Source organism: Barbus barbus (assembly GCF_936440315.1).
Source record: "Barbus barbus genome assembly, chromosome: 33".
Taxonomy (NCBI): Eukaryota; Metazoa; Chordata; class Actinopteri; order Cypriniformes; family Cyprinidae; genus Barbus; species Barbus barbus.
The window spans coordinates 25,612,631-25,748,845 of NC_136761.1; the positions used below are offsets into that span (position 1 = coordinate 25,612,631).

Here is a 136,215-nt window from a genome sequence, read left to right on the forward strand (position 1 = left end):
CTGAAATGAACTGTTTCCTACATTCAGGCTGACTAACTTAATTAAACTAAGGCCATAAAACAATCCCAAGTACTAAAAGGTACTACAGACCCTAAATGACTCCAATATGCCATAATGAGGATGTGCCGCAGTCCACTGCAGGCAAGAAAGATCTTAATGTAGGTGTTTTGTGCTATTTAGAGAGAGAGAGCCACGGTGAAGACCCTGTCAACTACTGAGGCCAAGAGGGGAGAATGTAGGAACAATGGCCGAAAGCCAATATGAGCATTCAGTCCTACTTAAGGCAATGACAGAACACAATAAAGCCTCAAGGCCAGAGAGGAGAGTATGAGATGGAACAACAAGCCCTTTCATGGTTGATTTAGCAAACAATAGCCTTGGCACAGGATGAGGAACTCTAAAAGGATGAGCTGATTATGAACAATCTTTTGTTCTCCTTTGTTTCATCACTTAATCTCAGACTATCCAAATGTGTATCAGAAATCTGAACCAAACTGTGAAAGGAGCCTAAAGAACTAGATTTATCACAATTCAGTCTTCACAAAGCACAGAGATCCCTTGAGAAGCTACCACAGTATTCAAAAGTATGTTCAGTCCAGCACAGCATAATACAACTTTCCCTTCAAACTATATAGAGTTTCCATGGACAGGAATGAAGGTTGTGATGCATGAGGCTTCCAACATCCCATGAGAATGTGTCATGTTCCAAACTGGTGCACATGCAATCCTTTCCACAACAGGGGACGCACATGTGACAATGCACCAAAGAAACGGACAATTCAGGCACTCTATGGCTTGCTATATTCAGAATGAGAAAACTGCCACTCAGTCACTCAGACCAGCTTCCGTTAATTACCTCATTTTAAAGGGGTTGATCATACTTTTTTTTAAAGTCCACTTATAATGTATTTTTTGTGCCAAAAGGAAGTTTAGAAATCATTTTGGGGAAAAAATAATGGCATTATATTATACCTACATTTCAAAATATCAAGGAAAATTTGGTTTCTAGTGCTATGATGCTTAAAATTCTATTTCCAATGCTGTTTAGTCACAATGCAGCATATTCTGTCAGATAAACAAATATTTTCTGTATTTTGCTTCTTTAATAAAAATAAAATAAAAATAATAAACTAGATATCTGCATTTTCGAAAATGTGATGATGTTGAAGTGTTATTTGGAATTGCATTGGGCACTGCATTGTGGTTAGCGTTTTTGTGAAGTGTAGTGTGGTTGCTAAGGTGTTATTGGATGGTTGCTAGGTGGCCCAAGTCAGAAAAGTCCACCCCTGGCACAAAACGTGTTCATGGTCCCCAGCGGTTGGCATAATAGGTAGGTAAGAAATAAGAAAACTTAATGCCTTCATTGCCAAAAACATTTTTTATCTTGCATTTGATAATGAAATTGGATGAGCTCAATGCAGATTTCCTGCTAAATCTTTTTCTTTTTTTTTTTTTGTGATTTTTGTATGCTAAGGAGCAGTGATTGGAGAACATCAAGGATACACTTGATGCTTCTTTCAAAAAAACTAAAATGCAGAATACAAAACTGATTCCTTATTTACAGAATCATTTAGTTGCTTCCTGATTTGGCTTTTTTATTTTTATTTTTTCCTATTTTTTAATAACTGCTTTTTGTGTGATATTGGTTATTATAGAATTGTGTATTTTTCAAAATAAACTGGTAGCCTTTAAATTAGTGTGGTCAAATGAGGACATGAATTAGGTTATACTACTTAATAGAATAATAAATTAAACATACAAATTACAAACTTTAAGATTACCAACACAAATATTGATCCACAGTGTTGCCACAATTCTGCAATTAGCAACTCTGATGTTGTCAGTTAGTAATAATGATGTTGTGGAAACAAATCATGGAATTTCACTCGTATATAACTAATTACATTGCCACATTGAAAACTTGGTCATCAGATTACATTGCAGCTAAATAACTGTAGCATATTACAGTTAGCTGGGCACAGACTTATGCCAAGATGGACTCCCTTTTTATTTTCTCTATACAGTACTAGAAGAGTACAACTGGAGTCTGTTTTTCTCTTTTTAATCTTTGCTGCAAGTGTGGATTATCAGATGAGATCGGGGACCGCGGTACCCTGTAGACATATTAAGATGATTGAAAAGCTTGACAGCTCCCAGCCACACGTGACCAATGGCAGCCAGTGTCTAGACTGAGCAGCGGCCAGGCCGGGCAGCACAGAGAGGAGAATCCAGAAATGACTAAGCACAACAGCCTGCCAGCTTTGAACTGCTGCTGGAGGACTATAGATCCAGCTCTGCCATGCTGGACCTCTGTCGCCACAGATTTGGTCACATGACACGTTGTATGTAAATAACGTGCACAGTTTCCACTGAACTGTAACTGTTTGTTGCTCTCCTACCTCAGTCTTCTCAGATCCGTCCTCACCGCTGAAGATTTCATTGTTTATACAGAGGTCACACACATGTAGAGACAGCCAGTTCAACAACAACCTCTTAAAGGGATAGTTCACCCAAAAATGAAAATTCTGTCATCGTTTACTCACCTTCAAGTAGTTCCAAACCTGTATGAATGTCTTTGTTCTGCCGAACACAAAGGAAGATATTCTGCAGCAGAAACAGAGCAGATCTGGGGCACCATTGACTTCCATTGTATTGGAAGTCAATGGTGCCCCAAAACAGCCTGGTTACAAACTTTCTTCAAAATATCTTCCTTTAAAGCGGCAATTCACCTTAAAATGAAAATTGGCTGTTCATTTACTCCCCCTCAGGCCATTTCAGATGTAGCTGAGGTTTTTTTTTTCTTACATAAAACAGTAAAGAAGATTTTTAGCTGAAACCGTGGTCATAAAATGCAAGTCAGCAGCTGGATGTTTTTAAGAGTAAAAAAACTGCATATCAAGGAACACAAAATTAATAACTGTGGCTCCTGATGATATATTGAGGTCTTGTGAAGCGAAACTATCAGTCTGTGCAAGAAACCGAATGTTACTGTATTTACAGTGTTATTACCTGTAATCCAGAGCTTTAGGCAAATGGTCCAGACTGATGTCCGGTTCACAAACTAAACATTTTTTTTGAACCGGTTCTTTTTGGTGAACTATTAGAACCAGTTCACCAAATCGGACTGAGGTGTCTGAAGCAGTTTGTGGCTCGAGCAGCACAGATCTACAAGTAACTCAAACACCTGAGAGTCACTCCGACTCGAAATAAGGCAAAATAGTGGCATATCTGATCCTGGGTTGCTGGTTTTGCCAACTCATTCAGCACTCCAGTTCCTCCAATAGTCGCTGAACTGAGGAAACAGTTTGACTGAAGACTGACGAGCCACTGATATGCGCATATGTTTTTATGGTTTCTCATTGTTTATGTAAAAAGCTGAGCTGATAAAGAGACGTTTAGTCACTTTATATGCTTTGGACATGTAAAACATCCACATTTCACATTATTCTTGGGTGCTTGAGTGTAGCATTTGCAATTTTGCATTTGATTTAACAAATCAATTAGTTATTAGTTTAACAAATGGTCACAGACCCTCCACCCAATACCCATACTGGGTGCTGGTATGTCTGTCAATGACTCCAGGCCCCCGGTTCCATGGCAACCAATCGTTTTATTGCTCACAAGAATGCGGGCAGAGAAACTCACTTAATTTTCCCTTAGGAAAGACAGTATGCCATAAAAATTGACTCTTCTCTAATTAATTCATAGAAAAACCTTTCTTTGAATGAACACACATATCTTCAGGTCATAGTGTATTACTGTTCTTGTATATGTTTTTGTGTATTGTATGCTGTTTTATCCATGCTTATGATACTCTTCTGCACCGTTTAAGTTTTGCGCCAGGCCTTGCGGCCTTGACTTTCCATTCAACCAAAGCTCCTCGGACCCTAACAGATCTCTTTCTTGCACAGACCAATCGTTTTCACCTCAGTATATCTCCAGGAGCCACATGTATTAATTTAGTATTTCTTGATATGTTTTTTTTTTTAATTCTCAAAAATATGCAGCCACTGACTTGATCTTATGAATCACCAAGTAGCACGGTTTCAGCTAAAAATCTTCTTTACTGTTCTACTCAAGAAAAAATGTCACCTACATCTCGGATGACATGAGGATGAGTGAATTAACAGCAAATTTTCATTTTTGGGTGAACTAGCTCTTTAAGGTGCATCTTTTTTTGTTTATTTCTGCACAGGTGGTGGAGGGAAGAGGCAGGACTGAAGGCAGGTCTCCAGAGTGCACCGTCAACACTCGGTGTCAGGAATCTTTGTGTGAGGCAGGTGATGAGACAGGAAGAGCAAGATGGCTCTATTCACAGTGCAGGTCTGGAAATATTTGCAAGAACCTTTCCTGGCTTGTTCAGTTCCTCCTTAAGTGTCGTTGTAGATCTTACAGAAATCCTTGTAAATCTGTGGCCAGGACAGTCAGCGTTGCATGGCCGTACCACACCACTCTCAGCCAGTTCCGTTAGCACTGTCACTCCACATTAAGTTGCTTCTCCTTTAATCTGCTGCTGTAGGGTGAAACGCAGTCATGCTTTTACATAAGAAATTTGTTCTTGTAGAACTTTGACCGCCTCATCCACCCCTGTGTGATTCACACAGCCTGTTCATGTGACTCAAGGACAGCGCTAACCTTTCCCTTCAAGAACTGTGTCCTTCCACACTCTAGAAATTTACCAGAGCGGTCGATCTTGTTTTGTTTCGGCACGCAATCGTGTTGCTCCAAGAGTTGGGCTCTTGATTTATGAATTATGCATTGGTTTAATATTTGTATTTGCTACTACTACTGTCCTAGCATGTCACGAACAGTAGACGCCTGCACATTTTTGTGTCTGCTGTTTAACGTTGTCTTTCACTGTGAGTCTCACTGAATGCAAATGAGCTTTAGTCTCCCTAGTCAATACAGTGGTCATTTCTGTGTATAATTAGACTATTCCTGGATTGCAAATGAGGTTAGAGAGCAAGGGTAAATAATTTACAGCTTATAACTAGTGTAAACAATCTATTTAAGCTATAATGCTATGAGCACACAGTGTCCTTAACCTTGTAAGTCTACTGTTTTACTTTGAACTGTTACATTGAAAGATTGTTTCCTTCAACTGTCAGTATATGCCTTTAATCTTAACTTTAGTTTGTCTGCACAACTGTTTTAATAAAAGGAACTTTTTATAGTTTTGTGAATATCTTATCATTTAGATTGTCCCATTTACGTACGCTACTGTTCAAAAATATGGGGGTCAGTAAGATTTTTTTTTTTTCTTTGAAAAATTATTTTATCGGCAAGGATGCATTAAATTGACAAAGACACAGAAAAGACTATTTCACTGTTACAAAAGATTTCTATTTCAAATAAATGCTGTTCTTATGAACTTGATCAAAGAAATCTGAAAAAATATCAGTTTCCACAAAAATATTGCTAATTATAATAATAATAATAATAAAATGTTTTCTTATCTGTATATTAGAAGTATTTCTGAAGGATCATGTGACACTAAAGACTGGAGTAATGATGCTAAAAATTCAGCTTTGATCACAGGCATAAATTGCATTTTCAAATATTTCAAATAGAAATCATTTATTTTAAACTGTAATAATATTTTAGGGTTTTACTGTATTTTTGATCAAAAAACTTACTTCTTTCAAAATTAAAAAAATTTTGAATTTTTGAATATAATTACGTAGAAATGTAATTACATACATTTTGGTGCTTTTAAAAATCTATTTTTAATCCAGTATTTTGCAGGTATAATCAGTTTCAGTGGCAATAACCATAAAATGCTCAAATATTCAGAAAGTTTCAATTGTTAATGCAGGCCTGCATATAATTATAATATATAGAAAGAAGAATGAAAGAAAGAGAAAGACAAGTGAATGGTGGAAAAAGGATATAATTATTGAGGAGCCTATGAGTATTCAGTTCCATCCGTGTGCACTTAAGGGCAGAGGAAAGCTGTGCTGAAAAGATTTATAGGAAATTTCACCTCTCCACATTTCATCTGAACTGGAGGGATCGGTCCGGAGCCTTGTGCTTCGTGATTAGAATCTATAGCAAGAGAGAAAAGGTCAATGGTAATTAAAGTACGAAACCATGGAGAAAGCGCAAATTTCCTAAGGTTGGCATTTGGCAAAATAATAGATTATACTGTTCTGCCCCCTTGTGTTCACAAGAAAAGAAACATGCTTGAATGATGAGCAAAAATTACTTTTTTCCCCTTTTTCTCCAGTGCAGACCCAACATAAGTCCAAAAATGTTCCTAAAATTAAACATGAAATTCAGTTCCTAATAATATGAATGCAATACACATTAGCATGATGTCTACAGGCTGAATAATAAAAGTGGTCAGTTTTATATTGCATAAAAATGTACATGAGCAGCTTACACAAACATTAAGCATAACAATGTATTAGCATTAGCTATTTTAACGGGATGAATCTGAATTTTATGCATGGGGGTTTGCTAGATTAATTAGCAAAATACAGTATAGAGTTAGATTGAACACACAACCTTTGACAACAAAAGATGTGGGAAACTTTTTGTCCTATTTATTGTTTATCCAACTAAACAATTATATGGTTAGTTGTATTTAGCATAGTTTCCCCTGCTCTCCAGATAAGAACAGATAACTGTTATAGATTTGTGGATGAAAATATTAAACTAACTAAGCTCCAGATATCTGATTCTGTGCAGGTCTAGTGAATCTCAAAGTTGTTTTCGTTATGTATTACATTTATGCATTTAGCAGACCTTTTATCCAAAGCGACTTACATTGCATTCAAGTTACAGTTTTTACATTTTATCAGCTCTTGCTTTCCCTGGGAATCAAACCCATGACCTTGGCATTGCTAGCGCCATGCTCTACTATTTGAGCTACAGGAAAGCTGTGTATTGATGTGATGTGTATGTAAATATATGTATTAGATCTAAATTTATTTCTGTGAATCCTGAAAATAATGTCTATTACACAACACAATATACACCTCACTTTTTATTTGTTTGTTCATTTATTTACTTGCACTACAATCGTCATATTTATTCTACAGTACTCTTAAAAGTATTGTAAGTATTGCACATGCACTTTGACCTTAGAGCTGGAACGGTTAATGTTTGTGGGATTAATGTCCAAATGGTGACATCTTGTGATAAAAATATGTACTGGATTTATATTTAGATTTATATCACATGTATATTATATAGTTCAGCTGTATAAGGGATTGGTTTTATTACATTTTGAAAAATTAAACTACAAAAAAAAAAAAAACTACATGGAATATTGAATTTTCATATTTTATACACATCACAATTACGTTTTATCAGTTCTTTTTATTTAAAGAAAAATACTTGAAGTTTATATCAATTGTGTGTATATATATATATATATGCATATTTTATGGTAGAAAACATTAATTATCTTAATGTTTGCTTGTTCTTGAATGAACACACACACCTACACACCACTAAAATTTAATAACTGCACCAAACTCAGTGATCGGTTTACAATAAGCTTCAGGTATGAATTATTTCATCACATTGAATGTTTAAATCAAGACACAAACACAAGAATCATACAGTATCAGATCTTTCTGTTTATGTCAATGAATATGAAAGTGTTTTGTAAAATTTTCAACTGTTGTATGTATGGATCTACTCATATATTGTAAATAAGGTTTATAGCAAGTGTTAACAGTGACTAACAAGAATGAATCTGAAGGGCAGGGTTGTGTGGGGTTGCTATAAACCATTAATGCTCATTTGATTGGAAAGAAAATACAACCCCACAACTCTTTTGTTAATCAGTGTGTCACACCGCCACGACACACAGCACACTACACCACAGCACCATCTACGGCTCTATAGCAGCCCCTGCACCCACCCACCACAGCACATTTTTACAGATACTTGCTCGGCCCTTGAGTCTTTCAAGGGAATTCTTAATTATTTATTAATTACATAGCAAGAGAAACAATTAGCTTTTGTTTTTCTGTTCAGTGCCTTTTGCACCTCTGATCATGCACTATGTGACCTGTTTTTGCTGGTTATTTTTTAGAGTCAGTGATGTGTCCATTAAAAGTTCATGGTCATAAAGCAGCTGTCGGGATGTTCAGATGTAGAGCAGGTGATCAAGGCACAATAAAAATCGTCACTTTTTGACTTCTACAAAAATGACTGCGTATCATTTGTCACTTGACAGGACTAAACTTGAAAGTTTGTGGCATCACTGGCTTTTATCACTGTGACTCAGGCTCCTGTCCATATCTAGGTCTTCACACATCATCTCCTCACACATTACAGCTGTTCAGCATTTCCCTCGTGCATCCAGAGCCAATGAGAATTCACAGGCTGCACACACCCTCTTTATTCAAGGTTTTACAATGACGTATGAATTCATCGAAAATTACTCAACTCGTTTTATTTGATTTGAACTCTGTGAATTGAACATTTATGCAACGTCAGGGGTCAAAGGCGCTATTAACGGTTCTTATAAGAACTGGAGGGGAATTCTAGAAAGGAATAATTATAGAATTATAAAAAGAACAATGTGTGGATTGTTTGGACAAAACACTATTATTTTTATCATGATTATTATTAATAGTTGCTATATACTTATTTTATTAGTACTAGTAGTAAGAATAATAAAATAATATAATAATATTTATTCTATTTAAATATTTGGAATGTTGGAAATGGAATTCATTTTTTCAGTCTGGATAGGGTTTGTACTGTCAATTTCAAAAGTAACAAAAACAAAGTTTACTGACGTCTGGTAGTGTTTGACTGTGATCTGTGTCAACACAAACCTCCAAACAGGTTCAAAACATGTTTAGTCAGGTCACTTACCCAACTGAACTGTACTTTATATCTTTGTGACAGAACAGAATGGACGGCGGCAGTAAAAACAAACTAAACAATTGTGTCATGTCCTTTCTCTAATTTTGGCATGAATTATGTCAGTATGTACAAGTTGGTTAAAAATTCTTCATCTTTCATCTGCACTGAAACCAGAGACCTTGACCTGACCAGCTTGTAATTCTAGCAGACTCAAAGAAACCCAACTTACAAGAATGTGTTTCAGCTTTCTGAAATGAATTACAACCAGAAGTATCATGCACATTTTTTCTTTGGTCATGTCTTGATCCTGTAGTGATCCTGGCCTGCAAAAGGCAACCCTGATTTACTTTTCTTTTTCTTTTTTTAAACATTTCAAAGGAAATGCATGTGCTAGTCTATTTTTATTTGTTTGTTCCTCGTCTCTCTTCTCAGAACAACAACTTTGTACAGCTTTTTTCTGAAGGCTGCAATCTCTCCGGCTCTTCCAGGCATGCATTACTCATTCTGTGTAACTCATTCTGTTCACCAAAGACTTTGTTTTGTCCATGCAGTGTTGGCTTTTAATTTATTCTGCTGACGTTTGATTTACAGCCAAGCCTCTTGCTAACACCCAAACAAATGCTCATTAGTAGTCAGGTCTACAGCAGACACACAGGAGATCTCTTGTAGTGCATGAAAATAAGTACAAATATACATGTGAGCTGCCTAGTCAGTAATATGCACAGGCAGATGGAGCGTTCTGTACCTCGCATTCTGTCCAGTATGCGGTGATAAGATGACTGTGTTGTGTGGTTAAATATTGGTCACTTATCACAACAATAGTTGTGCTTGTGAGACACCAATCAGAGAACTGAATCGCTCTTGCTAAAATCCTTAAAAACCTTTTATTCAGCAAACTTGCATTTCAAAGCGCTCAGAACATGGATTGCTGCAATGCATGAGTGGATTGCCTCACCCATCTCAGGTCAGATGATAACGGAGAAATGGCCCGTACAATATGACTTTATTACTAAGAGTGAGTTAATGATAAGTCATAATGGGCCAAATAGTCAAACAAAACATTAAACCAGATTTTCTGCCATTTTGACGGCACCATTAGTGAGCAACATGAATGAGGCAAAAATGATATATATAAATAAATATATATAGACGTGTAAAATTAATTTCTTCTTTAAATTCCACAGTATAACATATTGCAGTTAAATTTCACAAGTAATTATTCAACCCAAAGCCTATAAGGCAAACTCCTTATTTTGAACACATGATGTGTGATTTTACAGATTTACATTGTAAAAAAGCGTAACTGCCATTGTTAGCATTAAGCTTTTTCATTTATTGAGTTTGCATGTGTTTGCTTCCTTTGAAACTAATTTCTTCTTTAAATTCCACAGTATCTGTGTATATTGCGGTTATGTTAGCCGAGTCTTGCACAAGTAATAACTTTCCACCCAAACCCTCAGGCAACCTCTTTATTATGTTTGTTGTGTACACTTATTAAAGGGGAATATTCAAACATTTGTGATTCTCTCTGTTATCAATGAATGCACTCTAATTGTTCTGCAACAAGTAGTAACATTTAAAAAAAAAAATGTTAGTCAAATGTGCAACTAAAACATTTCAGAAATACATTCCAAAAATTGTGCTAATATTTTGAGAACTTTATTAAAGACCAGATATTGTTATAAGAATGAGAATGTTCCCTAACAAGTCTTGCAAAAATAGTTTTGTTCATTCTCAGAAAAAGGTATCACTGGGGCGGAACCTTTTCAAAGGGTACAAATATGTACTATTTAAGTACTAATATTTACATTTCAGGTACTAAGGTGCACCTTTAAGGTACTTATTTGCACCCTTTAGGGGAAAACAAAGTACAGAATTCTCAGTTGAGAGTGGTACAAATGTATGTATAGGCTGATTCAGTGGTATAAAATCTAATTTGTCACTTGCATGAAAGGAGTTCATTTAGATGTTACCTTTTTTTTTTTTTTCTGTGTACAGGTGCTGGTCATAAAATTTGAATATCATGAAAAAGTTGATTTCACTAATACCATTCAAAAAGTGAAACTTGTATATTCGATTCATTCATTACACACAGACTGATATATTTCAAACGTTTATTTGTTTCACAATCCTCTCCAGGGTGAGGTTATCCTTATTGCTTGTACACTTCTTTCTACCACATCTTGTCCTTCCCTTCGCCTCTTTATTAATGTGCTTGGACACAGAGCTCTGTGAACAGCTAGCCTCTTTAGCAATGACCTTTTGTGTCTTGCCCTCCTTGTGCAAGGTGTCAATGGTCGTCTTTTGGACAACTGTCAAGTCAGCAGTCTTCCCCATGATTGCGTAGCCTACAGAACTAGACTGAGAGACCATTTAAAGGCTTTTGCAGGTGTTTTGAGTTAATTAGCTGATTAGAGTGTGGCACCAGGTGTCTTCAATATTGAACATTTTCACAATATTCTAATTTTCTGAGATACTCCCAAACGAGCATAGTCTGTGAATTATTTTTTTTCTCCCCGCTTTCCTCATGTCATGCTGTATCTCTTCCTCACTCTAAAACTAATTCCTCGTAGGTGTAAACATACTTGGCGAATAAAGCTCATTCTGATTCTGATTCTGAATTTGGGACTTTCATTAGTCCCATTTCATTCATCGTCAGTTATAATCATCAAAATGAAAGGAAATAAACATTTGAAATATATCAGTCTGTGTGTAATGAATGATTCTAATATACAAGTTTCACTTTTTGAATGGTATTACTGAAATAAATTAACTTTTTCATGATATTCTAATTTTATGACCAGCACCTGTATGCCCGAGTCTCATAACCATGCCAAAATGTTTTTGAGGGCATGTAAATCAACAGTATTTTTCACAATGAAGGGAACATGTTTTGATTGCTTCAGGTTAGTCAAAACCATCTATACATGCAGGTTAATATATTATCTATATGATATCAATCCACAATAATTTCTGTCATTTATTGACTACTTGATTCTATCAGCTTAAAGGTTTCAATCAAAATCAGAAATTAAACTGAAAGTGGGTTGAAAAAGAGCAAACTCACTGCAGATTGTACCTTTGGCACCATGTTGATTTAAGGCAGCAATTATGTTTTCAGTTTTATAGTGGGTTCATTTTATTTTTTTGTGCTCGTTGGCAGTCCTCATAACTCTTATGCTTATAGTTCATGTACAAAAGTTTTCAAAACATCAGTTATTTTGCATTACTCCAATGCAACAGCTAGTAACTTTCCACATGAATTCATATTATTACCAGAGGGTTTGTTTACATCCCAACATACACCTTTCATGTCAAGGACTTGGGCAATGAATAATGGGCAGTCAACATATCATTTAGCAATAATTTAAATATTATTTACAAGAGAATGATCGTAAAACAAACAAAAAAAAAACCTTATTGGTTTTCTGTCATGGACACAAGCACATTCCAGGCTTTCCTCAATATACAGAGAAGTTCAGCAGCCACGTTAAGAGTCACATGATAAATAACCCTACATTTTACCAGTCATATTACACGATAGTGTGAAATATGCATGCAGCATATTGTTTTAATCAGCTCATTCTGAATATTTGTTGGAGGCCAAATCTATTTTCGTTTCTCGGCAACGCCCCCGTATACTCCCCCTTCAGCGATGCAAATATGTGGATGAGGCTGACTTACTACCGCTGTTTTATTGATCTGACCAACTGTTAAATGAAGCTTACGGGTGTTTAGCGTGAACAACTGAAACCCCATCAATGCCGACGCTTATGTGGGACTCTCCGGTGTAAATTCATTTTGTTGCACAATGACAATCTTTCATTTGGATGATTTTTTAGCAGGATGGATTGGAGGTGAGTTTTATTTGTTTTGCATACCTTTTAAAAAGTTCATATGTGTTTAACATTACAAACAAACCCCCAAAACCCACGTTATACACACAAAGCCTATATTTACGCGACTTGAAGGAAGTTTATCTTGTTTCGCGAACTAGTTATCGTCGCTTCTATATAAAAACCCCCAGCGTTGTTAGTTTCAATGAATCAGCTACTTTAAACTGTTTAAACTGCTATTATCTGCATTTTAGATCGTTTTTTTCTTGAAACAACAGAGAAAAGGGGAAAATTGTCAGGATAGAAAGTGGAAAACGCTTGATTGAGAGATGGAAAGAAGCTGCGTCAAGGGCGTCTATGTTTATTTGCTAAGTGATGTTCTCCTGAAAGAGTAAAAAAAAAAAATAAGTGTTTTTTTTTCTGCAAGTTTCAAGAGAATATACATCCGTTTCTACTAAATTTCTGTCACGTGTTGGTCAAAACCATGTTAGTAAAAAACGTTTAAATGCTTTGTTTCCAAATTATTTTATGTGCAAACAATGCTCAGTTTACGCGTTTTGGCATAAACGGGGTGTAGCGGACCCCGTCCGAATGATGGCCAACACTTTACTGATGTTTGATCTTTTCAGCTTTCTCTTTCTGAAAATTGTATGGTGTATATAACAGCACGCAAAATACTATCAAACACTCCAACGCAGCTCCATTCTTTGCGAAAGATGGATAAAAAGGGGCACAGGAAACAAAAACCTTGAAAAATTATATACGACCCGCCAAATGCTGGCCAAAACACATAGATGCCGATTCGCACGGGACTAATATTATCAAAGGACCTCGGTGTTCGGCGAAATATGGTAGGTCATTTGCGGGGGAAGTTTTACTTTACAAATTACAGACATGGCCGATTCACACGGGATTAAGATCACAGACAACCTCCACAATTATTACAAATGACTGGAGGTCACCAGGTAATACTAATCCCGTGCGAATAGGGCTTTAGGTTACGTATGTACCCCCAGTTCCTAGAGGGAACGAGACGCTGCGTGTGGAGACGCTTTGGGGAACGCCTTCAGCGTAACCAGCTCTGAATACAAGTGAAATCTGTCCAAAGGATGGGCGAGACGTCACGGGCGAGGTGACGTAATGACCAGCTGGTATAAAAGCACGTGCGGTGAAACCGGCTTCAGCTTCTAGAATGAAGCAAGCCTGGCAGGGATGCCGGAAGTGTGGCCTCGAGACGCAGCGTCTCGTTCCCTCGAGGAACTGGGGTTACATACGTAACCTAAAGGCTAGTTCACACTACAGGATTTTAAGCCCGATTTGCAAATTAACGAGCTCGCCGACTGGTCGGGCTGTAATCGGGGGAAAATCTGCGGGTGATCGGTGCTCCGCGATCTTTATGTGTGAACTACACAACAATGCATCAAAGACGCTCGTTGACGCGTCGCCGACACCTTGCCGACGCCAAACAAATATCTAGCATGCCAAATATCTGGACCGGTCGGCCGACTCGACATCACGTGGTGTCAGGTGTGGTGACGAGCTACAGCCAATGAAAGAGCAAGGCATGGGTTGAGGTCACCGGAAGAAAAACAGCAGCAACTTCGCTTAAAGAAAAGGCTTATATTTTTGCACATAAGCGTCTTTCACAGGCTTTTGGCTGCTATATTTTTTATTAACCACCAATAGTTACTGTTGCCATGACCGACAAACACTCGCACTACACTACTGTTCTCACGCAATGAAAAACACATCGCAGAGCTGAGAGGAAACTGACCACACACAGACAGAGAAGACAGAGCAGGTTACTGCTGATATGAAACAAGGTCTCAGGACTCGCAGCTTTTAAACAGAGTCATTTTTAAAGAAATTCAAACAATAAATACTTTTTTGTGGCTCTTCAATGTGTCGTGACAGATCACTGTATTGCCTCAGTTCAAATACGTGAACCGATCGTCCTTTCATATTTATTTAATGCACGAAATGAACATGAATAAACATCAGAAGGTGTTTAATTTCAACTGTGGAACACACTATTTTAAGTCCACCGAAGTTAATCTACTCCTGTCTGATTTGTGGTTAAGGTTAGAAGGGATACAGCTGCGGCTACTGGGCATGTGCATTTACATATTTTCCGAGCCCACAATATAACGTGAAACCTATGAAAATGGTTTTGAAAAGCACATAGCGCCATAGTTTCATCACTTTGCGAGTGTCGCAGTGACCGTCTTTTTGCAGTAAAGGACCTGTCATAGTTTAATGAGTGGGAAGATGACATGAAGCTCGCGGTTAACCTGCATTGAAAACAGATGAGCGCACATGTGCATATACAGCTCCCATTCAGGGCAAAGTTCACGGGATTTTGTCCACAGAATGATAGGAGCACACTTTTTTAACATATTATTTTATTATTTAACACTCAGCATTTAACTTTAGCGCTGCAAGCCATGCATAAAGTGCATGAGCAGATTTTCGGGTAAGCAAAACAAGCACTTTTAAATACCTCAGCTTATTGCCGTTACCATGGCAGCCAACAACAGCACAGCTTAACCCTCCTCACATATTTATATTTAGTTATATTGAAAAACTTTCAATTCAGTCGATCTTTTTCACCCCGTTTTAACATGTATTTATTTGAAGACTGGCCAGCTGTCAGGCAAGATGGCGGATAGCAGCGGCGGCACATAATATACATGTTCTAATTGGTCAGATCACCTTTCAATCAAGCTCTTTGCGAACGGTCAATTCTCGCGTGTTTTCATGACAAAACGTGGTTTGGGGACCGAATCGAGTTGTTGGGTGACAGAGTTGTTGTCAGCTCGTGTAGTGTGTAACCCCTGGTTGCGGATCATTTACATAAAGTCATGTAGTGTGAACGCCACAACGACTAAAAGACAGACAATCAAGTCATGTAGTCTGAACGGCACAGCGATCTGCCGATGTGTAAAGTCGTGTAGTGTGAACTTGGCTTAAGACGTTCCTCTTCAGGAACTCGAGCTGCGTCTGGAGACGCTTTGGGGAACGAGATATCCACGCTGCCAGACTTACCAATCCCTGCCCAGTGTGTATCCATGGGGAGCACATCTAGGGCAAGAGGACGGAAGAGCCTGGAGTGGCCCGCATGTCCAGGCCGAAGAACCTGACAAAGGTCAGGGGTGTAGACCATCCCGCAGTGTTGCAGATGTCCTGTATTGGGACACCTGCGAGGAAGTCCTTGGAGGCCGCCACACTCCTGGTGGAATGAGCCTTGACTCCCATCGGCGAGGGGAGGTCAGAGGACTTGTAGGCAATGTGAATGGCATCGACAATCCACCGACTGAGGGTCTACTTTGAAGCAGGAAGACCTCTCTTAGGGGGACCATAGCAAATCAGCAGTTGGTCCGCCTTCTCCACAGGGCAGCTCTGTGGACGTATGCATCCAGTGCTCGCACTGGACACATACAGTTAAGCCTTTGCTGGTCAGGCTCCCGAAAGGGAGGAGGACTGAAGGCATGCAGTACGACAGGCTGTGGCGTGACGGAAGGAACTTTAGGGATGTACCCTGCACGAGGGTATAAAAAGGCTTTGGCCATGCCGGGCGCAAAGTCCAAGTGAGTAGGGGCCACTGACAGGGCCTGCGGATCCCCAACTCTCTTTAGAGAAGAAATTGCCTTCAGGGTGAGATGGCGATCCAAGATCTCCTCAATAGGCTCGATCAACCAATCGCCGATGTAATTGAGTATGCGGATGCCCTGTAGCCACAGAGGAACCAACGCAGCATCCACACACTTTGTGAAAGTGCGGAGTGAGAGTGCTAGGCCGAAGGGAAGAACCCGATACTGGGAAAGCTTTGCCCCCAAAGCAAACCTCAGGAACTTCCTGTGAGTGGGAAGGATTGAGACATGGAAATATATGTCTTTTAGATCGATCGCGACAAACCAGTCCTCGGACCTGATTTGAGACACGACCTGCTTGAGTGTAAGCATCTTGAACTTCAGTCTGCTGACTGAGTGGTTCAACTGACACAGATCTAAAATGGGACGCAACCCTCCATCCTTCTTTGGAACTATGAAGTACCGGCTGTAGAACCCGGATACTCTTTCGTGAGGAGGAACCACCTCGATGGTCTCCTTCCTTAAGAGAGTATCTACCTCTTGTTCCATTACCAGAGCCTGCTCGGGGCCACCAGAGTGGAATTCACCCCATTGAGTTGAGGCGGACGAGAACCGAACTGGATTCTGTAGCCTCTCTCCACAGTGCGCAGGACCCACTGAGACACATTTGGCAGTAGTTTCCACACTGCGAAATAGTCTACTAAGGGAACCAGTCTCTCAAGACTGGCTTCTGATGTAATCAGAGCGGCTATAACTAGCTGCTCCAGAGACCCCCGAAGGGGTGGCGAGCATCCCAGTTCCGCTACGTTTCCGGGCAGAAGAAACTGGGATATATAATACGGTGGTGTATGCCGCTCTTCCCCAGCGGGACCTGCCCTTATGAGTCCTGGGCCATGGGCACCAGGACTGCCTCAGCCGAAGTCTCCTATCGAATCGACTGTCCTCAGACCCATTATCTTCTAGGAATACTAGACTGGTAGAACCAGAGCCTGCAACGCAGGACCCAATGAGACATGCTTGGCAGGGGCTCCCACACTGCCAGGTGCCCACTAAGGGACCCAGTCTCTGGAGACTGGCCTCTGGTGTAATCAGAGTGACTAGTTTGGTATCCTGGAACGGCACACCGGCAGGAGAAAGCCGAACTAGCTGCTCTAGAGACCAGGCGGAAAAACTGAGATGTGTGCTCGCTGGAGATCGCTGCGCCCTGGAACGCCGTACGTGGCAGGGTTGGCAGACCTATCTCTTGAGGGCACTGAGGAGAGACGGGCACCGAGTACCGCGGTGTACATCGTTCTTCCCCAGAGGGGCCGGCCCTCAGAAGTCCTGGGCCATAGGCGGCAGGATGTTTTAGCCGAAGACTATCCAGCAAGAATGACGGTCCGCAGATCCGCCTTCTGCTAGAAAGCTATGGCCCGGGAGCGCCACTCTGACTCCAACAATCTGGGGAGTACGAGAAGTGACGCCCCCTAAATGAGGAGCTGGAACATCGATAGGGGGCTGCTAAGAGAGGTAAAGCATCGTGCTCTCACTTGAGAATGCTTTTTTTTTCTCAAGAGGCTCCTATACACATATGTATCTTTTACATCATTACATTCTTCAAAATTAAATGCAGAAAAACAACCAGACGAGTAAACACAGTCTGATATGAAAAGGATTCATAATATGAACGAGAATGACGTAATGCATGCATCGCCTCGGCAACGCATGCTGCAACAGCGAGCTCTCACTCAAAGGGGGGAAGAACCGCACCGCGGGCTTCCAGCCCTGAGCGAGAGCGCTAGCTCTGTGGAATGCCGGTGGAGATGGGGCGAACCCGTCTCCAACCCGTCCACCAGATCTAAGTGTGATCCCCGCAATCTCACTCGCCGCCATGCCTCAGCAGCGGTGGGACCAGAACCGCGAGATCCTCGTTCACAATAGGGCTGAACGATATGGACAAAATTTCATATCTCGATTTTCATGCCAGATATCTCGATATCGATACGATACGATATGACTACGGGTTCGGTGAAAACCAAGCATTTCTCAGAAAAATAAAAACATCATAATACAAAAAAAATTGGAAAGTGTAGTTTTATTTTTAAGAACTCGCTGGTGGACGTCGACTCGTACGGCGTAAAGGCCCTTTCAAGGCCCTTTCACACAGGACGCGGCATGCGCTGCGCTGCGCTATGAAACCCATTCATTTCAATGGCTTGCGCTGCGCGAGGGCGGTTAGTTGCGGAGCGCACCAGCGGCGAGCTTGCGCGCGCGCCGCGGTCAAAGTTCAAAATAGTTCAACTTTTGCCGCTGCGCTCTGTGACGTTTCCCCGCGCGGCCAATAGAAACGGGGCATCCAAACAAGCGCCGAACTCAAAATGGATGAACAGCTGATTCTGTGTGTCTGAATTTCCAGAGCTATACCATACAAGTTTGCGGTCGAATAGGGACCTCAGCGGTGCATTCAAGGGCACTCGTTAAACTGATGTTCGTTGTGTGACTGCCAGAGTTGTATGCAGGGCGGGGCGAGCGCGGAGAGGGGAAATCTATATCGTCTATATCGTTGCTTTTTTCGATAGTAATATCTTGAAAGTTCATATCTCGATATAGATACGATAACGATATATCGTTCAGCCCTAGTTCACAATAAGCCCTCTCTCTCTGGGGGGGAAGAAACCGCGGTGTGGGCTTCCGAACCCAGAGAGCGGGCACTGGATCTGATGGAAAGGACTCTCTTTATTCCCTCTACCTGATCCATCTGCGATCCCCAGAAGCGCAGCCGCTGCCCCGCCCTTTTCGGCGAAAGCGGGGCCGGTACCACGAGGAACGCTGGTAAAAGCTCCCTCCTCAAAGAGAGCCTTCTGAGAGCAAGCATACACAGTGACAAACGCTCACAAAGTGGGCAGTCAACTCCCTCAAGAGCGGATTCTGCGTGCTCTGCTCTCAATCAGACCACACACGGACTGTGTGCATCCCCAGCAGTGAAGAACACACAGCCTGTAATGCGACCTGCTCTTGCCCAAGTGCTAGTTCCCTGCACTTAAAGACATTGTGGAGCTTATTTCAAGTGACTGTAAAACAAACAACACTTAATAAGACTTACCTCATAGATCGACAGACACACACACAGAGTAGCGGTTGCTGAATGACAAAAAAGCTGACGCCGGTTTCACCGCACGTGCTTTTATACCAGCTGGTCATTACGTCACCTCGGCCATGACGTCTCGCCCATCCTTTGGACAGATTTCACTTGTATTCAGAGCCGGTTACACTGAAGGCGTTCCCCAAAGGGTCTCTAGACGCAGCTCGAGTTCCTGAAGAGGAACTGGTGTTCTCCATTGAAAGGAAACATTTAGTTTGTAAAGCCCTAATGTGCCTGTGCACCCACCATGAAATGTTCATAACAATGCAACTTATTCATAAAATGGACACTGTGTTCTGCTCCTACAATGCTATGCAACAGGCAGAATCTATCATTACCGTGTTTGTCTTCAGTTGCATCATACTGAACATATACAACTGCTTTTGTTACAGGAGCATCCAGTGTGATTGTGGGACATCCGCTTGACACAGTCAAGGTAAGACAGATCCTTGTTTTGGGATTCATTTTGTACAAATCCTATATTACGTATTTATTATTTATTCATATACTGTAAAATGCTGTAGTTCATATGTATTTATATTTCCATTCTAGAGGTAGTCAGTTTTACTTTCTAAGTTCCCACTGGTATAACATGTATTGGTTGGGAATGAAGTGTCAGTCGAGGGAATAATGAAAATAAATTCCTTTGTGCTTTTTTTACAGACTCGTTTACAAGCTGGCAAAGGATACAATAATACTTTCCACTGTGTTGTAACAATCTACAAAAAGGAAAATGTAAGGCTTTATTACACTGACTATCTTTATAAATGAATTAAAAATGTACTGGCAAGTATTTTTTTCTCAATTATTGTGTCAAAACCACTTCAAATGGCCACAGATCCTTGTATTCGCTGAGCCATTCTTGTTTTTCTATACATTCTTTTTTCTCTGGTACTTAAACTTTATGAAAAGTATATGAAAACTTATTTACACAGTGAAAACGCAGCTATTAGAGGGTGGATCCAAATGAAAAATATAGCTGCAAGCAGCAATTACGGGGCCAAGCACTACAGAGGCAAAATGAGGAGCTAAGCATGGTATGGAGCATCAGACCAAATGCAACGAGTAATAAAAGCAATTTTAGGAAGATTGTAATTGAAATGGCTGAAAAATCATAAATATAACCTCTAGTAATATGATTAAATGGCTTATCACGTTTCACCAACAGGTGGCGCTGTAATCAAATCATTTTGGTGTGTTGTGTGCAGTGTTGGGCAAGTTACTCTGAAAATGTGATTAAAATACTGCTTACTCCTTTTAAAAGTAATCATGTTACTGTTTTGATTACTTTATTTCAAAAGTAATTAGTTGCATTACTTTTTCTGTGGCTACATCCATGAAATTTACATGAAATCCCAGCATAAACGCTCCCAATAAATATTTATTAAAGCATCAACATTCACAGAACACTGTTATTTTTAACTAAAGCAAGCATAGGCTGCTGTGTGCATGGTTTGGCATGGCAGATTGCCAGCAAATAACGCTGCTTTAATAATCTCTAAAAAGTTCATCGCTATCTCACAAAGCTCTGTTATAACACAATGAATATATGCATAATGATGATGATGCATAATATATCTTTCATAATGTCTACAGTTCGTGTGTTATAATGAGAGGATTCGTGAGCACGCACATTTCAGCACTACACTTCTGAATGGCCATTGCATTTCTGAATTCAACATTGCTCAGCGCTGCAAACACGTGTTATAGCCTAAAAACTGCGCCTGTTAATCATTTTATTTTCTATTCGTTCTTGTTGATTTTGTGCAATAGATGAATAACAATTTATTTGTTTTAGATATTTTATGTTTAGATATTTCTATTTTGAGGGAGTCCCGTGAATCATTTTATTCTCCCGCATCCCGCGCACACAAGAGTCTGTACCCGCCCGTACCAGCACTAGCCCATATTGTCCTGCGCAGCACGCATCGGAGCTCGCGGGAGTGCAGGTCTCTAATCCACTGGCACTGAACTCGACTGTGCATGTGCTACACCCTTTTTACAATCTAGATTATAAAACACTGCTTTCTGTCAGCAATGTAACGTGGCAGTAAGGTATAGAGACCTTGGTTTTTAACTATAATCTAATTACTACTTTGAAAATTATAACGCGTTAAATTACTCTGTTACTAAAAAAGTAATCAAATTACAGTAATGCGTTACTGCCCAACGCTGGTTCTGTGTGAGGTGACGATGGCACACACAAAGTTTGTTGTCATTGGCTACGTGACTGCATTTCCTTTACAGGTCTGAGTCTCGAAATGTCTAGTTCACAGCAGCTTACAGTTGTATTTAGAAAACTGTCTGTATGAACGTGCAACGGGAGTCAAGCCCGTATTCCTTACCAGTACACGACAGTGACCAAAGTAAAATCAAAGATGGCAACGTCCATAAAACTGAAAGTCTTATCACTTTCTGACACGACAAGAGTCCAATAGAGCCGCGAGTTCTTCGTCAAATCTTCATTAACTGACAGCAGCTTTTAAATTTGGGTGGAGAGCGGAGCATTTGAATCGCTCGCAGAACACAAAACTGAAGGGAGCGGCTCCGATGGAAAACTGACTGGATCTAAAACTATCAAATGACACGCAGCTCATTTCTCCGTCACTGTAAGTTACTGAAAACACGTGAAAAAATGTAACACACGGTAGATGAGCGTTTGTGCAGCAGAGCGGCTCTCTCTGGCGCTGTATGACGTGACAGACAACTAGTTGTCCAGTCCTGTTCCGTTCACACAGCGCGTGTGTTCCGAGAATATGGTTGTGAGTCCTGAAAATTTACAGGTGTGAGTTCGGTTACAGAATGCGGTTGTCACGCCCGTAAATAACTGAACTGTGTGGGAACGTAACCGTATTAACCGACTCAAATACAGGACTGACAACCGTATTCTGCTGCTGTGTGAATATGGCCATTGTGCTAAAGCTTTGCAGAGATACAGCCTCAGAGTAATTTTGGCACCATGCCTCAAATTTGTAGCGGCGCTGTACAAAAACGGTTTCGTCTATAGACATGAAATCCATAACTTTTTGTCAGCACAGTCTGAAGATGATTTGACCCGATTTTGAAAAAGTAGGTTTAAAACATAAATCAAAATGCGGACAGGAAGTTCGGCTTACTATGGCATAATTGGTATGTATGTTGTTGGCATGACCCAAGGAATATTTTGAGGCAGTTTCATTACAATAGGTTAACGCAATCAAAAGTTATTAGCATTTTTGGAAATTTCATAATTAATTGTTAATGAATGGTTTATTACTCTTGACCAATAGGTGGCACTGTTACCAAAATGATGTGGCCTGGTCAGTGTGAGGTGACAATGGCACATACAAAGTTTGGTGTAAATATGTCAAAGCTTTGCAGAGATACAGCCTCAGATGCAGTTTGGCATCTTTCCAGCAAATTCGTTGATGCGCTAAACGAAAACCGTTTTGTATATCTTCACGAAACCATAACTTTTTTGCCAGCTTGGTCTGAGGATGATCCGAGTCAAATTTGGTGAAAATCGGATCTGCGGTATAGGAGGAGTTCAACAATCTACAAAAGTAGATTTTCAACATGAATCAAAATGGCGGACAGGAAGTTCAGCCAATTATGGCAAAATTGGTATTGATGTTCTCGGCAGGATCCAAGGAATATATCAACATCAGTCTCATTACAATAGGCTAATGCAAGCAAAATATATTAGCATTTTTAGAAATTTCAGTATAACTTTTGGTCCCAAACTTTTTGAGTACCATTAGGGCATGGTGTCGGAGATGCATACCTAGTTTCGTAACAATACGTCAATGTATAAAATATTGCATTTTATGACAAAATTCAAAATGGCCGACGCCCAAAAAGGCTGACATGGGAAAATTGGATATGGTTTGACTCAGCATGCTACACCGAATCTAAAGAGACCTAAAGTTTTGTGACTTTTGGCCAAACCATTCAGAAGTTATAAACAAAAATAGCCATTTTTCTCCAGACCACTAGGTGGCACAGCGCCGAAACACGGTAGGTAACCTCAGGTCATGCTTGTTATAACACACACCAAACCTCAATACACCAAACCATTGCAGAGAAATAGCCTCACAAGTATTTTGCGTGCATTTCGTCGAATTCATTTGCTCATTATTCGAGAACGGTTTGACGAATCAACTTGAATTCCATTACTTTTTGCCAGCATGGTCTGAAGATGATCTGAGCAAATTTTGGCGAAAATCAGACAAACCTAAAAAAGAGTTATTAAAAATAACAATGTCGACTCGGCATGAGCCAAGGATTCAGAATTTTCCTTCTGTGCCTTACGGTTCAAAAGTTATTAGCATAAACATGAGGGAAACTTTGGACAAGTGGTGGCGCTAGAGAGTTTGAGTTAGAGACTCTAAATTTGCTGTGGTTAATGTTGAGACTGTCCTCTATATGTGTGACAAATTTCATAACTTTCCCGCAAGCGATTCTATGGGCTGTCATAGACTCAAGAGCAGAAGAAGAAAAAGAACACCAACGTATACAATAGGTGCCATCGCACCTTTGTTGCTTGGCCCCAAATAAAAATTAAAGTTACTTCCTTTACTCAGAGATTGACACTTAGTTTTTGGTTAGTCATTTGGAGTATTTTTCATCATTTGAAATGTTGTTAATATCATACAAATTTCTACCAAAGATGATGCCACTTACTGAAGGATGATATCATTAAGGATATATTTTGATAGATAAAAAGAATATTTCAGAAGACCAACCAGATGGAAACAATATTAAAGACAGAAAAGCAATGGTAACACTCTAGTTTAAAAAAAGCCACCAATAAAAAAGGCATGGGACAAAATTTGTATAAGTGAGCCAGCCCCCTTATTCCCAGACTCAATGAGCAGGCTATGTCCTCATCACAGGGTTTGGGACTATATTCCCAATACTGAATATCAGGAATGACCCAATTGTTTGGTGTAAACAGGTATTTCCTTTCCTTGGAAGGAAAAGAACACAATCAATCTTTCTTTTGTGTTGTCTCAGGTAACAGGCTTTTTCAAAGGCCTGTCCTTTCCATTGGTCAGCATCACCCTCTATAACTCTATGGTGTTCGGCTTCTTCAGCAACACGCAGCGCCTCATTAGCAGATATCGTTATGGTGACGGCAGACACCCATGCAGCATGCTTGACTTGACTGTAGCGAGCATGCTGACTGGTCTGGTTTCAGTGGGGATAGGCGCCCCCGTTGACCTTGTCAAAATTAGACTGCAGATGCAAACCCAACCTGTTCTTGCAGGTAAGTCGTGGCTATGCATGGACTCAGACAGCACATATTCATGTTATAAGAAGAATGGTTACTGAAAGCTTCTCAAAGACAAACATTTCCAGGGAAATAATGTCTTTTGCACAGAGTGTTTCTCATTTACTGTTTTGTGCGTTTCCAGAGAACTTTAACCTTGCTGGGAATGGGAGTGTCCCTCTGCGGTCGATGGGAATTCAGTCCCAGTCATTGTACAGAGGGCCACTGCACTGCATTAGTACCATCCTGCAGAACGAAGGCATTCAAGGGCTCTACAGAGGCGCGGGAGCCATGATATTGCGGGATGTACCTGGTTACACCCTGTACTTCATACCGTACACGTTATTCTGTAACTGGCTGAATCCTGATAGCAATGCCACGCCCCATCCCTGCTGCATATGGCTAGCAGGAGGTTTAGCAGGTAAATGAGACATGGGCCCTATTCCAAAACTTGAACCTAATAAGTGACTGATTTAATGCACTTTCAAATGCACAAGTTTAACTTGTAATTATTTTCATTAGAGTTTTATGTTAGCCTGTTGCTAACATGAGTCCAACAGTAGTCCATCTGAAATGGATTGCATTTGGTATTTAATGGATTATATTAATAATCAACATTTTCTCACTTGGTCGGCCACCTTAAAGGAACATTTCAGACAAAAATACAAATTTGGTGAAAATGTACTCTCAGGCAATCCAAGATGTAGATACGTTTGTTTCTTCTTCATTTTTGGAGAAATGTAGCATTCCATCACTTGTTTACCAATGGATCCTCTGCAGTGAATGGGTGCCGTCAAAAACATCACAAAAATCCACAAATAATCCACACCACTCCAGTCCATCAATTAACATCTTGAAGTGATCAGCTGTGTGTCTGTAAGAAACAAATCCATCGTTAAGACATTGTAACTTTAAACTGTTGCCTCTCATTGCATTTAATTGATGGACTGGAGTGTGGATTACTTGTGGATTATTGTGATGTTTTATCATCATTTTGACGGCACCCATTCACTGCAGAGGATTTATTGGTGAGCAAGTGATGGAATGCTAATCTGCTCATGCATGGTCTGACGGTGAGTATTTTCAGCCCATTTTCATTTTTGGATGAACTACTCCTTAATTTTTTTCTATGCTTATCATAAAATTCATTATAGGATTGGCTTCACAAATTTAATACTGTCGTAAAATATGGTCATATTTGATCTCAGAATGCAGTATAATACAATAAACCTTGCATAAAATTCAGTTCACTAGGTTTAACAGAGCTATTCTTTTCCAGCCTGAATGTGATGCTTACCAAAAGAAACACCAGATGCACTGTTAGTGTTTTTCAGTCTGTTTGCACACGTTGAATTGTTTAAAAGCTATGTCAGACCCTCTGTATGACACCAAACCACTTTTCAGCAGTCATGCACTGTTTGGTTAAGGATAGTGGGAGGCTGCATTATTTTGAAATTTCTCACTGTACTTCCCATTAAAAATTTCCCTCCTGTTGGTGTGTGACGGGAAAGGCCTGGTTTAACCTAAATATGACCCTACTAGGAGTCAGGTGTTTTAAGGACACAGAATACTTCACATGAGATTTCACTTGTGGCTATGCTGTTGTTTCACAGGATCCATCTCGTGGGTCACCGCCACACCAACAGACGTGGTGAAAAGCCGGTTGCAGGCGGATGCTATGCAGCACAGGAAATACAAGGGCACTCTGCACTGCATCATGCAAAGTTATAAGACAGAGGGAATACATGTAAGTTGCTGATGGATGCAGTTTCAAAAAGGGAAGGTTTCAAACAAAGTTGTAATGCAGCAACTGCAGGACAGTTGCTAAACACTTACTGAAGTAGCAAGTTGAAACAAGTGCACGCTCAAACATGTTTGGTCATAAATGTGGTTCAAAAAATGTAGTATATATACAGTAAGTCACAGTATATACAGTAGGTCACAAACACAGTTTATAAAGGCCTGGTATAAGTTAAAAACAATATGCTGATTCAGAGTTTTGTGAAATATGAATGTAATACTGATGCTTTTGTTCTTTTTTCCCTGCTTTACTATCAATGTCTAATACAGGTTTTCTTTCGTGGAGCGACTGTCAATGCTATCAGAGGATTTCCAATGTGTGCAACCATGTTTCTTGGTTACGAGCTTTCCCTCCAGTTTTTCCGCAGTTTCTAACACAGATTCATTCTGTTCCTGGAAACAATTTTAGAGGGTTCATGATTTTAATGGCATGTATTAAAATTCATTGTTGATACAATCAGTGAAGCTTTTAGGTTTTTCTTATATTAAGAAAATAGGTACTTATTTTGAAAATATTTTACTCAGATACAGTATTTTAATATATGATTATGCATCACCTGTATGAGAATGATAGACTAATTTCTATTTTGCACATACACATGTATATGTATTCAGCATTGGTCACATTTATGCATTATTCCCTTACAAACCATTAGCCTGTGCTTGAATGAGTTTTTATCTACTTTTTAAATAAGTTCAGTAGGCTGTCAGTGCAATGTGCCTTTAAAATGATTATCTGCTAATACAGTATTTTTCAAATGTCAATAAATCAAATGATATACTGAGGTAAAGTGTCTGCTAGCTTGTTTGTATGAATCGATTTCAAACTAATACTGATTGTTTTACTTGATGAATTTGAGATTTTATTTTTGTAGAAGTATCTCTCAAGATAGACGTTTTGAAAACACCACCTTTGAAATCAGTTCACGTCCTTAATATTTCAGATCCTTATAATCTGCTTATTATGGAAATTGTAATATCAGCTCAAGAAAAGAGATGTAAAAAGTACATGGGTTGGAAAAAAAAAAAAATAGGGAAATATGCAGTATTTCATTATGAAGGTGTTTTTCCACCATTTGCTGTTAATACAGCCTCCAACCTTCTCAGAATAGATTCATGCAACTTTTAAATAGTCTCCATTTGAATGTTCATCTTGGTGCTCAAAACTGTCCAGGTTTTATGATCATGACACCATATTTATTGCATTTTATCATTGAGATTTTTGCAAGATTTAGCAATTCTTTCAGAGATGTTGGTTTTGTGGAGACAGGGTCATTAAGGTGAATACTGAGGTTTGCTGCTCTAGTTCTGTTGTTTGTTGTTCTTTAATGTTCAACGGTCCCTATCATTCGCTTTTGGTTTTTGCCCACTTAATGATTAATTTTTCCATGCTTTGTGTATACAGTAAAGACATATACAGTATACATAAAGAGTGCTGTCCTTAAAACACCAAACAATTGGACTGTTAAAGTTACAGACACCCTTAACTAAATGGCCTCCTATGATTTGTCCTTTTTGGAAGTCTAACATTTCACCCATGGCTTTTACTAAACACCTCTGAACATAACTCATACTACACTGATATACAACCTGAACCTAGAGAATATATATTTAGGTAGAATATATGTATACACACATATGAATAAACACATATGCAATTATATATATAATTATATATGATATGGTTAACACTTTATTTTAGGGTCGCTTAACTAGTTGCTTATTAGCATGCATGTTACTAGAATATTAGCTATTTATTAGTAGTAATTAAGCACATATTAATGCCTTATTCTACATCCCTAATCCTACCCAATACCTAAACTTAGCAACTACCTTACTAACTATTAATAAGCAGCAAATTAGGAAATTATTGAGGGAAAAGTCATAGTTAATAGTGAATAAGTGTTCCCTATTCTAAAGTGTTACCAACCCGTGTAATAATGGGTGTTCATATTATTTTTCTGACCCCTGTATATAAAATGAAAGATTTTGATGTTGCTTCTGATACACTAGATGGCGCTGTATCATTAAGTGAGGAAAATCAGTAGTGACATTATGGAAATGTCAAGAAAAAATGTTTCCACTAGATGGTGACACTGTATCTAAAACAAACCTCTGAGACCAGCCTTTTCTATAAGTGATAAGTGACATACTACCAAGTATGGTGACCCATACTCGGAATCCGTGCTCTGCATTTAACCCATCCAACGTGCACACACACAGCAGTGAACACACACACACCGTGAACACACACACACAGCAGTGGGCAGCCATTTATGCTGCGGCGCTCGGGGAGCAGTTGGGGGTTCGGTGCCTTGCTCAAGGGCACCTCAGTCGTGGTATTGAGGGTGGAGAGAGCGCTGGACATTCACTCCCCCCACCTACAATCCCTGCCGGCCGGAGACTCGAACCCGCAACCTTTGGATTACAAGTCCGACTCTCTAACCATTATGCCACGACTACATGGCATTATTGAGGGGTCTTCAGTAGGCTATATGGTTGAAAAAATGACAGCCCATGTTCAGAAACAATGTTTTTTACCTGAAAAAATTTGGCACTGCAGCAAAAATATTTATATAGCTACATGAAATATCAATTAAAATGTAAACTGATCAAGATGATGATTTTAAAGTAGGCCTATATTGACCTAACATCAGTGCTCGGTAGATTACTTACAATTTGTAGTCTGTCACTGATTACATGATGAAAACTACTTTGAAGACTACTTTTTAGATTACTTTTACATGACTTTTTATCAAACGTGTTGTAAACTTACCATTAAAAATACCATATTGATATAAAAAAAAAAGCAAAGAGAAAGATAACACGTTCCATTTTTGATGTCAACATATAAAATGCATTAAACATTAAATTACAGCAGGGTTTCCCAAACTGGGCTTAATGTGAGAACTGTAGTGGGGTTTTGAATTCATATAAAGCTAAAAAAAAACAAACATTGCATGTCGTTCACCTGCATGTCAAAGTAACCATTAATTGCCATCAGAGAACAGTGAAAGTGAATGTTGTTAAATTATTTTAAATATTAACTTCCTCAGAGATATTTCAAGTAAATATTTTATTTTAAGGGGTTTGGCTGACAAAAACATTTGGGAACTGCTGCATTACATGAGCAAGATAGAGTTTCACATCTATACATCATCAGCGTTCAATAACTTGGATAATTATTTGTTTCATACATGGTCTAATTGCTAGAGGTGCATTTTTTCTCCCAAGTATGCATTGCAAATTTATTTACATAACATTTCTGAATATAGTCATAGCTACTATAACACAGAGTAGACAACCCGATGAAAGTGTGCATAGATAGTACGCCAAATAAAAACGAAAACTCATGGTATTGATACACAAAAATGGACTTTGGCGTGTATTTGCTATGCAATGGGTAGGATTAGGGTTGTGGGGTAGATGCGGATCATATGTACGCGAAAACTGCATATCACATGCACGCCAACAAATTTCGTATCATATACACACCAAACACGTTCGTATCATATGTGTGCCAAAGTAAATTTTTGCATTTCCATACCACGAGTTTTAGTTTTTATTTGGCGTACTATTTATACGCATTTTCAGGATAATTAAAGGAGAAAAAAGAAGAATTAGGGAGAAGATAAATAATTTACTGTCATTGTGTGAATATGTAATCATGTAATCCATAAAAAGTAACTGTAGTCTAATGATGAGCATTTTAAAATGTGATATAATTTTTGGAATGTGATTCCGTAATCCAGATTGCATGTAATCTGTTACTACCCAGCACGGCCTAAAATCACGTTTCAGTCACATTTAAACAGCTTGCTTTAAACATGACCTGACCTTTCGAGCGCAGTGCCAGATTTCTCGCAGATGCAGCTAAAGGTCTCCTGCTTTTATATACAGCCAGTGGAGTGATAGATGAGGTTTAAGTGAAAACAGCTGAGGACACAGGCAGCATCTAAAGCACCAGTGTGATTGCGTCTCCCTCGCTGCAGCTGAGCAGCCTCCACTGAAAACTAACGCTGCTTGCCTCTACAAGCCACAAGCAAAACAGCACAAGTCAATCAAGCCACAAGGATGATGCCAAAAACCCTTTTAGTGGTGCCTTGGTAATTATATGCTATTATATACTGTTTTGTATATTACGTCACTATATCAAAAGTGAAAGCCACAGATAGAATAATGACAAATATGGCAATTAAAAACAGCTCTAGAGAGACTGTGGCCCTAGTTTTGAAATCTTCATAGTTTTGGATTAAATGATGAATCAGATGTGGGGGCTCCATATGCAGCGGAGATTTGATCTATTTTGTTAATTTGTTTCTGTGAATGAATATTGACTACTTCACATGTCACTAAATCTGATGTGAAACAGGCTTATTAAGATGGATGTCCTGCTCATCACTATCAGCTGAATAATGGCTGTTTTTTTCCAGGACGTGTGTACGAAAGAGGTGTTGTGTGCTCTGAGATATCAGACCATCATGTAAATATTATTTTCTGTTGTGACTGATTTCTAGATGGCGAGTCCACACAGTCCAGCTCTAAAGCAATATGTTGCATGTTTTTGACAGGTTTTACTGGTGGTGAGATACCTGTGGGCTGTTCATCATGAATTATGTTTTATTGCACGTTTGTTGTTGGGTGAATGCATGCCATATGCTGTTCTTTGATAACAATTTAAAAAGCCTGTAGCACAACATACTTAACTGCTATCCTCATTTGCATTTGTCTTTATTGTTGTACTAGTAGTAGTGACAATAATAACACATATAACATTTTTATAATAAATACATATTTTTTTATTTCTAGTTATGTCAAATTCTAATAAGATGTTATATCAAATTGCCATTTGTGAGAAAAATAATAACAAACTCCTTGAATTCATGTAAATTCATTGGTAATAAAAAGTGTAAACCTTCAAAACCTTTCAGTGAAAACTTAAAACTGTAATTACAAAAGATAATTACTTTATTTTATTTATATATATTTTAAAATGATTTTAATTACATAAAATGTTACTTATATATAATTAATCATTTTTTAATTAAACTAATTATTGCATAAAACAACATATATTTTTTTTTTATAAATATTTAAACTAATTATTGCAACACTCCTGCAACTGGCAACAAACAAGTGCTTAGCAACTGCCAACCAATAAATAATGAACTATTTAGGCATTATTATCATCATGTTGTATAGTTCATAACACATTTAAGTATCTGAAGTATGCAAATAAAATGCAGAATGAAAAAGATTTTCATACATACTAAACTTACATCCTTTCATCCTCCTACATATTTATTTGTTTGCTTGCTTGCTGGATGGAAACAGCTTTTAGACAGGTCTCTGAACGTTTGTCCACTGAGACAGAAGCTGTTAACCTGGAGCTCTGGACAAATTGGTGTCGGTGTTGTTACCGGCCGAATGCACACATGACATTAATCTGTCCAAATAAGACATGGACATTTCTCTTAATCTAATTTCTCTACAGACATTCAAAAGCGTCATACGGTTGCTTCATTCAATTCCATTCAGTTGTTTGTTGAACAGAGAATACTCATCCGTACACAGTCTCAAACAAGTGGAGCCCTTATACAGTGCTCATTATTAGTGTTTTCCTTGATAATTATGTTAAATTGGCAATAATAAATGTGTTTTAGAGAGTGCAGTTATATGTTATTATCAACTCAGTACTGCCTCCTACACATACATCCCTTGGTTTATATTTTAGAACTTAGAACTTCCATTAATAAAAAATTCATACATTACTAATTGCATTTCTACATATTGTAAATGAACATCACATTATGTATTTAACTTTATTTGTTGCATTGCTATACTTTACTTATTGTTGTTGTTGTTGGTGGCGGTGGTGTTGTAAGAAAAAAAAAAAAATTTCTGTCCCTAAACTGAAATGAGCTCTACACCCTTGCTATCCCAGGACACTTGAAAAAATTGTATATACTTTTTTTATGGCGTAAAAGAAAATTGTATTTTATTCTTTCCCTAAGATGAAATGAGCTCTGTATCCTTTTATAGCTATTTAAATATCTATATACACAACAAGCTGCATACAATTGTAACTATACTAAGAATTTAAAAAATTCTAAATAAATTTGATTAATAAATAAAATTGTAATTATTCCTCCATACCCTTAATATTGACTTTTAGATATTTCCATACATAAAGTAATACCTGTTTTTACCCATTATTGATTCTTTTTTTCTATAACAGCAGTTTATTTTTCTTCTTCTCCCGTCTCCCTCATGCACTCTGACACATTTCCAGAAAGGTCATGTCCTGTAGTTTGACCTTGAAACGAATCTGTTTTGGTCACATAATAGCAGAGCATCCTTCAGTATGGATTTTATCTCTAAAGGCTCCCTCACGGCTCACTCTGTGACTTATTAGGATGATGATTTCATTGTGGCTCCCATTACAGCTTCCTAAACTTCATTGTTCTCTTGTTGCAGACGTGATGTCATAAATAGTGCAGCTCTCTGAAATCAGAACCCATATGGCTGCTTGATGTTCTGCTTTGTTTGGACTGATTGTGCTGTTCAGTGTAGCCTGAGCACCTGTCAGTAATATTTGTTCAGCTCTATGTACAGGAGGTAATGAGCGATCAGTAATCACTGTACACAGCACTTACAGCAAGATCCTGCCGACCTTCAGAACGGAAAAACACTGCCATGTAAAGTCTAAAATAGCTGAATGCACATAATGCCACGTTGCTGATAGATAGTGTCACTGAACATTATCATTTGTGATTGCATATTGTTTGTGTTCAACACACTTTGCACTTTTGTTTGTGTGTTGCTGTACAGTGAGAGTGGGCATGTGCCTAAAGACAAGTTAATAAAACAACAGCAAAGTGTTACCCAGAGGAACTATCACCACGTCAACACTGTAAGGTTTCAGGAGTGACAACAGCATTAAAATATGAGAGTGAATCCTCAATGATCGTTTCGTGTGTGTACAGAACAGAACTCGCTCTCAAAATTGCAGTGATTGACACCATTGACACCTCCTTTCTTTATTTCTTTTGTTTTTACAACAGCCTTAATGGTTTGATGTTTTATACTGTTTAATAAAAATATTCACTATATGCGCTCGAAGTGCATAAATGATTCACAAACACCCGCTGAAATCCCGATCTGAATCAAATGATTGGTGATCTGCGCTCCGAAGTCCCAATCTGAATCAAATGATTGGCGATCTGCGCTCCGAAGTCCCGATCTGAATCAAATGATTTGTAAACCCGCTCCGAAGTCCCGATCCGAATCAAATGATTGGCGATCCACGCTCCGAAGTCCCGATCCAAATCAAATGATTTGCAAACCCGCTCCGAAGTCCCGATCTGAATCAAATGATTTGTAAACCCGCTCCGAAGTCCCGATCCGAATCAAATGATTGACGATCCACGCTCCGAAGTCCCGATCCGAATCAAATGATTGGCGATCCACGCTCCGAAGTCCCGATCCAAATCAAATGATTGGCGATCCACGCTCCGAAGTCCCGATCCAAATCAAATGATTTGCAAACCCGCTCCGAAGTCCCGTCTGAATCAAATGATTTGTAATCCCGCTCCGAAGTCCCGATCCGAATCAAATGATTGACGATCCACGCTCCGAAGTCCCGATCCAAATCAAATGATTTGCAAACCCGCTCCGAAGTCCCGATCTGAATCAAATATTTCGCTATATGCGCTCCGAAGTCCTGAACTGTATAATGATTCACAAATCCACTCCAAAGTTCCGATCTAGCCTCCAAGAAGGCACACAACGTCATAAGGCGTTGATATTTGGTTAAATTTCAGTTGCAACGTCGGGTGACCAAAATTCAATATAAATTCAACGTCTAATGTCAATGTTAAATTGATGTCCAATACCGACGTCAGCTGACATTGATATTTTGTTGTTTTTAGATTGTGTAACCAAAATCCAACGTTAAGTCAATGTCAGATTGACGTTAAATACTGACGTCAACCCAATTTTCATTTTCAACCAAAATGCAACGTCTGTCCAATGTCATGTCCAACTAATTCAGTTTGATTTAACTGATTCAGAGTTTCGGCTATGTGCTTTTTATAATCTTTACAAGCGTTGTCGAAATTCGAAAATGAATGGCTCTTTTGATCTGTTTTTGCTAGTGAATCGATTTTGAGTTTAAATCAGTCGGAGCGGTTCCAACGTAAATGACTCACTCAATTGAGTCTTTTGTCTGTTCCTTCGCATTTTGCATGCCTTCAGTCATGTTTACACGACAGTGCCAGTACTACTGACTTAACTCCCTAGTTTTATGACATTAACCCCCGCTTTCACAGACAAGGCTTAAGCCTAGTCCTGGACTAAAATGTAAATCTGAGCTGTTTCAACTGAAAGAAACTTGCACTGACTGATCTTAAAACATGCCAGTGCCTTTGTTTTGTCTTAAGATGCACACCTGGGAACTGTTTCATAAAAAATTTTACCAAATAAGCCAGGTTTATTACAGTCAGAAATAAACCTGGCTTATTTGGTAAACTTGTTTTATGAAACAGGCCCCAGTTATGCTTTTTTTCTGAGGCATGTTTATAAAAATTACTTAAATGTCCTAATTGAACTAGGCCTAATCCTGGTTTAGGCTAAGCCCTGTCTATGAAACAGCACCTAACTGAAATAAGCGAAAAAATTATGATGTTTGCAAATAAAATATTCATATTTCCATTCCGATGATAACTGCTTTCCACGTCGAAACATCCAAAACAAACACGAACATATTCAGCTGAGGTAACCGGTTTACTGCTAATAGAGAAAAGTTGAAAACACTTCATTAATATGACGAACATGTTAGATGGAAACATTGTGCATTATGTTTCGCTATATTTTAAACAGTTTCACCAGTTGGTGACAGTTCAATAGGAAATCAGTTGAAAGCATCCAGTAGTCTCAAACCATTGAAATGAATGTTAGATTTATCAGTATATACTTGTGATGTCTGCATGTACAATTAAAACATAATGGCAGTAGCCTACTTGTGTTCCGGCGACTTACCGCATCCAGAAGTGCGGAAGCTGTTGCTATGACTACCTCCTCCGGTTCTCTGGCGTCTGTTCGGCGACGCGCTCTGACTCACTTCTAAATGGAACTTTGGTATTTACGGAAACATTTGAAAAGCGTACATATGCTTGTATTTCAAAACAACAGTCCGCACGTTTTTGGACTTCCTTTGGGGGCTTTCAAACCTCCTCATAACGCTGTAGCGGCGGGTGGAAGAGGGGCGGGCGCGGAGAGAATCTGACAAGAGAGGAGGGACGGAGGGAGGGGGCGATTCGATACGGAGCAGCACACATCAGACGCTGAATTCAAAGCAGTCAGGACCACAGAGCCACCACCTCGCTCTCTCACATCACGGAGGTTTGTAAATGTTCGCTCCTCGCATGCTGTCTTTTCTTCATCCGTTTGCTCAGAGTCGGCGCGCTGTTGTCGTTGAATGCTGCATGCTGCTGAACGCTGCCACGGTGCAAACTCGGCGATGGAGAGGGTTGGCCACGCAGGGTAAGGCGTGATCTGCCAGTTTCAGCTCCATGTTTGCGAGAAAGGGGCGAGTGAAATGTGAGCTGCCTGCAGCTGCCAGGTGCTTTGAGATGCCTTGTGCGTTTTCAGGTTAGCCGTAGAGACAGAAGCGCGCGCGACGTGCATGATGAGGGAAAGAGAGAGAGAGAGAGAGAGACCACAGTATGCGCAGGTGCAGCAATTGATGAATCTGTCAGCTGATGGACGGCATGATTGCAAGGCCGAGAACAGCTGAATGGGGTGCATGATCCTACTGTTGAGCTTTTCTGATAGTGGGGTTGAGCTTCAGAGGTCTTCTGTGTGAGAAACCAGTATCTGATGCTACAGTTGCCTTGAGCTCCAGTACAGTATGTAGCGTTGCCTGGTATACAGGACAGCTCATCCCCTATATATGCTCTTACTGTATATTGTATTGGCTTATTATGTAATTGTTAAGTGTTAATTCTTAAAACGTCTAACTGCACAGTTCTAAATGAAACACAATAACAATGTAGGAAATATCTAATATTTTGATTAAGTAGCATGAGCAAACAGACAGGATATATAGTAGGCTATATATTAGTACCAAATAATTCTGTAATCATATTCTGTTGAAATGGACTCCATGCAAATGTCAGAATAACACTAAAAAATTAACCTCTTAATTTTATCTTCCAATTCTTTAATGTGCTACTTAAACAAGGAGACATATATTAACATAAATTAGGCATGCATTTTTAATTACTGTGAATGTTAACTGATATAGTAGTAATTTTGGAGGTTAATTTGTGCAGTGTAATACACTGTAATATCTTCTAAAATTTTTAAATGAAAGCTTTCTTGAGTATATTTTGTAAGAAAATACTATTTCAGTCTTTCTACTGCTAAATTTCAAGTTTAATTCAATGTTATTTGCCTATTCTTTGTAATTATTTGTGAAATTTACTAGCAATCTTTGAGTGAAATAAACTAAAACACTAAAATACTCTAAAATATAAATCTTATTAATGCTGGCGAGAGTTTATTTGATCATGTTTGTTCAATTATTCATATTCTTATCTGCGATTGCTAACACCCTAAACTGAAGTAATGTAATATTTTAATGTAGGATGTTTTAAGAATGTCATCAATATGAAATTTAGTTTATAATCAGTTCTCATGAGGTTAAAGTCTGAAAACCTGATACTTCAGTGTTACAGTAATTATGCCTTGAGCTGTTGAAATGGCTTTTGCATGCAGCGCTGTTATTCTTATACGCATGAGACAGCAACTCACACTTTCAAAAAAATTCCCCCTGATTGGATGCAGAAAATGCACATTACTGCTTCTTACTTTCCGCCCCAGGCAAGAATGAGAATTAGGCCTAACCATTATTCATGTGCTGTCTCTGAGAGACTGAGAGTGAAAGGAGAGTTAAAAGGAGCGAAAGAGAGAATGGATGTATAGTACTGGAGCAGATAAGATCAAATTTTTTCTGCTTCAAAAAATGTGTAAAAACTTGATTTAGATTGCGTATGCTGCTTGATGTTTACTGTCATACAACTTTGCAAAAGAAAAGTACAGGATATGCACCATTTTTCTTGATTGGTTTTACTATAAATGTGTTAAGGGCATTTTCATGTCACGTGTATGTGTGATTATTGTGGAGAATATTTAAAGGAATAGTTCACCCAGAAATTAAAATTTGCCAAAAAATGTACTCACCCTCAAGATGCCATTCAAGATATAAGTGAGTTTGTTTCTTCATCAGATTTGGAGAAATTATAGCATTACATCACTTGTTCACCAACGGATGCTCTGCAGTGAATGGGTGCCGTCAGAATGAGAGTTTGAAAAGCTGATAATACATCACAATCATCTACAAGTAACCCACACCACTCCAGTCCATCAAATAACATCTTGTGAAGTTGAAAAGCTGTATGTTTGTAAGAAACAAATCCATTATTACGACTTTTTTAACCTTCAAACCATTGCTTCTGGCTATGAGTCCTATCACTGTAAAAAAAAAGTTGAGCCAAATTAAAATTAAGGCAACCAGCTTCAGTTTTTGAGTTTTCTCAACTTGTTGTTTTAAGTTTATACAACAAAAAGTTGAGAATCTCCTACAAAAATAAGTTGAGAGAACTCAAAAATCTGCTGAAGCTGGATGCCTTAAAATTTTAAGTTGGCTCAACTTTTTTTTTTTTTTTTTTTACAGTGTATAATATTGCCTTCTCCAGTGAAAAAATTGCAAACAGGTGAGAAATATGCACAGATCAAACACCATTTACAAGTGAATACAGTCCAAAAACTGTTCTAAACAAATATGTAGGTTATATATTTTGATGTGAGAGGACAACAGGAGATTGACTTTATGGAGGAAATATTATTCTGGATCATGGCCAGAAAGTTAAAGCTAAAATGCCTAAATGATTAATTTATTTCTAACAAAAAACATGCAGTTTTCCACTTCACTGCACTAATTGATGGACTGGAGTGGTATAGATTACTTGTGGATTATTGTGATGTTTTAATCAGCTGTTTGGACTCTCATTCTGACGGCACCCATTCACTGCAGAGGATCCATTGGTGAGCAAGTGATGTAATGCTACATTTCTGAAGAAGAAACAAACACACTTGCATCTTGAATGGCCTGAGGTTGAGGTTTCATTTTGGGGTGAACTATTCCTTTCACAATTGTTTCCCATAAAATTTAGCTTTCACTTGTTAAATTTTTGGTGCCACTATAGCATCATCGAATAGAGCTGGAGAATTGGTCTGCCTACCATTAGCCATTAAAAATAACCAGGAGAAATTCATACAAGCATGAAGTTATGATTCATGACTATTTAAGTCAGTCATATGGACACATCTGTCCTCCAGCGCGAGTGGAAGGAGCGTCTCAGTGAGGTGTTGTTGGTGACAGGTGTGGAGTGGCGGTTTTGAAGCCTCTGCTGTGTGTTTGGTGCTGAGAGTCGTCAGGAGAGGTCTAGCTGCAGGGGAGAAATCAAGTGCTGAATTATTTATAGCTGTGTCCAAACCTCCATCAAATTGCATTGTGAGGCTTTATGATTATATTCCTTTTTGCAGGCTATGCTTCTGTTGTCGCCATTGAAATGCTGTGAAATAAAACAGCTGCTGAGTAAAACGGCCAATAGGTGCAGAGTGACAGGTTACCGCAGGTGATTATTGCATTTTTTTTTTTTTCATCAACGATAATAACTGTTTTATGAAATTTGAAAGATTCTTACTTCATTTGATTCACCACTTCATATTGTCGCACCTCGACAGAAATAGATTTATTTGATATAGAATGCCTAAAAGAATAATGCTTTGACTGCACCTGGTCAGACTGGATGATTTTGTGAGCCAGATGTATATGCTACCGAGTCAAGCTGTGGAAAGATTTTAGAGGGGTTGATTATAATTGAAAAGACCTTTAATCTGGCTAAATGGTCTGAAGATAATGCTCTTCGCATGAAATGCTTGCAGCAAGTATTTCAGCTGAAAGCTTATCTCTCTTCTCCAGATTTTTACTGTCTCTGCGCACAGACACATACAAACACCGAAAACACTTCAGACTCAAGAAAGAGGTCTGAGTTAGCTGAAACGGACAACCTACGGGGTCAGCAGATATACATTTTTTAGTGCAAAACCAATATGGATGTGTGAGAGCTTGTGGCTGTAGAATAACATAATAATTAAATGAGACTTTTACAAACTTTTCTCAGTCCCCAATGATGCTTATTGAGGCCAAGAACATCCCACTTAGACAGGAAAATACCATCTGTCTGACATGTAAAGCGATACCAGGCATATTGGATTACGCATAAATCCTCATCTCTTTGCACAGGTGGGCCAGTGTTTAACAATATGTATACAGATTTATTCTGCCGTTTTCTCAAGATTGCACACAAAAATATTGTGTGCGTTCAGCGCAACTGTTCATTTTTCACAGTCAGGCCCATCTGTTTGTTATGCACGGCTCCTGTTTGAACACAATGCAAAGTGTGAATCAGGTGTTAGCGATGCAGTCAGCAGCAATATAGTAATGTGTAGATGACATGCCAACTGTAATGTGACAAGAGTTAATTGGCCCCCTTTGGAGAGGGGGGTTCCCGTGACCTCTTGTGTGAGCCCGACCCAGCACGCAATGATAGGCTCTGACAATTACATAGCAGGAGGGCAGTGGAAGTAGCTGCAGACCCCCTTCCTGGAATCAAGTGTCCTCAACTGCTCTCACGCAGCAGAGGGTATAATATTCATATTCATATGCTGGCTTAAGTGGGTCAGTGCTGACTCGTGATACATTGCTGTAAAGTATCAGATTTTTCTTCTGTGCCAGCAATTCCCAAACAGGGGCTGTACTTTGGTTGTACTTTTTAAAAAAGTGCTTTGCTTTGTTAAACTAATAAGAAGAAAGTTTTTAAATATGCAGGCTGTTAAAGGACTAAAATAAAACATATTTCTATTCTATTCTATGTGTTTCTATTCACACGATGGTTTATTTTGCTTATAAAGCTTCTTCATTAAGTAAACATTAACTTCCTTTATCATGTTACATACAACATTTAGTATGTCTAACAAATAACATGATGATTTGCTTTCCTGTTTTGTTGGCATGTTGACAAAGCCTATAGAGAAACATTTCTGTCCGATTAGAAATAATCAGATATTTATGATCCCATAGTGACTTATAGTAGTCTTATCTCTGTGACTTAAGTTTTAATATATTTACATTAGGAAATTTACAAAATATCTTTACGGAACATGATATTTACTTACTGCCCTAATGATTTTTGGCATAAAAGAAAAATCAATCATTTTGACCCATACAATGTATTTTTGGCTATTGCTACAAATATACCCCAGCAACTTAAGACTGCTTTTGTGGTCCAGCGTCACAATTAACTGCTGCAAGATGGGGTTTTAATAAAAGCTGACTGTCTGTACAATATGGAAACATAGACAGTTTTCACATGAAAACTGGTTTTCTGAGTCTGTGAAAGAAATATTGCTTCCTTGATAGATCATGATGAACCTTTGAGGATGCCATTTCATCCAGCTCTGTGGCATTGCATTTGACAGTGTTTGTGCATGAAATATAGCACTGAACCCGCAGCTCAGGACACATGCAGGGTACAGTGCCCTGCACTAGATCTGTGGTTCGTTGTGCTAATAAATGCCGATCCCCGGCAAAATGATTCCAGGCACGATGCATTAATATACATGCTGAGAATGAACAGATTGCTTCCCTGCTCCTGTGTGTTGGGATGGATCTGTATAATATTGCAGCCAGGCCCCATGACACAAATTGAGTCTCATCGTAAATGGTGCTTTTCTGTCAGAATGGCTTTTTAAACCAAGCAGAGCTGCTCTGAGTTTAACCTAATTACCCGTCATGCCCTGTCTTCCTGTTTCCCTCCCACAACCTCCCACGACTTCTCTTGTGCGGGAAGTGTATCAGTTCCTTATTTACTGTCCAGACGTATCTACAGTGTGGGTTGAAACCATTCGGATTGCTGTAACAGTTGCATAATCAGTGCCTTTATCTTTTATGTTATGACTATTAAGCAGAATTATGGCAATCGGCATATGTTTTAAAGATTTTGTGCTGGCAGACTTCCAGGTTCCAGATTGTGTGCATGGTTTCATACTTCTACATGATAATTTGGCATATTCATTGCAATTTTTGCTCTTTTAATTAAGTAATAATTGAAGCGCAAAGTGGTTTGGCAAACTCAGCAGAAATGTCACAGAATAAATGTAACTGCTCTTAGTGTATGACTAGCCATAGGCATCATGGACATGCAACTCAACCGAAAAATATTGCTTATCTTCATTTCAGGATTGTTTTTTAGGTTGCAAATGTCAGAAACGATCAAGAATTATTAGGCCTATATTTTTCATTTTTAACAGTTTTGATTGACATGAACCAGACATGATTTTTTCCCACGTGTTTTATGTATTTTCAATTATTTGTTTCACTTTGAAACAGTGGTTACTGGTTATTTGTAATGGTGTAAACATTTCATAATTGCCTAAAAACATTTAGTAAATGTCAAGCATGTTTATCACCCTCTGGTAAATGTTGTTCTTGCAGCTTTTTTAATTAAATACAGGAAAACATCCTCATGAGTACACAAAAGATCTACTTTATTTTCTCTGTTATGTGGTCTAGCAGAACCCCTGTCCTAAAAAATATTTAGCAAAATGGCTAGCTGGTTAGAATAAAAACAATTTCCCTTATTTTGTGTTATTTTATTTTCTATATGCATACATATTACTGGAAGTGCAATCAGGCTATATGTAATGCATTATATAGGCTACAGCTATGCTGATATTTGACAAAACTGCAATATTGTGAGTGTGATATTGCATTTATAAAGTTGAATAAACAAACAGTTAATATTCAGTAACTCACAATGTTGTATGTAAAATTGTCTGTATTTCGTCCACCAACGAAAATAGTTCCGGTGGGGTTTCCTTCCTGAATCAATCAGTGTTTGATTCATTGTTTGAGAAATGATTCAATGACTCACTCGTGTGTTTCGTTCTTGAATGAATCAGTGTGTTTAAATGAATTAGTTGGATGAATGATTTCAATGAATCACTCATTAAGACACCCACTTGTCGCCACCTACTGACATAACAATGTAACCTGCTGAAAGAGTCAGCGAAAAAACCCACCACTAGGTATAGAGAGGTTACTTGATTTACTTGGAAAAGCTGACCATCACTAGTAGCCTGTGTGCAAGTCGATGTTTTACAGATTGCAAATAAACCTGCAAATGGAGTTAGGAAAATGATGGCATGCATGCACTTTCTGGAACGAACAAACACAGAAAAGTGGAGCGACACAATCTGTCAAGGAACAAGAAAAGATGCTGAAAATGACTGAACATGCTGTTATTTCCTCAAGGTTTTGATGCTATTTTCTCTCCCTTTTGCTTTCAAGACTTCTTTGTGGATAAGAAACTGCTGGTCAGAAAGGCTTTCGAGTTTTAATGTGTTTTAAAGTTGCCTTGAAGCTGAAAGCTCTGGGGTTGTGGAATCTTTCCTTGTCCATATCTATTGATTTGAACTGGCCCCAGACGTCTTTTTACCTGACTCATTAAGCTGTGGGTGAAGGTAGCTTCCAATAGGCTTAATGGATGCAACCAGGGACCATGTGTATCACTCCTAAATGGTTGTCCTTGAAAGGATCTGTAGGAAGATAAGAGAGGATGTGGAGAGAATCATGGAGAACTAATCTTCACTGAAGTCATTAGTCCACTACCACGAGACGCATGCCTGACGTGAACAATCTACCACCAGATAAATTCACAGTTATTTTCTTTATGCAGCAAGCTGTCCATGCAAATCAATTGATTTTATGGTGCTCAGATAAGAAAAAATATCTCACGTAACTGCTTTGCTGTGATCTGGCTGAAGTGTTTTCTCACGAGGCATGTGAGATTGGTCTCTTATAATTGCTTTTTTGATTTATAGGCATATTATTGCTGGTTTGTGTACCAAAGTACACACAAAAACCCATATAAAGTATCTGTTATTTTTTTTTTACCAAAGACTTCCGAGTAGTTTCTTGTGCATGTGGAAAAACCATGTTTCTATCATGTTGCGTAATTGTGTAAATGTTAAAGCCTTTAATAGGTAGAGTAATAATTTCATGCCTGCTTGGGCAAAGTCTCAGTCAGCTCCATCCATGCTTTAATGTTTTTTTCCTGAGACCTCTGATTTCAAAAATATATCACAGTATTTAGTGCAGTAAGCATCTCAAATTAATTGTCACATTATCACAACATCACTTTGTGCCATACATCAGTGATTTTGTGTTTAGGAAGTCAAACGCCTTGCGGCGATCTTGTAGTTTGCTGCTAAAGTAGCGCTTACGTAAGAATCCAGTAATAGCTCAGAAAGTATATGGTCTCTGCTCTTCTTCTTTATCTTTAGTGTTAAACTATACAGCCATCCTGTGCAATCTTGTGTGCTTTCAGATCTAAAGGAGTTTCATAATAAAAGACAGTGTTGCCAAGTCCATGTTTTTTCTGCAGAATTAGGCTACTTCTATACTGTTGCCGTGTTTTTTTTTTTTTTTTTTTTTAGTTCTCTGTCCCCCTGTAATGCGAATTTGAAGCAATTTTTATAGCCATTTCCTCCTGGAGCGTGAATGGTCTAGTTTCGGCCGTGAATGGGCTGGTTTTGTTATGCAGACTTGGCAACCCTGACTTTTGAGTTTCAGTTTATGCTTTCATTTGGCAAAAACTGTAACCTTGAGGCTGTCATTCTAATCCCATTATATCATTGTAGAAGCTCAAAGATGGATTAGATGCACCAATCAATCAGAACGTCGCTTCTCCTTGACATCTTCCCACCATTGTAGTGCATTGTGAGATTTCAGATGACATATATCCTTTTGCTGTCTTGTTTTTACAAATCTCCACATTTGGATGTCAGATTATCATATAATTTACATTTACATTTCACCAGGATGGATGCTTGAGCTGCATGGAACTCATTGAAAAAGATTTATAATTAGATGCAAAGCAATGTTTGATGATGCAAATCATTCAAAGCAAATGGTTATCGCATCTTTTTCAGTCTCTCAAGTCATTACTCAAGTGAAAACAGTCTGAAGACAGTTTAATGCAAGCATTTATGTATGAAACACTGGCAAGACTCAGCTAAAGTACATCAATGCTGTGTGTGTTGATGATGCAGTAGAGGTTTTTGTACTGGAGGCAGGTTGAATTGAACTGGTATATGGCTCACAAACTCAACCTCAAGGTCGCAGAAGGACTCTTTGTGTTATGCTAATCAGACCTGGAGGGTGTTAGTACAGCCCCATTTTGACTTGAGAAAAGAAGGTCAGCCATGTAGGGATGGGTCAGGATGACTAGCTTGATTTAAAATTAGATTTAGAATTCTAGATTTAGAATTTTTGCTTTTTTTAAATTTTTTGTGCCTTCGTGCCTAAAAAGTTATTTTAAACTTGGCGCTATATAGGTTTAGTAATAATAATAACTATTGCATGGTGGGGCTTTAAAGAGGATACATATATGGAATTTTAGCATTCCATAGTGTTTTGCTCTCAATCATCTGCTTTAGAGCAACATAAATTCAGTGCCTACAACAATGCATTTCATAACTGTTGGTCTGCAATGAGCACAAATATTCCTGTTTTTACCCATAGTAAGGTTTTCTATTTTCTAAGGACTATGATCGGTTTTTATTTGGTTAGTTTATTTCTTTTGACGTGACAAATTGACGATGAAGAGAAATTGTATATATGTAGTAGATCAAATAAAGTAGTAGAATTAGTAGAATACATTTCAAAATTTCAAACAATACATTTTATAATGATTGCATTTCAAATCATCTGCTGTGCGCAGAAGATGTACCTGTTAGTATATATAATATTTAGGTCTGTATATTATTAAATAAATACATTATGATATATATTTTTATATTAAAACATATAAAACATGCATAACCAGGAATAGATGACAATTTGAAGAGATACATTTTTCTCTGTAAAATACATTTTTCTTACAACCTACTTTTTTTTTTTTTTTGATGCATTTGTGCCAAACATGTATTTTAAATTCAGTATTTACTGTTATTACAAACTACATTGGTAAAGCAACATTTAAGTAATAATAATAAACATTTTTCATGGTGGTGCTTTAAAGGGGATGAATTTACTAAAGGTTTGGGGAGATTTTATTGTGACATGCTATATAGACCTAGATTAAGAGCAAACAGTAACTATATATATATATATATATATATATATATATATATATCGAAACAGAAGTGTAGGTGTATATACACTAATATTACTATAAGGAGAATACACAGAAACGATGTCATAAAATTAAAGAATTGTTTGAAAAGCTATTGTACACTTCAGGCAAACCGAAACATGCAGTAATTGGGGTAATCCGTCCTTTAAATTTAGCAGAAAAAACTTCATTTTACTGAAGGGAGATGGAAAGATGAGGGGGAGGAGTGTGGGCGAGTATGAATGAAGCTACTGGAGCAACAGAAAGAGCGAGAGAGAGGTGGATTATCAGGACGCAGTGTGTGTTTGTCATGTTCCAGCTATTCGAGCATGTCGTTTTCTTTAATGTTCAGTTAGGAATCCTTCAAGAAGAACAAATTGCAAGTCAGTAAGCTGGTAAGTGGAAGCAGACTTAAGTAAATACATAATAGGAACTAGTTAAAAAAACATAATTCCAGTTTGTTTAATGTTTCTTTTATTAATCCACCTGGTGTTCTTTAGTCTTGTGTCTCGTCTCTCTAGAGGTGTTTGGCTGCCATGTAGGGTTCTGGTCTGTTTTTTGTCGTGCGGATTGGGAGTTTTTAGTATCCTAAGTCTCAATGAAGCTCTTTGTAAAGCTGACAGATTTTGTGCATGTATTATGTCTCAAAAATGTCATGGCCGAACCAGACAAACCATCTCGTGTGTGTCTACAGAAAGTATTTCAAATGAAATCAAGCTTTTATAAAGGTTCAGAGGACTTCTTGAGATGAAATCCGCTATATATGTTTTGACATTTCCACTTAAAGTCATGGTATAGCTGGAAATGTTCCTGTAAGCAATAATTACTTGGACTTTCTTGAGATTACAGAACTGACTGTGAATTCGTTTTGTGCACCTGCTGTGTGGGATTCGTCTAGAAGCTCAGAATAACACTAATGTGCATTTGTGTGCAGATATTACTGTTTTGTGGGGATTTTTAGTAGTGTTGTTCAATTTGAGCTCAGATGCTCACAGATGTGATGGATGAGGTTGTATTGACCCTGTAGAGATCAGTATTATCTAATTTAACTGTCAATAATTCTGATTTACATCTCTCTTTTCGCAGTAGGTGTGAAGGATTCATCAGGAGACTGGCACACTGTGGTGGAGCGGCAGAATCAGGATCACAGCTGGACTAAATGCAACATTCTCTTTAGCTGGAAGAGGACCACATATCTGAGTGCATCATGGATTTTGTGATGAAGCAAGCGCTGGGCGGTAAGTGCCATGTTATCAACCATTGAAAGGCATTTTGCATATCACGTATTTCTACAAAGATGTACCGTATATGAATTAGTCTCAGTTCTAATGTCAGTTTGGTCAAGACCAATTTAGATTGTATTGATTCTGTATGTAGTATTTATTTTAGTTTCATTAAGATACTATGGTTTTTCTTCAAATTAATGTTTTCACTTTCAAGTTTTTGTAATTTAGTTGTGTGTTTTTGCCATTTTCCTTATTAATAAAATATGTTTTATTAATAATAAATATGTCTATGTAGTTTTAAACATTTATTTCAATTTTAGTCATTTCAGTACATCAAGAAATGTTGATGAGTTTTTTATATATTTTATTTTAGTTCAGTTAACATTTATTTTTTATTTCAAGTAACAACATGTTTTTATGGTTTTAGTTTTATTTGTTAACTTTAAGTTTTTTCGTCAATGTAAAATTTTTATAATATATAATAATAATATAATTTAATTTAGATGTTGCCATATATATATATATATATATATATATGTGTGTTTAATAAGAATTTTCACTTGCATAATAGCATGTAACCAGGAATTGATTTTTAATAGAGTTTTTGGTAACATTTTTTATTTTAGGGTCTCTTAACTAGTTGGTTATTAGCATGCATATTACTAGAATATTAGCCATTTATTAGTAGTAATTAAGAACATATTAATGCCTTATTCTACAACCCTAATCCTACCTCATACCTAAACTTAACAACTACCTTACTAACTATTAATAAGCAGCAAATTAGAAATTTATTGAGGGAAATAGTGAATAGTGTTCCCTATTCTAAAGTGTTACTGAGATTTTTACTGTACTAAAATGTGATATAGTGCAGTTAAAATAGTTGATTAAATAAAAACAACAATATTTTTAGGTAATTAAATAATTAAGACATTACATTGTAATTTGGTGCTTGACCGTAAGTCAGCAATATGTTTTTGAAATCCATACATTTTTAACAACAACAAGGAAAAGTGATTATTGATCTGTGTAGTTTTACTTTATTTGACATGCCTTTTGTGTATGTCATAGATTTGCCCCATCCTATAAACATTTGTCTAAAGGTCACTGAGCCCCTAAATCAATTTCATCATTTGGTTTTATCAGCCAAAGAGTGACTATGGGCAATAAAATTAAATGTATTTCTCCTCTGTCAATTCCATTGAGTGGGCCAGATGTAGCAGATTGCATTGTGACCACGCAATGACCTTCTTTAAGAAACACAGATTGTCTTTTCAGTCGTATTTTACACACTTCCTTTGCTGTTCTGCATGGATGAGGCCGAGCCGAGACTATGAATTGTGAAACACAAAATGAAATATGAAAGAAATGTGTCATGTGGCACTTTTAATATATCAAAAAAAAAATCTTTGATATGTAAATGTGACTTGAATTTGATCTCATCGTCTAAAAACCTTTATCAAATTTGATTAGATTTTTTTTTCCTTTGTTTGGAGAATAGATCTTATAAACTAACATGGCTTAAATTCTGCTCCGTAGCTCTGAAGGTAATGGAGCATGATTTACTCACGAAAATCATCCATAATTAAACAGACTTTCTCTAGACTGATTTCCTCAACCCTTGCAAATTATTCAGAAGCATATATAATTTCTTCAAGATCCCACAGAGAAGAGTCCACGTTCAGCAGACTAAAAAAGCAATCTTTACGTTTGCTGTCTGTTAGTGAGAAAGACTTTTATTAAAGAAAGATGGGAATGAAATGTAATAACAAATGTGCTTTTGAACAGCTCTGCTTATTAACTCTGTCAAAAGCCGCCAGCATTTTTTATCATATTCACAGAATTATTATTCATAATTCATATTTTGCTGTATGAATATCTGAACATGCAATATGTCAAAAGAAAGAACCTCTGCTTTTAAACAAAACAAAAAAAGTTTTATTCTAGCTTCATGCATTCTTTTTTATTAACACTTAAATGTGGGTAAGTTTCATAAAAAACAACATATTGAACAAAAAGCCGAGAAAATCAAGTCTACTTCTGGATCAGATTCAGAATGATGGTCAAAACACAGCAAAGCTTCACAGTCCCAAACCACTCCCTACCTACATTTATGCATTTAGCAGACGCTTTTATCCAAAGCGACTTACATTGCATTCAAGTTACAGTTTTTACATTTGATCAGCTCTTGCTTTCCCCGGGAATCGAACCCATGACCTTGGCGTTGCTAGCGCCATGCTCTACTATTTGAGCTACAGGAAAGCAGGAAACCTCATCATTTCATTTAGTAACGTTAGGGAGTTTTGATTCATTTGCTGTTTAATGTTTGACGATCACGTTAATTTACATATGCATCTGCTTACATACGAGATCGCGTTTTTCTGTTTCTTCATCGGTGTGTTTTGATCCAGAGATTCAGTACTCTTTCAGAAGATGTATAATAGCGCCCCCTACGGTATAACAGTGAAAACACAGAAAGCCAGAAAATTCTGTCAATTTTCTGGAAAGAGTTAATAGACTTAATAAATTCACGTGACATTATAGAAGGACATTATTACCCAAAATATCTCACCAGTGCTTGTGTTATAAAATATAAGTCACCTATTTTACTACTACTACTTTACTGTTATAAAAGAACTTAATTAATATGCTAATTTCCTAAGCTCTGATAATTCACGTATCATTAAGTATTAGGCTGTTTCCAGAGATACTGGAATATAGTTCGGCCGCTGTGCCATCGTTATGCAAAGCCCAGATTTGCTCTTCCATCCATAACCATCGCTGCTGTTCCTGCCAAGGGCTTTGATGTAAAGCCATGAAGTATCTGATAGAGGGATGCAGCTCTTTTGTTATGTTAACCAGCGTCTGTGCGGCTTTAAACAGACAACAGGACTACATTCAGTGGCCTGCATCTTATTGTAAGCTCTCAGGAACGGCAGTCGCATTGTGTTTTAGAACAAGTGAAAATCTGAAGAAGTCTATTTTTTATTAGTTATTATTGGTATTTTTATTTAGTGTTTAAACATCCTGACTGGCCCGACAACCGCAACAGTGGCTTAACCAATGGTGTGAGTTTAGGGTGGGGCTTTCTGTTTAATCAACCAATGGCAGAAGAGAGGAGTGTTCTGGAAACCTGTTTGACAAAAATCAGACTGTTTGCCATTTCTTTACACAGACTGTACATATTAGCCGTCAATGTGCAGTTGATATTTGAACAGATGAATGTGAAAATAATAATACAAAATAAAAGAAATACTGCACAAATTATATATTAGATTATATTAGAATATTATAGTAAATTACTTAAATTATATATTGTCTATTGGCAAATTGCTTCTTTAAAAAAAAAAATCATGAACCTTAATTAACGTAATAATATTAAATACGGCAAAAAATCTTAATCTGTATTTTTCAGTAAAACACATTAAAATCCTGTAAAAAAAAAATTATATAAACTATACTTATATAAAAGCAAAAGATAATATCAAGTGTTTTTCTTTCTTATTGGCAAACTGTTTCTTTAAAAAAAAAAAAAAAAAAAAAAAAAATCATAAATCTCCATTAATTCAGTTTGTAAAAAAAAAAATACTGCAAAAAATAAAAACATATCAACATCCTGTAAAAGATATACTTGAGAAGTGAAAGATAATATTAAATTACTCAAATTATGTTTTTCTTTTATATAGCTTTTCATTAATATAGGTATATAAAATATATCTTTTATGTATTGTGGCGGGAGGAGCCAACGACAGACACAGTGGGTGTGGCGTCAAGCCTCGGAGAGGTTTTTATTCAACAATAAAAAGGGAAAATAAAGTGTCCAAGGGGAAAAGTGTCCAAATAAACGGGGAATCTGGTGTCCTCGTTGTGCTGCGGGGCTAGTGAAGGAGGGTAGTGTTCGTCAGGGAAGGGTCCAGGGAAGGGGCGGAGTCCGGTGGCCGCACGCTCTCCCCTCTCGGGGCCGGGAGCGAGTGGCGGCGGCGTCTCTTGCGTGGCTCCTTCCTACTCCTGGATTCCCGGCGCTTCTGGGGGATTCGGCGGCCCGGCATCCTGTCCCGTCAGCCGCCTATCGGGTGCGGCAGTCCTGCTCGACGCACCCTTCCTGGACCCACGAGGACACCAGCGTGCATGCACGGGGAAGAGACCGGTCTCCCGAGGAGAGGCGCGCTCGGCGTTTAAACGGCGGCGGTGATGAGGCTCTATTCACGTCAGGTGCGCCTCATCACACGCCGCCAGCCCTGCGTGTTCAGCGCCCCTCCTCTCTCACACACCCACTCCCGTCGGGAGCCTGGTGAAGGGCGGCGAATACGGGACGGGGTGGTGATGATGGACAGGGGGGAGGCAGCCGACTCGTCACATTATACAGACTTTAATATATTTAAAGGCTGTGATATCCTTAATATCTTATCATTTTAGACAATTTTTTGATTCTCCTGGAAAACAGGATATGTAAGATCCCTCATTTGCTCCCTTTAGCTCTGACTTTATTAAAGCTCAAATGCAAAGGCTTAGATGAACAGTTAGAGTGACAGTAAGTGAGCCAAAACTGGGTAAGTTGTTAATTATCGATCTGGAAGCTTTGGTTTAGTGTGGGCTTTGAATGACCTGATGAGGCAACAGAAACTGAATCCTTGTGGACCATGGGAAACCTGCAGCTTGACATGATATGAGCCATGTTATGTCAGCTCAAGCTGTCCTCGACATGCGCACGCAGACGGTTAAAGGCCACTTAAAGTGTACTCTGCCACTCCTTTCCTCTTCAGTGTCTCGAGTGTCATACAGAAGCAATTAAACACATGTGAAGGTAAAGCGTAGACCTCGACGCTGGATTTCAAATGCACACTCATGCATTATAAATGACTGCCATTAATTATGAATGAGTGTACAGTTGCTTGTAGAGGCACATTGTGCACAGCCATTATGCAAATGATTAATGACTATTAACGACTTTAAGCAATAGTACAACATTTGCAACCAAATCTTGCTGAGACCATTCACATCAGTCTTTATGGTTCTCAGAAACAACTGTTCTTTGCGTTTTAAAACATTTGGTTTCAGTGAACATCGAGGTATATGCAAACAGCCTTAAGAGCATTTATTGCTGCACTACCCATAATGACCTGCGGCTGTTGTTTGCTGAAACCAAAACATGATGTAGAATACACAGCGTGATAGGTAGAGCTGCACCAATGAAACAGATGGCAGGGAGAGGAGTGGCACATGCATCATTCTGGTGTCTCTGTTTGCCTTCATCATTTTGGCTCCAGTATATCATTATAAAAGGGGATCGCACGTGATCAGTGTCTATGTGGAATTTGTGATTAAAATCGAGAATTACATTAGCGGTCAAAAGAAGCCTCTTACATTCATTAAGGTTGTATTGGTATCATCAAAAATCCAGTAAAAATGGCAAAACTGTTTTCTATTTTAATATTTTTTAAAATGTAATTTATTCCTGTGATGGCAAAGTTTTCAATGTTGAAAATAGTTGAACTGCTTAATATTTTTGTGTAAACCTTGATTTTTTTTTTTCTGGATTCTTTGATGAATACAAACTGAAAAACTTACCTAAGAATGCTGCAAAACATATTCTTAATTAGTATTTTTGTCTTGCTTTCCACTCAAAACATCCGATAAACAACACAAATATACTTGAGAATCTAAATATTGTAATAAATAGCAAAACAGATCTAAATATATTATTATATATTATCTATAATTATATTTTTCATTCCCAATTGGCAAATTATTATTTTTTTCTCTATTTTATTAAATTAAATTTACTATTTAAATCGCACACACACGTTTGTTTCTGTGAATTGACCGCAGGCCGGTCCCCACAATGTCGGAAATTTCAGGTTTTACTATCCTTGTGGGCACATTTGGTAGCATAAGCAAGTACATACACACACGCACACATTTTTTTTTTAAAAGAAATTAATACTTTTATTTAGCAAGGCTGCTTTAAATAGATAAAAAATGAGAGTAAAAGACATTTATAATGTTGCAGAAGATTTATATTTCTTCCTTCCTTCCTTCCATATCTGAAAAGAATATCTTATGGAATTTTTGGGGATTTAGACATTAATTTTTATATATGCTTTACTGTGAAACAGAACAAAAAATAATTTTTTAAAAATTTACGGATTTATTTGTTTTCCACATTTCAGGATTCTTTCAGGAGCAGAAAATTAAAAAAGAAAATATCAAGAAAGAAATAGAAATCTTCTATAACATTATAAATGTCACTTTTAATCTATTTAAACCTGCCTTGCTGAATAAATGTATTAATTTATTTCAGAAAGTAAAAGAAAATCTAACTGAGCCCAAACTTTTGTGACTAATATTTCAGTATTAGCCACTGAAAACTGCTTATGTCTTTGCTCTTTATTGCATAGGAGCCACCAAAGACATGGGGAAGATGTTAGGTGGAGAGGAGGAGAAGGACCCTGATGCCCAGAAGAAGGAGGAAGAGCGGCAGGAGGCGCTCAGACAACAAGAAGAGGAGCGAAAGGCCAAACATGCTCGTATGGAGGCCGAGAGGGAAAAGGTCAGACAGGCCATTCGAGATAAGGTATGCTTTCCACATTTCCCGTCCACTTCAGCTCCTTGTTACCGCTGATTAGAACAAGACGTTTGAATGAATTGGTAAACATGGCAGCGTTTGCTAATTGCTAATCAATTCCAAACTAAAGCAGGATGAAGCCATTATACCTTGATGACAGGACTTAATGATTTATGTGTGTGTGGGAATAACATCAAATCAGATTCTCCATTACACTTTAATGAAATGTCACATTTGCAGGAGGTCTTAATGTCAGCTAATTACTGCTAATTGAACAGCTCCTTCTTAAGAGAGAAGAGTAGAGTTAGTTGTTACGTTGTTGTGCAGAGGAAGATTCACGAAGGAGGAACATCTAAATTCACACATTTAATAATAGTCCAAGGAGGAGCCGACGGAGGGAGGAGCCATGGTGGAGGAGTGGACGCCGACTCCATGGGGCCGACCAATGGCGGCGGAGCAGGTGGTGGTGGAGCCCGAGGCGGTGACAGAGAGCCGAAGAGCCAAGGTGAAGCCGAGGATCCGGAGGGCCAAGGCGGAGCCAGAGCCGGAGGCTTCGACGACAAAGGTGAAGGCGGGGCTCCGGAAGGCCGCAGCGGAGCTGGAGCGACAGAGAACTGAGGTGGAGCTGGAGGGAAGGAGGAGCCCAACAGAGCCAGAGGGACGAAGGGACGAGGCGTAGCCAGAGGACTGTAGTCCCGAGGTGGAGGTAGGGGGATGACAGACCAAGGCGGAGCCGGAGGGACGAGGGAGCCCGGTGGAGCTGGTGGACTGACGGGCTCCGGTGGAGACGAGGGAGCTGGAAGCCAAGGTGGAGCCGCTGGGTCGCAGGACCGAGGCGGAGTCTGGGTCTCGGAGGCTGAGGGCAGAGTCGAGGGATCCTCCAGACTTAACGCCAATGGAGCTGGAGATCGTCAGACCAGCGGCGAGCCCATGCCACAGATGGTGACCTGAGGGTGAGCAGAGAGGCTGACGAAATCTGGCGATGAAGGCGTAGAAACAGGGACCAGATCAATAAGAGGAGGTGGGAGAGGGAGGTTGGGTGGGATATATTCCCAGGCATATAATTTCGGAGATGGCTGAAGGATGAGTGTGTCAGAGTGAAAGTCTATGAGGTCTCCCAGGTCCAGTTCGTGCTCACCCCCAGCGGTGGCACCGTGGACGGGGCATTCCATAGCCCCCACGATCTCCACAGCTGCATCCACCGTCGCTAGAACTGTCGGCTCTCGCACCTGGTCAGACACTAGGGGCTCGGGCTCCGAGACGATCGGCAGCTCTGTCGCTCCTGATGGCGATGGCTCAACGACCGCAGCAGGCTCTGGCTCTCCGTCTGCGGTGGGCTCGGGCAGCTCCGTGCTGTGGGGTGGTAGTTGACTGCGCACTGGGTCCCGAGTGGGGCTGGTGTCATTATCAGCGATGTCCACAGTGAGTTTCGAATTGCAGGACACCAGCACCCACTCGATGAATGCGGCGAGGTTCTCTCGAGGACCGTCCCCGGACAACTGCTCATGTGTGGAGTTGTTTAGTCCAGCTTTGTAGAACATGCAGAGGCAGTAGGCCGGGTAGTGCGTTAGATTGGCCAGGAACACAAAATTCTCGGTGTGGTCCTCGAGAGAGCGGTCCCCCTGCTTCAGCAGGATGACGAGGACAGCAGGATCGTTCATAATCTAAAAATAAAAACTGAAAAAAACGGGAAACAAAACGAGGGAAAAACACGCCGCTATACTTCTGTTTTGGTCGGTTATTCTGTTACGTTGTTGTGCAGAGGAAGACTCACGACGACGGAGGAACATCTCAATTCACACATTTAATAATAGTCCAAGGAGAGGATACAAGGAAATCTCAGAAGCAGGCTGCACCAACATGTAGACATTAACAATAACCGACAAACTCAAAAGACAGGAACTAATATAGTTCAGATAACGAGGACTCGACAGGTGAACTCAATAACTAATTAAACAGAATTGGCAAAACTAGGTCACAGGATAAAACACAGACATGTAACATTAGTGTTAGCCAGAAGTATAAAGTCATTACAGGATCATGCACGATCCCAAATGATCATGAGAAGCACCATGAGAACATCTGGAGACCAAAAACCGAGAGCCATATGGAACTTTAAAGGGATAAAAGTTCACCCCAAAATGAAATTCTATCATTATTTATCACCCTCATGTCATTCCAAACACAACAGAAGATATTTCGAGAAATTTTGTGTGGACAAAAAAATAGAATGGAAGTCTGGGAACTGGGAACTGGGAATGGGAACTGAAACGGTTTGGTTGCCAACCTTCTTCAAAATATCTTCTTTCGTGTTCCACATAAGAAGTACAATTAATGACTCAATAAATATGAAGCATACGGCCATATCAAACTCTAAATATGAGCTACTGATACTGAAAACTGCCCCAGCACAAGTCTCATCCATACAATCCCTGAATCACTTGAGAAGATTATAATCATATTATGTTACAATAATAATAAGTGGTAATAATCAGATTACAGTTACTTTTTTACAGATTACATGATTACATATTATATACACAGTGGCAGTAAATTATTCATAATGTATTGATTCGTCATCATTTTTCTATTTTCTCTCTTAAATTTTCCTTCCTAAAAATCCTACCTCTTCTATACATTTGGAAAGTCTTCCAGTTTGGAAAAGCACACACCAGTCACTAGTCATGTGACTATAATTACACCGAAAATGGAATGGCCACACAATTAGTTTAATTTGACATTTTATGATTATGATTAATTATTAGCTTTTCATCACCTCACGAACTTGAAACTTGGAATCAGAAAGGCTCCCAAATCTCAATCGATTTTTTGATTGGTTAAAGTTAATAGAGAATATCTCATGTTTTTGGGTGCCCAGGGGGCTCAAGCACACATAATATCAGCGCCTATAAACATGAGGGTGAATAAATGATGACAGAATTTTCATTTTTGGGACAACTATCCCTTTAAGGCCAATATGATATATAAGGGCAACAGTTAAATCCTACTACAAGATTAATGTTTTAATGTTTGGCCTTTATGGCCTGAATAAATCGTGTACAATACAAAATAGCTTTTATATATAGCGTTTCAGTCTTGAAACACAGAAATGGTCTTAAAGTTAATAAATTAACTAAGTTAAGAACTAACTATTTGATCAAAATAAAGCAGGAATTGATCATCTGTTTTTCGGTTAGTTGCATTATATTGAATATTATATATCAACCTAATTCTATTGTGTTATGGTATAGTACTCAAATATAGTATAGTATATAAATTGGTAATTTTGGTAAAGTGACAGAAAAGATGTTTGCAAAAGATTTCTATTTTAAATAAATGCTGTTCTTTTGAAATTTCTATTCATTCAAAAATCCTGCAACAAAATATGAAGCAGCACAACGGTATTCAACATTGATGATAATAATGATTATTTCTTGAGGAGCAAATCAGCATATTAGAATGATTTCTGGAGGATCATGTGACACTAAAGATCACAGGAATAAATTACATTTTAAAATATAAAAACCAATAGAAAACGGTTCATTTAAACAGCAATAATATTTCACAATATTACTGATTTAACTGCATTTTTGATCAAATAATATAGTTTATTATATAATATATCATATGGCATTGCACTGACTTTTTTTTTTTGCATATTGTTGAATCTTTGTATTTCTTGGTATTTTATTATTTTTATTTTATCCATAAATAAAATACAGTAGAGCTATGAGAAATGGCATCATTACAATATTTTCAATAGTCCACTACTCCTTTTCTTCTCATGTTTGATTACGACTTCATATTTTATGTATGTTTATATAGTATGGACTAAAGAAGAAAGAAGAGAAGGAAGCAGAGGAGAAAGCGGCTATGGAACAAGCGTGCGAAGGCTCCCTGACTCGCCCCAAAAAGGCCATCCCGGCAGGCTGCGGGGCGGATGACGACGAGGACGAGGAGAGCATTCTAGACACCGTTCTCAAATTCCTGCCCGGACCTCTGCAGGACATGTTTAAAAAGTAACAGGCACGAAGCTGTTTCTCGAGAAAGATGGGTGAGGGGGGATTTTTGCCAAACAGGTGAAAGGCTTTTCACTGCCTTGACGGAATTTAATTTGTTCCTCTCTTATGGATAGATACACAAATCATAACCCAACAACGTTTGGTCTTTTCACTGCCATTCAGGTTCAAATTGTTTACAATTTCTATAGATCTCTGTGTTTGTTTACTGATCACCAGGATCTCTGATGCGGCCTTAGGTACTCAACGATCAGCCCCACAATAACAGCACATTGATACTGAGCTCTGGCACTGCGAATATGATGCTTACTTAGATTTATTCATTTAAAACACAGTGGGGTCAGAGCATTTTAAAACAGTAGCTTGATACAACTGCCCCTTCTTTCACAGAAGAATTGTCAGTGAAGTGCAGAATGCAGCCGTAATGCTTTCAGTAGTTGCATGAGGTCATCTGATGAATCACGTTTGCCATCAGTGAATTTGATGATATGTTGCCATATGTAAATATGGGAGACGCTGATATACTGTCTTAGATGTGCCACATTAGACCACCTGAATGCTCAAATGGTTTGCAGCCTGGCCGTTCTCATATATCTGTGATGTATTGTTATTTATTTTTGTTATTTTTGTTACTGTGAAATAGAACTTGAATTGACCACAAGTAATATTCACATTAGCCTTGCCAGCAAAAATCAGGAAAAGCTCAGCAAGTGTCTCTGATTATCATTTTACAAACTGGACCAAGAGATTAAGAGTTATTCAAGATCTCAAAAGCATACAGTCAGTGTTTCACAGAGCATTCGTCATTTTCACTCACACATGACAATCAGAAATTAAGTGGTCTCATAGTAAAAAACTAAAAAAAGAATCATTTTATGTTTGCTATTTGTAGGTTTCACATCAAAATTTTATTTAAAATTAAATTATTTGCGATGTTCTGCAATATTAGAACACCTGCCTTAGCTGAATATTATGTAAACGTCTGACCTGACTTGTAATATGCTTTTAGAAAAAAAAGTAGGTAATTGTAACATTAAAAAGCAAAACATATGGCTACATGTGTAATGAATTTAGTATTATTGCATAAAGTGCAGACATTGTTTTATATGGAAGCCAGTTTGGAATTTAAAAAAAGGCAATTGCATCTTTTTATCTCACAATGCTGACTTTTTCTTGCAATTGCATGTTTATATCTCACAGTTCGGACTTTGTTTCTCACAATTCAGAAAATTCATGTAAACTCAGAATTTGCTACATGCAATCAACTTTTTTTTTTTTTTTTCAAAATCTTTTTTTTTGGCACAAAATAAAACATTTAAAAAGTAATTGTTGCTTTTTATCTCAAAATTATTTTTTCCTTGCAATTGTGAGTTTATATTTTACAATTCTGACTTTTCATCTTAGAATTGCGAGGAACATTATGAATTATGAGATATAAAATTGCAATTGCAAGAAAAACAGAACATGGTTCTGCAATATCATGGATACCTGCCTTAGCTGAATAGTTATAAAACTTCACAATTACCTGAAAATGATGGAAAAGGGCTTACATAGTTTTTGAAAAGAATTATTAATCAATGAAAATATATGCTAAATTAATACTGAGAATGCATGAGCTTCAATCACAACAGTAAAAAATACCAAAGAGAGAATGAACTGCAGTTATACATCTTAGTACCGGACTGACAGTTCAAGAAACAGCATGTTATATGATATATCACAAAAATATATTATGACAATATTTTGAGAAGCCATTATATTCATACGTCTGATCATCAGAAATCATTCCTGCTGTGAAACACAATATATCAATATGGTAATTTATAAAAATACTGCCCAAAATATTAATCTTACTGCTGGCAAAATCTGATGTGGGGATGCAAATATGATAACTTAAGGCTTTTTTTTATTTACTTCAGTTATTAATGTTCTTATGTTGTTAAGCATTTAGTAAACACTGCCATTTGATAAACATGTTGGACACATTTTGGGGAGGGAGAAATGTTTACATAACTGTTTATGAAACCTGGGCTAAAGAGGCAAACATATTTTGTATAGTAATGCTCAAATGGGTATTGTATTGCATGATGGGAAATATAAATCTATAGATAAGTTTTCATTGCAAAAAGTCAGTAGTTGTATGTTTTCCAATCAGTCAGATTAAAAATGTGTCCCTTTTTAAGCTGTTAGCAAATGATATGCCTACAGGAATGTATCTGTACCCATTAGACTGGTTGTTCTGTGATCAAAATGCTTTGATTGTAAAGTTTGTTTAAAAAAAAATAATCTTAGTAAGAACAGAATGACATATTTTAGAATAACACATGCTACTCTCAAGTAGACTTTAATTTTAGCAGTACGCATGTACGTTTTTTAAATTAAACTACAAAGAAAGAATGAGATTGACTTTTTCATTTTTGTAGTGCTAAAAGGTTTTTCACTAGTCAAAGCCATATTGTTAGACTGCAATAATTAATGAAAAAAATAATCATCTTGTAGTCATGCATCTGTAAAAATATGCCGATATCTATTTAACTCTTCATAGTACATGTCAGAAAGTGTATATACTTTCCGTAGAGAGAGAGAGAGAGAGAAAAAAAGATTGCTACTGTAGTACAGTCTACTGTGTGTTTTCAATGTAAGTGTGTATTTATGTGCGTCTGTACCTGTTTGTGCTGTACAATGTTATTCATGTTGTACCGTTGATGTGTGTACAGTCTAAAGCAGGCTGTGTCCGCTGTCGTGAAGACGGTGGAATCGGGGTATATGGGAGTCCTAATGTTCATGTATGCATGCAGATAAACTTTGCATTAAATGCCAAATCCGAACGTCAGGTTATACCTGTTCATGTATCACTGTCCCTGCAACAGAAGCTGCACCCTTTATCCAGGGATTAGTTCCCATCTGTCTAATGGGATGTGATGAATTATCAGGCCTATCATTCAGGTTGTTTGGTTGACAGAACGGAGAGATCATTTCAAAACTGCCATTGCTACTACTCAGCTAGGGTCATTTCTAGTCGTTTATCATTCGCTACTTGATCTCAGTCAAAAAATGTGACATTATATAATATACCTCTTGGCATAAAAGACATTTGTGCATTGTGCTGCCACAATGCAGTGGTTAATCACTTCATGACATTTAAACACACAAAATCCCCCTAAAAAGTATTTGGACACTTTTGGTTGTACTTAGATATTAAATATTGTTATTAGATATTGCCATTAGATATTAAATATCAAACCAAGTGTCCTCTGTACACAATTGATTCATCACAGTTCATCACATCTAAAGTTGTTCAGTTAGTTTTTTTTCATGTTATACAGTGTACTAAGAATCTCATACATGTTTAAGTGCAGCTCACCTGTTCAAATGCTTTTTGAGGTCACAGTATAAAGTAGTTGGTTGAATTCCCACAGAATCAAAACTCTTTAGGTATCAATTTCCACTTTAATGATACTTCCATCATTTCATATGTATCACAGACATATTTGGAATTTTCATTTTATGTCATTTTTCTATTACATGAAGATTACATAATAAACTGGGTAAAAGGGCTGACTGTGTTGGTGATTCTGTGATCTTTAAGATGCTATCGGACTGGAGATGTCCATTAGTAGAAAACAAACCATTTATGGATCGGAAATGATTTTAATGATTACATCTGGAGCATGTGAGTTTGGTTGAACATATCGGCTTATTGGAATAGTTTAACCAAAAGTTTAAATTTACTCACCGTGAGCCCATCGGAACAGATTTGGGTTTATGTACCATTACATCATTTGCTCACCAATGGATCCTCTGCAGTGAATGGGTGCCGTCAGAATGAGAGTCCAACCAGCTGATAAAAACATCACAAATCCACAAGTAACATATTTGTAAAGGTGATTGATCTGTCCATATTTCTCTCCTGATTCAGACTTTTTTATTGGAGAAATCAATATTTCAGCCAGAAGCAATGGTAAAATGATTTGATGGTTTTTTGTTTACTTCAAAAACACAGCTTTTCACTTCACAAGATGTTTACTGATGGACTGGAGTGGTGTGGATTATTGTGATGTTTTTATCAGCTGTTTGGACTCTCATTCTGACGGCACCCATTCAATGCAGAAGATGCATTGGTGAGCAAGTGATGCTGAATTTCTCCAAATCTGTTCTGATGAAGAAACAAACTCATCTACATCTTCAATGGCCTGAGGGTGAGTACATTTTCAGCAGATTTTCATTTTTGGACAGCTTATTTCAATCGCCTCATTCTGACGGCACCCATTCACTACAGAGGATCCATTGGTGAGCAAGTGATGTAATGCTACATAAATCCAAATCTTGTTCAGATGAAGAAACAAACTCATATAGAACTTGGATGGCCTGAGGGTGAATACATTTTGGGTGAATTATGGGCAACATAATTAATGAATACAAATTGAATTGACAGTTTTGTGATTAATATGATAAATGCACAGCTCAAAAGAATTTCATTGATGTACACCAATGAGATTTCAGTTAACTAACAACAGCTAAATTATATTGGGATGTTTTAATATATTTAATCAATATATAAAAGAGTAATGATGCTCCAAGTTAAAAAGTGTCTACATGTTCGGTTGGTTTGGACCAAACAGTTGCATGCTTTAATTTATTTCAGGAATAGGGGGAAATTAGCAATTTGTTTTCATTCTTTGGCTGTGAATGCATGATACCTTTAAAAATCGCCATTATTTACTTAAGCACTGTCCTTTCAATGAATGTGCATAAATGAGAAAGATTTTGGATGAATCACTGCAAACATTCAATTAATTAAATACATTTATTTAATGTGATTTGAACTGCAACATCACTCTTCAACACTGTCAGCTGGGGAAATGTCAATCTGCAGGCTATGACTGGTCTTTTTGTTTCAGCATAAAAAAATATTAATAATTTTGTATATATTAGGTGTATTGGATTTTAAAAACACCTATCAGTGAAGTGACATACTGCCAAGTATGGTGACCCATACTCAGAATTCGTGCTCTGCATTTAACCCATCCAAAGTGCACACACACAGCAGTGAACAAACACACACCGTGAACACACACCCGGAGCAGTGGGCAGTCATTTATGCTGCGGCGCCCGGGGAGCAGTTGGGGGTTCGGTGCCTTGCTCAAGGGCACCTCAGTCGTGGTATTGAGGGTGGAGAGAGCACTGGACATTCACTCCCCCAACCTACAATCCCTGCCAGCCCGAGACTCGAACCCGCAACCTTTGGATTACGAGTCCGACTCTCTAACCATTAGGCCACGACTTCCGTTTATCAGTACATAAACATGACATATGCCATTCATATGGGCTTTTGACATGCATGTTTTCACATCATACCATTTATTAATCTGAGGATATTTGTTTATGCCATAATTTTGTGGCTGTACAGGATGGATTAATGAAAGCAGGGGTCTAAACTATTCAACTGAGCTAGTTTCTGTTGTCAGGGACCTGAATAAATTTGTAATAGTTCATTTCAGTTTAAACTAGTTTCTTAAACATATGTAAATTACTGGTACATATGATGTAGTATAACGTATCCTTTTGCTGTGTGTTTGGGGCTTTGGTTTATAAAACAACTTTAGAATGTTATTTCTTTAAAAAGCAATTACAAACCATATGGAAATGTAACTTTACTGTTTACTGCATCTCTGATCATTTCTCATGAACTCTGGATCAGAATAAACAACTACTTTGTCAAAATTAACCTCAGCAACCTTTCAGCTTTATCTGATCAGAAATTAGGTGTTAACATGTTTATAAAAAGTGCAATGTTACAAATGACAAAAACAAGAGTGTTGCACCGATGCACAGATATTTTTGTGTTTAATTAAGTCCTCTATATTTTATGTTATGAGTATGCTGGTGCTGTAATTAGGCAAGTTTTTGTAAGTTTGAGTGTGAAAAAAAGTGTAGTTTGGCCACAGTTCATCCTGAGGCACAATACTGGATGTTCAGTGTTATTTATAGCTACAAAATTACACTTCCAAGCTGAATAGGCTTTCATGTTTCAAACTTATATAGTCGATGAATGTGTAATGCCAGAATACCATTTATTTTCATTCCAAAATGCGTAGCAAGTTTGCATCTTTACTTGAAATGTATTTGAAAAAGACTTAAAGATAATATTACTGAAAATGTACTCACTCTCAGCCCATCCAAGTTGTAGATGAGTTTGTTTCTTCATGGGAACTGTTTCTGAGAAATGTAGCATTGCATCCCTTGCTCACCAATGAATGGGTGCCGTCAGAATGAGAGTCTGATAAAAACATCACAATAATCCACAAGTAATCCACACCACTCCAGTTCATACGTCTTGTGAAGAGAAAACTGCGTGTTTGTAAGAAACAAATCCATCATTACTTCAAATTGTCTCTTCCGGCAAAAATATGAGTCCTTCATCTCTTATATTGGTTTCTCAAGTGGAAACTTTGTCTTGTCTAAATCAAATTAATATGCACAGCAAACACCATTTACAAGGGATAACAGATTAAAACAGTGCTAAATAAATATGTTCGTGGATTTTGATGTGAGAGGACAAAAAGTGGATGAACTTTTTCACTTGAGGAAGCGTTATTATGGATTATGAACTGTTGCAAGAAGCAATGGTTTAAAGTTAAAATGATTTTGTTTATGGATTTGTTTCTTACAAACATGCAAGTTTGCTTCACAAGACGTATATTGATGGACTGGAGTGATGTGGATTATTGTGATGTTTTTATCAGTTGTTTGGTCTCTCATTCTGACGGCACCCATTCAATGCAGAAGATGCATTGGTGAGCAAGTGATGCTGAATTTCTCCAGATCTGTTCTGATGAAGAAACAAACTCATTTACATTTTCAATGGCCTGAGGGTGAGTACATTTACTTATTTCAATTGCCTCTCCATATGTGCATTAATTCATTTTTATTGCATGAATGTATGTCTATCATATGTGAATACGATAAAGTTGAAAGGTTAAAAGGAAAAAAGTTTACTGAGAAGCATTCAGCCGGTTAAGAGTGTGGAGAATGCAGAGAATGATTTTCTTATTGCATGAAATGTAATCTGTCAAACCAAATCACTGTAAATCTGTTACATTAATGAACCTAAATGACCTAAAGTACCATTTTTTGAAATGGCAAAAAAAAGCTTTATAAAAAAGTTTATATGTTTTTGTGAATTTAAATAAAGCGCTAACAAGAAGGTGAGCGTTTCGTATATAACGTCTCATATCTTTGCCTTAAAAACTCTGAGTTTGACAGTAAAGCTCCCACTGATTTCCTGAAATGTACATGTGTTAGGCAAGGTTATGACTGAATTTCATGAGCAAATGCTGATGTGGGACTTACTCACCAAAACCCACTCACGTTTATATATATATGTCATGCTCCTATGAGACTGTAAGGATCTGATGATGACAGGTTTTGTGTTTCTTACTTCACATGCTTGTCCTACTTCTCAAACTTTCTTTGAGCAATTTTCTGAGTTGTTTCTCTCTTATACACAAACATTTAAAAAATATACTGCACAGTGATCAGCGGTGGAAATGTAACTGTTCCATTTAAATATGTATATTTTAGACTGTTATGCCAGGCTTTAAGAGTGGATATCCTTCCTAAGTAACTCCAGCAAACAGTTCCAAATCCATGCCTCCTGAGGTTACTTGTTAAAGTCGGCACATAAGAAACAGCCTGGTTACAGTAAGAACCGTAGTCCAATCTGAATATTTGAACACAAATAGTGCAGGAAAGTGGCCAAGCATAAAATATGGCTCCTGCATGTGAATTGCAAATTTTATTCATTCAAAAGCTGCTGAAAAAACAACGTTCTGAGAAGCTGGATTGTTGAACAGCAAAGGTTACTGAGGGCTGCTAATAAATTGCATGTCAGAAATGTTTTGTTTCACATCAAGCCCCATAAATTACTGGAGCAAGAACTGAAAGACAAATTGGAAGAGTAACGAAAGCCAATAATATGGCTGGAGGATAAACTAATCCATTAAGACCTGAGGGACCGAGAGAGTCTCATAAGGGACCTGGAAGCTCTATTGAAATGGAAATTAGGAGAGATACATAAATATGTCATGTCATTTTAACAGAGAAAAGCAAAAAGCATTTCACTTCGTGTGTTCTGCTGTGGTTTAACCTGCAGTGTTTTATTATGACATAATGTAGGACAATTTGAACACAATTTAATTATTGCATGAATCACGAAAAATAGACAAATAATAGTAAAAAGGCACATTTGGCTTTTTGCATCTTGGCCGGTAAAAGTGTACATTCTATTGATGAGAAACCTATTAAAACTATATCTTCAACACTGCACACACTCACATTATCCTCCTCATGTCAGCAGTCCTGATAAAACGCTGTGAATTTAAGCTCTATTGTTGAAATATGTATCTAAAATGCTCAGTGTGATGCACAGAAAAAAACTGACATTCTAGTATAGAAAGCAGTCTGTAAAAAAAAAAAAAACAATTATGAAATTGAATTGCATGTAACTAAATGAAATTTGCATATTGCACAAAAAGAAATTAAATTAAATTTGCATATAACAAATATTTCCATTGTGAAAAAAGCAACATTTTGAACAGTGTGACTCACACCATGACAAAAATGCTCTTTATTTTGGTGGCATTGGCCAAGTCACTGACACAACTAGGTTCTGAAGCATGAATTAAATGGTTTGGGAGAGTTACCACCTCTTGCAGACATGCAATAGGGTTCTGATGTTTCAGCAAACATTACAGTTTAAAGATTGTTAAGCCTGCTTCGAAAAATGTGCCAAAGCAACTGAGAAAAACTGTAAGCTCCACTCTGCATATCCGTAATTAGCTCTAAAATGACGTTTTGTAATTAGCAGCGGGAGGCTTGACATAAATTAGTCCTCCACACAAAAGCATTTTAAGGATCAAAACCTGACAGTCTTGAAATAAAACTTGAACAATGTCTCTCTTGAGGTGTGGTAACCATAGTGTAAGCGTAATAATTATGGTCTCTTGAATAAAAAAAGATTCATTTATTTTATTAATTTTAATTCATTTATTCTGCCAGTGTCACAATAAGAGGTAAACCAAGCGTTTTATAATATTATATATTAGTTTATAAAACTGTTAATGGAAATGGTTGAATTTAATTTGGACTGTAAAACAGAAACAAATCCTAATGAGTTCAGACAGACTTTTATACATAGAAATAAGGAACAGCTGCAAGATTAACAGTAATAAATGGATTTAAATCCACAACCATAAACAAGAGGATGACAATAATGGTGATGAGCCAAAGCCTGGAAACTGGACATCACAAGGGAAATGGGCTCTGCTTAAGGAAATGTAATTAAGCAGCAATCGAAGGATGCCTGCAGCAGCGTGTCACATGTAGGAAGTGGCAAAGTGAGACATCCTGGAGCCTGCTGGGGTGAATCAGCAGAAAAGGGTGAGGACAGCTGCCACCAGCCAGACAACGGGCTCCTGAAGTGGGCACAGAGGACACACGTGCTGAGCAAGTCTGTCACAACGGAGAAAGATTAATGATGGGCTGAACCTAATCTCACTTACCAGCTATTCCCTGCTGACCGGAGACGGCTCCAAGTCTACAGACTGCCGCTGTTTGCTCCACCTCCAGTGACCCTCCACCACACCGCCGTCCCACAGAAATCACCACACCTGCGTTCAGTAAGAGCCAAAGAACAGAAAAGTTCTGAATAGAGACACACATCTACTCACACTTTTTCTAACAACTCCTTGTCTGGTATATGCAATGAAATCATATTCAACTTGCCATCATGATATGGCACAGATAAAGTATTCTGCTAAATCTGTATGTATAAGCCTCTGCCAAGTGTAGGACGTTCTTCTAATAAATACCAAATGATGAACAAAGGCAATAGTTTATATACCGTATTTTTCTTATGTATTATTTTTCATTACCCATTACAAAAATAGCCCAATATTGTTGCAAATGTCCAGGGGCCTGTTTCATAAAACAAGTTTACCAAATAAGCCAGGCTTATTTCAGTTAGTCTGACTTATTTTGAACCAAATCAACTGACAATAAGTCAGATTAACTGAAATAAACCTGGCTTATTTGGTAAACTTGTTTTATATTAAAAAAAACAGGCCCCAGGCCAACATAAAGTTACAAATAAATATATCCATTTGCAAGTATGAAGGAACTAAACAAAAACGGTTTTGTCCCTCTTCGATTTCTGTTTTTTTCTTCTCACAAGGAGTGATGTCAACTAAAACTATTAATATATACAGTTGGGCAAAAAAGTATATAGTCAGCCACCCAATTGTCCCACTTAAAAAGACGAGAGGCCTCTAATTTTCATCATAGGTACACTTCAATGAGAGACAGAATGGGGGGAAAGAATCCAGGAAATCACATTGTAGGATTTTTAAAGAATTTATTTGCAAATTATGGTGGAAAATAAGTATTTGGTCAATAACAAGAGTTAAATCTCAATACTTTGTTATATACCCTTTGTTGGCAATGACAGAGGTCAAACATTTCTGGAAGTCTTCACAAGGTTTTCACACACTGTTGCTGGTATTTTGGCCCATTCCTCCATGCAGATCTCCTCTAGAGCAGTGATGTTTTGGGGCTGTCGCTGGGCAACACAGACTTTCAACTCCCTCCAAAGATTTTCTATGGGGTTGAGATCTGGAGACTGGCTAGGCCACTCCAGGACCTTGAAATGCTTCTTACGAAGCCACTCCTTCGTTGCCCGGGCGGTGTGTTTGGGATCATTGTCATGCTGAAAGACCCAGCCACGTTTCATCTTCAATGCCCTTGCTGATGGAAGGAGGTTTTCACTCAAAATCTCACGATACATGGCCCCATTCATTCTTTCCTTTACACGGATCAGTCGTCCTGGTCCTTTTGCAGAAAAACGGTCCCAAAGCATGATGTTTCCACCCCCATGCTTCACAGTAGGTATGGTGTTCTTTGGATGCAACTCAGCATTCTTTCTCCTCCAAACACGACGAGTTGAGTTTTTACCAAAAAGTTATATTTTGGATTCATCTGACCATATGACATTCTCCGAATCCTCTTCTGGATCATCCAAATGCTCTCTAGCAAACTTCAGACGGGCCCGGACGTACTGGCTTAAGCAGGGGGACATGTCTGGCACTGCAGGATTTGAGTCCCTGGCGGCGTAGTGCGTTACTGATGGTAGCCTTTGTTACTTTGGTGCCAGCTCTCTGCAGGTCATTCACTAGGTCCCCCCGTGTGGTTCTGGGATTTTTGCTCACCGTTCTTGTGATCATTTTGAGATCTTGTGTGGAGCCCCAGATCGAGGGAGATTATCAGTGGTCTTGTATGTCTTCCATTTTCTAATAATTGCTCCCACAGTTGATTTCTTCACACCAAGCTGCTTGCCTATTGCAGATTCAGTCTTCAGCCTGGTGCAGGTCTACAATTTTGTTTCTGGTGTCCTTCGACAGCTCTTTGGTCTTCGCCATAGTGGAGTTTGGAGTGTGACTGTTTGAGGTTGTGGCCAGGTGTCTTTTATACTGATAACGAGTTCAAAACAGGTGCCATTAATACAGGTAACGAGTGGAGGACAGAGGAGCCTCTTAAAGAAGAAGTTACAGGTCTGTGAGAGCCAGAAATCTTGCTTGTTTGTAGGTGACCAAATACTTATTTTACCGAGGAATTTACCAATTAATTCATTAAAAATCCTACAATGTGATTTCCTGGATTCTTTCCCCCATTCTGTCTCTCATAGTTGAAGTGTATCTATGATGAAAATTACAGGCCTCTCATCTTTTTAAGTGAGAGAACTTGCACAATTGGTGGCTGACTAAATACTTTTTTGCCCAACTGTATATATATATTTCCATTAATTGAAATATAAATCAATTTATAATAAATAGATGAAAATCTTAAAATAAGAAATGTTGCCTTTGCAACTAAATGAAATAAAGTACTAAAGTAAAAATATAAAAAAAACTAACAAAAATGTTTAATGCACGGAAAATTACTATAACTTTAAAATAAAAATTGAAAATGTAAAAAATAAAAGCTCATTCTAAATATGTATATATACTTTAATAGTTGATAAATAAAACTAAAACAATACTGCTCACATGAAAATATAGTGCTTTGTATTTTCCCTCCAAAATTATTTTATGAAATTAAAAAAGCACAACAACTGGTCATATGGCTTTTAGGTCAATCATACTTTATGAAACACGATTTAAAAAATACAGTACATAAAGTTTATTTCTATAAAAAAAGAAGCCCATATTATTCATTGCAATGCAATGCCTTGTTTCCTCTGAGCTTGTGATGCTCTCTGCTGGTCACTTCTGAAACTGGAGATACAAGACATGCATTTGAACAAAAGATTGTTAAGATGAAACAAATCCAATACATTTTTTACAAAATGGCAATGGTCAATTATGGGAAACAACAACAACATGCTCTGCAAGTCAAATTACTTTCAAGTCATCTACACAGATATGATAACACCGCTCAGATTAGACTTCCATCCACGTCACAAGGCCAATTTTTGGAAAAAGATGAACAATTCATAATATGTTCCGTAGAGGATCTACTGGCAGTAGTTATTTATACTTGTAACTGATACCTTGATCATTCAGGAACACGTAATATGAGAGCTGAACATCGAAATATTTTTGAACTATTTACAGCATTTACTTCCAAATAAGTAGAAATCTAATACAAAGCAATAATATCGAATGAAGCATCCATTAAGCTTCAAATGATGCAGAGTAAGCTCTGGTCCTCAGGAGTCATTGGGAAGTCCAAAGAGCTTGACGGTGCCTGCCTCTCGGTTGCTGTCGTATTTGCTCTCTTTATCGTCGCAGGCGTACGCCAGCAGCGGTCTCTTCGGATGCCACGCTACAGTGAAGGTTGGAGACTCGCACTGAATCTCCCAGAGCTTCTCACCTACAGCAATAACACACAACAACAAACGTCAGTCAGACACAAAACACAATTCAAGCTTTCATGACCATTTCAAATGAGTCTGCTCACCTGTTTCTACTTCAGCAATGTCAATGAAATGATCCTCAGAAGCTGACGCCAACATTTTCCCATCATGACTGAAACTAAGCGTCCGCACAGGCCAGTCTAGTCTGTGGGATTCAGCAATATTATGATACTATTATTATACATAATGAGAATAAGGCAAATGTGCTTGTCTGTCAACAAATTGCAATCAATGAACTTTCATCTTTGAGGAATTGAAAGTGACCAAAAAAACCTAAATCACTTATTACACAATTTACATACAGGTTACATTTTTTTTTTTCCGTTACAGTGAATATGTAACAATTAAAACAACGATATGTAATAATTGTTAAATATATTATTCATATTTTGAATTATCTTGTATTTTTATATTTCAGATTATGTTATACACTTTCACCATTTTTATTATTTTGTATTTAGGTTTAGTTTTAATTTATTTCTCAGTTTTAGTAATTCCACTACCAGTAAACTAATCTTAAATTAGTTAGCTGACAAGGCAATATTTCTAATTTATGTTGTTCCCATTTAAACTTTTTTTTTTTCCAGACTGATTTCAGTTTTAATCGTTTCTGCTAATAATAACAACAACTCTACATCAACTGACCTAGAAAATAAATTACGAAAATACATCAAAATGATAACATATGGCAAAATTATTAGTCTTTTTTTTTATTTATTTCAAAGGTCCATTTTAAAAGTGTTTATGACATAAAAAGTAAAAACTAATGGGATAACTTCAAGTTAATTTTGACTATTTCAGAAGTCAAAACCATAGTTTGGACTAATAATATATATATATATATATATATATATATATATATATATATATATATATATATATATATATATCTCATAATTATGAGACAAGTAGTCAAAGTTATGACAAAAAGCCATCTTTATTTCATAAAGTCTTCATGACATAAAACGTAAAAGCCATGAGATAAAAAGTCAAAGTGGTGATGAACTGACCTGGAGAAGCAGCGCACACACACCAGCTCCTCCACGTTCCACAGACTGACCAGCGCATCTGCACTTCCCGTGGCAAAATACTTGCCCGTGGGATCGAATTTAATGCAGATGCAGTTGGACGGATGGGCATTAATTGACTGAATGAGCTTGAGCTCAGGATAACTGAAACAAAGACATAACATGACAATTGATTTCATGAAATCACCAACAGCCTCTTACAACTACAACCAAACATACCTTAATATATTAATACAGCCGTTTCCGTTTGTCAGGAAGAACATGTCATTGTCATTATTCCAGGAGATCTCATTGACCTCAAACTTGAACTGCTCCTCGGCACGGGGACGGTGCGTTTTGGCATCAATGAAAGTCACAACATCATCCTTGTTGCCAACAGCAATAGTCTGACCATCAGGACTCCAACATATGTTGATATTCTCTCCTAAATGTTGTCAGAGAAAATCCCACATATGAATAAAGCTCATGAGATCAAGAGATATGACAGATAGGTTCAGTGCTTCACCTTTGGTGCTGACCGTGGCCATGCATTTGGTGGTCCGTACGTCCCAGATGCGGATGGTCTTGTCTCCTGATGCGGTGACGAACAGATCAGGGTTGGTGGGATGCCAGCACAGCTGATCCACACTGTCTCCATGCCCTCGGTAGTTGTTCTCCTTCACCTGATACGTGAAATACAGGTTCAAAAATGAGCAAGATCCCGTCTAATAAAGGCTAATGATCACATATCACCTAAAGTATTGTAGTTCAGTTACTATGGTTTATATATATTTTCCTCATGTCACTCCAGACAGACTGGATGATGATCAGATCAGATCTCTGTGTGGAGCACTGGCTGTTTCAGACAAACATCTCACTGGATTATTACAATTAATGGCAAAATTAATGTTTGGAAATATAAACTGATATTTCCTACTGACACACTACAGCAAAAGATAGAAATAACTGACTTATAACCATTTGTTAGCTGCTGAAAATACTAGTTTTATAATCATTTGGGCCAGCACTGTATATATAGACGAAACAACACCAAGAGTTTAAAGCTCCGTGGACACCCACAATTATAGTTTTGTTGTTGCCGTGGACTTTACTTGTATTAAACAAAGCAAGAACGAACTATAACTGTCGAAATGCCATTTTAATACATAAATAACACTAATCAGCATATATAAATAATTGAGCGTATATTGCAGATGATGGAGATGACAAACCAAACCTCACCAGTCGGTCTTTTTCCAGGACGAACACGCTGGCGGTTTTGTCAAAGGATCCGGACGCCAATCGTTTTCCATCGCAGCTCCAGGCCACCGAATGCACTTTAGCACTGTGAGCCGGGAACTCTCTGCTTTTATTGTTATTCCTGAACACCTCCTGCATCTCCTGATAGTACGAGGACGCCATGCTTGCTGCTCCTTCGCCGTGTATTCAAGCCGCATCCTCACCTGGACGTTACTGTGCGCCACCTACTGCACGGGAGGAACACGACAGGCGGAATAAAATACACAAAACCTGAGAGACAGATCATGGGAGCATATTTCAGCCACATAAGGAAAATAAAACACGTTTGGATTATGAGATAAAATTCATATTTGACATAAATTGTCGAAATTATGAGATACAATGTCATAATTATGAGAGAAAAAGTCGAATATAAGATATAAAGCTAAAATTATGACAAATTGTCGACATTATGAGATCACTATATCATAATTATGAGAGAAAAAGTCACATTTATGGCAAAAATGTAAAGATTTTAAGATATAAAGTCAAAATTATGACAAGATACCATAGCATAATTAGGAGAGAAAAAGTCAAAATTAGGACATAAAAGTAAAAAATTCTAAGATATAGTCAAAATTATGACAAATTGTCGAAATTATAATACTATATCATAATTATGAGAAAAACTCAAAATTGCAACATTAAAAGTGAAAATTCTGAGACATAAAAAACAAAATTGACATAATTATGACATTGTGAGATGCATAGCGATATTATAAAATAAAAAGTATAATTTATTTACTTTAATTTACATTTCTTTTTAGTTCGAATTTTTTGTTAAATTATGACATAGTAAGTCTTAATTATGTCGTAAATTGTTGAAATTATGAGATACTATAGCATAATTATGACATATGTCAAAAAAATCTGATATGAAGTCAAAATTATAATGAAAAAGTCAAAATTTTGATATTGTTGAAATTGAGATACTATATAAAAAATCACGACAGAACTATACGAAATTTCAACATAAAAATTAGTATTCTGTTAGTCAAAATAAATAAATAGGGTCAATATTATGAAATAAAAAGTCAAAATTATGACGTACTAATTTATAAGTATAATAAAATGCCAAAACTTGCTGTTTTTTATAGTGTGATTTGGCCCACAAACATACTAATTATAACAATCGTAACACACACAGTCCTCATTTTGTAATTCATATATAATAAGTGAGATTTCAATGATATTTTGACCACTGAACTTGGAAATGTCTCCGTTTCCATTTCAGAAATATGACCACCTTTACTATACCAAGCTTCATTAAAAGTTCAGGCCAGCTTTATATCATGTGTATGATTATGCTGTACTCGCTACTCCAACCTGAAAGCTTGTAGACTTTTCTCTCTGCACACGTCCAGGTTCTGTTTCTCCCTGGCAGATCCAGTTGCGTTACCTGCTAATGCTCTCATGTATATTTCAATGCACTCTTTGTAATGTTTTGCACTTTCTTTTGTTTAACTGCACACTGTTAAACTCAAAGTACCTTCTTAGACAAAGAGACCAATCACTTCGAGAAACTAACTACTGAAAAACTTGAGCATGTCATTTAAGGTACAATTTGTGTGTCCTTGCATGTGCAAGTTTATTAAAAAGAGCTTTTTAATAAAACACTGGCATGCATTTGTTTGAAAAATCGAAAAAGGGAAACAGAAAACACTCTGTATTTCTTCATAAGTTTATTCAGTTGTTTAAAAGGTACGTTGAAGAGGGAGAAACAGGTACACTCAGTTTAAACTTCAAAACACACTCATTTCAAGATCACAAGTCAGATCAATCACCTCTCAGTTCTTATAGAAAATCAAGCCTAGACTCCAATAAGGCAGAAAAGGAAGACGTGGTGCATACAGTAAGGCCAAAACACATTTCAGAAGTGGTGAAAAATCAAGGAGCAATTTAAACACGTCTCCTACATTAAAAAAAAAAAAGAGTGTAAATGAGTCACGTCAACGTGGGTTATTAGAATCGCTTGTGACGAGTGAAAACAAGAACATATAATAAAACAATTCAGTGATACATCATTTCAACCATAATTATCAGCCATGTCAGATAGCCTGATATCAAAGATGTCAGAGGATCCAGCTAACAAATATATATTTTAAAGAACGTTTTGCTAACATTCCTATTAAGTTATGAAACCTTTATTTTTGAAATGTTCTTTTAACCCTCTGTACCTCTTCATTTTGGGTCACACTTGGTACCTTTGTGGTCAAAAATGGCTGAAGCCTTGAAATATAACTTGTTTTTCAGGAAAGGCAATGTAATATATTTTTGTTCAATACTATATTTTTATTTAAGATTTTATGATACAATGCAATATTTATACAAATTTTATGAGCTATGTTTTGCCACTGTCATTTTTTACCAAGTGTCGCTTTTTTATTTTTGAACTCTTAACATATCCGAATCACGTCCATGTTGTATTGTGTGTGTGTGTGTGTGTGTGTGTGTGTGTGTGTTCACATAGCTAATGCAACAAAAGTCACCAAGTGTCATTCCATTTCGATTAAGTGAAAAATTTTCAAATTCAAAATAGTCAGTTCTGACTAAAGAAGCCCAGAGGGTTAACATTCAAAACACTCAGTTTGTTTAGTGTTTTGGTAATGCATTCCATTTTATCATTTTGCAAACATTATGGGAATGTTACTTTAAATGCTTTCTGAATGTTCTGTAGCAAAACATCCAAGTGAATCAAACAAACGTTTCATGAATAACGTATAATGTATTTTGTGCTAATGTTTTTAGAACATTATTAAAGACCAGATAACATTGAACGAACATTCTATTAATGTTACTGACAAAACAATTGTTAACCTTGATAGAACCTTGCCAGAGTTCTAAGAACATTTCCTGTGTTAGCGGAGCAATAAGACCAGGACAACCGAGATGGCCAGAATCCTACAGTCTCATTAATATTCTCAACATCGTACCACTTCGAGTCAAGAGGAGTCACAAGGCAAATATATTTGCAGTTATTAAAGGCAGCCTGATCCTGCACAATATTACAATTTGCAGATGATATTGCATTGGAACAGCTCAGAATTAGTGAGCGGATTTAATCAAGACGCAGCTGTCAATCAAAGCCAAACTTTTCTACAGTGCATTCATGCAGTGCAAAGTTTTGGAAATGGCTGGAAGACATGGGTGTGTAGCCCTCCATGATTCGATGGTATTCATTTTCCTAATATCTAGGATGTGCGATTTAGATCCCCAAGAGGTGTGTGTGTCTTAAGAGGTAGACAGAATAGACCACAACAGTTCCTCTTAACGGAAAGAATCGCTTTAATGGCTTATAATTGCATCTCTTGATTAATTTGGATAGTCTAGTTCACACTTAGGACCTTTTTGTAACAGCAAAGGTGCCATGATGTGCAGTGCAGTGATTCTGTCAGGATTGTTTTACTGCTTTGCATTGAATCTGAAGCATATTCTGTGCCACTAGCGGCATCTGCCATTGTTAAAACAAGTAGTCCTGACCTAAACTCATGATATTGGTTGAGCCAGTGTTGTCAATTGGATGCAAGGCATCAACGTTTGACTTGTTAGCATGCAAAATGCATATTTCTTAAAGGGATATTTTGAAGGAAGGAACTGCTTTTCTTACAATGAATGTCAATGGGGTCTAGAGGTATTGGACCCACTTCCACTGTGTGGCAAAAAAAAAAAAAAAGCAGACATTTCTCAAAATATCTTTTGTGTTCGTCAGGAGAAAGAAAGCTGTAGAGCTCTGGATTGCAAAGGTCGCAAAGATGGCAGCTCATAAATCAAGTACATCCGTGAGGTTCTCCTCCATCTCAGATGAATTGAGATGAATGGGACTGTTAGCCGATCATTTCTCCAGGATTTCCTTGATCAGGTCGCTCAAATTCTGCTGCTAGTGGCACAGAAATTACACTCTTCATCAAAGTTTCCTTGCTTGCATTCTTATGGAAATGTGACTCAGATGTTGAATCCATGAATCTAACAGCAACTACTGTGCTTAATGAATCTGAACCGTCTGACTGATGTCTCTAATGTCTAAAAACCCTGTGTTTACTGGTACAGTACATTTACACTGAAAGGAAAAAATGTGTCTGGTAGGATGTTTTTTTTTTTTTTTTTTTTTTTTCCAAGCTGCAAATGAAGAAATGATCTTTCTATATTAATTTAAAATATGAACAGTCAGTTTTGAATTTGGAATAAACAAATTTAGAAAGCATGGTTTTGTGCAAATAATGCAGCTGTCCTTGCAGCGCCACTTGCCGTTAACACTCGGCGTCTGTGCTACTGTTTGCTGCATTGGGGCTTTGTGCAGAGGAGCTGATGGTGGTTTGCAGGTCGTCACTTGCATCCGTATGGCCGATCCCGGTGGGCCCCGCCCACTTCTCTGGATCGCCATCCTTCAGTTCACTGATTATAAAAGTAGAAGCAAAAATGGATAACAATTTAACACGGTTCATATAATATTTATATATAAATATGAGTTTAACATTTGACAATCTTAAAGTTCACACAAAAATGACCTCACTCTCAGACCACCCAGAGTTTGTTTCTTCATTGGAACAGATTTGGAGGAATGTATCATTCCATCACTTGCTCATCAATGGATGCTCTTCAGTGAATGGGTGCCGTCAGAATGAGAGTCCAAACAGCCGATAAAAACATCACAATCCACACCACTCCAGTCCATCAGTTAATGTCTTGTGAAGTGAAAAGCGGTGTTTGTAAGCGTGTCTGATCTTTAAATCGAGCCTATAATCCATAAAATTGCTTTCTCCAGTGAAAATGTTGTCTTGTCTTAAACAAGAGAGAAATATGCACAGATCAAGCAAAAACAGATTGACAAATATGTGAGTGGATTCTGATGCGAGAAGACTATAGGGATTGACTTTTTCACTGGAGGAAGCGTTATTATGGACTGATATTTTGGCCAGAAGTGATGGTTTAAAGTTGAAATGATAGATTTGTTTCTTACAAACATGAATCTTTTCACTTCACAAGATGTTACTTGATGGACTGGAGTGGTGTGGATTACTTGTAGATTATATTGATGTTTATATCATCTGTTTGGACTGTCTTTCTGAAGGCACCCGTTCACTGCAGAGGATCCATTGGTGAGCATGTAATGCTACATTCCTCCAAAACTGTTCCCATGATGAGACAAACTCATCTACATCTTGGATGGCCTGACATTTTTAAGCAAGTTTTTATTTTTGGATGAACTATTCCTTTAAAGGATTTGTGGTTCACTGCTCAACAACAAGTAGCGTAGCATAACCTTACCTTGAATAGCACCCGTTAGGGAATGGTTCAGCAGACTCCTTCTCAGAGAGAGATCTGCAGACATTGTCTGTCTGAGCAGCTCCTTTGGACTCCATGCCAGAATCAGAGCTCTGTCGAGCCACGGCTGGATCTCGGCCCGAGTCTGAGCTGGTTCTTGATCCGCGCTCGCTACCCGACAGAGAGCTGCTGCACGGCCCATCTGTGTCTTTGCCAGAGTCAGAACTGTGTCGGCCGTTCAGGCTGTTTGATGAGGAGACTTTACTCAGCTGCCCAATATCTACAGAGCAACAGATGAGAGATTCTCATTATTCGCTCCAGTTGCTTAGGGTATTTTCAATAATCTTGAATCCAATTTGGTTCTGCACTCATTTTGCCCAAACATAATTCTCTGACTAGCTATAGAAAGTAGCAAATACATGGTTCATGGCTGTGAACTAAAACCTGCAATCTATTTCAAAAGCCCCTTGATTAAATGTCACACTTCCTGTTTAAATAGTAAATGCACAGTAAATGTATGCGTTTCATATGTTCTTGAAGGGTAGAGTTTATCCTCTTGCCTGCTGTGTCCGGATCACAGGCCTGTTTACGTCGCCTCCTCAGAATTACTTCCAGTTCACTGTCCTTTTTAGCATGAACTACTTCCTGGAAACCACGACTGGGACTCTTCTTCACCGTCTCCTATTGATTCAGAAAGAAGATTCAGTGCAACGAAGTTTGCAATCTGGCATTTCTGAGCAAATGTATGTTTTATTTATTTATTCTTGCAATCACTACTGAACAGATTATCATTTAACTTTTTTGTAAACAAACAGCAAATGGATACTTTTCTGTAATCTGTCGATCAATAGCCGACTTCATAATCAATCAGGTGATTGAATGGCATGCAGAAAGCCTACCAGAATGCCTTTCAGCTCTTCCATTGCACTTTCCTGTTGCTTTTCCTCCACCGCTGCTGCTGCTGCTGCTGCTGCTGCTGCTGCCACTGGGCTCGGCTGCTGTGGGTCAGGAACAAAGTCAATTTAACTACAACAAATGTGCTAGTGATTGAAATAAAGCTATAAAATTATATAAATATTAGATTAAAAACTAAATATAGAAGTGTCAAGTAACTGAAATAAATAGAACTGAATGAGAATTGTTTTTAAATTCAGTTTCTGAAATGGAGTTGCAATCATGCAGAAGCACAATTTGAATTTAAAAAGTAGAATTTAATTGGAAAATAGAATGACTGGAAGTCTAATTAAACAGTAGTGTTTAATTTTGCTTTAATGTTTATTTTTTACAGTGTGAAAATAATGTCATCATACACAGATTATACACCGCTTATGAGGTACTCAATAATAATAATAATAATAATAATACAAAGGTGACAGTAAACACATTTAAAATGTTTGAAAATTATTTCCATTTTAAATACATGTTGCTCTTTTCAGCTCTTTTTTCAACTCTTTTTCAGCTCTTTTTTGCTCTTTTTTCAACATTAATAATAAATGTTTCTTTAGAAGCAAATCATCATTATAATGAAAATGTTCTGGTAATTAAAATAAAGCTGAAATAATATATAAATATTAGATTAAAAACTAAAAATGAGAAATGTTGCCTTGTCATGTAACCGAAATAAATGTATTCGAGTTGTAGTAAAATGACAAATTATAAACAAACATTAAAAACTAAATAGATATATTATAACAAAAATACAAATGACATTACACATAGCAAAATCATAACAAACTAAAATTGTAATTAAAAAATATTAAATACTATAAAATTCTATAAATACTCAAATAACACTGGTGATATTGATCACCAAAACATTACACAATTGTAAATTACTAACAAGCAGCTACAGCTTGTCTGAAAGCCATAATGCAGCATAATGGGAAGCAGGCAATCCCTAAAGTCAGGACTATAGCTATTGATCAGGAGTTATACAGCCCCTCTGAGCCTCAGGATAGTCTCTATGGCTTTGCCCATCACTTAAAAAAGATGGATCCCCTCTCAGCCCATCAACTGTCTATACAAAAAATGCTTTAATGACTGGCCCTTCCTCAGGGAGGACGACCAAATGCTATGAACCATTTCTGCAGGATCTTTATATTGGCCAAATGGTGCAGAGTTGTAAAACACAGGATTTGTTTTGATTGTAACAGAGCGGTCTGAGCAGTTTAACACTGGTGCGCGTGGAACAGTGATCTGGTGTAATAATTATTAAACACTATAAACAAGATGTGCGATTTGAGCATACCTTAGCGCCAAATCTCTGCAATGAGGAGGTCAGCAGATGATGTTACAGAGTAGAGAAAACATAACAGAACATCAATTTGGTGCAAACATACAGAAGTGTAACTTGAATGACTGAAATTCAAATTAACTGAACAGAAGTGCTTTCATTTTATTTTTTTACAGCATGAACTACCCATGTTATCAAACACACAGCATATGAGGTAATAATAATAAATCAAATGTTACAGTAAAAGACATTTATAATGTTACAAAAATTTGAAATACTTCAAATAAATGCTGCTCTTTTGAGAAATATGAATCACCACAATTGCTTTCAACTGGAATTTCAACACAAACCTTTGAGTGCTAGTGTAAATCTTTGACGTGACATTTGAATATTTGTATTTAGTCTACACAAATTTCATTACATTTTTTAAAAATTAACATTTAATTTTATAGACCATGAAGGAAAAACACTTAATTTCATAGAATGCTAAAATTTGCCTCAGTCTTCAAAATAGAGCCAAACAACACAAAGCAGGTTCGCCAAATGGAAACCTTAAACCTTGATTTATTTTTTCCTCACCAATTTAGTTGGTTTGGTTAAATTAAAACACTCTGCTCCTCTTCCTGTCATTCTGATTCAACATCCTGTGGGGTGTGGCCAATTTGACTCAAAAACTCATAAAGGGAGCCAATAAAACTATGAATCTTGGTCCAGGTTGAAAAACTCACCTTAGTGTCCTGACTCTTCACAGGCCTGAGAACCACGCCGTGTTTGATTCTCTCCATCATTTCATTGACAGCTTTGACTTTGACATCATCCACTGCTTCATTTACTGCATTGAAAGAGAATGTGTTTGTTCAGATACCAATAAGAGAATAAAAAGACACCGTTCTGACTGTAGAGACAATTACCTGGTGCTTGCTCTAGTTTGGGGGCTCCTTTACCTCCCTTGGAAGATTTCCTCATGATGGCAATGAGAGAGCTGCCGTAAACAGAAAGATGTAATTAGATGTTCAACAGCACCGCTCTTAATGATTGTGTATGACGTCTGGGCTTCAGCGCAGTAAAGTGGAGTGTTACCTGAGGGGGTTGCAGCGGGAGGAAGGAGGCGGGGGAGGTGGAGGAGGTGGGGGTGGAGGAGGGGGAGGTGGTTGAGGAGGAGGGGCCGGGGGAGGAGCAGTCCCAGGGGAGGGGCCTGATGCTGATGCACAGCTCCTCCTCTCCTCCTGCAGCTCTTTAACTGTGACAAACGACAAAAGGATGCCGGATGTTACTGTATGTGGGTCACTGTGGTTTATGCCTAAATTCTCTGTTATAGAACTTTCAGTATCAGTAAAGTAGGGCTGTAAAATTATTAATTTAAAATAAAAGTGTTTGCATACTATGTGTGTGTTCTGTGTATATTTATGTATATATAAATACACACACATATGTGACCCTGGACCACAAAACTATTCATAAGTAGCACAGGGATTTTTGTTGCAATAGCCAAAAACACATTGTATGGGTCAAAATTATATTTTACATGTTCCATGAAGATATTTTGTAAATTTACTACTCTAAATATATCAAAACTTAATTTGATATGCAATATGCATTGCTAATAACTTAATTTGGATTTTCTCAATATTTAGATTTTTTTTGCACTCTCAGTTTCCAGATTTTCAAATAGTTGCATCTCAGCCAAATATTGTCCTATCCTGACAAACCATACATCAATGGAAAGCTTATTTATTCAGCTTTCAGGACATGTATAAATGTCAATTTCGAAAAATTGACCCTTATGACTGGTTTTGTGGTCCAGGGTCACGTGTGTGTTATATATATATATATATATATATATATATATATATAAAAGAAAAAAAGAAAAAAAGTATGCATGTATATATTTATACTTGCATTTAATTTATACTATATATAAATTTTATATATAAATCTAAATTTTTTTCCTTAATACAGGTGCTGGTCATAAAATTAGAATATCATGAAAAAGTTGATTTATTTCAGTAATACCATTCAAAAAGTGAAACTTGTATATTAGATTCATTCATTACACACAGACTGATATATTTCAAATATTTATTTCCTTTAATTTTGATGATTATAACTGACAACAAATAAAAGTCCCAAATTCAGTATCTCAGAAAATTAGAATATCAATTAAGACCAATGCAAAAAAAAATTTTTTTTAGAAATGTTGGCCAATTGAAAAGTATGAACATGAAAAGCATGAGCATGTACAGCATTCAATATTTAGTTGGGGCTCCTTTGGCCTGGATTACTGCAGCAATGCGGCGTGGCATGGAGTCGATCAGTCTGTGGCACTGCTCAGGTGTTATGAGAGCCCATGTTGCTCTGATAGTGGCCTTCAGCTCTTCTGAATTGTTGGGTCTGGCGTATTGCATCTTTACCAATCAAGAACAGGGATACCATGGTCCTTAAACCAGGTACTGGTAGCTTTGGCAGTGTGTGCAGGCGCCAAGTCCTGTTGGAAAATGAAATCTGCATCTCCATAAAGTTGGTCAGCAGCAGGAAGCATGAAGTGCTCTAAAACTTCCTGGTAGACGGCTGCGTTGACCTTGGACCTCAGAAAACACAATGGACCAGTGGCGATTTCTTTAAGACTGCAAGGGAAGCTCAGCTTCCCCTATAATGTCAAAAAATTAATGGTCAAACATGTACTATTGTGTTAACATTTTATTGATTAAAAATGCGTTAGAACACGTTCATCTCGTGTCCTATAAGAAGTCGCTGATGCTGAAGCCATTCGAGCCAGTGTTGCCAATTTAGCGACTTTTCAGACCACCCTAGTGACTTTTCAGACCACCCTAGCGACCTTTTTCCCCAAAAGTGACTAGCGACAAATCTAGCGACTTCTTTGACAAACCTTAGCGAGTCTCTGTGATCGCTGGAACTGCCGCAACGGCGCGAGGTCAGCGCGCACGCACCTCTTTCTCTGTTCAGTGAGCGGCTGAGAGGAGCAGCGCGTTCAGTTCAAATAGATATTGTTGCTTCTCTAATTTTACATGCAAATATAGCCGAAATCACAGCACAGGAATTGTCTTGTCTTATCTTGTGTGTATTATTTGATTTCATCAGACGACGGCTCGATTATAAATTAGGATTTTTGTGCAGACTAACTTCTTGGGAGGGAGAGCTGGTTATGTATTCTTAAAGGGCTGCGTTTCAGTCACTATTTCATATTTATCCCGTTGACTGACAACATAAACAGTAAAATATATAAAGGAAAACAGTTTTATTGAGAATTTGGCTGCATTAAAATACAGTATGAGCACAGAGAGACAAACAAATGTAAAAGGCAATATGACGCGATGACGTAATTAATATGCTAATTAGCGCATGACGTCATCTGGCGACATTTAGCGACTTTTCAAACTGGCTTTAGCTACTTTCCATCGAAAGAAGTTGGCAACACTGATTCGAGCTCAGTCCCATAGTGGACTTTGCAAGTGTAGTCAAAAGACAAACTGCTGCAACCTATTTCTTGATATTTGCTTGGCGAAATTGCTGGCCAATTTTCATTATGCGTTTCACACAATTATACACCACATTCCTTGTTTCAGTTTAACCTAATTCCCACATTTCCTCCGTTGAGTTTAATGTTTTTTTTAGATCGTTTGTTCATTCATTCATTCATACAGTAGGCCAGGCGGTGAACTAGCCAGCTAGCAAACTGCACACGATGGCAGAATTTACGTATAAATAAATGGACAATTTTTATGATGTAGGCCGAAAATGAGCTTCCCCTCTTTGAAAGACCAGCAGCCGCCACTGCAATGGACCAACACCAGCAGATGACATGGCAGCTTAAATCATCAATGACTGTGGAAACTTTACACTGGACCTCAAGCAACGTGGATTATGTGCCTCTCCTCTCTTCCTCCAGACTCTGGGACCTTGATTTCCAAAGGAAATGCAAAATTTACTTTCATCAGAGAACATAACTTTGGACCACTCAGCAGCAGTCCAGTCCTTTTTGTCTTTAGCCCAGGCAAGACGCTTCTGACGCTGTCTCTTGTTCAAGAGTGGCTTGACACAAGGAATGCGACAGCTGAAACCCATGTCTTGCATACGTCTGTGCGTGGTGGTTCTTGAAGCACTGACTCCAGCTGCAGTCGACTCTTTGTGAATCTCCCCCACATTTTTGAATGGGTTTTGTTTCAGAATCCTCTCCAGGGTGCGGTTATCCCTATTGCTTGTACACTTTTTTCTACCACATCTTGTCCTTCCCTTCACCTCTCTATTAATGTGCTTGGACACAGAGCTCTGTGAACAGCTAGCCTCTTTAGCAATGACCTTTTGTGTCTTGCCCTCCTTGTGCAAGGTGTCAATGGTCGTCTTTTGGACAACTGTCAAGTCAGCAGTCTTCCCCATGATTGTGTAGCCTACAGAACTAGACTGAGAGACCATTTAAAGGCTTTTGCAGGGGTTTTGAGTTAATTAGCTGATTAGAGTGTGGCACCAGGTGTCTTCAATATTGAACATTTTTACAATATTCTAATTTTCTGAGATACTGAATTTGGGACTTTCATTAGTTGTCAGTTATAATCATTAAAATTAAAGGAAATAAACGTTTGAAATATATCAATCTGTGTGTAATGAATGAATCTAATATACAAGTTTCACTTTTTGAATGGTATTAGTGAAATAAATCAACTATTTCATGATATTCTAATTTTATGACCAGCACCTGTATATACATGTGCGTGTATATATACACACTTAATATACAGTGCACACATTTTTATTTTATGTTAAATGTAAACACTTATTTTTAATGCGATTAATTGTTTTTCAGCCCTAATTTAAATTCATCCTAAGTTTTACCTTTCTGTTCCAAAAGAATGTTTCTCTTCTCTTCCTCCTGCATTCGTCCCTCAGTCTCTGTCTTTTCTTCGTCTAATATCTCCAGTTGTCTTTGCAGTTTAACTAGCTGCTTACGCAAAGCACATTCTTCCAGTTCAGCCTCTAGAGCTTTTACCTACAAAACAAATGAGACATATGATGAGTTCATAAGTCAGGAAAAGTGTATTTATGAGTTGAATGCACATGTCAAACGAATAGGAATATTTTCTTTAAGCCCAGAGTCAGTGGGCATGTATCAGTGAAAAAACCCCCCCCAAAAAAACCACGTCGGACACAATGGATGTATCGTCTGTATTGCCGGTAAATTGTTAAAATTCTATTTATTTAAGTTGCATGTACAAAATACCATAGTACTGTACAATTACAATAGAATTGTCACACTTACTCAGGGAACACAGAGCAAGGAGACGAGGAATTTAGCAAATCTAGGGTCTTTAATAGTCCAACGGGAAAACAGAGCACAGGGAGCACGGGCAAGGAAGACATTCAAGAACCGACAAACACTTACTGAAAGGACTGGGGCTTATAAACACAGGGTAATCAGGGAGGAAGACGAGACACACCTGGAATTCAAAGGGGAGGGGCAGGCGGGAACTAAGGTGGAGGACGGACACCCGGGAGGGGGCCGGCAGACAGAGACCAGGGAGGCGACGAAGGAGGGAGGAGCCAGGGAAGAGACAGGAGGGACCCGGAGCAGGAGGCGGGAGGAGCCCGGGGAGGAGACGGAGAGTCAACGAGCCAGGGGATGCCAAGGATCTGGGGGGCCAGGGTGGAGCCGAGGGCTCTGGCGACCGACCAGAGATCCGCGGCGGAGCCGGGGTGACTGAGGACCCAGGTGGAGCTGAAGGGAGGAAGGAGCCCAACGGAGCCGGTGGAATGGAGCGACAAGGCGCAGCCAGAGGAGAGGAGTCCTGAGGCAATGGCGGGTCGACACTCGACCAAGGCGGAGCCGGAGGGACGAGGGAGCCCGGTGGAGCTGGTGGATCAGTGGGTGACGGTGGAGGCGAGGGAGCTAGGAGCCGAGGTGGAGCCACTGGGTCTATGGGCCGAGGCAGACTCTGGGCCTAGGAGGCTGGAGGCGGAGGTGAGGGATACTCCAGCCCCGGCGACGCTAGAGGATGGCAGACCCACGGGGTTCGCACTGTACAGGTAGGGAGCTGAGGGCAAGCTGCCAGCCAGTAGCGGTGGAGGAGGCAGGAGCAGGTGGGAGGGCGGGCATTTTCGAGGAGCGGGCACTGGAGGGCATTCGAGAAATGGGTACTGGAGGGCACATTCGAGCAACGGGCACTGGAGGATCCGCCCCCTCTCTGTCCAGCAGTCCCAAATGTATAATCAGCTCACCCTCAACCACGGTGCAGGGGGCGGAGCTCCACTCCGTGCTCACACCGTCCAAGGCTGGCTCCCTCGTGGTCGGCACTGTCGCTGGCTCTCGCACCTGATCTGCTGTGTTGGGCTCAACTTCCGGGACGATCTTCCGCTCAGTCGCTCAGCTTTGCGCTGACTCACACATCGCGGCGGGAAATGGCTCTCCGTCATCGGTGGGCTCGGGCTGATGCTCCGCACCGCAGGGAGATGGAGGGTTGGGCTCTGGGTCTGGAGTGGATCTGGTGAGATCATCCTCAGGAGAGACAGTGAGGGGTGATCTGTTTCTCGCCAGAGTCCACTCCACAAAGGCGGCGAAGTCCTCTTGAGGACCATCTTCGGACAACAGCATTCTGCAAGCGGTGTTCAGGCTTGCATCATAGAATGCGCAGAGTGTGTCGTCCGGGTAACTGGTGGCATTAGCTAACATCAGGAACAGTCGTGTATGGTCCTCGAGAGATCGATCCCCCTGCTCCAGCAGGAGGAGGAGGAATTTGGGCCGGACGAGGGGATCCATGGGGTACAACGGAAAGAAAAAGACAGAGAAAAAAAACTGAAAACAAAACGGAGGGTAGACGCAGAGGTAACTGTTTTAGGTCGGTTCTTCTGTCACACTTACTCAGGGAACACGGAGAAAGGAATGAGGAGTTTAGCAAATCTAGAGATTTTAATAGTCCAACGGGAAAACATGGAGCACAGACAAGGAAGACATTCAAGAACCGACAAACACTAACTGAAAGGACTGGGGCTTATAAACACAGGGTAATCAGGGAGGAAGACGAGACACACCTGGAATCAAATTAACAATCAACATGAGGAAGAAACTGGATCACAGGGAACACATGGGGAGCAAAACACACACAAAACAGTCCACAATCCTGACAAGAATATATTATTTAATTTACAGCACCTTCGTAAATTTAATAAAAACATAAAAAGGCAAAATCACACAGATTTACATTCTTTATTCATCATTTTGTAGATGTAGAGTTAAAATTTCAGTGAATTTCATGCAGATAAGGTAAATCACCATCTTACAGAAGCCCATTTTCGCCACTGAATAAAAAATAAAAAAGGTAATTGACTTTTTCTCACAATACAAAATTTGTCTTGCAGTTGCAAGTTTACATCTCACAATTCTAACTTTTTTCTCAGAATTTAGAAAAATAAACTTGCAATTGCGAGTTATAAAATCAGAATTTTTTATTCAGTGGCGAAAACAAGCTTCTATACCATCTTGCTCTGACCAAAGTAATTTGAACACACGTGAATTCCCAACTCGCAACTACGAAGTTCTCAGGAAATCTTGAACGCACCAATATTCAAAAATAGATCAAATGGCCATAAATGTTTCATTTAAATGATTTGTTCCTGTGGAAATCTGTCATTTTTTTGGATTGGATTGGTGCATTGAACTCAAATGGAACCCAAACTGGTGCCAAATGTTAAACGCCCTTGACTTTGGTACAGAATTAGTTCATATTTACAGGCTGACTTGTAAACATGGCTTTGCTAACACAGCCTATTGACTATGTGACGTCTGAAGTTAGGATCCATGCTCTTTGGATTTCAATTGCGGGTCAGACTGTATATTGACTGATGACACTAAATCCCATTTGCCACCAAAAGCAGTACTAGTACTAGTGATGCTACAATTTTGCCACTCGATGAACCGAATATTGCCGCATCTCATTCCTTGCTCATCCAGTTTGCTCAGATTGGAGTAACTATCATGTGTAATGAATATCAGATGATCTGCAAATTCTTTATTATGCTGCCACAGCTTATATATATGACAGACAGATGCTGAATGAATCTCCTAATTATGACAGCTGTCAAGCCTCCGGATGACTCTTCTGGTGTTTCGAGATTTGTGTTGGTTTAATATAGTTGTGGTTGTGTTGACAGTCTAACACCCACGTGCGTTTATCATTTAATGTGGTTTGAAAAATATTACATGTTACTGCTGAGGCTGCAAGTGTAGAACAGAAGACTCACAGGAGACCCTAAGAAAGGTACTGTATTACCAACAAGACATTGTGGGGGAACTGAAATGCGATAAACAAGTTACAACACAAGTAATCTAAAAGTAGTCTGATTATATTACCTAAAATGTGTAATATAATGGATTACACATAATGTTTTGTCACATAATTTGGAATCAGTAAGAGACTACAATTTGTAAGTAATCTACCCAGCTCTGCATGCATTTTTGGGCATTAAATAATGACGCAAATACAGAAAATTGTCTATCGCAAATCACTTTTCATGATTCATTTAAATACTTTCCTCACATAAATTTAGTGGCTGAAAGGGAAACTCCTACAAATGCATACACAATAAAGTCAGCCACAAAAATAACCGTGTCCACGTCTTTTCATCACCAATTTATCACTGAATGTCTTTAGTTAATCTTGCCAGTAGTTTTTGATGCCAAAAAGGGTTTGTGCTGGTGCAAGCTGTAAGTAAATCTGGCCCTAAAATCTAAAACCAGTCACTTAAATGTAAGTGAATTCTGGCATTAATTTACAGTATAAAAATGTTCTGTTTGAGATTTCCTGAAGATTACATTTATTGAAGGTTAGTACATTATTAGAGCACTTTTAATGATTAACATTAGGTAAGTCAGATGAATGCACAGCGCCTGATTAAACTGGATTGTGTGTGGCTATTGAATAAGGCAAAACTGTTTACCGAGTTATAAAAAAAACAAATATTAACGGATTAATTTTCATGAGAGGACTTAAGTCTATGAAAAGCTGACAGTGTTAAAAACACTGAAAAGGGGTTTAGTAAATTTAATTCCGTTGTCTAATCCTATCATGTAATTAATGATTAGGCTTATTGTGTTCATGCAAATACGGTTAAACTTTCACTTATGTTTTTGTCATTAGCTAATAAAACAGAAAACCTATACTATAGTTTTGCACATATAAAATTCTAATTCAATTCTGAAGTTTCACCTACCTTCTCTTGGTGCTGTATTCTCTCTTCTTCTAATGTTTTGGTCACACTGGCCACATCTTCTAAAGCTTTGAGCAGCTGAAAGCTAGGATCTGCTTGCTGCAGCAGAATCATGCTCTGTCTGTTTGCTTCTTTCTGCTTCACTATCATCTACAGGAGAAAATGAACATTAGGAAACAACTTAATTTTTTTTTCTTTAGCTATTAAGATAAATTAAACATACTACTGTGATGCAGGTAGTAATCAAGGACAATTCATACTCATCAGTCAATAAATACATTTATCTTGTCTTTAGGTTGGATTTTGAGGTCACCGGGTCAGTTTGTCAGAGCAGGGACTTCAGTTTTATTGATGCAGTGAATTCAGATGTGTTTTGTCCCGTACCTCATGTGCATAGGTCTCTGCTTTCTGCCTGAGGCTCTGCTCCAAATCCAGCTGCTCCTTCATGTTTTCATACTCATGAGTGGCCATCATAGACACTAAAGAGATACAACCTGATTAATTCTAATAAAGCAATAAACCTGGTAAAATCATTTAGGGTATAATACAAAAAATATTATAAAAGACAGTATTACAGGTATAGATTATATTATAGACAACACAAATGGTAATCGTAAGGAATTTACTGATTCCACTTTTACATTAATAATTATTTTAGTAAGTGAAGAATACTTGGATCTATCTATATACTTAACAAATATACTATATAAAAAGTAATGCTTTTTACATACACTACTGCTCAAAAGCTTGATGTTAGTAAATAAATAGTAAATAAATTAATATTTTTATTTAGCAAGGACACATTAAATTGGTCACAAGTGACAGTAAAGATATTTATAATGTTACACAGTTTCTATTTCACATAAATGCTGTTCTTTTGAACGTCCTATTCATCAAAGAATCCTGAAAAAATTAATTATATTTTCGCAAAAATATTAGGCCTCACAGCTGTTTTTAGCATAATAATCAGAAATGTTTCTTGAGCAGCAAATCAGTATATTAGAATGATTTCTGAAGGATCATGTGACACTGAAGACTGGAGTAATGATGATGAAAATACAGCTTTAATCACAGGATTAAAATAAAAGTAAAATAGTAATATTTTAATAGTAATATAAAAATATTAATTTTTAAAAAGTAGCAAAAAAAAAAAAAAAGAAAAAAAAAAAATATATATATATATATATATATATATATATATATATGAAATAGCTTTGAAAGGTCTAATTTTTTTAGCCTTTTAGACATTTTTGTTAAAAAGAACCAGCTCATAATCAGTTGTTTTATTTGTGACTTCACACATATCTATCTATCTATCTATCTATCTATCTATCTATCTATCTATCTATCTATCTATCTATCTATCTATCTATCTATCTATCTATCTATCTATCTATCTATCTATATTACTTAACTAATATAAAATCACATGTCTGTATATATCACCTATTTTACATCATGGCTACTTCCATCAAATTTCATAGGCAAAACTGTCATTAAAAACAAAACAAAAACAAAATTAAATCCACTAAATGGTGAGCATGTGCAGGACAAGTTCAGCATAAACCAGTGCAGTATTTGACTTGAGCTATACAGTTTCCAATATTCCAGTCAGAGTAATAACACAAATGAGCAAAGAGGGAGCTGGGAGGACGTCAAAACAAAGTGCATCACCCCCAGCTGGAAGAGAGGGACTTCCTGTGGTGAATCTTTTACAGATAATTTGATCAGGGACCGTGCGGTGCGGCCGGTAGTGAGTGGGCTGGTGGGGAACATTAATCTTCTTGGAAAGCACATACACAGATGCACTGCAGGCCGTTTGAGATGATGTCATGCTCATGCATTTGAATACAAGCGAGGAAATGAAGCGGCTCTGCGTTCACAACGCCATACTCACCCCTATTGAACCTCTTAATGGTCTTGCTCTGCTGCTCAATGGTTTTATAAAGCTCCTTCATCTCGACCTGCTCCTTTTCAGTCTGTAAATTAACATGTGGCATATGTTTCAGAAACTATTAGCTAAGAAACTCAATTAGACATTGTTACTCCGGTATCCCTTCAGGATCGGCAATACCGCAGGTCACTAAGGCTTCATTTCAAGCTCATTTATTATTCAGGAACAGGTTAAAATACTACACTTTGCAGTCCAAGCCCCCATTCACTGCCATCAAGCCTGACTGAGCTCAATTTGAGTAAAAAGTTCAAATGTTGCTTTGCTACTCACGAGCGCTGTCAGCTCCTCTATCTGCCTCTGCTGATCTTTAAGCTGACAGGTCAACTGCTTCTTCTCCTCCAGCAAAGAACTCACGGTTTCTTGGAGATCTGTGGAAAAAAATCAAAAGTTGCAATGGATGTACCATATGATGACAGAATGCTTAAGTTGCAATACATTTTATGGGATACACTATGATATTACCTTTGACCTGCTGTTTATACTGTGAAAAAGGATCAGAGCCAGGATCTGGCGTGTCAGTCTCTTCTTCTAGGGAAATGCAGTCAGAAATACTAGGCAGCAGCTCGTCCAGACACGGCCGTGAGGACAGGCTCAAATACTTCAGCTTCCTGTTCTCACAGTTCAACTAAAAGAGGTCAAAACAATATGATTAACGCCCTAAATTAGTGACATTTGAAGTTTTCCATTTGTCATAGCTATGCTTGCACTATAACCAAAGAATGTAATTTTAACAGTAAAAGACTGTAAATTAATACGGTAAAAACCTGTTAACTGGTTACATACAGAGAAAAATTGTAACAAGATCTAATGGGCACTTAATGTAATTGTACAGTAAAATATTGTTTAAAAAATAAATTATAATTTACAGAAAAAATGTAAACTAACATTGATTCTCTGACAGCTCACATTTGATGGGTTGTCACTGAAATTTTCAAAATGGTAAAAAACAGATTTTAGTAATTTGGCATATTTACATTTCAATTAATTAAATATGTGTGTTTTACTGTACATTTAATTTAATTCTGAGTCAACTTCAAATGTTGCTCCCATTTTTTCACGGTAAAGTTCTGGTACACCACAACTGCTTTTTTATTGACCGTATATTTCACAGATGTTTATTAAAAAAATTTTTTTACATTGCGCTAAAATGTAACAAAAATGTTCGGAAAGATTCATTCATGAATCAGATTAATCTGAATCTCAAGTTTAAATTCACAGCCAGTACATTCAAAAGATCGTATAACACTTATAACCATGTTGACCGATTTTTTCATACTTATATTGCTTTATAGTAAAAATATATGACAAGCTGAAAGATGTCAACAAACAGAAATAAACTGATAAAATCATTAAGATTTTTGGTTACACTTTACAATCTGGTTCCATTTGTTAACTATAGTTGATGCATTAAGTAACATTAACAAACAGTGAGCAATACATTTGTTACATTAATCTCCTATTTATTAATCCTTAATAACTTTACACCTGTTCATTCAAGTTATCTCAGGTTCATTAAATAATATTAATAGATACAACTTTTGATTTCAATAATGTATTTGGTAAATGCTGGAATCTAATAAATACTTTATAAGTGTTTTCCATTGTTCAGTTTATGTTAACTATTGCAGTTAACTAATGTTAACAAATGGAACCATATTCTAAAGCGTTACTAGATTTTCTAATGAAACAGGAGTACAGTATTGTTGGTAAACACCTTGGTAGCCAAAGCCTCTGCATTTTCCCGGCACGATTTCTCAATCTCAAGCTGGGTCTGTAGTACGTTCACTTCCTCAATCACCATTTGGGAAACTGTGCAGAGAAATCAGATGCATTTATGAGTAACTGAAAGCACATCAGGTCATATTTACAGTGAAATCCATCATGCAGGAACTAAATCTAAATCAATTAGATATAAATCTAGATTCTATACACGTTTTAGATATAAGTATCAGCAAAGCCTTTTCTCATGGCAATAAAGGTGTGAGTAAGTCATGTTTTCCGCTATATCCTTTACAGTATTTCTTGAAGTGAACTTCAAGCTACCGCCTACACAGTTCATGAGGGGGCTGTCAAATCCAGAAGCACACACTCTCAGAAATAAAGGTACAAAAGCTGTCACTGGGGCGGTACCTTTTCAAAAAGGTACATGTTTGTACCTAAAGAGTCCATTTTGGTACTTTAAAGGAACATATTAGTACTTAAAGTGTACATATTAGAACCTCATAGGTACAAAAGTGTACCTTTTGAAAAGGTACTGCCTTAGTGACAGCATACCTTTATTTCTGAGAGTGCAGAAATAATTCACAAGTGTTGCCTTTTAATGTATAAAATACATTTAAAAGGAAAAAACAGTGTTGCATGAGCCATTAAAACAGAAATGAGGCATATATGAAAATATATGGCATGATTCATTAACAGCATATAAAACAAGGTTTATAAAAACAGCAACTGTAAGAAGTACATTTTCATTTAGATGTGGTTTTGTTATTAGTGAAATATTACCAGCGTCTAATGAGATGGACAGTTATCAGTTACATGCACACAATAGGGACCATTTCCCAACACTTTGGGTACCATTGATGGACTGTCGCTACAAAGCACCGGTGTGGTAACTCTATACACTACACTGGCCTCTCAAATACAGGATTGGATGTCATAGCAATGCCAGAGCAGCTCTCATCAAACAGACTTCTGAACAAGTCATTGGTGCATTGCACTATTTCTACAATAAATGCAAATAGCATCTAAAAAACACAAACTTTCAGCAGATCTGGTAAAATGAAAATTATTGATTTTACATAAATATATGTGTATGAGACAAAATAATGGTAATGCATCATTTATGTCTGTGCTTTTCACAGGAAATGAGCAAGATAGGGAGTTTATTATACATTATTCCATGAAAGGCTGTTGAATTATGCAGGAACAATGCGTCTCTCCACATGCAGTCACAGCAAAGTACATCAACGGCCTGCCCTCGAGCCCTTCCACAGAATAAATATCCCTCCTCATTTTCTTTTTATGTGGCAACATACTGTACATTGTGAGAATGGAAAGCAGGTCAATGCATGACCTCACTTTGACCTCTTATTCAGGGGTGATCATGATTCTGATATAACATCATATTAGACATTTGACACAACAAAAAGCAAACATGCAAAACTGATGTGCAAAACTTGATCATAATTAATAAACACAGATCAAACTGTTAAAACAGCTCTTAGGGTAGCATGCAATACTTATAAATTACTATAATACTATTACTATAATACTATTTAAATTCAGCTGGTTTAAGGCACATTTTTCTTCATTTCCTGTTAAATATGCAGGATGGGCAGAAGTGCTGCAGTGCCCAGATCTGCAGAGCCAATGAGAGAATAACCTGACAGTTACAGCTGAAGTTCACAGCTCTCAACAGCTATCAATGCTCATGCTTAAAACTGAAATCCACAAGAGAATTCAGTAATGCAAATGTCCATGAGAAATGCATATCAGAAATCATCCAAATATTCACTCAATCGATTTTTTTAGCTTACTGATCCATCATAGCCACTGACCCTACATATAATGCTTGCTATTGTCTACAAGCATATACTGTGCATTGTGTAATCAAATGTAGATAAAGAGCAGTTGAGCATATTTTTCCATTAACATGAGGTAACAAAGAAATAGGTGTGTATCAATATATTGCGTCACATGATTTTGATGAACAGTACTTTTTGTTAACAGTTTATCATATGTAATCATTAGTACAATTTTTAACTCTATATTGGCTTTTTTATAGTAGACTTTTTAAGTATTGTAAGAGTATTATATCGTGAAATCAGTATCTTGTATTGAACTGATACGTGACTTCGGTGTATTACATCCCTAAAAACAATTGTATAACACATTATATTAAATCAAAATCACAAACGCTGTTGAAACTGATTGACATTTTAATGTGAGCTACCTAAATGCTGTATAAATCACCAGACCTAGCATTTATTAGTTACAATAAAAGCAAAACAGCCTCAATCTATGCACATCTGGGTCACTCATTGATTCTGAGTCAGGGTGTGCGAGTTTGCACGTGCCGCCCATAAAAATAAATCAGAAAAATATCAGGGGTGTGGCTCCCTCTTTCCCTTGCAGATCAGTCCAAACTCATCTGCTCATCTCATTTGGCTTCTAATGATTGACCGAGAGAGCCCTGCTTCTGGGCTTTCTTCTGTGAGCAGATTCTAGGTCAGCCTAATGCTGCATGAGCAAAATATGGCTCTGCGGAGTCAGTCGAACAGAGGCGAAAGCTTAAAGAACTGCTGCAGCATCCTTTCCAGACTGCTTCAAACAAGCATTTATCTGCCACTTTAACACAACTTTAGGCTGGCATGAATCTAAAGCACTTCTATCCCAATTTTGATCACAGCGATTAAGCTCTTTTAATAAATCTCAACAGTTAATGTTTAATCACCCAGCAATTTTGGTTTCAACTCCAGCACTAATTGTACCTCTGCTTGAAACCCATAATCTACTCCAAACCCAGGACGGATGTGTAGACTACATTAAAATGCAAACAGCATTCATTTTTAGGTAAATATTAAGGTTCCTCTCTTTCCACCCTTAAACGGTAAGATATGTAAAGTGTAAAGGTAAATAAGCTGAGTAATGGGGCTGATAGCTTAACACACGGCCACATTTGCATAAGTGCAGAGGGTATTCTTAATGAAGCTCGCTCAGGCTTCCCAAAGAGGAGGTGGGAGACAGCTGCTTTGCCAGACGCAGATCCAGTACCTCCAAGATACTAGACAGCAGTTCCCCTGCAGCAGCCAATCATTAAACAGAACACAGACCAATGGCACGCACCCAGCACAAGACTATTGTCCTGTATGACAGCAACTAGGCCAAACTGCTGTGACATTTGCTGTGTCATGTTAGCCAAGCAAGAATTTGTCACTTAGTGAGGTTGAGGTTATAAAATAAATACACTGCCATTTCACTGCATAAAAAAATGAATAAGTGCGGTACAAAAATTGACCATAACTCACAAGGTAATTGTGAAAATGTCATGCATTTAGCTTTTTGAGGCATTCGTATTGAATAGTATTGAACAATGATATAAGAGTGCATGAGGGGTTTGGCTTGAACTACAATGGAAGGTTGAAAAGCAGGTGCTTTTACTGATAAATAATTCATAATTGGTGATTTTTAATAATTTAGTGATATAACAAGACAGTGACGAGAGCTGAATTCAGCCTGGTCTACATTGCCTCCCTAGGGAATGTCTGACAATTCCAGGACTCCAATAAAAAGGAGCCTAAAACAGTCTGGATTCATCACAATATTCACTTACAACAACAATATTGTGAACTAATATTCACAATATCCAACTTATTTATTAAAATGGTCTTCCAGGTAAAATGATATCCTGATATCCTTTATCATATCTACAATTTTACATATGTAACATGTTAATTAGATATTCATAATTTGATCAAACAAATTCTCAGAGAAATATCATATGCAAACTGACATACAAAAGTATATTCATACTGAATCATAAAGGATTCGAGAGAATCCAAGAGAAGCCGAGACAATCTACCATGCTGTCATATATTTGTCATATACAGCATATATATATATATATATATATATGGTACAACAACATTGTAATGGCATCTTTTTATGAATGAGCAAGTAAAACCCTGTTAAATGAAACCCTATTTTTAAACTTGCAGAGAAAAATTTGCATTTTCTCACCTGTTAACAATTTCCAGATTCTGTTCCTAAAGCTGGCAGCCGCTAGAGTGTTGTCAGAGTGCTAACAAATTAGTTAGTAACTGAGGCTGGGTTTCCTTACATGGCACAAAATGGACTGAAAGCAGGTAAGGTCACCTTAACACTAATGCATCTCCACAGTCGGCTCCCAGTAGCCATGGAGACTGGAATAAGCGCTAACACCTACAATAATGGAGCATTCAGAAGAGCCCCCAGGTAATGTCATGACGATATGGGCGAGGGCAAGGGGATCGGAAGTAAGATAAGACAACATCATGCGTCAAGTTAGTGGGAAGAGCCAAGTGAGATCATCTTCACCGCCTACTCTGAGTCAAAAGCTGATGTATGGAGTTCACTGAGGTCAGGTTTGTTGGAAACTAGAATTATCACAAATACTAAATAATACACTTATTGTGCAAACTTTTTCAAATTCTGTGGTTAAAGTGTAAACCAAAGAGAATTTAAGACTTTTGGGCTGGCTTGGTTGTGAAATGGTGCATTCAAGTCCTCCTGGGAAATTTGTATTGATGAGTTGGGAAGTTGTAACTACGATGTCAGCCGTATTCAAATCATTTGGTCAGAGCAATTCAGCAAGATTTTGTTCTACAAAATGATAAAGTCTGTGAATTAATGTGTTTTTGTTTTATGTTTTTATTAGTGGTGTTAAACGATTAATCGTGATTAATCACATCCAAAATAATTTGTTTTGTTTACATAATATATGTATGTGTACTCTGTATATTTATTATGTATATATAAATATACGCATACACAGTATACATTTTGAAAATATTTACATGTAAATACATTTATATATTTATATTCCTACGGTGGCCGAGAGAGCTCAACGTGCTGCAACTCCAGAAAACACATTCAAATAGAAAAAGCAACAGCAAATCAAGAAAATATCTTCATCAGTTTGACAGCAGGTGGTGCAAATGCTTTTCTATTTGCAGTGCGTTTATTTGTTTGGTTGTGTTGTGAGCATTCGCAGCGTGTGTGTTGTTAAATTGACGAAAGTTGTTTTCTTAATTTGCAGGTGTTTTTTCTATTTGCAGCGCATTGAGCTCTCTCAGCCACCGTAATATTCTTATATTTTATATTATATATAAATATATATATTATATAAACATATTTTTCTAAAATATATACATGCATGTGTTTGTATTTATATGTATATAATAAATATACACAGTGTACATACATATATTATGTAAATAAAAACGTTTATTTTGGATTAATCGTGATTAATCGTTTGACAGCACTAGTTTTTATTTATAAAGGAGCTGGAAATGTAATTGCTATATTATCTCGTAATTGTATAATACTGTTGTATTGTGTAGATGCAACTTAGTTTTATTGTAAATAAAAAAAATCCATTAATTTCCACAACTTTATCACCAATATTAGAGGTTGACTGGTTGATCGATTGGCGATTGGCACCGATAGTCTATTGCTTCTGTTCACGAGTTCACACTTACATATAATAAATACAATAAAGTATTTTACCCAGAGTTGTGATCTTTCTGACTTGACTTGAAAGCACACACAAAAAAAAAGCCTGCAAGGGTTAAGTGGGATGCTATGAAGAAATGTTGTATTCATTTGTGAGTAAGGATTTGTGGTCCAGATTGAGCCGGGATCTGGACCGCAGGATGCTAATAGTTGACCTCTGGTCTATACAGAAGATCAGAAAATGAATTTGCTGCAGTACCACTAATGATGATATTCAAGTTACTATAGACCACACCTATAAACAGAATCTACACTATGTTACATATTGCAATATTTTTTTCAACATTCCCATTTTGAATGACAAACATGCCTGTAAAATGGAAATTAAAAAAACAGCAGACGATGACTTTATTGATCTTACCCCGTTTAATGTGCTTGAGTTGTCTCTCAGCCTCATCTCTCTCTGCAGTGAGTCTCTGGCAGTGAAGAAGAGAACAGGTGAGGCCATGTTGAGACAATTATATAAAAAGTAAAAAAAACAAAAAAAATTGCTAAAATTGCTAAAACACTACTATACGCTACTGTTTAAAAATTTGGGGTTACTTAGCAAGTTTTTTTTTTTTTTTCAATAAAATTATACTTTTTTTAGCAAGGATGCATTAAAATGATAAAAAGTGACATTAAAGATTTTATAATGTTACACAAGATTCCTATTTTAAATAAATGCTGCTCTTTTGAACTTTCTATTCAACAAAGAATCTTTAAAAAATGTATCACGGCTTCCACAAAAAAATAAGCAGCACAACTGTTTTCAGCTTAAGAGACATTCAAAAGCACGAAAAATATATTTCCGACCCCACATAGGATTACATTTAACACAATAATGTTTATTCACATTATTCAAGCTGTGGTTTTAGTGGTTTTCTTCACAATAATGAGGTTCCTCTGCCTGAACCAGATGTAGATGTGAGGGCATGTATGCATTTACTCTTATGTTTGTGCAAGTTTATTCTGAAAATTAATCTGTAATTATGGATCGTCCTATGCCCTAAAATGAATGCACTTGTCTTATTCCCTACACTGTAAAAAATGAAAAGATACTTTCATGTTTTCTCATATGGTGATATTGATGCAATCCTCTGGAGAACCTCTAGGCACCTTTCAGAAAAGGCCAGTTCTCTGAGGGACTAACAAAACCAATGATTCTTTCTCCTTGTTTCTGTGCATCTAAATAAATGCAGTGTATTTAGTTTAATTCAATAATTGGAACTATTAATATGAATGAAACCACAAAAGAAATATGAGTATGCATGAAACCACAATAGGTAGACTTAAGAGGTGTGACGTTAACAACCACAAATTATGTGTGCCAAACTGATGGGGAAAAATACTAATAATGTAAGGTCATCATCTGCATGATCTGCTTAAACACTTACAAGACAGACAAAAAGATGCTCAGACACTGTCACGTGAAAAGGGTGTCAACCCTCGAATGAATAAAAAGCCGGTTAACTCACACAGCCACAGCCTGATCTCCGATTTTCCCTTTTCTCACTACTTTGAGATTAATTCATGCTCATGAATAGAGAATGTTATAATAATTAGATGTGAAGGCAGTGAAGATTTATCCTTTCATGCATGCATCATCTCTCACCTCCGTGCTCCCCTCGCGAGCCTCTCCCTCTTCATCTCCACCGGCCTCCATCTCATTCACTGCACAAATCAGCAGAATTACCCACACAAAGATGCATTCAACATTTCAATAATAATCTCACACCCTGCTCTCCTCAGTAAAATCGTTGCCATTCAAAACGAGCCAACTCTATTGTTATATTTGAAATAATCAGTACCACAGCCGGTAGACAGCGGCGTCTCATCCATCTCCCTCCTCACAGCAGACTCAGTCAGTCAGTGTACCACCCATAGCCCGATGTCTACTATGGCGAAGCCTGACTCATGAATATTAAGATGCTTGAGTGACGTTTGCCCAATAGACCTACTTGATTTGTTGAAAGGCGGCCGGAATGGCTGCTGAATATTAATTTAGGTCACGTGACAGGACGCTTTCTGATATTCTACTTCTCCTCAAGAGGGAGCCAAAGAAAGATAAATAAATAAAATGTACACCTTAAGTGGACACATAGGATAAATAGGCTATAGAGATAGGCCTATCCAGTGTTCACAGCTTTGGGAATAATAGAGATAGTTTCCACTTGTCTAGATCAACTTTCAATAAAGGGAAAAGAGATTAAGGGCCAATTTTTTTGTTTACGAGTGAAATTAGGCTAATCAAAATTGTGTTATCTTATTGTCTGATGGATATGCTAACATAAAAAGGCTCTCTTTATAAGTATGTTAGTTACCATAGCTATAAATTAAGCCTTTAGCTGACATGAAACTGTGGTCAAAAGTCTATTATAGCCTAAATACGAAAATATTGGGGTAGTTGGGTGGGGAGAAGGGGGGGTTTTCTGCTGTTATGTCCAATGTCAAAATCAAACCTTCACCCTAGCATTAAACATTTAAGAACATAGGCTATTTAAAGCAAAAATGGGAATTATTAATAAGATGAGAATGACTAAACATCACATCTTACTCCTTTCTATATGGAAATAGGAAACATCCAGAAACATTATCATAAAAAGTTTGACTACCCGTTAAATCTAGATAGCACTCCTTCTCATTTTTCTGGATCTCTTTCCTTGAAAGTATTGAGAGTCTCAATAGTGCTGTCTACTGTCACCTCAATGAGGTCTTTTGTCACCATTCTTGTCCCAATTGAAAGCATAGTTTAAGTTTATAATATATACAGAATATATAATATTATTATTATTCAAAGGACAATCCTTAGTAGTTTCCTATTTAGTTATATATATATATATATATGAAATAATATTAAAATTGATGTAGGCCAAGCACTCAGTTTCATATGCAACAGCAGCTCAGTCTTTGTCCACCGAGGGGTCATTGGCCCATAGACTGAGGGCCCCTGCTATGTAAACACAAAAGCTTCTGGTGAAACAAGCTCACTTTCATGCATAACAACTTCTTGCTACAACATGAGATATTTGAAGGTAACTTTATCTCTTGAGATGTGGTTTGTTACTATCATAGCAACACAAGAATGCAAGTTAACAGTACCACCCACTAGCAGTGCATCGGTCAAGCATTCACGTTTGCATATAGTATGTTTTCATTTTTAGTCTCCTTTCTATTTCATTTGGTTCTCATTTCAACAGCTTTCACCACTTCTATATAAGATACATTATATTTAGCTCATTCTTGTTGTGCTACACTCTTTCTGATTTCATAACCCCCATGTGCAATACTATTTGCTTCAACGCAGTTACAACACTTTTTACAACCCAGCACCCTCTTTACACCCTCTTTACCAAAGTCATGCTTCACAGCATGCATTTTTTGTCTGCTGACATTTTCTGACTTTTCTGACATAACAAAAGTGTTAGTGCAAATAAAATATAGTAAAAGATCAAATAAAAGCATACAGATCCTATTCCTTTTGCATCTACCTGCAAATGCTTTACTTCTTCATTCCCTCCACTCACATTTTTAACAAATACATTTACTGAGTCCAATATACTTCAGTGATCACTCGGTTACTCTGTTATTCTGCAACTCACTACAACCATTTACATACTGTTTTAAATCTCATAATTATGGATGCCAATTTTCACCTCAAGAAAAAAAATCTTGCTTTGGTAAATGGTAATTATTACATTAAAGTCAAAATTAGGATATATTAATTCATAATTACGAGATAAAAAGTCGTAATTATGAGAAACAGCCATTATTATGGCATATAAAACTAAATTATGATATCAGGTCAAAATTATTCATAATTATGTGAATAAAAGCTTACACAAAAGGTGAAATTATGACATAAAAAGTTAAAAGTTTTGGATTCTACGTCATAATTATGAGATTAGTCAAATTGTCAATTGTGAGTTTTTATCTCATAGTTCTGACTTTTATGTCGTGTTTTTATTTTAGAATTTTGATTTTGACTTGGTGTCTCATAATTTAAATTTATCTCTTAATTATGACATTTCATTTTATAATTATGATTTATCAAGCTTTTTTTATGTGGTGGAAATGGGTCTCCATACATATTGTATCTCTACTCAAAAGTGTTGTGCAAGTACTTCCATGCTTACCCAGTAGTGCCATCTAGTTTCATAACCTAGTCTTAACAGTATTCGTCTATGAGTATTCTGCAAGATAAACTGTCCTGAAGGCACAGCAGACAGCACTCATTAGGTTATAATATAATATTTTTCTTCACCAGTGGCTTCAGATTTTAATTGCAAATGTCTAAAAAGGTTTACATTTGCATTGCACAGCGGCTCTATAATGGATTTAGGTATGAACACCACTGGAAAGTTTGTTTGGAAGAATATTTAGTTTTAGAGCTAATTAAAGAGGATTCAGGGAATGAAAACAGACTAGATTGTGTGATACACAAACTTAATTTCAAAGAGTTAAGCGAGGGCTTTGCTTTCAAGAAGATTGGGTATTTTAACAGATTTTAGATTTCAGCTTGACCGTCTGTGATTTGACTGTTTGAGCATGACGTCATGGGCTATCTTTCCGTTTTCTTGAATTTTGTAACACTGGTCATTGAAGGGCTGTTGTATGAAATGTGTTCCTGAAGATTCAGCATGTTTGTCATTGGCGAGTCTGCTGTGCTTTTGTCAATAGCAGCTCTTTGGTAACGTCACTGCATGCATGCTGACAGAAGTATGTTCCTATAGTTCCTGTAGCTTAGCTCTAGTTCCTGCAGCAGGCAAGAGATTGTCAAGGTCATGGGTTTAATGGCAAGTGTCAGTATTATTGTAGGGTAGTGTGAATGCATCATAAGTTCAATAAAAGTGTCTGTCAGATGTGCTACACACATATAAATGTAGGATTTCAATAATGACTAATATTATTTAGAGTTGTGTTTTTAAGACTATGACGTTTTAAATGAGGCTTTATCCTTCAGCGGATATGATGACTCAGCTGTACATGTTGCAGTTTTGCAGTCGTGTTTACAATATTGCCATTCATAAAGTCAGAGCAATCTTCTGTCCATCAGCAATACCAGTGGATAAAGTTCCAGAAGATGCTGCATCTCAATCAACATTATATTGAAATTAAAAAAGTTGGTTCCTAGCAGCTTCATCAAATTAGAGGTGCACAGTTATGAGACTTTGATGTGACTTGGTTTTAATAAGTACTATTTTTATAAGCATAATTATTACATGCAATGTATTGTTGACAGTGTTTAGTAAATGCTGTTTCATATGCCAAAGCCCAGTAACCGTGTAAACATCATATGATGCATGAGATGAGACTTTTCACCATCTGACATTGAATCACATTGCATGACCTTGCTTGTTTCCTTCATAAAGTATGCCTGTATATTAGTTGATTATTTGAACTTAGATTGGCATTTATGAACATTTGGTATCATCTGTTGAAAAGAATAACACTTATCTAATAGTGAGCAATAACAGCAGATAACAGCCCCTTTTAATTTGCTTGATGACATTTGGATTTCAAGGAACCCCATTTCAAATTTGATATTGATTTTATAGAATTAAATAAACACTAAGTTCATATTAAGTGTAATATAATAATATAATAACTTACATTTTTCACACAGTCTTGTCTGTTTTGAGCTATTTCGCCAATAAACGGGTTATAAACATCTGCAACAGCAGCACTGACATCTCTGAGCTTGCTTTGTTCCTGAATTAATCTTTCCGTGGGAACAAATGAAATGATCAATGGCTCATTAAGATAAATAAATAAATAATAAATAAATAAATAATAAATAAATATTATTATTATTATCATTCATTTACAATTAATGTAACAGGAACATTCAGAAATAAAAACAAAAATGGACACATTCATGTGTAAAATGTAAAATATGTTTGAGAATATGCCAATAAAAAAAGTGTTTGAATTACTGTCAGATTAAACAAAAATGCCCTGTATCAAATCCCTCCCTGTGTTCTTTCATACACACACTGTGCTCTTTGTTTCTTTGCAGGGGAGTGTGGCTGACTTTCCTCAAGCCTGTGTAGAATTTGAAGGCCATATGGATTAAGACCTGTGGCCTCATAACAGAGAACGCTTTTTGACCCAGGGTTAAAGTTTAGCTATTTAACATACACAATTTAATTTTACATGCTCCAAAAAAAAATCTGTCTGGGAAAATGTCAAAAATGTCCAAATTCACACACACACACACACACACACACACACACACACACACACACACACACACACACACACACACACACATGTTGGTTTTTGTGGTTTATGGGGACTCTCCATAGGCGTAATGGTTTTTATACTGAACAAACTGCCCAACACCAACCCTACACCTAAACTTAGCCCTCACAGGAGACTTTGTGCATTTTTAGATTTTCAAAAAAACACCATTTAGTATGTTTTTTAAGCCCTTTGAATTACGGGGACATAGGCAGTGTCCTCATAAACCACCTTCATATTGTACTACCTCTGTCATACCCATGTCATTATACAAATTTGTGTCCTCATAAACCACATAAACATGCACACACACACACACACAAACAAAAATAATCATCAAAATATCATCCTGTCAATGATGAGCTTACATTACCACAAATTTCACTATAATATTATAAAAATACAAAATAGCTAAACAATAGAGACATTTTTATAATTTGTGCATTGCCGGTTTCATTTCAGTGTTGATTGTTGGCATTTAATCAGACCTTTCTGTTGGATCAAATCAGCTCTGTAAGTAAGATTAATCACAGCCAAAAGCTTTGATTAACTGGACTGAAAGTTTACTAATGCCATCTAATCTCAGTGTTTGCTGAACACATTGCACATTACTGTAGTGCAATAGTTCGCAATAAAACCAAAGTACATTTGTTCTATATAATCATTAGTACTTTACTATCCCCATCTGTTGAGTGAACTTTTATGTAACAGCAATTCAAATTAAAATATGTTCCCTCACTCTCAATAGAGTTACATAGAGTAATTTGAACCTGATTGTGCCTGTTTTGTTCCTTACGACAGTGAGAAATTTAGCCTAATTCAGACTGGGATTGCATAAATTAAGTATGCATGAATCATACTATTGTGAAGGTTGAATTTATGACTATTAAATAGGCAACGCTGATGTCACGTAGAATCCCGCCAGTAGCGTCAATCGGGCTTATTAATATTCATGAGCCAAGCCTTCAGCACAGTACTTGTCTATGTCTGCTTTTGGCCAATCAGATCGACCTATTGAGATTCATATTTAAGCCTTCGCCGTAGTATTTTTGAAGGGTTGTGCGGTCGACCTCCGAAAACGCAGTGAATACCGAGAAAGCAGTGTTTTAGGTTTCGGACCCAACCAGGAATTAGCAGTCACGTGACGAGCATGTTTTTTTCACCGTCCACGTGATATTATAAATTTAGCGAGGCTTCATGTGTCACGGAATAGACCCTAAAACTTTAAGTCTGTGCATGCACTGAAACTCTTGAGTGATTAAATGTCCTCCTGATGAATAAATGAACCGATCTCATTGAGGTGAGTTTTAAACACGTTGCAGTTGTTCTTGAGTTGATACATTGAGTCAGATGTACACGTTGCAGTTTTGTTTTCAATAGTGCCATTCATGAAGTCAGAGCACTGCGTGAAACAAACCACATCGCTTCTGTGCTTTCATATATTTTAGACTTTTAATTTAAGTTTGAAGTTAAAATTGAAGTTTGTAGGCTAGTATATTTTGTTGAAATGACTAAGGCACCAGTAAACCGTAGCTATATGAAGTTAATAAAGTTTGCACATCATCCTGTCAACTATATCTATTTCTGCTATTTGAATTTTTTTTTTTTTAACACCGCAGGATTATCTGCACTTCTGATTTCTGCAACGTGTCTTTTTTTGTTTAGTGTAAACAACACTTCGCTTTGATCATTCAGACTTTGGTCATCGGATGTCAATAAAGTGTAGCCTACACGTCGTCAGCATCATTAATCTGTTTAATCATCACTTTAATCATCATTAAAGTGTTTGCGATTTATTTATTTACAGGTTCGTAATGTAAACTATGGTTGTGTGCATCACCTTTACGTTACGAACCCTTAAATGCAATGCAAAAGATGCATCTTCACCTGACTCCAAGTCTTTTGTTAAAGTAAGTCAACCAATTTGACTATAGGCCTACTCATAATGGACTGATCTATGACTTTGCACTTTATTCCTTATTTTTATTTTTTAAATGCAAGACTTACTTTACACTTTTAGTCATTTAGCAGACGCTTTTATCCAAATGAGAAAAAGTAACTAAAACTAAAATTTAACACTCTGTAAATACTCTATACACACACATTTAAGAAAATACAGAAATTAAATAAAATTGACAAATGCATACAACAACATTTCAATAGTAAACATATAAATGGATAAAATAAAAATAAAAAGCGATACTTATATCCTTTGCTGGTGTCCCAGCCCGCAAGACCCTGTGAAATGTCACCCCATGATTGAACGTCATCATGTGACGCAAGTTGCCTTCCCCAGCTGCCAACTGGACCACAAACCAACGTTTAACCAAAAGGGCACTTCAACAAATCACAAAATAAAGAACGAGGTCCCATTTTGACTTATTTGCATGTTGTTAATGATCAATAAATGTCATGACTTTAAAGCTGTAAATATCAATTCACATGATGCTTTCCCCTAATTTCATGTGTTTTCTTAAAGCCTGTCTACATCATAGACGAATATTCAGTGTGAAATTTCAGTGCAAGAAACATTTTAATTTGAATGATGGCTGTTCAGACTGACACAAATATCTGGCGAATATCCAATGCAAATAATATTTTAACTTTTTTTTTTTTTAAAGTATAAGGAAGTAATTTTCTCCATAGCAAAATTGATTTTTAATGATAACTTATAAACCGTTAAAAACAGACAGACCTGTGAGTTCCAAGGTTGGTAATTGATGGTTTATGCTTTTTACTGAAGCCGTCAGTTTGCATTATTTAAAGCTATTTTGAAATAATCACATTAACAGCTGAATTTATGGTGAAAAACTACATTGCTCATGATGCATGGAAAATTCCACCAAAGTCACAGTGAGCAATTTGCACCAAAAGAGCTCGGCAGGGACCGCCCAAATGATTTGTGTATACAGTGCCCTCCGTAAGTAAGTAAGAACAGTAAAGACAAAATTGCTCTGTTGGCTGTGGAGTCAAGACATTTGCAAATATGATTAAAAGATGAATATGAGACAAAACTACAGAATGTCACATTTAATTATTAGCCATTTCAACACATACATGTTTTATCAAATAAAAAGAACAGCACTTTTAGAGTTCATCCCACTCATTGATGTGAGCATAAGTATTGGGACAGTTGAACATAAGGCAGATATAAAAGATTAAAAGCTACACTATATTGCCAAAAGTATTGGGTCACCCCCTTCTAATGAACAGGTTTGACTACTTTAGTAATTTCTACAAGTACAAATCTTAATGTTTAAGCATATAATGATATTCTAGGGAATTGTGTGCTTCTAATTTTATAGCAACAGTTTGGACAGAACCCTTTTCTATTCTAACATGACAGTGTCTCTGTGTATAAGACACGGTTCAGAAAGACATGATTGATTCAGTCAGTGTGGAAGAACTTGACTGGTCTGCAGAAAGCCAAGTCCTGATCCCAGCTGAACTCCTCTGGTGTGACTTTATATGCAGACCTTGAGCCGAAAACTCATCACCAAACATCAATGACTTGTACATAAGGGTACTGTCATTTTAGACATGTCCAAAACTGTTGCAACAGAGATGGAAATACAATTTTTAAATACATGAATTATCTTTGTTCCAACAGTTTTTTTTAGTGCCTTTTTCTGTTCTAAAGAAGGGGGTGTCCCAACACTTTTGTCCTTATCGTGTCTATACAAGTCATTGGTGTTTGGTGATGAGTTTTTGGCTCAAGGTCTGCATATAAAGTCACACCAGAGGTGTTCAGCTGGGATCAGGACTTTCTGCAGACCAGTCAAGTTCTTCCACACTGACTGAATCAATCATGTCTTTTTGAACCGTGCCTTATACACAGAAGCACTGTTATGTTAGAATAGAAAAGGGTCCTGTCCAAACTCTTGCTATAAAATTAGAAGCACACAATTCCCTAGAATATCATTATATGCTTAAACATCAAGATTTGTACTTGTAGGGGGTTACCCAATACTTTTGTCAATATAGTGTATCATTTAGTTACAGATCCCTTGCGCACAATCACAGCAGTGAGTCTGTGACCCATAGACATCACCAGACTCTTGGTCTCATCCTTTGAAATACTTTTCCCAGCCTTTAATGCAGCCAATCCCAATTGTTGCTTGTTTTGGGGAGTTTCTGCCTTTACTCTCCTCTCCAGCTGGTGAAATTTATGTTCAATTGGATTTAAATCTGGAGATTGACTTGGGCAATCTAAGACTTTCCATTTCTTTGCCCTTATATATTCCTTGACTGAACTGGCAGGGTGTTTTGGGTCATTGTCCTGATGCAATATGAAGCACTTCCCAATGAATCTGGTGGCATTTTCTTGAATATTGGTAGGCAAGATGGATTTGTACCCTTCCAAATTCCTTCTGCTACTGTCATCATACATTAAGTCATCAGTAAAGTTGAGAGGGCCTGTTCCAGAGACAGCCATGCATGCCCATGCCATGACACCACCTCCACCATGCTTTACAGATGAGGCTGTATGCTTGGGATCATTTGCAGTTCTCTGTTTTTTCTCCACATTTTTGCTTTCCCATCACTTAGATAAAGGTTCATCTTTGTCTCATCGGTCCATAAACACAGTTCCAAAACTCTTCTGGCTCACCTTTGTGCTTTTTTTGCAAACTCTAATCTTGTCTTTCTATTTTTGGTGCTGGTCAGAGGTTTGCATCTTGCTGTGTAGCATCTGTAATTCTGTGTCAAAGTCTCCTGAGGACAGTAGATTGTCAGAGCATCACCCCAGCTTTCTGGAAGTTGTTGGTGATTTTAGAGACACCTCTTTGGATCCTCTTCTAGGATTTATTTTCACAGCTTTTATGATTTGTCTGTCATCAACTACTGTTGTTTTCTCAGCCGATCAGGTAATTGTTGGTTGCTGGTGGTTTCCAAACTCTTGATTTCTCCATGCCCTTTGTTTTTTCTAGAGCTCTAATTGACTACTTCTTTTCTTTTAGCATCTAAATTACTTGCTTTTCTCTCAAAATCAGCTCCGTCATCTTTATCCTGGTGTGTGTCATCATCGAATGCAAGATTCAGAATACAGAAGTAATTGATATAACTGATACGACACATTCCCTGCTTTTAATATCTGAAGAATTAATGCAACAGGACACAGCTGATCACTTAGAAAGACCTGTGAGGCAACTGCTCCAATACTTATGCTCACATCAGATAGAGGGATGAAACTCTAAAAGTGCTGAATCACCCAATAATAAAATGTGATATTCTGTAGTTTTGTCTCATATTCATCTTTTAATTATATCTGTAAATGTCTTGACTCCACAGCCAACAGAGCAATTTTGTCTTTACTCTTCCAATACTTTTGGAGGGCACTGTATATATGGATATTTTTCAGAAAAATTTAAATATTGTTTTTATAATAAACAACTTTAAATCAGTAGTTTAATATTTGTTTTAAAAAATGTAGTTTGTTTAATAGGGTTGTAGCTCTTTCCCTCACTTAAGCTGTTAAATAAACTAAAATATTTGAGGATGCCCAGCTTCACTGTTGGAAAACTGATGATGGTTTTGGTGCAGAAAAACCATAGCAGGGTTGCTACAAAATATTCATGCACCATTGAATCTGAATCAGGGGTTGGCTGCTGCAGATGGTCCACTTGGGCTAGAAGAGGCCGTCTTTTGAGGCCTGTTACTCTGCGTGTGGGGGGATTGGATCAGTTATGTCTGTTCTGTCAGTCTTATCTGCAGTGGGTGCTTCTTGAGTCTTGAAGACACTTTGAGGCTCACAGGCTGGAGAAACTGAGAATTGAAGAAAAGTTTGTTCTGAGACTTCAATCGTATAGTCTTTAGGCTTGCTCTCCATTATTCAGAATCACTTTAGTGGCCTTTAACAGTATCTGTTTTCATCCTGCGTTTTAAGCCAAGTATAAAACCCTGTTATCTGTGCTGACAAGACAAGTTTCCACTGACTGGATTCTCACTGAACTTGTGAAGTGCCTCGGGGCGCCTGTAATTGCAGATCCCACAGGTTGCATTCAGTTTCTAGGTGTGTGTGACCAATGCCAGTCTCTCTTGTTTTTCACCCAGTTAGTCAAGCCACATTATCAGGAAAGAAACTCAAAGATGTTTGCCTGGCAAGATTCTTGGTCACCTCGGCTAGCCTCTCGATGTAGAGATACGTATCTCTGTGGGATGAGATGTAATTCAAACAGCTGGGGAAGGTTGATTATAGTGCTGGAGGGAGGTAACATCATTTCCATGCAGGCTAGTGGTTGCACTCATCAGGCCTTCTCTGAGAACATCTTCAGCAATTGCTGCTTCTGACCTAAATGAGGAAGTACTTAATGATCAGACTGATTTGTATTAATTGGAATCACTTTGGCACATTTTGATCATGCTTATAATATTGCGAAATATTATTACAATTTAAAGAAATGCTTTCTATTGTAATATATATTAAAGTGTATATTAGTCCTGTGATCAAAGCTAAAATTCCAGCATCGTTACTCCAGTCTCCAGTGTCCAACATCTTAATTATGCAATTATTCTAATATGCTGATTTGGTGCGGCATATTAAAATGAAACATTTAATATTTTTACGCTCTCAGAAACAAGGTACAAAAGCCGTCACTGTGGCAGTGCCTTTTCACTTTTCACTACTAATATGTACCTTTTAGGGCAGGGGTCACCAAACTTGTTCCTGGAGGGCCGGTGTCCTGCAGAGTTTAGCTCCAACCCTAATCAAACACACCTGAACCAGCTAATCAAGGTCTTGCTTGGTATACTTGAAACTTCAAGGCAGGTGTTTTGAGGCAAATTTGAGCTAAACTCTGCAGGACACCGGCCCTCCAGGACCGAGTGTGGTAACCCCAGTTTTAAGGTATCGGTATGCACCCTGTACAAAGGTGTATCTTTATAAAAGATTCCAGTGATGGTTTTGTACCTTTTTTTCTGAGAGCGTATCAGTGTTATGTATGACATTATAAAAACATTTATGTAAGGATTGCAAAATATGAAGAATGCAAGCTGTACTTCATAGGAAATGGATTTGGTGTCAACCAGCTATGAGAAATATGTGACCCTGGACCACAAAACCAGTCATAAGTAGCACAGGTATATTTGTAGCAATAGCCAAAAAATACATTGCATGGTTCAATCTATTTTTCTTTTATGCCAAAAATCATTTGGATATTAAGTAAAGATCATGCTGCTTAAAGATGTTAAGTACATTTCCTATCGTAAATATATCAAAACTTAATTTTTAATGCATAATATGCATTGCTAAGAACTTAATTTTTACAAATTTAAAGGCTTTTTCTCAATATTTTAATTTTTTTTTGCACCCTCCGATTCCAGATTTTGGAATAGTTGTATCTCGCCCATATATTGTCCTTTCCTAACAAAGGGTCACACATTATAATGTAGTAAAGGGCATGCAAATATAATGTTCAATTTAGACGTTTTGCAGTAATTACAAACAGGCCAGATCAGTAGTTAATGCACTCAGTTTATGTACTGCCAAGTAGTTGATAATTAACCTAAAGTACAATTTTTACTGCTTTATTTAATCATTAATACTTTATGGTCCTCGTGTGTTACTCCTAAGTGAATTTTTCTGTAACGTGAACAAATCATGCAGCAGATCTCAAAAGACTTTGACTTCCATAGTTGGCAAAGCAGCAAGACTGTGCCAGATGCTTCTTACATTTTTGTTCCTACAGTCATAATGAGTGATAATATTTGCCATCTGCTTTCTCTGATGAAGAAGTTGGATTTTATAAATTGAGTGAGTCAAGGTAAATTGTGTATAGTGGTTGTATAATAAAGTCTGCTGGTACTAACATTGATAGATTGATTTCTTTATTTTTTTCCCACTTTACATAAATATTGTTGTGCCTAATATACTGTACAACAACAACTTTTAAGAGTATTAGAAAAGTCCATATGACTACCTCATGTCAATGTGGAACACGAGTTTAATAAACTACTTTTATAAAATTTTTATGGTTTAAATCACACATTCCATGTGCTTGTAATTTCTGCCTGATAAGTAATTTTGCATTTCAAGAAAGATAAGAAGAGTTGGAATGGCATTTGAATGAGTAAATAATGACAAAAACATTATTTTAAAGTTGATGATAATCATTACCAAAAACCAAGATACACCCTTCTTTTCACCTTTTTATACCAAACTGCTTTTTAAAGCCCAATTAATCAATGTGCTTTTTTTTGTCCCTTTTCAGTGAGAGTTTCTGGACATTATGCCAGTTGAAGAAGTCTGTGACAGTGCTTCAGCAGAGGATGATGCTAAGAAGGGGCCTGATGTTCCTTGCCTTTTAGAAGAGCGTGTAAAAGAGAAAGTGTCCTGGAAGGACGTGTTGAGAAAGAAGGTGGGAAAAAAGTGTTCCTGCAGTTCTGCTCGAGTCAAAGCCCTTCTCGTAAACTCCATCCCAATCGTGAAATGGCTGCCAAGATATCAATTCAAAGACTGGATCATTGGGGATGCCATGTCTGGCCTTATCGTGGCCATCCTCTTGGTTCCCCAGTCCATCGCCTATTCTTTACTGGCAGAACAAGACCCTATTTATGGGCTCTATACATCTTTCTTTGCCAGCATTATCTATGCCCTACTGGGCACCTCCAGGCACATCTCTGTGGGGATGTTTGGGGTATTGTGTCTTCTGGTGGGACAGGTTGTGGACAGGGAACTTACTTTGGCTGGATATCCGTCGGGCACCAATCAGACCACCTTTGGAAATGTGGACAACAGCACTGGTCCAATCTGTGACCGAAGCTGCTATGCAGTCGTGGTGGCAGCAACACTAACTTTCACAGCAGGGGTCTACCAGGTTAGTCAAGGCTAGTCATCTTCTATCAGATTTTTAAAAAATATCTAAATGATTAATTTCTCTGCTTGGGTTGCAGGTTTTGATGGGTCTCCTACAGGTTGGCTTTGTCTCCGTCTACCTCTCGGACTCTCTGTTGAGCGGTTTTGCAACTGGTGCCTCTCTCACCATCCTCACATCCCAGATAAAGTACTTTCTGGGCCTTCATCTTCCTCGTGTCCAAGGCTGGGGTTCGCTCATAAAAACCTGGGTCAGTGTTTTCAAGAATTTGGGTCATACCAACATCTGTGACCTCGTAACCAGCATGATCTGCTTGCTTGTGCTTGTGCCCACCAAAGAGCTCAATGACCACTTCAAGGCCAAGCTCAAGGCCCCTATTCCCTTTGAACTCTTTGTGGTCATTGCTGCTACTCTAGCTTCCCACTTTGGACGGTTTGAGGAAACTTATGGCTCGGCTGTAGCCGGAAACATTCCCACTGGCTTCATGCCTCCGCAGCTTCCCAACTGGGCTCTCATACCCAATATCGCCGTTGACGCGTTCTCAATCGCCATTGTTGGTTTCGCCATTACTGTGTCTCTGTCTGAGATGTTTGCCAAGAAGCATGGTTATATAGTGGACCCTAACCAGGAGATGTATGCTATTGGTTTTTGTAATATCATTCCTTCCTTCTTCCGCTGTTTCACGACCAGCGCTGCTTTGACCAAGACTCTTGTGAAGGAGTCGACTGGTTGCCAGACTCAGCTCTCGGGGTTGGTGACCGCTCTTGTGCTGCTGCTCGTCCTGCTTGTTATAGCACCCGCCTTCTACTCATTACAGAAGTACGTACAAATTATGCCATTTTCATGTTGAAATTGTCTAGACTTCACCTACACTGCCATTCAAAAGTTTGGGATCAGTAAGATTTTTAATGTTTTTTTTCATGGAGTCTCTTATGCTCATCAAGGCTGCATTTATTGGATCAAAAATACAGAAAAAGACTGTAATATTGTGAAATTTTATTGGAATATATTTAATATATTTTATTTAATATACTTTAAAATATCATTTATTTCTGTGACACAATGCTGATTTTTCATCTGCTGTTTCTCCAGTCTTCAGTGTCACATGATCCTTCAGAAATCATTTTAATATGCTGATTTATTATCAATGTTGAAACTGTTGTGCTGCTTAATATTTTTTTTTGGAACCTGTGATACTTTTTTCTTTTGATTCTTTGATGAATTTTTTTTAAAAAAGAACAGCATTTATTCAAAATAGAAATCTTTCCTAACAATATAAGTCTTTACTATCATTTTTAATCAATTTAACACGTCCTTGCTGAATATCAATTTCTTTAAAAAAAAAGAAAAAAGAAAATTTGACCCCAAACTTTTACATAGTAGTGTATATTTTAACACAAAATGTATATTTTGAATAAACACGGTTCTTTATCAATAAACCTTGAAAAAAATGTATAAATTTCCACAAAAAAAATATTAAGCAGCACATCTGTTTCCAACACCGATTATAAATCAGTATATTAGAATGATTTCTGAAGGATCATGTGACACTGAAGACTGGAGTAATGATGCTGAAAATTCACAGGAATATATAATATTTAAAAAGTATATTAAAATGGAAAACGGTTATTTTAAATAGCAATAATATTTCACAAAATTACATTTTTGATCAAATAGATACAGCTTTGATGAGCATAAGAAACCTGATCCGAAACTTCTGGACGGCAGTGTAATTGTGTCCTCTTCTCCGCAGATGTGTTCTGGCCGTCATCATAGTCGTCAACCTCCGCGGGGCACTGCGAAAGTTTGGGGACATTCCCCAAATGTGGCGCGTCAACCGTGTGGACACTATCATCTGGCTGATTACTATGGCTACATCAGCGCTAGTGAACACTGAGCTAGGTCTGCTAGTTGGAGTCCTGGTCTCTGCGTTCTGTGTGTTAGGCCGAACCCAGTCCGCCCAGGTTCGTCAGCTGGGCCAAGCAGGGGACCGCGAGCTCTTTGAAGACCTTGCGTCCTACAAGGGTCTTCAGAGCCAGCCAGGGGTGGCTGTTTTCCGATACGAGGCTCCCATCTACTATGCCAACCAAGCTCTTTTTAAGAAGTCGCTGTACCGCAACGTGGGTCTGGATCCGCTTAAAGAGAAGGCCAGGCGCAGGAAACTAGACAAGCAGAGGAATCAGAAACAAGGTGGAGAAGACCAAAAGCAAGAGCTAGATGTGTCCACCAATGTGTATCTGCTACAGCACAACAGCTTGCACACATTAGTCATAGACTGCAGTCCAGTGCTGTTTCTGGACACTGCTGGGGTCAATGCTTTGAAAGAGGTATGCAAGGACTACAAGGGGCTGGGAGTCAATATGCTTTTGGCGCAATGCAACACCTCTGTTATTGATTCTTTGCGGAGGGGAGGCTATTATGACCCAAAGAAAGGGACCAAAGAAATACAGCTTCACACTCTTAGTGATGCCGTCTCTTATGCCCAAAGCTTGAAGTCACAAAATGGCGATCGTGACACTGTTGTGTAACACTTTGTAATGTGTTGATCTGAAGTTGTCTTTGCATTTAATATGTGTCTGTTTTGGCAATTCAGAGTTTAATCGCTTTTTTTTTTATATATATACAAAAGAAGATATTTAGAATGTTTGTCTATGCACCAAAAGCTGTTTTCTATGCACTGAAGTTAATGGGGTCCAAAACATTGACTTGCATTGCATAAAAACACTAAATAATTACTAAAAATATAAAGTCATACAGGTTTGGAACCACATGAGGGTGAGTAAATGATGACGGTTTTCATTTTTGAGAGAACTATCCCTATACCTTCCTAAAATGGATTAGTAATCATCTGTTTATATCTGTTACAACATAATTGCTTTTGAAAAAACAGTGTGTTGTGTTCTGCAGGACCTTTAAATAGAAGTTCAGACTTTGTTAGCTGCAAGTCCTTGTGTATCTCATGACCTTTATCTAGTCAGGATGACAATCAGATTTGACAATCAGATGACAATCAGACTTGTCTTAAAATGATGTATTTTGATATAATTTATGCATCTAATAACATGTTTATCTTATTTTAAATCTAGCTAAAACTCAGTATTCAAGGGCTCAGTCTTTCTACGTGAATAAAAGTTATTTATGCTAGACAAGCTCCAGCCTGTATGTTTACTCTTTATCTCCTTCCACTCTAGTTTTGTTGCTCATTCAGCCAGAATTATATCTTATATAATCTCATTTGTGACATTTACCCAGGTTTATGGGTACTTGTGCATGTTTAAATGGCCGTAAAGCTTGGATAAACTGAGCGCTTGTTGTCTGGGTGAATATGAGTTGAACTCTTTCACCCAGTCATCAGATGTTTACCTCAATAGCAGAAGCACCAGAGTGTGCCGATGTGCCTTGTCACTGTGACTGTGCAGCCACAGAGCAGCTTTTGAAAATGTGCATTTTTTTTCTTGAAAGGCTTTGCTGAAGGAGCCAAATAAAAATGTTTGGTCAGGAATTTCTTTGACTCAGCTTTCATTTCATGTAGAGAGTAACGAGGGCTCAGGTAGAGCATTTTAATTGCATTGTGTCTGAACCTGTTGAACAGGTCTGAAGGAACCGGAGACATAGCCGGATGATCCGACTGCATGCCTAACCCAGGCTCAGGGAAATGACAATCTGTCCTCCTATTGGCTGAAATAGAGCAGGGTATGAATACAGATGATATTTTTAAAATGCTGAAGATTTTTTTCCAGATATATCACTGATAGAGTGATAGCACAAATGGAAACATAGGCCTTTTAGGGCAAATTAGGAACTATTTATGTAGTTTTTATCTTATGTAGTAGTTATAACTCTTAAAAATAAAGTGATGCCATAGAATAACCATTTTTTGGTTCCTTGGAGAACTTTCAGTCCAGAGTTCTTAAAAGAACCTTTTTTTCTTAGTGTGAAGAACATTTTAAAGAACTTTGTGTGCAATGGAAAGGTTCGTCATGGAACCATTAATGCCAATAAAGAACCTTTATTTTTTAAGAGTATATAGTGATACTTTATTTACTGAACCCTTTCTTATAGTGTTCATGCTTTTGGATTGTTTCTGTGCGTTTTACTATGCATTAGAATTACTGCAATCACCTTGGAGGCTTTACTTAAGATGTATTTTATTTTCGTAAAATATCTCTGTATACATATTCGATATATTGATTATTTGTAATCATTGATATTGGCAAGAAACCTATATCTTTCATGTAACATGGCATTTTATCTTCTACAAATGTAATATGTATTGTAATTAATACAAAATAAACTAAGTGTTTACAGAAAGCGAAGTTGGCCTTGTCTTGATTAGAATTCAACAAAATTGGATTTTCCTTTGCATCAGGTGCTTCCTTTGACAGTCTGCTGAATTAATATTTTATTCTGTGATGAAATGATTTTAATCTATAATTAAAATGAGTGAGGGGAAACCCAAAATTATTCCATTTAGTGCATGCTTTGAGAAAAGGTGCTTTAACTCAAAGCTACCACAAGTGTGCAGCATTGTTCTGCAGCACATCACGTGTCTAGTCTTTAAAGGGACAGTTCACCTGAAAATCAAACTTCTATTACCTCATGTTGTTCCAAACCCATATAACTGAGTTCTTCTGCAAAACACAAAATAAGATATTTAGAGGATTGTCTAACCTCTATTATTTAGATAAGAAATGCAGTGCAGGCTTGGAATGACATGAGAGTGAGTAAATGAAAACAAAATGTTCTTTTTTTAAGTGAACTGTACCTTTAACATTAAAAAAGCTGACATATCAGTGTTAAGAAAAAAAACTCCACTCCAAAAATGATGGTATTTTGCAGATGAATATGTACTAAAATTCCAGTGTTTTATGCAGCTGCTGACAGGTAATTTTTTATAGGAATCTGCGTGCTTTAAAGCTTGGCGTGAGAACTGTGCATGCCAGCACATCTGCAGTTTATGATGCCTTCAGATTCTAAGGCCAGTTTGTCTCCTGTCAAAAGTATTTTATTTTTGTCACGAGTCAGCCAGAGAGAAAGGATGTCAATGCATCTCAATGACATTAGCAGGTGTTGGGATGGCAGAGGAGACAGCAACTGTCTGTTCTTTCATCAGGATTCTGACAAGGACAAGACCTCTGAATACACACAAATTGTTAAAGGTGAAATATTCCTTTAAATGTTGTCCAGAATAATCACAAATGATTATGTACGTAGATGCATACAATAAAAGCAATCAACAAAAATAGTGCATACGCTGTATTTTTCCCTTGCAAAGTTGAATGGCAGTATGACTGCATAGTCCAGAACTACACATCCATTTCATTCATCCTTTCTTTCTTTTGCTCCTGGGAATTAGGCCCTTAGACTGGAGAAAACAATATTATGCATAGAGTTTTTTGAAAACATCTTAAAGATGGATTTGTATTTTGTGGAATATTGTGATGTTTTTATCAGCAGTTTAGACTCTCATTCTGACGGCACCCATTCACTGCAGAGGATTCACTGTGAGCAATTGATGTCATCGATCATCGATTTTGAACTAATCTGTTGATTGCTTGATTCAATGCTTGAACGGACTGTGCTGGTCACCTTTTGAACTGTAACTTCAAAATATGAATATGCTTGTGTTGCGATTTAGGGAAGTATTTCTATAAAAGGATATATCAGACTTTAATAAATATGCTTTGCTCAGAGGCACTCAAACTACACAATGGCAAGGAAATGAACAGGATTCCAAACTAAAAGGAAATAGAAAGCTAAAGTTAGCCATGCTCAGTGAGTGAGAGTTAGTTGAGGCTGTCAGTTTGAGTTTCACATACACAGTTGATTCAGAAAGTATTTAGACCTCAATTTTTGGGGGAAACACTTATGCAGTGTGATATTTTAGGTTTTTGCTATTTAGTAAATAGTTATGACAAATCTGTGTTTTGCTTTGACATTATGGGGTATGGAGTGTAGATTGATGTGAAATACTTTTTGAGTGCTTTCGAGTGAGACAAAATTGTTAAATACTTATGCTTACTAATGTTTGTGGTGTGGATTTTGCTCCAAAATGATGCCACTTCACATCATATTCACTTACGTCACTCAATTCTGACTTGTTTTTCTAAATTCTTAGTTTACATCGCTCAAATATAATTTTTGGGGTTTTTTTTGGAGTTTACATCACTCAATTTGGACTTTTTTTAAATTTGAGATTGACTTCTTTCTCCAAATTCTAAATTTGCATCACTCAATTCTGACTTGCTTCTCTAAATTCTGAGTTTGCATCGCTCAATTCAGAATTTTTCTCTAAATTCTGGTGTTCTATCTCTCAATTCTAAGTTCTTGCTATTCTGACTGTCTCTCAATTATGACTTTGTCACATTACAAAAAAGTGAGACAAAAAGTTGGCTTTTTTATATCCTTTTTTTATTTTGTTTTTATCCTGTGGTGGAAACAAGCTTCCATAGAACTGCATGTTATACAATCATATGTGGTATTTTTTCTATATTGTGTGTATGAATTATATTAAGTTAATGGGAACCTGTACTGTGCTGCACAGTAGGACTGAATGCTTCCCAGTGGCACAGAGCAGAGACCCAGTGTGACCTCTGTTCGATTGGCACGAGGTTAATAATCTGGCGTGTTCCCTCTGGAGCAATTTAAGATGAAGCCATTGACTGTGCAGGCGGTCTGGCCGGCGGTCTGGGTGAGCTCATGATGGCAGATGCCAGGTGACCACCCCTCTGCCAATTATTCTGTTTATCTCGTCATTGAGGGCCAGCTGATGATCTAGTTTTGTTTGGCCGGTGCAAGACCAGCTCTTCCATCTTCCCATTGGGATCTCCCACCGTCTGTCTGTGTTAGGACCCCACAGTTCATTGTGGCCAAATCCGAGTTCCCATTCTGTCCCCTCGTCTCTCTGAGTGTGAAGAAGGCCGTGGCCAGCAGCAGTAGGAGGACGAGCACCGGGGGTCTCATGTGACCGCTGAGATCTCCAGCTGGCTTGCTCTTGGCACTGGCTTTGGAGCAACAGCTGCTGAGAGAATTATATAAAGCAAACTGCTGAAAAAATATTTAAGAGTCGCTCTTTTAAAAATGTGAATATAAAACAGAATAATATTCTGACTAATATCCTGACCATAAATTAATTTATCCACAAATGGAAATGGAAAAAAGGTATATCTCTTTTCAACTTGTTTTATTTATTTTTGTAGTTTTAAATGTTTTAAGAAACACAATGGAAAGAAGAAAGAATTTTCAAAATAAATGTCCTGCTTGTCTCTTTTATTTTACTTTAATTTATTTTGTTTTATCATTATTTTTCTGATTTTTGTTCACTTTTATTGTTTTTGTTTATTTTATTTTATTTTTACTCTATTGGTTCTTGCTTTTGTTTACTTTTACTGTTTTTGTTTACTTTTATTATTTTGGTTTTAGTTTACATTTACTGATTTTTGTTTGTCTTGTTTTTGTCTACTTTTACTGTTTTTGTTTAGTTGTACTGTTTTTGTTGTTTGCTCCTTTTTATTGTACTTTTACTGTCTGTTTGATTTTATTGTTTTTGTTTTAATTTGCTTTTACTATTTTTGTTTAGTTTTACATTTTTTGTGTTTGCTTTTGTTTACTTTTAGTGTTACAGTTTTTTGTTTGTTTTAAATTACTGTTTTTGTTTAGTTTGATGTTTTTATTTTAGATTACTGTTTTAGTTTACTTTTAATGTCTTTGTTTTTGTTTGTTTGGTTTGTTTTTGTTTACTTTTTACAGTTTTTGTTTAGTTTTACTGCTTTTGTTTTAATTTGCTTTTACTGTTTTTTGTTAGTTCTTGTTTTCTTTTACAGTTTTAGTTTACTATTACTGTTTTTTGTTTTGTTGGAATTTTTTACCTGTTTGGACGTCTATATTAAACAAAGAAAGAAGAAGCACTTTTTTTTTCGTCCTTGACTCAGGTGTGGTTTAAATCATGTAGATGTAGAAAAGCCCACTGTGAGTCCTCTCTGAAGGGCAACAGTCAATCTCATATCAGGATGAGAGATTGATTTTATTACAGTGGTCATGATCCAGCAGCTTTACACGTCAATGTTTCTTCCTGGAAAAGTCATCCATGCATATCCACACAAGCTATGTTTTGAGCAAGAATGTGGTCACTGGCTGAAGAAGTCTTAATGTTTTAGCTATTATCAGTTGGGTGAAGATGTTGTTGAGCTCTAAGCATTACAGCAGCTGTTGGACAGATCATTATCAAGTTTATAACCATTTACTGGTACCCGTAGTCCATGTTCCAGTAATGAGAATTTGTTTGACCATTACGGGATATAACATCCCAACATGTTTTGGCATCCTGAAATTCTCCAAGGCATCTGGTCTTGTCTTTAAAATTGTATGCCCTTTTTATTTGGGTAGGACAGTAGAGTGACAAAAGGAAAACACTGGGAGGAGAGAGGGGAGCAGGATTGGCAAAGTACCTTGAGACAGGAATCGAACTCAGATCACCATGAGCACTGTTGTGCTGTATGTCAACGCACTAACCACGAGGTTATTGGTGCCAACCTGGTTTTGTTTTTGCGTAAAGATTGTTTGGTAAAAACAGAAATACAGTTGACTTGCATATACCCCATGAAATCAAAAGTCTGTTAAGTTAACCATGATCATTATCAATAGTTATAGCTAGATCTGATTCTCAAATTTGACTGGCAGAGAGTAATAATACATGAATACAAGCAGTAATAATGAATAATGATGGGTTTTGATAAATATATATATATATACACATACACACACACACATGCTACTTGTAAAAACATTGAAAAAAAACTGTAATTTTGTGAAATATTTTTGCAGTTTAAAATAACGGTTTTACATTGTAATACCCTATATTTTAAAATATAATTTATTCTTGTGATGCAACGCTGACGTTTACCAGTCTGTACTCCAACATCATTACTCCAGTCTTCAATGTCACATGATCTTGAGATCACAAATCATTATAAAATACAAATATTAAAAGTGTCTTTACTGTCACTTCTGATCAATTTAATGTGTCCTTGTTGAGTGAAGCATATACGTATACTAGGGTAAATTCAGGTCAATTGGTCATCTTAATGGAAAAAGTGTCCCAATAGATCAGTCCCAGAGTTCAGCATCTAAACTATCCATGTTTCTGTTGACTAATTTTATAACTGCACAGATCAAAACTGACTAACTATGGCATGTTTGGTGATTGAATTACTGATTTACAGTCAGTCAGTGCTGATGTTGTTGTGTGACTCACTGTCACTGTCCATTAGTTCTGCCAGAGCTCTGATATAAAACATTATTCAGTCTTATGAAGTCACTCGCGGCCTCATAAAAGTCACATCCTGTGAAATGAATCCATAACCTTAACAGGTGGTCTGAGCTGCCAGATTGGAGGTTCTCTTCACACTCGTTAAAGCAGCCAGAAGCCTCTGTCTTTGATCCCCGAACAACTACAAAACATGCTTTCTGCCTCGAGATCCAAGATGACACGGAAATAATGGGATGACAAATCTCACATTCCATCCCCTCAATAAGGCTGATTTGATCCGGACAGCCGACGCCAGATCTGTCACAGCGCTTTTGGTGTTACACACTGATTTGAAGTGAGGGTAGGTGATGCCTGCTCTTCACACAAACATTTTAATTATGAGAAAATCACATTATTAATGGCTTTCACAAATGGGTACTAATAGATTAAATTTGAGTAAAAAAATTATTTGCTGATACCCAAAGCATCTGCTTTTCAAAACATAGTAATACTAATCACAATAATAATGTAATGCTACACACACACACAAATAAAGAATTCATTTATTTTTATACATTACATGCAGAAGTTGGGGATGTTTTTTTAAAGGAAATTTATACTATTATTGAGCAAAAATGATATCGATCAGAAATGGCAGTAAAGATATTTATAATATTACAAAATATTTCTATTTCATATAAATGTTGTTCTTTTAAGCATTATATTCACCACAGAATCTTGAAATAAAATGTATCCCAAAAGTATTTAGCAAAACCTTTTCAACACTGATAATTAATAAGAAGAATGATTATTAATAATTGAGCATCAAATCAGCAGAGAATGATTTCTAAAGGATCATTTGTCTTTAAATCCTGGAGTAATGATGCTGAAAATTCAGCTTTGATCACAGAAATAAATGACATTTTACAATATTTTGACATAGAAAACAGTTATTTGAAATTAAAATAATATTTCACAATATTACTGTATTGACTGTTTTTTATTGTAGTGGTTTTTCATTCTTTTTGTTTTTCATTTTTGAAGAACCATTTCACATTATTCTGATTTCTCTCTCTCTCTCTCTCTCTCTCTCTCTCTCTCTCTCTCTCTCTCTCTCTCTCTCTTTTTAGAAATAATGATCTAGATACATTATGGTGTATGATGTGTCTTCAGTGTCATGAAGTCTCACTTATAATGATTTCAAAAGCTAACTTTAGGTCTTCACAGTAAGGTCATGCTGAGGGCCTTTCCCAAACTCTTCTATCAGGTAAATTGGTGTTAGACTCTGTTCTGCTTTGCAATAATGAGAAAATTATTCTGGTAGCAATGACTAAGCACACTGTAGACTACAAATGGTGTTACAGCAGGTTAATTGTGTGGGTTAATCACACAATTTTGACTACAAAATGTGTTTGTTGCATCAGAGTGTGGGCATTTCATATGCAGTGCTCATTTAGTTAAGTTAAGTTGAGTTAAGTTTCTCTTTTATTATCTCCCTTAGGATAAATTTGTCTTAGGCAATCGGGAGAGCAGATCAAACATACAACAATATATATAAAAAACAATTAATATATTTAACATACTTTATTAATTGAGAGGTTAATTGCTTAAATCATAAAATGGATAGCTCTGGTTTCTGCTTTGGACCTGATTGGTGAATGTTAAAATCCACTATATTCTTATAGTTAATAAATAAATCACCTGTTTACTTTTTGCTACAGCATCCAAAGCTAAATGTTTTTATCATTATTAATATTATTTGCATAGCAATGTTTAGTTACGTCACAGACAAGTAAAGTATAAAATGAATAAATTAAAATATTTATATAATATAGAATTATAATATTTAATATATATATAACATTAAAAACATGTATATATTCAATATGTTTAAATAATAAAATAAATTATAAAACAAAAGTTAATGCAAATGGGTCTTCTTAAAATATTATCATGTGGTATTTGTTTTTTACATGCAGTAAGGCACTTTATTCGATGCTGTATTATATTGAATGTATTGAAGGCTAAAAGGGTTGCAGGAAGTAACAGCTTTCTGCATGATATATATTCAAAATACAACATGGCTTCTTTTGACTTATTGTTTAATTAAATGTTTCAGAGCCACAGAGAATACAGCAGAGTTAACAAATAATTAAATCTCAGAAGTAATAAGAGTCAGAACATACGGTTGTTTCTATTACATGGTCATTTTCCTGATTACTGTGGTAGGTAGATTCCAGTAAGAATTCAATTGACTGCAGACTGCATTGACTGTGATGGAATGAATCAGTCGTCAAGGAAGTTGTAAATGCGACCTTTGATCCTGTTCCAGCAGGATACTAAAGGCATATTGCACTTCTAGTACACTGGACAACATGCAGTTGAAGATGAATTTGAACTTTATGCTCATGAAACTAAAGCACACTTAAACTGTCATTTCTTAATCTGTATTTTGTTGTCCAGTAAAAATACATCTATAAAACAGGATATTTTCTTAAAAAGTACAAATGTTTATTTAATAATAAATTATTTTGATTATATTCAAATATTATATTATTATAAAAAATAATTAGCAAACTTATTGTCAGATTTTTTTTAAATAATACTTTTTAATTTAGTAGTATTATAATAAATAATAATATTGCTGCTCACTCTATACTCTGATCAAACTTTTATATTGTATTATATTATAATTTTTTATAAAAAATAATATTCTGAAATAATATATTTAATATTATTTCAAAAATAATTTTAATAATAATTGTTTTACTTATAATGGTATGTGTTGCGTCATGTCTCTAAAACAACAACAACTTCAAAAATAACAGTCTTTTCCACTTTCCACAAAAGTTCAGTCTGATTTATAGACGTTGACCAAAGTTTACTCCATCCACTTCAGGAACAAATAGATGGTCATTCTGTTAAATGCGGGGGAATCTGTTCCTGTTGTGATGCAATTTTCTCCTTGTGAAATGACATGTCGCCTCTTGAGTTATCTAGTGAATTGCTGGAGCTGTTGCCAGCATATCACGAGCTTTAACCTCTAGTTCTGAGGCTGGTGAGGACTATTATATGTCTAGTTAAAGCTCAAATGGAAAGTCCACAGTGCTCATTAGCAGTCGCTCCAAGCAGTCTCATTACTGGCTCTCTTCTGAAGCTGGATGCAGGGTGAAGTGGCTCTCTATTACGGCCGTAACTTCTTCAAAATCCCCGACCTGGTCTTTAGAGTTCATCAACATCGGATCATGATGCTCTGTTCTTCGTCTGATGACACACACTGTGCTGTCCAAGGAATACCTCTCTCATGCATCTCCAAAATGATTATATTTGACACTGTTGCAATCAAAGATATTTCTTGGAAGATCATGTGCCACGGGTGCAATCAAACTCAGGACATGACGGAATCTCATTTTTGCATGATTCTTTCCTGTGCGCACATGGTAAAAGAAAACACATTAGGACATGGGTATGTAAACAGTCTCGAGGCTCATTGGAAATTTGTGCTTTTGGCCATATTTTTGCACTGTAAAAAGAAACCTATGCAATCTACTCAATAAAACAGAGTCAGTTTATTTGGGTGGATTTCATCATATGTGTTGTGCAAAGACTAATGTCTTTGCACAACACATATGATTGTGTTGTGCAAAGACATAACAGCTATGAAACACAAAAAGAAGCTAGATTTTTTTTTTTTTTTTTTTAAGTTAGTCAAGACAAACTTTAGGACGGCTTGAGAAAGCCTAGCCTGAAAGTTTAAAGTAGTTGTAATAGCTTGACGTTTAAAACAGGTTTAAATTTTGAAAACAGACAGATAGATAGATTTGTATGTATTGTGGCAGTTTAGAGTGAAACGTCTGATGATTGACGCTAAAAAGTTAATGCTGTATTGCATTTGAAAATGACTTGCCACCTACATTAAACCCTTTCATAAAACTTTCTGATAGTGTAAAAGAAAGCAAATTTGATGTAAATAAAAACACATTTTCTGATGCCATCTTAGCTTGTTTCAACAAGTCTTTGAGCTCTTTTAGTGTTACTTGTGTTTTAAGGGACTCTGCATTGCAAGTACAGTGGTTTACCAGGTGCGCTACCAAGCAAGTTTACTATGTTAGAAAAGCCATGTGTATGGAGCTGTTTATTTGATTAAAACATAAAAATGCATTAGTTTACAAATCATGCGCTATGGAAAAATCTTTTAAGGTCATAACCTAGTATTGTGCAAGGAACTGTGTAAAAACAAATCTTTATTAATCAATAATCTGTCTCTGTAATAATAATTACATTTGTGTGTAAAGAAACATGGAATTTCATTGCCTCTAGTATTAATTTAACTATTGAGTTGTATGGATAGGTGTGTTTTTGGAGCTTGACATATGTTTTTCCAATGAGTCTGCAAGACTACTCGGTATGATGAAGCAGTGATATTCGTATTATATATAAGTTCGAACCACGTGGGTCTGAAATATGAGGGTAGAAATGATTTAAATGAACTCATTCTGTTCTGAAGGTTCCCGGAGGGTTTTGAGTCTGCAGTTATGCCACATAATCTATTGTTTATTTGTTCCTTTTTCTCTGAATTGTGAGCCATCACTTTAATGTGTCATATTGTCCTTGGCTGTGCGAGGCAAGGGTAAACACAGCAAAATTGCTTCTGCGTCATGCCACTTTTTGGGCACTGACGGTTTGGTTGGTCTCTATGGCAACTAAATCCGAATTCTAAGAAAAACATCCCAGGCAGATATCCTACTCAAGGGCCAGATAGCATCGGTGCAATTATTCGGCAGACATTCTTGTCCACAATGGCCTTTATTGGATTGGGTGGGTGGTGGGGAAACAACAGGGTGTCAGATGTCTCCTCCCTGAAGAGTTTGCTGCTCCATGGCATATTCCCACTGTTCACTGCCGAGGGTATTATCCTGACATCAATAGGGCATCTACAGGTTTCTCCTCAGGCAATTTGCACTGGTATTTGGTGAGGTGAAGCCATTTGTAGATGATTCATCACGGTGCCCAAGGAAGTGTTCATATCTGGATCCTCCAGAAGCACACGATCACAGACTCTCTGTGGTGTGTCTCTGATGATAGAGACGTCTGGTCTGGCCTTTTATAATACAATTGCATGAAAAACCCAAAAGAAGCAGCTCAGTAAAGGCTTTTTGACAGGATGTAATACAGGTTTATTCATCCTCACCCTCTATATATATATTGTCCCTCTTGTCCCTTACCTTATTAAAAGTAATATTTAGACAGTATGTAGGGTCATGGTGCTTTATGTACAAACGATCCAGGATCTTGTTTGAGTCATTAATAAAAGATATTATCACAATATTACAAAATGGAAGATTTATTAATAGTTTTTCTCATCAAAGTTCTCTTTCTGTTTTTTTCTTCTTTAAGATGTTTAGGGTCTGTAAGATTTATTAATATAGAATTGATAACTCAGAAAGGATGCATTAAAGTAATCAAACTTGACTGTAAAGACTAATTATGTGATTCAAACATCAAAATGCTTTAGTTTATAAGTATGGAAAAGCATTTTTAGGCTATAGCCTAGTATTGTGCAAGGAATCATGCACAAACAAGCCTTTATTAATCCATAATCTGTCCCTGTAATTATAATTTATATATATATATATACAAACCCGATTCCAAAAAAGTTGGGACACTGTACAAATTGTGAATAAAAACAGAATGCAATGATGTGGAAGTTTCAAATTTCAATATTTTATTCAGAATACAACATAGATGACATATCAAATGTTTAAACTGAGAAAATGTATCATTTTAAGGGAAAAATAAGTTTATTTTAAATTTCATGGCATCAACACATCTCAAAAAAGTTGGGACAAGGCCATGTTTACCGCTGTGTGGCATCCCCTCTTCTTTTTATAAAAGTCTGCAAACGTCTGGGGACTGAGGAGACAAGTTGCTCAAGTTTAGGAATAGGAATGTTGTCCCATTCTTGTCTAATATAGGTTTCTAGTTGCTCAACTGTATTAGGTCTTCTTTGTCGGATCTTCCTCTTTATGATGCGCCAAATGTTTTCTATGGGTGAAAGATCTGGACTGCAGGCTGGCCATTTCAGTACCCGGATCCTCCTTCTACGCAGCCATGATGTTGTAATTGATGCAGTATGTGGTCTGGCATTGTCATGTTGGAAAATGCAAGGTCTTCCCTGAAAGAGACAACGTCTGGATGGGAGCATATGTTGTTCTAGAACTTGGATATACCTTTCAGCATTGATGGTGCCTTTCCAGATGTGTAAGCTGCCAATGCCACACGCACTCATGCAACCCCATACCATCAGAGATGCAGGCTTCTGAACTGAGCGCTGATAACAACTTGGGTTGTCCTTGTCCTCTTTAGTTTGGATGACATGGCGTCCCAATTTTCCAAAAAGAACTTCAAATTTTGATTCGTCTGACCACAGAACAGTTTTCCACTTTGCCACAGTCCATTTTAAATAAGCCTTGGCCCAGAGAAAACGCCTGCGCTTCTGGATCATGTTTAGATATGGCTTCTTTTTTGACCTATAGAGTTTTAGCCAGCAACGGCGAATGGCACGGTGGATTGTGTTCACCGACAATGTTTTCTGGAAGTATTCCTGAGCCCATGTTGTGATTTCCATTACAGTAGCATTCCTGTATGTGATGCAGTGCCGTCTAAGGGCCCGAAGATCACAGGCATCCAGTATGGTTTTCCAGCCTTGACCCTTACGCACAGAGATTGTTCCAGATTCTCTGAATCTTTGGATGATATTATGCACTGTAGATGATGATAACTTCAAACTTTTTGCTATTTTTCTCTGAGAAACTCATTTCTGATATTGCTCCACTATTTTTCGCCACAGCATTCGGGGAATTGGTGATCCTCTTGCCATCTTGACTTCTGAGAGACACTGCCACTCTGAGAGGCTCTTTTTATACCCAATCATGTTGCCAATTGACCTAATAAGTTGCAAATTGGTCCTCCAGCTGTTCCTTATATGTACATTTAACTTTTCCGGCCTATTATTGCTACCTGTCCCAACTTTTTTGGAATGTGTAGCTCTCATGAAATCCAAAATGAGCCAATATTTGGCATGACATTTCAAAATGTTTCACTTTCAACATTTGATATGTTATCTATATTCTATTGTGAATAAAATATAAGTTTATGAGATTTGCAAATTATTGCATTCCTTTTTTATTCGTAATTTGTACAGTGTCCCAACTTTTTTTGAATCGGGTTTGTATAAATATATATATGATATGATAAGATGTTTAGGGTCAGTAAGGCTTGTATTAAGGAAATTAATGTAGAAATTAATCTACAATTCTACAATTAATACAAATCCTCAGAAAGGATGCATTAAATTAAACTTGACTGAAAAGACTTTCACATTATTAGAAAATATGTATTTTTAATTCTATTTGAAATAAAGGCTGATGAGTTTTTGGCTCAAGGTCTGCATATAAAGTCACACCAGAGGTGTTCAGCTGGGATCAGGACTTTCTGCAGACCAGTCAGGTTCTTCCAAACTGACTGAATCAATCATGTCTTTTTGAACCGTGTCTTATACACAGAGGCACTGTCATGTTAGAATAGAAAAGGGTCCTGTCCAAACTGTTGCTATAAAATTAGAAGCACACAATTCCCTAGAATATCATTATATGCTTAAACATCAAGATTTGTACTCATAGAAATTACTAAAGTAGTCAAACATGTTCATTAGAAGGGGGTGACCCAATACTTTTGGCAATATAGTGTATTTATCTTCTACCACTTTTACTTCAATAGCAGTCCTGATTCTCATTCCTATTACACTTGCACAAGTGCCATTTGGTAGAGCCAGCTGTGCAACCTCCAGATTTCCCTTCACAGGTTGTGATAATATTATATTACAGTTATTCTACCTTAAAATCATCAATCAAGCACTGACAAGTACCAACTAAGCGCATAAAATCCATTAAAATCAAATCAAGAAATCACACAATGACCATCAAATCCCTTCTCTGTGCTTGTTATTGTTTTTATATTCCCCTGAATATCTGATTCAATCACTACTATATTATATGAAATATACAAAAAGCAACCTATTTCTTTTTAAATATGCAGTGAATTTTGGTGACAGAGAGCATATGGGAGAAGCCGCATCATGACCAGGGCCCACGGGCAAAGTCCTCTGCTGTTAGACAGAGTCAGACTGCTCTGGCTCCAGGACCGAGCGACAAAACTCCATTTAACAAAAGATCGGGTCTGTTTAGATAGATCCAAATAAATCTAAAGCTGATCCATTTGCTCTAACTAATTGCTCACCATATTGAGAACCTGTATTTAAGCCCAGATTTTAGAAATGTACCACATGTGATTTGGAGCTGCTACAATCAATCTGTGAGGCTTAGTGCATAAGAGAAAATAACGAAAGCTTTGATAGATTAACAATAAAGCTCTTTTTTTTTACCCACAAATCTCAGCATGTGCTTTTACAAATCGTGCAAACACATTGTCAATCTGCCAAGAATAGTAATTTCATAGCTTGGAGCTGCATAAATCCTATATTTAAACACTGATGTCTCACTGATAACTTTTCCACAATCAAAGCATTATGTGACAACTGTTTTTCAGGCTTTTACTGCAGATTCCAGCTTGAGGGATGCATGCTCTACATGGTGAGAAATAGATTAGTCATTATTTTCCATCTCAGATTGAATACTGGATCTATATTTTTATTGTTATGAATCATGGAATTTATCTATCCAGATTCATCGTCAGAGGGAAACATAAAAAATGGCCAGCTGAGGTCCCACTATGATATAAGTTTCTCACAGGGGCCGGGGGCAAAGTGGACCACCCATACAAATGTTATTCCGGGCCCTGTGAAGCTCTGCAGCGGCTCTCAATTTTCCGCCCCCTCATTGTTCCCACTCAGTAGGCATCAGTGGCTCTGATCAATAAACACGATCCTATGCCAGTATGCAACACTTAGTCCTTTGTGTGGGTCAGCTGACTCGTGGACACTGCATCCTATAATTACGTTAAATTGAGTGCAACTGGTCATTGACATGACGTGCAGGAGTGTGCTTCTGAGCTACTGCATGACTGAACCTGACATTGGACATACGATATGGTCTCTGACTATCTTGAGTGATCTATAAATGATGCAACAATTAGCCAAGGGCTCAGAGATGTCATAAGTGGCATGTCACTAAATCCACTGTCCTTAAATTGTGTTTCTAAAATTAAATTAAAGGAGTACTTAAACCAAAAAAGAAAATGTACTTGCCCTCAGGCAAGATGTAGATGAGTTTGTTTCTTCATCAGAACAGATTTGGAGACATTTAGCATCACATCACTTACTCACCAGTGGATCCTCTGCAGTGAATGGGTGCCGCCAGAATGAGGGTTCAAACAGCTGATAAAAACAATAATCCATATAATAATCCAGAAGTAATCCACACCACTCCAGTCCAACAATTAGTGCAGTGAAGTGAAAAGCTGCATGTTTGCTTCTTCACAAATCTTTCAAGACATTTCAAGAGTCCTCTATTCATAATATTGCTTTCTCCAGTGAAAAAGTCATCTTGTATGAATCAGGAAAGAAATGTGCACAGATCAAGCAAAAACTGAGCAAAATAGATACAAATAAATATGCCAGTGGATTTTGATGTGAAAATGAGGATGGTCGTTTTACAAATATTGGACCTTTATTGGTGCAAAAAACTTCATAAACTAACTCCGAAAAACATAATATATAAAAAATTAAACTCAATTTAACACTCCCTTTAATTTAGATACGTTTCAGCATATGTACAAAAAATGTAAGTTGCGTACAGTACCTATATACAAACACCAACGAGATCTGGCTGGCGTGAATTCAGAATTCACTTTGGGACATCCACTAAAACACGATTTCCTAATTAAGCCAGTGAATTTTCATGGAAGTGCAAATCAATTTATCTTAATTAACTGATTTGTGTGCCATAATTTATGGCAGATATTAGTAACAGGCCAAGGTATTGATCTGTTGGAAGCCACATTTTGGCCAGGCATCAATGGTATGATGCCCTGGAGTCGAAGAGAGCCACAAATAGAACGTAAGTGCATTGATCAGTGGATTGCAGGCTTTTGACTGAATACTGTGAAGACTGCATGCAGTGCCACAAACAGCCGCTTGCTAAGCCTTCTGAATCATTTCAAGATGGCACATTAAAAGATTCCCGTGAGAGCAGTTAAAAAGAACTGTCAGATTGTTTCTGTGACAGTGCTTGACTTCTATCACAGATGTATATTTTACATGAAGGAGGACAATGAGCACAATGACTTTAACTGCTCTGTTGTAGGCAAGTGTTTTCAATTACTAGCAAATGCTGTCCTTAAAAAGACAGCGATGCTGGAGGTTAACTGATGTTAATGTTTTTGTCAGAATGAAGGCTTGTTTTTTGGGCTCTTAGATTTTTGTTGCATTTGTGGGACCTTTATGGAATGTTCAATCAGCTTTTCGTCCAGATTTCGAGGAATGTTAAACTCTCAGATTTTTGTTCATACTGTTAAAATGCAGACTGAAAATCTGCAAAATGTTTTGTATTCTGAATGCATTTCTTAGCAGTTAGCGATGGCTAATTGGCATGCTGTGTCACTGAACACATCCCATATAGGCTCATCATACTGCAAACGTTTCTGGGAAAGAGTGAAAAAAACAACCCTTCCCATCATAAATCTGAGCCCAGTTGGGACTTATATTTCACTGGATTCACTTGAAAACTTTTGAATGTGGACATTTGCCAACAATTAGCTTGAGAAACTTAAAGGGCTTTCCTCGTTTACCAGCAATTATCCACTGAACTAAAAACCAGGCATGTGAAACAACAGGCCTGTGAAAGCACTCTCTGGGGGAACTGAAATACTATTTTGAAACAATATTCTAATAAACACATTTCCTGCATATTTTCCCAACAGAAATGGTGTAGATGGATCCAAATGTCACCCTATTCATACAGAGCTTAATGCATACAATACCTGCAAACTCCGGACAGATTATCTATAATAAAAATACATTTCATTAAATAGACCTCCTCTTAAATGTGAAAAATCTGATATTAAGATAGAACTAGACTATAGACTACAACACCAAGTAACATCCAAAGCTGTAAAATCACCATAAAAGTGATGCTTTAAACCACTTTACAGGTCAAATAATATAGGTTTTTAAAACCTTTTAAAAGCACTTTTTTTGGTCATGCATACGTCAGAGAAAACAGTAAAGGAGCATCCCATTTTACCTTTAATGAGTTTTCTTTTTTGACATTCTGAAACAAGTAATAAAAGAGAAAACATCCATTTTATCTATTTATAACGTCAACAAAATATTTTTAGAATATATTTTTGTTAGCTGGAGTCATTTCCCTTCAGAGATGCATACATTCAGAAATACATTCTACATTCAGAAAAGCAAATTTCACCAAATGGTAAGAAGTTTGCAGGTAGGATTATGTTGTGGTCTAATTCATGCACAAGACAAGGCCTTCTGAAGGTCACGTCTGGGTTTGAGGATCTCCAGTAGTGAGGGAAGTGGACCAAGTCTTTGTGATGGTGGAGCTTGGTCAAGTGCGTCCAGTACATCTTGAAAATAAAGGGCACAATCTTTCCTCTCTCCTGCGGAGAACCAACACCTTCGAAGGATGCTTCCCGCAGTCACAGCCAATACTACGTCTGGACCTGGCAGGAGCTCGAAGTGTTTTTTTTTTCTTCCTTTCAATGCGTGCTTTCCTAACCTGAACAATGTCATTTTTCTCCACAGCGGTTGCTATTTCAGGCCAGCTGTCAAAGTAGCCTCATTCACGGGCTGAGCATGTCAATAACTCAGAATGACCAGGAATCACTTCAGAAATCATTCCCTATTTCTGGAGCTTTCAAAGCAACCAGTGTTATTTTTACACCCCAGATGCAGATTAGTGAGAAAAATTGGTTTAAAAGAAATAAGAAAGCATTCAATAATGAACAGCTGTGGCAATCAGATCATCCATACTGTGAGGCAGCTGGGCTCTGCTTTCAGAACAGATACCTATACAGAAGTGTTACTTAATCAGGATTTGCAGAGGCTCACCCTTCATTCACCAGTATTGTATGACCAGATTTTATCTCACAAAGTCCATAGTCAGATGGGGATATTTAGCCACTGGAGAAAAGATTGGAGACCATCAGATGCTAGATAAAGGCATATTCATTAACGGATCTCATTGAGCCAAGCACATAATCTCAAACATCACAAAGCAGTATGACAATGTCCCATAATTTGCATGCAAAAGCTCCCATACACCTTTTCTGTGAGGTCACCAAAGAATCACTGTTTTATTCTCAATGAAGTGAAACTAGAATTATTAACATCTATGAATGCACAATACATTTCTTGTTAAAGAGCTGAATTTATTCATATATATCTCCATAATCTCATATTGGATCCCCTCAAGACTTGAGTATGAAGGTATTGACCTCACTTAAAATGTTTGCTGATGAGTTTGCACTCCATCTCTATTTGATATCTACTGTATTTGCTTATATATGTACTATATAACTTCTTATTCTGAAAAATACAGTGAAAAGCTGTGCAAAAACCATCTGTAACAAATCTTGTTATGATCCACATTTGACCCCTACCCATAATACTATATGGCTGTACTCTTTATATGACACTGTCTATTTAGTTTATGGCAACATAAATTCAACATGGCTGATGAAAAATCACGAAACAGCAACCTCTAAAATATATACCTCTAGGAGGACCAGATTTAAAGGACACTTTTATTTAGGTTACATAACCTAAAATATATATATTTTTTTTACATTATAGAAACACAGTGTGTGTATATGTGAGTCTGTTGTGCATTTGTGTGTGTATGAGGTGATGGGAAGGTTGTCTTTGCACATTTAGTCTTTTAAACACCTCAGGTATAAGTAATATTTTCTACAGAGAGAGAGAGAGAGAGATAATAGTTTATTGTATTATTGTATTATTTTCAAGTCAAACAGTATTTGACTTGAAAATTATATTTTATAGATATACTTAATATTTTTGTTAAAATTCCAATCAAAATATTTGTGAATGTAGAAATTATTCTCTTTTGTGAACTACAATTATTAACCATTTGATAGAAATATTCTTGATCTTTAACAAAAAAATGAAATTGAGTAAATTGGAGAGAAATG

At 37.3% G+C, this 136,215-nt stretch overlaps 5 protein-coding genes across 7 annotated transcripts; 3 read left to right on the plus strand and 2 right to left on the minus strand.

Moving 5' to 3' along the window:
- Nucleotides 1–12,562: 12,562 nt before the first annotated feature.
- Nucleotides 12,563–26,802, plus strand: LOC306853263 (solute carrier family 25 member 48-like; the record flags this gene model as incomplete). Its single annotated transcript, XM_079390544.1, has 7 exons — nucleotides 12,563–12,686; nucleotides 19,769–19,812; nucleotides 20,040–20,111; nucleotides 24,372–24,624; nucleotides 24,773–25,048; nucleotides 26,241–26,374; nucleotides 26,698–26,802. The coding sequence occupies exons 1-7, from the start codon at nucleotides 12,641–12,643 to the stop codon at nucleotides 26,800–26,802; spliced, it is 930 nt and encodes a 309-aa protein (XP_079246670.1). The 5' UTR covers nucleotides 12,563–12,640.
- Nucleotides 26,803–35,737: 8,935 nt separating this feature from the next.
- Nucleotides 35,738–59,054, plus strand: cplx2b (complexin 2b). 2 transcript variants are annotated; one of them, XM_079390315.1, is made up of 4 exons: nucleotides 35,738–35,829; nucleotides 46,818–46,969; nucleotides 53,356–53,531; nucleotides 57,348–59,054. In XM_079390315.1, the coding sequence occupies exons 2-4, from the start codon at nucleotides 46,939–46,941 to the stop codon at nucleotides 57,543–57,545; spliced, it is 405 nt and encodes a 134-aa protein (XP_079246441.1). In that variant the 5' UTR covers nucleotides 35,738–35,829; nucleotides 46,818–46,938; the 3' UTR covers nucleotides 57,546–59,054. The 2 variants fall into 2 exon arrangements, with proteins under 2 accessions (XP_079246441.1, XP_079246442.1); XM_079390316.1 differs by lacking the exon at nucleotides 35,738–35,829 and adding an exon at nucleotides 45,997–46,126 and having other exon boundaries at nucleotides 57,348–58,391.
- A 10,530-nt stretch (nucleotides 59,055–69,584) lies between these two features.
- On the minus strand, nucleotides 69,585–72,977 carry thoc3 (THO complex 3). The gene is made up of 6 exons (XM_079390204.1): nucleotides 72,761–72,977; nucleotides 72,045–72,201; nucleotides 71,759–71,963; nucleotides 71,522–71,683; nucleotides 70,556–70,656; nucleotides 69,585–70,468 (listed from the first exon to the last, which is right to left on the minus strand). Exons 1-6 carry the CDS (start codon nucleotides 72,938–72,940, stop codon nucleotides 70,305–70,307), a joined length of 969 nt encoding a protein of 322 aa, XP_079246330.1. The 5' UTR covers nucleotides 72,941–72,977; the 3' UTR covers nucleotides 69,585–70,304.
- A 3,956-nt stretch (nucleotides 72,978–76,933) lies between these two features.
- Nucleotides 76,934–100,720, minus strand: LOC306853448 (shootin-1-like). 2 transcript variants are annotated; one of them, XM_079390869.1, is made up of 18 exons: nucleotides 100,542–100,720; nucleotides 100,346–100,404; nucleotides 99,113–99,167; nucleotides 93,194–93,288; nucleotides 91,942–92,104; nucleotides 91,750–91,847; nucleotides 91,423–91,504; nucleotides 89,910–90,004; nucleotides 89,529–89,675; nucleotides 85,161–85,314; nucleotides 81,393–81,552; nucleotides 81,224–81,294; nucleotides 81,041–81,144; nucleotides 80,328–80,342; nucleotides 78,979–79,077; nucleotides 78,640–78,760; nucleotides 78,083–78,359; nucleotides 76,934–77,209 (listed from the first exon to the last, which is right to left on the minus strand). In XM_079390869.1, the coding sequence occupies exons 1-18, from the start codon at nucleotides 100,570–100,572 to the stop codon at nucleotides 77,065–77,067; spliced, it is 1,971 nt and encodes a 656-aa protein (XP_079246995.1). In that variant the 5' UTR covers nucleotides 100,573–100,720; the 3' UTR covers nucleotides 76,934–77,064. The 2 variants fall into 2 exon arrangements, with proteins under 2 accessions (XP_079246995.1, XP_079246996.1); XM_079390870.1 differs by lacking the exons at nucleotides 100,346–100,404; nucleotides 100,542–100,720 and adding an exon at nucleotides 92,365–92,401 and having other exon boundaries at nucleotides 99,113–99,169.
- Nucleotides 100,721–106,043: 5,323 nt separating this feature from the next.
- LOC306853447 (sulfate transporter-like) lies at nucleotides 106,044–118,086 on the plus strand. The gene is made up of 4 exons (XM_079390868.1): nucleotides 106,044–106,273; nucleotides 113,181–113,786; nucleotides 113,863–114,602; nucleotides 115,537–118,086. The coding sequence occupies exons 2-4, from the start codon at nucleotides 113,199–113,201 to the stop codon at nucleotides 116,309–116,311; spliced, it is 2,103 nt and encodes a 700-aa protein (XP_079246994.1). The 5' UTR covers nucleotides 106,044–106,273; nucleotides 113,181–113,198; the 3' UTR covers nucleotides 116,312–118,086.
- The last annotated feature ends 18,129 nt before the right edge of the window (nucleotides 118,087–136,215 follow it).

What these genes read in the sequence shown, in the direction of transcription:
- LOC306853447 (XM_079390868.1), top strand. Translation starts at nt 113,199, where the DNA reads ATGCCAGTTGAAGAAGTCTGTGACAGTGCTTCAGCAGAGGATGATGCT. An exon ending in TCACAGCAGGGGTCTACCAG is followed by an intron (nt 113,787 to 113,862) that starts GTTAGTCAAGGC and finishes CTTGGGTTGCAG; the next exon opens with GTTTTGATGGGTCTCCTACA. An exon ending in GCCTTCTACTCATTACAGAA is followed by an intron (nt 114,603 to 115,536) that starts GTACGTACAAAT and finishes TCTTCTCCGCAG; the next exon opens with ATGTGTTCTGGCCGTCATCA.
- cplx2b (XM_079390315.1), top strand. Translation starts at nt 46,939, where the DNA reads ATGGATTTTGTGATGAAGCAAGCGCTGGGCG. An exon ending in GATGAAGCAAGCGCTGGGCG is followed by an intron (nt 46,970 to 53,355) that starts GTAAGTGCCATG and finishes TTTATTGCATAG; the next exon opens with GAGCCACCAAAGACATGGGG. An exon ending in GACAGGCCATTCGAGATAAG is followed by an intron (nt 53,532 to 57,347) that starts GTATGCTTTCCA and finishes ATGTTTATATAG; the next exon opens with TATGGACTAAAGAAGAAAGA.
- thoc3 (XM_079390204.1), bottom strand. Translation starts at nt 72,940, where the DNA reads ATGGCGTCCTCGTACTATCAGGAGATGCAGGAGGTGTTCAGGAATAAC. An exon ending in GGCCACGGTCAGCACCAAAG is followed by an intron (nt 71,964 to 72,044) that starts GTGAAGCACTGA and finishes GACAACATTTAG; the next exon opens with GAGAGAATATCAACATATGT. An exon ending in TGTGTGCGCTGCTTCTCCAG is followed by an intron (nt 70,657 to 71,521) that starts GTCAGTTCATCA and finishes TGAATCCCACAG; the next exon opens with ACTAGACTGGCCTGTGCGGA.
- LOC306853448 (XM_079390869.1), bottom strand. Translation starts at nt 100,572, where the DNA reads ATGGATGAGACGCCGCTGTCTACCGGCTGTG. An exon ending in CAGAGACCTATGCACATGAG is followed by an intron (nt 89,676 to 89,909) that starts GTACGGGACAAA and finishes TTTCTCCTGTAG; the next exon opens with ATGATAGTGAAGCAGAAAGA. An exon ending in CAAACTAGAGCAAGCACCAG is followed by an intron (nt 81,145 to 81,223) that starts GTAATTGTCTCT and finishes CTTTCAATGCAG; the next exon opens with TAAATGAAGCAGTGGATGAT.